At 36.8% G+C, this 144,179-nt stretch overlaps 1 protein-coding gene, 2 long non-coding RNA genes and 2 pseudogenes across 3 annotated transcripts; 2 read left to right on the top strand and 3 right to left on the bottom strand.

Annotated features, from left to right (window-relative positions):
• The first annotated feature begins 11,423 nt into the window (after positions 1-11,423).
• On the top strand, positions 11,424-20,975 carry LOC115294210 (annotated as a pseudogene).
• A 3,466-nt stretch (positions 20,976-24,441) lies between these two features.
• NDUFS4 (NADH:ubiquinone oxidoreductase subunit S4) lies at positions 24,442-130,943 on the top strand. The gene is made up of 5 exons (XM_029940908.1): positions 24,442-24,569; positions 64,125-64,203; positions 95,734-95,906; positions 109,467-109,540; positions 130,720-130,943. Exons 1-5 carry the CDS (start codon positions 24,472-24,474, stop codon positions 130,821-130,823), a joined length of 528 nt encoding a protein of 175 aa, XP_029796768.1. The 5' UTR covers positions 24,442-24,471; the 3' UTR covers positions 130,824-130,943.
• Positions 38,641-65,875, bottom strand: LOC115293148. Its single transcript, XR_003909388.1, has 2 exons — positions 65,819-65,875; positions 38,641-38,877 (listed from the first exon to the last, which is right to left on the bottom strand). It is a non-coding gene; the product is annotated as an uncharacterized LOC115293148 (long non-coding RNA).
• Positions 83,047-83,434, bottom strand: LOC115293146 (annotated as a pseudogene).
• Positions 114,448-142,800, bottom strand: LOC115293147. The gene is made up of 4 exons (XR_003909387.1): positions 142,775-142,800; positions 116,664-116,721; positions 114,783-114,885; positions 114,448-114,499 (listed from the first exon to the last, which is right to left on the bottom strand). It is a non-coding gene; the product is annotated as an uncharacterized LOC115293147 (long non-coding RNA).
• Between the last annotated feature and the right edge of the window lie 1,379 nt (positions 142,801-144,179).

The following is a 144,179-nucleotide window of genomic DNA, read 5'->3' as shown; positions in this document are numbered from 1 at the left end:
GCAAAGATCCTCAAAGCCTTTTACCTCAAGAGATTATGCAGAAAATGTGCATACAGTTTCCCCAGAGGAAATTCAGTTTGGGTGATTAACTCCATGAGAAGATGAAGCACAAAGAAAGGGACAAGAATAACCAAGGAAGACAAGCTGAAGTTGTGCATTTTTTTTTTTTTTGAGAATTAAGATCCAGTTAGGTGTATTCATCCTCAAGACAGTGGTTACAGTTCAGAAAGACAACTTTCAAAGGAAATAACTGTGTCATAAGTAGAGAGCTTATGTACGCTTGATTTGCAAATAACCTATTATTTGATGGCATTGGTAAAGATACTTATTTTTTATCATAACCTGTGGAGAGAATAATTTTAAATCAAGCGTAAGACTTAAAAATAAATATGGCAATTTTTATGTCAAGCACGTATACATATTGTAAACATACATTTATATATGAATATATAAACTCATAAATATGTACAAGGACTGTCTTTTGCATTCTTCAATCAAAAATTTAATAAAGTATCAGAAATATTTATTTTTATTGTAAGCTTGAGAAAACTTCAGTCTCAAAAGATTGGTATGGGGATAAGACTTTAAGAAAGCCCATAACAGCAAGGGGTAAGTAGTCTAGCACTGCAAAAAGAAAAACTAGACAACTATTAAAAATGATGATATAGACATATTTGTTATCTGTGACATCTTTCTATTCTAAAAAAAAAAACAAGTACTAGAACAGCATGTATGGTTTGTTCCTGTTTTTGTAAAATTCTGTGTGTGTGTGTGTGTGTGTGTGTGTGTGTGTGTGTGTGTGTAGAAAGATGTCTCTGTCATATAGTGAGCATTGAATAAATATTTTGTTCAATGAGCAACTTTCATCTCAGGTTAATAAGACCTGGGGTGAATTTTAGTTTCATCTTTTTCTTTTTCAATATTGTTTATTTTTTCCAAATAAATAAACATATTTAGAAGTATGAAAACATTTTCATTATTTAAAGGAAAAAATAATAATAACAACATTACTCTCCTACATGTAATTCAGTACTGCAATATCCTTGAAATACCATTCATTTTGGATTTCAGTAGAATTCATTCTGCTATTCCAGGTCTTCTTTTGTTTGTCTTAAGAGCTTGGGTTTTTGTTTTGTTTTGTTTTGTTTTGTTTTTAGAGATAGAAGAATTTGGGTAAGGAAAATCCACTGAAGATAATGGTGTATATACGAACTACTATAAACCTAGGGAAAGAAAAATAAAAGATTACACCTTTCTGTGTGTTAATTCACTATTTCTCACACTTTTCTGCTTCAGCACCCTACGTGCAGAATGAAGAATCTTAAAGGTCCTCTCAATCTTGACATTTCTTTAAATCTCATGTTTGAACTTAAATATTATGAGAGTTTTGCATTGTATTCCATAAGATATCTGTCATTTAAATGCAAAAATGAGGTTTAAACATACACATACTAGGGTAAAACTGATGCTCCAAGAAGAAATTGGCCACATTTTCCCCATGGTTTGAGTGCCTGGTGGCCTGAGCCGGTGGAGTAAATAAATCATCCCAGTAGAGAAGAAAGTCCGCTTTGAAAGCACAGTGCTCATCATCAGTATCACGGACACCAGTAGCTCTTGAAAATGAAGCCCAGGGTGTCTCAGCACCTGATGGAAATCACACAGCAGGCAAGGAAAATGTGATAGAAGGTCATAGAATGCCTTCGATCATGGCTTCAAAAATACTGTTCATTTTACCAGTTCTCTTTAACATTAAAGGCCTAAGAAGAAGGTAATATTTTTAAAGGTCTGGTAGGGTAATATTTTTAAAGGTATGGGCTGGTGAGGTAAGTAAAACATAGTTACTATGAATTTGTTTCAGCACATCGAAAAGTTAGGGAGAAAGCTGAAACAGACTGTTTAATTCCAAAAGACCTTGTGTATGTAGTAATCTTATGGGTATTTTCACAATATTATGTCTTCTGTAATATTTTAAATGTTTACAGATGCTTACTAGAAAATGAATAAGCCCAGATTTCATAAATCACCCACAATATCAAGTTTAATTTTAAAATAAGGTGTTTTTTCTTTCTCTTCCAGGACAATAATACAAAATTTACAACATATATCTATCCTCCAGATAACATTATCCTTCAAAATATACGTTTTTTCCTCCCTTAAGAAAACTGCCCATACAGTCTTTGAAATTAAGAAAAGAAAAACTTTCAACAAAGCATGTAATAATTTCAAATCTACTCATGACTGATGTCAGTCTTTTTGTTCAGAAAATAAAAACATAAAAATCCAGTATATCTCAATAAGAGGGAAGCATGGAGTAATAAAGATACCAGTTAGAGAACATTAAATTAAAACCATGTGGAAAATTGGCAAGAAGGTCAGGACAACTAAATTACAATTTAAAAAATTAATCTTTTTAAAATTTTTAGTAACTAAGCAATCAAGAAAAATAAGTTCTATACTTCTACAAACTGGTTACTGCTCAAAAACTCTAGAATAACATATCTTTTTGCAAGAGAAGGTAGCTAGAGCTAAATGAAACTTCAAGAGGCTTCTTTTTCTTTTGCAATTATTCATTTTTGGGTTCAGTGAAATGTGTTAGATCACAAAGAATGATCTTATTTTTTCTTTTTCCCAAAAGAACATAGTGTTATAAAATTAAAATTATAGAAGAAAAAATAATCTACTTCCAGCAAAAAGAAACATTTAAAAAAGAACTACAAAGTAGTGTTTCACAGTAAAAAAAAAAAAAGCAACTCAATGTAATAAATTACTGTATCTGAATATCCTATTTTTGTACCAAATTTAAATTGTTGGAGCCTGAAAAAGTAAATGCCAATGCTTGATTCAAAGAGATATTTATCACATTCTCTAAACCGATGGGAAGAATACACAGACACAATAGGGATTACAAGTCTCTTTGATGAAGTCTCCCTGATTTGAACCTGTTTTTTCCTCTTTCATGGAACAAGAGATAATCTCCCTGAAATAAATATTTCCCCCTTTGAAAAATGATTCAAACACAAGATAGTTGGACAAAATAAGGTACTGAATACAGAAAGTGGGAAATAATAGATACATATAAACAGATAAAACACTAGATTATATCTCCCTATTTTTAAAAGAAAAAAGGTAATGAGCAGACAACCACTTGTAATTTACAAGCTGAAGTCTTCTTTTGACAGCCCATGGATCAATTAAATCCTCTTCAAATTAGTTTTGATGTGTTAATGTGCCAGTTCCCCATGTCCCCAAGTCTCCATGGACTATTACTGGGTTTTTATGCTGGCTTTCTACTGAATTGTTTCAAGTGTTTTGTTGCGTGTTAATACAAGGTCATTTAAAGCTGCATAAATACAGAGAAAAATACTCTAAAGCAGATTATTTCCCACTTTGCTTTATTTTCTCACGCTATCTTCTGTCTTCTGTTACCTATGGAAAGGTAGAAAACACTGGAATCTTGATCAGTTTTTCTTAGATCATTGTAATCTTTAGCAACATTTAGATTATCAAAATATAGCGGGTAGCTATCTCCCAATCTTCACAACCTGTTCAGAAACACCTCGATTCTCAAAACTGTTAACCTTAACCTGTCGCAGAGACTTAGCTCTAACATGGAGTGGCTAACAGGTAAAGAAAGAATATTTTAAATTTATGACTGGGTAATTCTTTTCACATATGATGGAATCCAAAACAATAGCTCAGTTTTATCTGACAGGGAATTACTGTCACGTTTGCCTCTCCAATGCTTCCTGTTGGGGGTGAGTGGTCTATTCTTCAGCACGACAAAGTCTGATTTCTGAATGGCTGGTAGTGTCAAAGGGCCATTAGTATGCTAAGCCTTTTAGTGGCATGGGATAGCTCCATCCTGCTTTCCTCAATTGTTGCAATTGGGCCACGTGACTAACTGATGATTTCAAGGCAAGCTTTGGAATCTTGATGTCTTCCAGAAATTAATATTCCTTCTTGTAATATAATCTATTGACTCTTCTTGCTCACTTCTTTAATGCCTGAAAAGAGGTACAGTCTTAGTGAAACTCCAGAGCAATGAGAAAAAAAGAAGGCTTGGCAAACTACATTGCTAGCTTCTCTCATAATTAAGTTTTAAGAGTTTAAAAAGACAAATCTTATCTGTTTGGGAAAACTGTTGACAACTTTTATCATGTTCTTCATTTTTAAAAACTACACAGAGCAGTGACAATTACACTTTGAAAACAAGTTTTCAAAACTTTTTTCTTTCTTTCTTTCTTTCTTTCTTTCTTTCTTTCTTTCTTTCTTTTCTTTCTTTCTTTCTTTCTGCATAGTGAGCTCTTTATTACCCAGCATTGATTTCTTCTGCATATCTTGAATATATCCTTTTTGTGCTTATTAACTACCAGCACCCATTATATTGAAAATGAAAGTGGACTAGATGATATCTGATTCTATACTGACTAGTTATGTTTTTTTAGTATGTCTTATTTTCATTTTACATTTAGCCTGCAAAGCAACAGGGAAGTTTATTGGAATAGAACATTTAGTTCCAAAGAAGATTCAAGAAGTAATACACTTTAGATTAGTCTGCCAGTGTGACCAGAGGAAGAGCTGGTGAGGGGTGACTGAATTACAAACCTATCAGTTACTCAGCCTTACAAGAATGAGATCTTTATAATGCATGTTATTTGGTGAGAGGGATATTCCATTAATACCAGTCACATACATATTCAAATGCAGAGAGAAAATGCCTATCAAAGTTTGATCCACAATGCTTTTTAGATTATTGACATTTATATTATCCACAAATTTGACTTTAGTTCTAATGAGTGAATAGCTGAAAACTGAGAATATCTTGTTACCTCTGGGACCTACTGTAGCAAAGTATTTCTTCTTCCCCTTTTTTTTCCTGGGCACACATCTAGACCGTACATCATTCCCTGCCTTCCTTGCAGTTAGGTATAGTTATGTGACTGAGTTTCAGCTGATAGGATGTATTTAGCTTTGTTGCCAGGCCTGACCCACAAAGGTCCTACATATGATCTTTTATGTTGTTTCTCCGTCTGCCAGCCTGACTCAGAACACGACGACTTTGAAAACTTACCGTCAAAAGGGCAGAGCCACAAGACAAAACTAGCCTCCATTCCAGAAACACTGCTAAAAGGAGAACAGCCTCCCAACCAGGAATATGTATTTGGGAATTTATGTGAGTGGGAGATAAACTTTGATTATTTTTGAGCCATTGCACATTTCATATTGGAAGCTGGATACAGCCAAAACTAACAATTGAAAATTTTTGACATTGGCTTAGTAGTTGAACATCACATAGTGAGGAAACTGATGCCAGGGGCTGGGCAAAGAATTACGGTACCTAGAAGCAAAACACATGGCCAAACTGTCTCCAGTGATAGCTTGAAAGAAGACATATAACCTCTGACACTTTAGCACCAGTGGAAGTGATGGGAAATTAACTGCAACTACCTTCAGCAATCACAAGAAAATGATGTGCTCAGAAAAGAATCACAGTTTGCAAATAGAAATGAAAGAGGTTAGAGTTCAGAAATTTAGTTCCTGGAAAAATTGCAAAAGTCAACTACTTCTCAACTCTTTGGAAAAGGAATGAACACTGAAGGAAAAAAAGTTTTGAGTGAAGAAAGGCTATAAAACAACTGCTATGTTCTAGTTTGCTCAGGATAGTCATGGTTTACATCTACTATTTCTGCCTAAACATTAATAGTATTACTATGACTCATTGTGAGGCAAAAATCAAATTATAGATGCGGCCTTCCTAGTCAAAGTCCAGGTGCCCTAAAGGTAGTTGGCCAGTTAAAATTATCTATTGCCCTTTCACAAACAACCCCCAATTTAGTAGATTAAAACATTACCATTTATCTGCTAACAATTCTGTAATTGGGAAATAATAATAATAATTGGGAAATAGCTCTGTGGAACATCTCATCTCTGCTTTGCAAGAAATCTGTAAGGGTCACTCAGTAGCTACATTTAACTGGAACACTATATACTACAAGAAGCAAGGAAGCAAAAAAATAAATGAGGCTTGAGAGTTGTGTCTAAAAAGGACCTTTAAGTGTGGCAACTGACACATGGAAGTGACTGAAAAGAACATAAATCAGAAATGTGCTGTGATTTTGAGGGAATTGAACTATTAACATAGTTACAAAATCAGGAGCAAGCAGTAAAAACTGGGCCGCTCCCAAGAAGGGCACATTTCAGGTATATCTATGCAGCACATTGGACAATGAAGTAGTTCCCAGAGGGCAGGGTCTAGGAACCATGGAGAACAATGGACAAAGGACTTTCTACTAGAGAGAAGAATCAGGATGTCATCAAGGTAAGGACTTCCATAACCTCTGCTCAACAAAACTTCAACGTTGCAAAGAGTGTTCGTTGACTGTTGTGTATCTCTAATCCTTCCCTGAATAGGAATGTTGATTGCAGTATCTGTCCCTATTCCACCATCGTAATTTGAGTGTATATAATGATGGCGGGGGGGGGGGGCAGAGGGACATAAAACTCATCTTTTTAGTTCATGTTGGTAGGCTACATGTTCGTACATCAATATCAACTTCATTGCGGTGCAATGTCTGCATGAAACTTTTCTTGTTTTGTTTTGTTTTCCTTGGGAAGGGAATGAGTGTCTTCTTTGTATAAGGAAAAAAGAGAAAAGAGATACTTAGTGATAAGAAGAGGAGACTGTGGCAGGGACTGTCACATGTTAACTGAAGTCCATTTCTTTTCCCTTCAAAGCATATAGACTACTTTTTCCAGAATTATTCTTGTAGTAAGTATGAGAATATGACTAAAATATGGCCATTGGAATGTGGATAGAAGTGATGTGTGCCACTTCCAAGTCCAATCAATTAAAAACTTTCCACATCATCAGTCTAGTATCTTTTCTCATCTACTTACTAAACGCAAAGTTCTCCAAGGTCCTTTAAGAGGGTATAGCCTGGGACCCTGGTCTGACTGGGAACTTTTTATTTTAGTGACATGTGAGAAATAAAACTCTTCTTTTGTTAAGCCACTAAAAATTTAGTGTTTATTTGTTGAAGCCATTAGCATGATCTTAACTAATATAAGGGAATTAAATGTACCAGAGATAAATGTTATCTGATCTACAAATAACTACAGAGTCAGTTTTATTTCTGACCAATAAACTCAATTGTGATCATCATCAAAAAAACATTTTAAAGTTCTTATTTTCTTTTATGGGTTTGGGAGTTGGGCAAAAGTTGGGATATCTACCTGGGTCACACAGTTTCCTTAGAATTTGTTTTTTTCCAAAGGGTGGGCATAGACAATCATACCTAGCCCACAGAGTTCTGAAACCTAGTGCAGTTGATTGATAGGAGTAGAGATCTAACCCAAGATGGGCCAATTTGATTCCTTGTACTGGGTACAAGTTGGTACTGAGAAACTACTCAGTAGGAACTGAACATAACTGAGTTATTTTAATTGTAGATGAACCGTAATGAATTCTATAAACTTCTGCCCATTAATGAGTCAAATATATGATGCCCAAGGTTTGTCCTTTTGAAAAAATTTCTTGAATGTTTACTTATTTTTGAGGGGGGGGGGTGCAGAGAGAGAGGGATACAGAGTCTGAAGCAGGCTCCAGGCTCCGAGATGTCAGCACAGAGACTGATGCAGAGCTTGAACCCACGAGCAGTGAGATCATGACCTGAGCTGAAGTCAGACTATTAACTGACTGAGCCACCCAGGTGGTCCCAAGATTTGTCTTAAAATACTAAAAAAAAAAAAAAAAAAGTTTAGGACATGTATGCATATGGGTTTTAATTTTAATTTTAATTTTTTTAATAAAGTTTATTTCTTTATTTTTTTGGGAGAGAGACAGCTGAGGAGGGGTGGAGAAAGAGAGAGAATCCCATGCAGGTTCCACACTGTCAGCACAGACCCCAACGCAGGGCTCAAATCCATGAACCAGGAGATCATGACCTGAACCAAAACCAAGAGTCAGAAGCTTAACAAACTGAGCCACCCAGGTGCCCCAGATTTCAATATTAAAAAGTATGAGAATAGTATAATAAACCCTTAAATACTCATTAACCAATTTCAATAATTATCAACATTTACACTCGCAGTTCTATGTGTGTGTATGCACATTGTATACATATACACAGAAATGTTTTAAAAGCTGTGTATCTCTCATATGGCTAAAAATCTAGATTCTGGGACGTGATGGACTGGGCTTCATATTTCGTTTTTGTCAGTATCTAGCATTAACCAGCTTGTTCAAGGTACTTTGTCATCTGTAAAGTACAATATTCATATGCAACACAAAGAGAACATTAGTACTTACATTGTGGGATGATTAAAGATTCAATGAATGGGGTGCCTGGGTGGCTCAGTCAGTTAAGTGTCCAACTCCTGGTTTCAGCTCAGGTCACATATGTCTGGCTCTTTGCTGTCAGTGCGGAGCCTGCTTGGGATTCTCTCTGTCCTTTCTTTCTGCCCCTCCCCTACTTACTCTCTCTCTCAAAATAAATTTAAAAAGATTCAGTGATTCATGTAAAGCACTTAGCACATTATTCAGCACTTAGTAGGTATGTAAGATTTACTCTTTAATTTTTAATAATGTCATAATAGAAATTTGTGTAGTATGCGGTAGTGGTGCAAAGGAAAGACTGACAGATAGATACCCTTGGTGGGTAGGGGCAGGAAGGACATTAAATTAAAGAAATGTTAAGCTGAGTCTTGAAGGTTGCATTGGACTTTTCTAAAAGGATGAAATAGTGTAAAGGGTATCCAAGAGAAAAAAAGTTACAGAATTTTGGATATAAACAAATATATCATGAATATTTGTAAATTTTTGGCTGCTTAGCATGTAAATCCTCTTTATATGTTTGGAAATTACTACCTTATGAATATTGATGAGAGGTGTAGACCACTGCTCACTAGGAAACCTAAAAATAACATATATCCTTTCTTAGCCCTGGGTGGCTAAGTCGGTTGAGTGTCTGACTTCAGCTCAGGTCATTGAGATCTCAAGGTCCGTGGGATTGAGCCCCACATCGGGTTCCGTGCTGACATCTCAGAGCCTGGAGCCTAATTCAGATTCTGTGTGTCTTTCTCTGCCCACTCATGCTCTCTCTCTTTCCGTCTCTCAAAAATGAATAAATGTTCAAAAAAATTTTTTTTAAAAAGCATGTGTATATCCAGACTCAGGCATTCAGATGCATTTGCCCTGGATTTTGAATAGGGAGCCATTGATACTGAGGGCCCAGGGCAGCAGAGAACCTATTATGGAGACAGGAGGCAGCAATGGCAGCAGTGATACCAGTTTTCATGGACAGAGTGGTCATGGTTCCAGTAGTTGAGTCTAGTGTCCAGTGACACACAAGGCAACTGTGGATCTATATTTAACACATCAGGTTTCCTTGGCATGCTTTAGCTTTGACCCTGCTTTCTGTCTAGCTTCCCATGTTACTGCCCCTTTTTAGTTGAACTCAATTCTTCAGACTTCCTATGATTCTATTTGCTACTCAATATTTTCATTTCAGACTTCCTTTTCTATAATCACAATTGGTTTTCTGTTGCTTATAACTAGGAATCCTGATAGATAAGAAAAGAGATCAGAGTAAAGTGTAGTATGTGATAGATATGGGGCTTGGAGTCATGCAATTTTAGGTAGGGTGGTATGCTGAATTTTCTCCACCTTCTCCTAGATTCCTTCCCTGGCTTACCTGCTCTGCCATTTCATAAGGAACAACATCTTCCAGGCTCTCTTGACTTCAGGCTGTTAGATGGGTTCAGTTAATGGGAGACAACTGGCAGATGGGAGGCCAGTTGGGAGAAATTTATCTGCCCCCCTCTCCAGCTTGAGGCATAATCTCTGGTACTTCTTCCATGATTCTATTCCCATTCTTATTGGATTGCTTCTCCCTCTCTGGTCCCAGCTCCAGCTCAGCATCCCTTGCTCCAGTTTCAGATCCTACTGGATTGCCCCCACTTTGGAGCTTTGAGAAAACCACTTATTTCCCATGGTGCTTAGCCCCAGGGGTGACAGCAGCTCCTGCTGACTCTGATATCTGAGTTGCCTTATAATCTCCCTTGTTTGGCTCTTCAGCAATTCTATCACCTGTGTAAACAATTCCCTGAATTAAATTTCCTATGTTTGGAATGGTAGTTTCTGTTTTCCTGGCAGAACATTGACTGATATGTATGTCAGGGAAAACCTTCATTGAAAAGGTGACATTTGATCAAAGACCTATGAAAGGAAGGAGTTAGCCATGTTGATATGGATGGGGGGCGGGGGATGCATTGCAAGGGGAGGGAACCATCAATGCGAAGGCCCTAAGGTGAGAAAATGCCTGGCATGCTAAAGAAACCAGAGTGTGGAAGGAAAGAATAGCAGATAAGGTAAGGGAGGTAGTAGCACCATATCATCTCTAATGTGAGGACCCATTCGAGGGTTCTGAGCAAGGGCATGACATGAATTGCCTTATATTTAAAAAGAATCATTGTAGGGGTGCCTGGGTGGCTCACTTGGTTGAGTGTCCGACTTCAGCTCAGGTCATAATCTTGCAGTTGTGGGTTCAAACCCTGTTTTGGGCTCTTTGCTGACATCTTGGAACTTGGATGGAGCCTGTTTTGGATTCTCTGTCTGCCTCTCTCTCTGCCTCTCCCCTGCTCACACTTTGTCTCTCTCTCTCTCTCTCAAAAATAAATAAATGGTAAAAAAATATTTTTAATAAAAAATAAAAATAAAAAGGACCATTGTGGCAGCTGTGTTGAGAATACAGTATAGGGGACAAAGACAAAAGAAGGAAGATGTATTAAAAGAGGCTAACAGCATTCTAGGCAAGAGATATTGGTAGCTTGGCCTTGCAATAGAGGTTATAAGAAGTGGTCATATTATAGTTATACTTTGAATATAGAGTCAAAGGAATTTATTGGGGTGAGAGAGAAAGAGAAAAGTTAAGGAAGACTCCAGTGATGCTGTGAATCTCTAATTAGGGATATACAAAGTAGTTAAGAGTCTGAAAACGGTAGTGAGGAGTTACCTGCATGTTTTCCTCTAATATCTACACAATTTTTTTCCCCTTATGTCCATCTGGACATCATTCAGTGCTAATGGCTGGAAGTCACTAAAGAACTTTCTGGTAGCTGCTTTTAGGTCTTTGACTGTTGTCGAATCCTATGTATAAGGACTTTGTGTGCCCACTCTGTAGTATGGAATTGTTTTCAGAAATATCTCAGGAACTAGCTTTCCTGAGAGAAAGGGGAATCTAAAGCTTTTTAGCTTCAACAACTGAAATGATAAAGTTAAGATGGAGAAGGCTGTGGATTGAACAGATTTTAGGGAGATCAGAAATTCATTTTCAGACATGTTACATTTGCGATATCTATTAAATATCCAAGTGAGGAAAGTAAGTAAATAAGTGGAAATACCCTCTTTTACTATACCCATAAACATGGGCGGTGTCTGCACCAAGACCGTGAAGAAAGCGGCCCGGGTCATCACTGAGAAGTACTACATGTGCCTTGGCAACGGCTTCCACACTAACAAGCGCGTGTGCAAGGAGATCACCATTATTCCCAGCAAGATAGCAGGCTATGTCACACATCTGATGAAGCGGATTCAGAGAGGCCCGGTGAGAGGCATCTCCGTCAAGCTACAGGAGGAGGAGATAGAAAGGAGGGATAGTTAAGTAGCCGAGGTCTCAGCCCTGGATCAGGAGATCATTGAAGTAGATCCTGACACTAAGGAAATGTTGAAACTCTTGGACTTTGGCAGTCTGTCCAACCTGCAGGTCACTCGGTGTACAGTTGGGATGAATTTCAAAACACCACATGGAGCCGATTGAATCTTTCTGCGGTGCTGTAATGTCTTCAATAAACCTTGGACAATAAAAAAAGTGGAAATACAAGTCTTCAATTCATGAGAAAACACTGAGCTAGAGATAAAGGTTTGATTGCTGTTGGTAAATAGATGACAGTTAAAAGCCATGAGACTGAGGTCAAGCATCTGACTCTTGATTTCAGCTCTGGTCATGATCTTGCTGTGGTGAAATCAAGCCCCATGTCAGGCTCAGCGTGGAGTGAGAGAGAGCTTGCTTGGGATTCTCTCTCTCTCTCCCTCCCTCTCTGCCTCTCCACTTCTTGTGCATGTTCTTTCTCTCTCAAAGTAAATAAATAAACTTAAAAGTCATGAGACTGAAAGAAGTTGTGAAGGGAGATGAAAAGAAGACTGAGGGTTGAGTCTTGGGACACTCCAACATTAACAAGTTTGAGAAAGAAGGAGGAACCAGAACTGGAGTTTGAGAAGGGGCATAGAAATGAAGTAGGAGGAAAACCAGGACAGTGTGGTATTCCTGAAAAACCAAGGGAACTGAGTGTATTAAGCACTGAGTAATCAATTGTGTCAAATGATAGGTCAAATAACATGAAGTCTGAGAATTGATCACTGGCTCTAGCAACATGAACATTGGTGACCTTGAAAGAGCAGTTTCAGTGGAGTGGTGGGAAAGAAAGCATGCCCGTGTGGGTTAAAGAAAAGAATGGGAAATTTGGAGACAGTGTATATAGACAACTCTTCTTTGTTGCTGCAAAGAAACGGGGCAGTAGTTGGAGTGATAAATTGAGTTAAGACATGTTTTATTTTTTTAATGAGATAAATGGGGGTACCTGGTTGACTCAGAAGAGCCCACTTTGGGTATAGAGATTACTAAAACAAACAAATAAACAAACAAAAAAAACTTTAACAAAGAATAAAATAAAATGGGAGAAAGGACAGCATGCTTATAAACTGAGAAGAATGTTTCAAGAAATGGCAAAATGTTTATTGAATAGAAGAGAAGGAGCAGAATTATTGGAACAATGTTCTCAAGTAGATGGTTCTACATTAATGGGACCTGGGACATAGGAGGAAGGATTTACTTTATATAAGGGGATGAATAGTTAGTCTGTGGTAATGGGGGGAAGGGGGAGTAACGTAAGTGCAGTTGCTGGTAAGTGATATGATGGTGGCTGTCCAAAGGAATCTTCTTCTGGCTATTTCAATGTTCTCAGTGAAGTAGGAAATTTATCAGCAAGAAGTCAGGATGGGGGTGCCTGAATGGCTTACTTGGTAGAGCATGGGACTCTTGATCCTGGGGCTTTGAGTTTGAGTCCCATGTTGCGCATAGAGATTATTTTTTTAAAAACAAAAAATAAAACTAAAAAGAAAAGGGGCTTCTAGGTGGCTCAGTTGGTTGGGCAACTGATTCTTGATTTGGGCTTAGGTCATGATCCCAGGGTTGAGGCATTCAGCCCTGCCTCAGGCTCTGAACTGAGCATGAAGCCTGTTTGAGATTCTCTCTCTATCTCTCTCTCATAAAAAAGAAAAAGTCTCTAAAAAATATATTTTAAAAATGAGGATAGGAGAAGAGGTAACAGAGGTTTGGGAGAGAGAAGGTGTGAAAGAATCATTTACTAAAATGAAAGAATGAACAAGGTTAGGAATGTATGAATATAGAATATAGGAAAGTTTAATATGATTGTCAAATAGTGTGAAGGGTCAGTTTGAGGTCTGTGGCCAAGTGAGAGAAATTAGTATGGTTTGGTGCTGTTCCCCAGTCATGTTCAGCTGCATGGCTGTGGGTGCAGGATAGAAAGAGAGTAGGACTTAATTTAGGTGGCAGTTTTGCTGAGTACCAAAAACTGAGAGAGGGGCAAGGGAGTTGTGAGTATAAGCAAGAAAATGAACATGATAATTGGCCAGAGAGTTTAATCTGGATAAGGGGGGAGAGCCTTCATCGAGGGAGTGAAGAATGGGGACATGGTGGTGGAATCAGTGGATTGGCAGGTCTTAGGAATCAAAGGATGGTTGGAGTACTCAGTCTCCTTCCACCTCATTATTTGCTCATCATAGAGATCTTGACTTGAGTCTTCACAGTATAGTGAGGTAGCAAAAGGATAGAAGTAATAAAGAGAAGGAGGAGGAAAGGAAGTACAACTGCTCTCCATGCTTAAGGAGATTTCTCGGAAGTTGTCACATGATACTTTTTTCTTACATTTCGTTGACCAGAACTTGTTACATGGCTATTCCTAGCAATGCAAAGGCTGAAAAATAAAGTCTTTATTCTAAAGATCAGTAAATAATGGCTTCTAGTATTAAGAATAAAGGGGAGAAAATAGATTAGGCAACTGTTATATTTCTTTGCTCCTAAAACATGCATTTCCCCACATTTTGCCTCTCTGAAATCAGTATATATAATACAGTTGGTAGTGTGTCATGGTTTAATTGCTCCGTTTTTCTGTAGTTAGTAGTGTGGAAAATAATGATGCATTTCACAGGTGATAGCATCATGTCCTAGAAGAAAGATGGTAGTATTTTGCCAAGACAGACAATACTGGATTGGAAGAACAGATATGCTTTGGATAAGAGTAAGGGAAGGAATATAATTAGTTTGGTTTTCTTTACATGTTAAGTATGAGAATGACCTATAAACAGCTGAACATTTAGGATAGGAACTCCAGACTGATGGGGCATGTGATCAAATTTATGTGGGAAAATAAGTTTTTAGGAATTTTGATTGTCTGTACTCTTTGTTTTTCAAAAATAATTTCAAGTGGCAGTTCTTCACTCTAGGTAGAAATTATTTCATTTGTTGCCAAAGCCTCAGCAGACGTGCCAGATGTCATGATAATTTTCTAAGAAGATAAGGTATTAATTCAAGGTTTTCAATTAAATTAGCATTGAAAAATAAGATGTGATTTAAAATATTAGTTTGTAGCCAGTAAGTGATGGTGGAATTTTTTTCATGTCTATAGAGATTGCATGTGAAACCTCTGATAGAAATGTCTGGTTTTAATTTATTTTCTTCTGGATGCTTTATTGAAGACCCATGTGCAAGGGGAAAAAATTAAAACCAGACAACTTCAGATCCACTGTAAATTTCACATGCCATCAGAAAGTCTAAACTAAATGTTTCTTTTGGCCACCATGCTTGAAAGGCAAGCAAAAAATAAAATCAGTTCACATTTTTAATACTTCTATATGAAATAATAAAATGCTATTTAGACCTAGACAACTATTAATCTTAGTGGTAGAATCTATAGTTTGGGCGCAATTGCAAATAAAATAAAATAAAATAAAATAAAATAAAATAAAATAAATGCACACAGCAGATTATTTCTGTTTCATTTCAGGCCTATATCCTGTATTTGAAATGTGAGAAATAAGGAAATGAAAGGGGTTATTAAACTCTTTTTTTAATGCAAGCTAAGTAAAAGGTAGTTTTATGGTTTCAGGTCTCTTGCCAGCAACACAGGGCCTCTACCCCTAACATCCCACCACCGTTGTCAGAAAATGGCATTTGATCAAAGATGAACTATTAGAAACCAATAAGATTTGTGAGAGATCACACTAAAAATAATTTGTACAATCTTTGTCTAAGCAAAAATAACAAAAAGAAAAGGTACCTCCCCATTTTCCACATTTTTACAGTTCCAGTTAGCTTTATTCATTCATTCATTCATTCATTCATTCATTCACTAATTCATTCATTCTATACCTTCTTTGGGGCATATTATGTGTCAAGTCCTAAGTTATGTACTGGGAAAATGATCAGTAAAAACATACATGATCCTTGTCCACAGAGAACTTGCTTTACATTCTTGAGAAAGAGATTATTACACTGCATTAATACGGTAGCGTGGGAGGAGGTGCCTGGGGGGCTCAGTCAGTTGAGCAACTCACTCTTGGTTTCAGCTCAGGCCATGATCTCACGGTTTCTGAGTCTGAGCCCTGCCTTGGGTGTTCTCTCTCTCACGCTCTTCGTCTCTCTTTCTCTCTCTGCCCATCCTGCTTGCTCTCGCTCTCTCTCTTCCTTTCTCTCTCTCAAAATAAATAAATAAACAAAATACTTTTAAAAAACACCAACAAAAAAATACGGTAATATGAGAGGTCCTCTGAAGGACAAAGATATGGCGCTAGGTGGGTTTACAAGGTGAGGAGTTGAAGTGGTCAGGGAAGTCAGAGAAGCACTCCTTGTGTCAGAGGATCAATAAAGATGTTTTCAGCTGCAGGATACCTACCAGGTGAAGGTTTAAACAGTTAAAACACTTATTTCATACAACAAGAAGTAGGAGGTATTTTGATCAAGGTTGATTCAGAAGCTCTGTAATGCCATTAAAACCCTAGTCTCTTTCCCTCTCCCCGCTATTCATTCCATCCTTTCTTGGTGGGTAGATTTTTGTGCTTGTTTCCTAATGCTGATCCATGACTCTAGGCATTATGTCCTCCTACGATTGCATCCAGAGGCAGGAAAAGAAGCATTTCTCTTTGCATGTCTATTTTCAGAAACATTTTTTCCCACAAGGAATTTCAGATCCCCTTGGCCTTGAGCATGTCCATGTGTTAGCTGAAAGAGCTGATGGGAAAGCAGCTATCCTACATTTTTACATTATTTTAGTCTCTATGGTAAGAGTCAGGCTTTGTCAGCAAGGAAGGAAAAGGTGGGAAATGTCAATAAGATACCTATAGTTTCTACCACAGGGAGTGATTCTCTAGCTATGATCTGAACAAAGAGAATGACTAGAGAATAGGAAAGGAAGAACACTCCAGTAGGCAATAATCTGCAAAAGGCTCTGCAGCAGGACAGAAAGCCAGTGGTCTAGAGCTGAAGGTAGAGGAGAGACCATGTGGAGCCTGTCAGATCAGGGTAAGGGGTTTTATTCTGAGGGAAATGGTAAGCCATTGGAATGGATTCCTACAGGTGACATGATCATGTGTTCATTTCCAAAGTGGAGCATAAATTGGAGGCCAGAATGATTGTGGTAATCCAGTAGGGACCAGTGCAGATCTCCAGGTAGAAATAAGATGAAAAATTATACAGTTTGCTGGGGCTCCTGGGTGGCTCAGTTGGTTAAGCATCCAACTTCAGCTCAGGTCATGATCTCAAAGTTCATGCATCCAAGCCGCGTGTAGGGCTCTGTGCTGACAGCTCAGAGTCTGGAGCCTGCTTCAGATTCTGTGTCTCCCTCTCTCTCTGCCCCTTCCCTTCTTGCACTCTTATTCTCTCTCTCTCTTTCAAAAATAAATATTAAATAAATTACACAGTTTACTACTTCTGTAAGTTAAGAAAAATCATTTCATTTGATCAGTATTTATTACAGAATTAGAACAATTGTTCCTGGAAGCATTGCTGTGACAATAAAGTTAAGTTTATGTTCATAGCTGGAGAGATTGGCCTTATTTACTGGGGGATTTTTCTGCCTTGTAATTCATATTTACCAAAGAAAGTTAATAAAATACTAAACTTACAAAATGTGCTGAGGAGGAAAAATAAAGCAAGGAAGATATAGGGGCTCATGTTGAAATTTTAGATAAAGTAGTCAGGAAGAACCTGACTGAGGAGGTAATATGTCAGCAAAGACCTAAAGGAGGTGAGAGACAGAGACAGACAGACAGACAGACAGATATACACCTGGGGGAGAGACAGAGATGGAGACAGAGGAGTATTCCAGACACAGGGGAAAGCAAGCACGAAGGCCTTGAGATAGGAGAGGGCCTGGCGTGCTGCAGGGATATCAGAGATTCCAGTGTCTAGAATGCAGTGAATAAAGGGATGGAGGTCAGAGAGGTAGGTAGGTCAGAGTGCCTATGTACAGGCCTTTATGTGTTATAATAATAAGATCTTTGGAATTAACTCAGAATGAGATAGAAAGTCCCTCTGGGGTTCTAAACAAAGGAATGGCTTGGCCTGACTTTTGTTTCAATAGCTCTGAGAGCTACTTGGAGGCTATTAGAAGCCTATTGTAAGGGGGGGTCTTGGTGGCTCAGTCGGTTGAGTGACCAGCTTTAGCTCAGGTCATGATCTCACAGTTCGTGGGTTCGAGCCCCACATCAGGCTCTGAGCTGACAGCTAGCTCACAGCTCACAGCCTGGAGCCTGCTTCAGATTTTGTGTCTCCTTCTATCTCTGACCCTCCCCTGCCCATACTGTCTCTCTCTGTCTCTCAAAATTAAATAAACATAAAAAAAAAAGAAGCCTATTGCAAGAATCCACGTGACAGGTGACGGTGGCCCGGATCAGAGTGGTAATAGGAGAGGTAGGGAAAATACTCGCATTCGGAACACTTTTTTAAAAGCTTTATTTATTGGGGCTTCTGGGTGGCTCTGTTGGTTAAGTGTCTGACTTCGGTGCAGGTTATGATCTCACAGCTTGTGGGTTCAAGCACCACGTTGGGCTCTGTGCTGACAGCTAGCTAAGAGCCTGGATCCTGCTTCGGATTCTGTGTCTCCCTCTCTCTCTGCCCCTCCCTTGCTCGTGCTTTCTCTCTCTCTCAAAAATAAATAAATAAACATTTTAAAAAAATGTTTCCAACACGCTCTTCCAACCAAGTTAGCTAGGCACCCCTGGACACATTTTAAAAATTGGAAGTGGAAGGCAAAAAAAGAATTAAGAAATACTCCAATGGGCACAGGCCTGTCTCAGTTGGTAGCACATTTGACTTAAAAAAATTTTTTTTTAATTTTTATTTTACTTAATTTTTTTTTTATTTTTGAGAGACAGAGAGAGACAGTGTGAACAGGGGAGGGTCAGAGAGAGGAGATACAGAATCTGAAGCAGGCTCTAGGCTCTGAGCTACCTGTCAGCACAGAGCCCAAAGCGGGGCTCAAACCCACAAACTGTGAGATCATGACCTGAGCCAAAGCCGGATGCTTAACGGACCGAGCCACCCACGTGCCCAGAACATGTCACTCTTGATCTTGGGTTGTGAGTTCAAGTCCCACGTTGGGTATAGAGCTTACTTTAAAACAAATAAATAAATAAATAGGATTGTGACTTAAAAAAAATTACTTCAAGATTACCATATGATTCAACAATTCCATTTCTAAGCATATATCTGAGGTAAATGAAATCAGTATCTTTGAGAGGTATCTGCACCCTCATGTTCATGGCAGGATTATTTCTAACAGCCAACACATGGAAACAACCGAAGTGTCCATTGGCAAATGAAGAGATAAAGAAAATGTGGTGTACACACACACACACACACACACACACACACACACACACTGAAATATTATTCAGATGGTAAGAAGTTGGATATCCTGCCATTTGTGACAAAATGGATGAAACTGAAGGACATTATGCTAAATGGAATAAGTCAGACAGAGAAAGACAAAGGCTGAATTTTAACTTACATGTGGAATGTAAAAAACTGAACTCTTAGAGAAGATAGGTGATTTCCAGGGTGAGGTGGGGGTGTTAGAGGTGGAGAAATGTTGGGGGAGAGATGTGTAAAACTAATCAAAGAGTATAAATTTCCAGTTATAATATAAAGAAGTTCCAGGGATTTATGTACAGCATGGTGACTAGGGTTAAAATACTGCAGCATTATATACTTGAAATTTGCTGAGAGTAGGTAGATCATAAAAATTCTCACCACACGTACATGCGCACAATGGTAACTATGTGAAGTGGTGGATGTATTAACTAACCTCATTGTGAAAACCATTTTGCAGTATGGGCATATAGCAAACCATCATGTTTTACACTTTCAACTTAAAAATATTATATGTCAGTTAAATCTCAATAGAGCTGGAGGAAAAAAATTTGCCCCAAGTATATTATGAACATCCAAGTCTGGCATATTAGTAGTATGGGATCAATTTTTAGGAACACCTGTTAAAGCCTCTCACAATTAATGTTCCTCAGAATATCACTTGGGAAATGAGGTTAAAGATACTCAGTGAATTAAAAGCTATGCCATACTACTGAGGAGTCAGATAAGGTTAAATAATGAGTACTAACTAGAGGTAGAACAAGAGTCTGAGATTGCTATTTTGTTTAGTAATGATGAGCTGCTTAGGAGGATTTTAGTCACCATGAATGAAATGCAAGCAAAAAATAAAGGCATTTTTAGTACTTCTCTTGAAATATTAAACTTGTATTTAGACCTGGACATTTTGTTAAGTTTAGTGGTAGACTCTTTAACTTAAGTGAAATTGTGAATAAATAAATAAATAAATGCACATAGCAAGTTATTTCTGTTCCATCCTTCGTCCTATATATTATATGTGAGGTTAGCAAGGACTTCAGGTACGGGCCGCAGAGGGAATACAGCAGAAGATCAGGAATCAGATGTTCTACAGGAGTGTACTGTTGGCAATGCTGGTTTTGGATCAAAGGCTGTGTAGAAAGGAAAACAGACCAGTGAAGTCTTCTTTTGAGATTCCAAATTCACAGAAGGGACTAGAATAGGTGGTAGTGGAGAGTTTGAGTTTTGGTCAATGGGACTAGGAACAGGGCTACAATAAATTGCCCTGATGAACATTGGGACAGATAATAAGTTACTCCGTAAAAAAGAAAACATGTTTATTAAAACGTAATCCAACATCAAATCCACCCAAGGTCTTAAAATTCCCTTTGAAATAGAGAACACAGAAATAGTATGGCCAAATTGATTTTTTGATAAAGGTACAAAAACAATTCTAAAAAAATTTTTTTAATGTTTATTTATTTTTGAGAGAGCATGAGCAGGGGAGGGACAGAGAGAGAAGGAGACATAGAATACAAAGCAGGCTCCAGGCTCTGAGCTGCTGGCACAGAGCCCTACATGGGGCTTGAACCCACCAACCATGAGATCATGACCTGAGCCAAAGTCAGACACTCAACCGATTGAGCCACTCAGGTGCCCAGGTACAAAAACAATTCAATGGAAGAGAGATAGTCTTTTTAATAAAGGTGCTGGAGCAATTGGATATTCATAGGTAAAAAACTGAAACTTGACCTAAACCTCATACCTTATTAACTAAATACGTAACTCAAAAAAGGCCATAGACTAAACCATAAAAGGTAAAACTAAAAAGCCTTTAGAAAAAAACATAAGAGAAAACGTTTAGGACATAGACTTGGTGAACAGTACTTAGACATGACACCAAAAGCACAATCCATGAATTGAAAAAACGACTAATCTGGGGCACCTGGGTGGCTCAGTCGGTTAAGCGTCCGGCTTTGGCTCAGGTCATGGTCTCATGGTTCATGGGTTCGAGTCCCGCATTGGGCTCTGTGCTGACAGCTAGCTCAGAATCTGGAGACTGTCTTCAGATTCTGTGTCTTCCTCTCTCTCTGACCCTTCCCTGCTCGCGCTGTCTCTCTATCTCTCAAAAATAAATAAAAAACATAAGAAATAAAAACAAGAAACAACTAATCTGCACTTCATCAAAATGTAATACATTTTTTTTAAATGTTTTATTTATTTTTGATACAGGGAGAGACAGAGCATGAGAGGGGGAGGAGCAGAGAGGGGAGACACAGAACTGGAAGCAGGCTCCAGGCTTTGAGCTAGCTGTCGGCACAGAGCCTGACGCGGGGCTCGAACCCACGAACGTGAGATCTGACCTGAGCCGAAGCCGGAGGCTTAACCGACTGAGCCACCCAGGCGCCCCAAAATGTAATACATTTACTGTGCAACAGACCCTGTTAAGAGGATGAAAAGACAAGCTACAGACAGGGGAAAATATTTGCAAACCACATATCTGATAAAAGACTCATATTTGGAATATATAAACACCTCTCAAAATATAACAGGCAAAAACAAATCATGCAATTCGAAAATGAGCAGAAGACATGAGACATTTAACTGAATAGAATATACAGATGGCAAATAAGCACATGAAAAGATATTTGATATTATTAGCCATCAGGAGAGTGTAAAGTAAGGCCATGATGAGTTATCACGATATACCTACTCTTAATGTTAGCCAAGCTAAAATTAAAAAAAAGTGATATACCAAATGCTGGTAAGGATAAAAAGAAACTGATTCTTATATATTGCTAGTAGGAATGTAAAATAGTATAACTACTTTGAAAAATTAAGTAGTTTCCTAAAACTACAAATATGTGTATCACATGACCTAGCATTGTGCTTTTGAACACAAAGCACAGAGAAATAAACATTTATGCCGACACAGAAAAATGAGTATTCATAACAGTTTTATTTACTTATTTTAAGAATGTATATTATTTTGAGAGAGAGAGTGTATATTATTTTGAGAGAGAGAGTGAGAGCAAGTGTGCTCCTGCACATGCATGTGTGCATGAGCAGGGGAGGGGTATAAAAGAGAGGGAGGGAGAGAATCCCAAACAGGCTCCATGTCAGCAAGGAGCCCAATGTGAGGCTTGATCTCACAACCGTGAGATCATGACCTAAGCAGACACCAAAAGTCTAATGATTAACTGAGCCACCCAGGTTCTCTGTAGTTTTATTTTTAATAGCCAAAAATGGAAAACAACAAAAATGTTACAATAGGTGAATGGTTAAACAAATGGGTATGCTCATTCATGTATCTTACTGTATTTGCTTTTCTGGAGAATCCTAATATGCCAGGAATGCTACTTAGCAATAAAAAGAAATGCACTGTTGGTATGTGTATTAACTTGAACGGTTCTCAAGGGCAATATGCTGAGTGTAAGAAGCCAACCTCAAAAGTCATATACTGAGTCAATTTATGTAACATACTTGAAATGTCAAAATTGTAAGAATGGAAACGTACATTTAACTTCGAACAACATGGGTTTGAACTATGCAGATCTACTTATATATGAACTTTTTTCCATACAGTACAGTACTGTAAATGCATTTTCTCTTCCTTATGATTTTCTTTTTTCCTTTTAAAACAGAAACTATTTTTTAAAGTAAATTCTACACCCAACACAGGGCTCAAACTCACAAGGAGTTCTTAATATTTTCTTTTCTCCAGCTTACTTTATTGTAACAATACAGTATAAAATATACAAAATATCCATTAATTGTTGATGTTATTGGTAAGGATTCTGGTCATTAGTAGGCTATTCATAGTTAAGTTTTGAGGAGTCGAAAATTATATGTGGACATTCAACTACGCAGGTCACCTGAGCCCCTGCTTTGTTTAAGGATCAACTGAATGGTGGCCAAGAGCAGTGACTTGGGAGTTATTATAAAATGGTAGCACCCTGGAGATCTTTGTGGTTATGAAATAGTTCTGAACCTTGATTGTGGGAGTGGTGTCATGAATTGACACATGTGATAGAATGATACAAAACTATCCTAACATTTTATATCAGTGTCAGTCTCCTGGCTTTAATGTGTACTAGAGTTATGGAAGTTGCAATCAATGGGAGAAACTGGGTGAAAAATCTGCACTGTTTTTGCAGCTTCTTGTGAAATCTCTAATTATTTCAAAATAAATACTTTAAAAGAAAATTCCCTCTGAGACATCTCTCCTTTGCCTTCCTTCACCTTTCTGTACATTTCCCTTTTCCCTTGACATGGTTTTCTTTCCTTAGAGCCAGGTGTTAGGTGTTACAGTGTTGAATCTTTTCCTTCTTTCCTTATGTATTGAGTTTTCTTTTAATTGGTCATAATGAAGAACCAAGTTATCCCCTCTATTCTTTTAATATCATCATGTTTTCAAGTGCTTTATTTAAAAGCAGGAATCTTAAAAAAAAAAAATCTCTTTAAAAACAAACCCCATGGGGTGCCTGAGTGACTCAGTCTGTTGAGCGTCCAACTTCGGCTCTCACAGTTCATGGGTTCGAGCCCGGCATCGGACTCTGTGCTGACAACTAGCTCGGAGCCTGGAGCCTACTTCAGATTCTGTGTCTCCCTCTCTCTCTGTCCCTGCCCTGTTCATGCTCTGTCTCTGTCTCTCAAAAATAAAGAAATGTTAAAAAAAAACAAAACACACCACAAACTAACCTTTTATTTTAAATAATTCATAGTTGTTTTTAAGGCCAGCAGCTTACAATACAAAAATGTTTCCAACATTTGTCTCAGAAGATAATTTTTGTTTTATATGCATGAAGCATTAATAATATTCTTGGTGTGTATGTATTATGATTGCATATTCAGAATTTACTGGGAAGGCAGGGGTTTCAAATATTGTGTTCTATTAGTTTTTCATATGAACCCACATGTCAAAAAAATAATCCTTTTCTGGGCCATGTGTCCAAACTGGAAAATATGATCGTTACAACTAGAGAACATCAAACTAAATACAGCCCTTTTCCTGAGGGCTTAACATACTGAATCTGGCAACACTTTGGAAAAGTACTACTTTAGGTTCTCAAGAACCCAAAGAGCCCTCTGGCTCTTCCAGTGGGCTCAGCCCTAAATATGCTGAGCCCTTTGAAAAAATTATGAGTTGCAGGTGTTTAAAATTTCCAGGTTTTTTGTGTTTCTGTGTTTCTGTGCGCGTGGGGGGTGTGTCTTTTCCTTAAACAACCAGTAAACCAGCCCTAGCAACAAACAAGATTACAATTTGTGGAGATAATATTTACACAATGCACCGCTGATTTTATTCCATTCATTTTTCTTATCTCTTTCAATCAAACCTATCTCCTTTTTTCTGAACTCCAGTATTTAACAAAACGCCCAACAAAAATGAAATTAACAAAAGTCCACTCCCTTACATTGTAGCTACAGACGCTTGAGAACGAAGGAAGTTTGTCCCTTCCGGTGATCCGTTCTGGCGTTTGCCTGCAGCAAGATGGCGGCGGTCTCAATGTCAGTGGCGCTGAGGCAAATGTTGTGGGGGAAAAGGGCAGTGGCTGTAGCTGCCATTTCCGCTTCCAGGGTTCCTACCAGGTAACAGAATTGTCAGGCTTCTTCTTCAAGCTTCTGGGGTCTCAGCACGTTTGCGGAGGTCTCTGCTGGCTTGGTCCCGGAGAAGGCCTCTGGGAAAGCGTTTTCCGCTGGGGCGGTTGGATTTGGGACTAGCTGCTTTTCAGGGGCACTGGCCAGGCGAGTGGGGGTGTGAATGCGGGGATGGGGGGAGGAAGACCTCTGGTTTCTTGGAAACTTTTGGACTGTTGCTGTGAGAGAGGCTCTGTGGGGTGGGGTTGTCTCCAGGGCTGCTAGCCGAGCCCTAGCCCCCAAGGAAGGGGAGGGGTCTCACTGATGTTTCGCCCCACTTTACGCTCCCCTTCCATTTTACACCTGTTTCTCCATCACTCCAGCCCTTGGGGGGGTTAAGTCCCTCTCTCCCTTACATGGCTTTAAGTGGTATTAGTGGGTTTCTGAATAGAAAGATTGTTTTATTCATCAACCTGCTTGGTTGGATTTCAACGATAGTGAACATACCACTGCTAGTAATAATACTGGAAGCTAATTTTTAAAAGGGCGGTGGTAATGCCGGGAGGTTTCATGTCCAGAATTTTATTAAAGCTTCACAATAATTCAGAGGTTGTTGCTGTTGTTTTGCTTTGAGCGTTTTTGTGATGGTGATTTTTTTCTGACTACCTTACTTAATCCTCCATTTCCCTGTTTTCCCGAATTTTCCTGACTGGTACTAACACAACAGCATATACACACAGTAGTGTGTTTATCGGCAAATAATTATGTTTTATCGCTATTTTCGCCGCTTGTTATAAGTCAGGGCATGTATCGAATGCCTTTTGCATGCACTGGAGACTACACTACGTGCTTTAGAATAACATGGAAAGACTACAGGGACAGATGGGGGTGGTTAAAAATTGAGGATCTGGTCAAATAGTAATTAACTTAGTGTTAAATATAAAGGGAATCCAGAGCGTTAGAACTAGTTAATTAGAAAGGATTTTTGAGGTAAATTTTATTAAGGTTTTAAGTCGTGGGTGTTGAGGGTTGGGGGTGGGAAGAGAAGAAGAGTTCTGGGTAGGGTCAGTGTCTTATGAAAAGCTTTGAAGGCAATAGTAGATATATACATAATAAAGAGTTGTTGAAAAATAAGGATGCTAAGATTGTGGAAAGGTAAAAAAAGTTTGTGATGAACTATTCTACATATGAAGAACTTGAAGAATGGAAAGTGTTTCTCTAAGTAAAATACCCCACCGGTTGAATTAGGGCTGTGAGAGAGGTAATCCAAGTTAGTTCTTGTTCTCCTAGACATTATGGAGAATGATTTTGCATTCCCACGTAATTATTCAGAGTAGCCCTAGAACTCAAAACAAATTTGAAGGGGCATGGCTAATCAAGACATGACTGTATATCTATCTAAACTGTATATTTAAGTCAGCCATTTTGTCAGCAATTATTGAAGTTAAGGTACTGGATTTTAGAAACTGATGATAATTAGTACTACTTATGAAAATTTGAAGAGTTTCTGTTTGTAAATGTGCTAGATTTGAAAATAAAGTATTAGATTATATAAAGTGATCTTTGTTTCACACTTAAAAAAACTTAAAACCCAAGGAAAACGAATTTTAACCACTAGTCAAATGACACATTTATCTGCCTTTTAAAAAAGATATTAAGTAACTTCTACACCCAATGTGGGGCTGGAACTCACAATCCCCAGACCAAGAGTTGTATGCTCTACTGAGCCAGCCAGCTGCCTCCATTTATTCGCTTTCTGTAACACTTTTTTTTTTTTTTTTTTTTTGCCCAAAGAACTAATGATGTTCATCTCACCTTGAGGGAAATTTATGGCCCTTCTCACTTAACGTATTATTGGCTTTTCACCCATAAGCGTTGTCTTTCCATTATGTTTTGAAGGTAATGAGGATCTGAAAAGGTTGTGTATGGAAAGAGAACAAATTAATGGGATAATCTAAATCTAAAATTCATTTCATTGTAATACTTAGAAAACATTTGCAAATAATGTAACATTCAGATCCCTTGAATAAAGTGAGGGAGGGTGGAATCAGTAAGGCAGTTGGTAAGGAGGAGAGTAGTGAACAAATACTGAAGAAAGCCTCTATGAATAGAAGGAAAGAAGCAGTTACATTAACTTGTGTGAAATTAACTACAGCATATCAGTAAAAAAGAGTAAACAAAAAAAACCCAACAACATACCCAGAAAGGAGAAAAATTATTTAAACAGTATAGATGATTCAGTTGAAATAATTACTGAGATCATGCTCCAGAGTGGGTCTCAATTTCCATATGCTTCTCATTTCTCTGGACTCCATGAGAGGGGGGAAAAAAACGAATAAATGGCCTGCATTTATTCATACCTTCCCTGAGTTTCTAACAGAATTGTCTCAGGTGAGTTTAACTATTTAGGATTTTAATTGAAAAGCTAGATAAAACGGTGCTCTTTCAGAATAGCAATACTTTGGACTCCATGTCTAATACAGTGTTGTTGTTATTTTTTAACCTATTTGTATATTAGCTATCCCTGTTTCATCACTTTTCAATTTGAACTCAATCTTGTGTTTACCTCAAACACAGTTCCTTAGGGTCTGCATAGGGGGTTAATTAATGAATGGTGAAGACTAAGTGTATAGACTTTTTGTTTTGTTTTCAAGTTTATTTATTTATTTTGAGGGTGAGAGCACGGGCTGGGGAGGGCAGAGAGAGGAGAGGGAAATTCCAAGCAGGCTCTACACTGTCAGCACAGAGCCCAACGTAGGGCTCAAACTCATGAACCGTTAGATCATGCCCTGAGCCTGAGCCAAAATCAGGAGTCTGATGATTAACCACCTGAGTCACTCAGATGTCCCGTGTATGGATCTTTTCTGTGAGGCTTATTTTGTGTTTCATTCTCTGGCTCTGTTGTGTTTCTCTGTTTCCTTTTTCAGCATTAGATAAGCCAGTATGACATTATAAGTCTTCAGGAACCTTCAGTGAGTAAGATGTGCTAAAGCTGTCAGGCCTAAGGTTGGCAACGGTTCTGTGTATAATACACCTTATTGGGAAACTGAGCCCAAATTTGAGAAACTAATTTAGAGATGTATGATTGTGAGGAAAAGCAGGAAGCCATTGGTAGTATTTCTATTGATAGCCTCATCAGTGAAAGCCAAGTAAGTACTAATCTACATAAATGTGAATATTAGAATCTACAACACATATTCTTTTCTAATTACTTGCAGTGGTCTGAGATTAGGATATTGACCTAAAACTCTGTTAACTTTTGGATGGAAGTTGTCTTATGAATAGATGTTTTTTTTTATTTAGAAATTTCTTTGACAAGCGTCCCAACTCTCTTGTATTCAAGTTTTAAAAAGAGGTAGAAATGAATTTATTTAGGAAAGGGTATTCATGGAATATGATAACTTTTTAGGCATAATAGTAACTAAATATGATTATTAGACTTGCCTCCTGCAAGTTATTTTGCAGGAAGTTTTTAAAAGTTAATGATACATTGAGCTTAATGGGGAAAGAAGCAACCTGGTTTTGTAATACATGTTAGAAGGCTCCGTTTGGGCATGGGTGAGTATAGAATAAGATTATTTCACATGAAAAAGCTTCTAAAATATATCCCTTGGTTATATAAAGTTGAGAATCATTTTTTTAGTATTTGTTCTGAGCCAAATTAATAGTAGCTGATCTTTATTTCTCACTGTGTATTAGCCACTGTGCCAGTGAGCCTGCATTATCTTACATATTTCTCAGTAATCCTATGACTTTAGGTGTTATTTTTATTTTTCAGGTGAGGAGACATTTTAAAATTTACTAGGAAAGAATCTGGTTTAGTAGTCTAAAGGAACATGTTGACTTTAGTAATGAGAAGTCTATGTCTGCCAATAGTAAGACCTCAGTGTCTTCTCTGCTTTTCTTTTAGCAGCATGTCTTTATTTGAGAAACTGTCTGATGCTCTTTACTTTCACTGTTCCTTTTGTAAAGTGACAGTCTCCTAATGAGGAATTAGGGATTTTTCTGTTTTATTTTTTTTGTAGTAAGGCTTTCCCCCTCTTAAGTTTGGTAATTATTTTTGATGAGAAACTTTGTATATGTGATTTGATTATTATACTTTCTTACCCTCTTAAACAAAACGCATGTAGTATATATTTTAAACAAGGTAAAGAAAAGATATTTTTCTTTTTTTCTTACTCCAGTGATCATTAGGAAAAGTTATTGTATTCTGATGCCTTTAAAAACTATCAAGTGTCTGCTATACTTTCTGAGTTCTTTGTCTGCTTTTTAATAGTGTTTTTGTGTCCTTCCTTGACTGGTCTCTCTTTAGCAGTTTCACTACCCTTTTTCATTTGCCATGAGTTTGAATACCGACCAAATAAACCTGTTAAGATTTTTGTAAAATAAAGTAGGCTTAATGAAGCTTTCTGATGATGACTGAAATTTACTTTGTTGTGATTAAAACCTTGAGCTTTTTTAAGGTTGACAGATAATTACATATAATACATGAGCTCTCACTGTAACTTTTTTTTTTTTTTTTTTTTTTAGTTTGCAGTGTCCTAAGACCCTAGTGGAACTTTATTGAACCTGAATTTGGAGTAGCCAGATTCTTCTCAATGACTGTCATCTAAATATTTGGATATTTTAGCAAACTATTCTAATTCTTTTGCCTTTTAAGTAGTGGCATGAGAGCAATTTAGAATTCCTGTTTCAAATTTTCTGTTTTATTTTGATAGGCAAATACAACCTTTGGTTCTTTAGAACTAGTTAGTTACTCAAATGTGACCTTTTCTTTTTGCATTGACTTAACGTTTTCCTTTATGGGATCGCACTCCAGTTAGGTGGTTTTTTAAACCTTTGCCGTATATCAAAATCACCTGTTGTGTGAGTAAAAAATTTAGATGCCTCGGCCCCAATTTGTATTAGTTCGGTGAGTTTAAGTTGAGGCCTAACTGGTGATTCTGATGGGAAGGTAGCGCTAAAAACTACCGTTTGTGTGTTTTAAAATAGTTTCCATGCTATATCTTGAAAGACTTCAAAACGTATTTTTCCTTGGGGGTGAGGTGGAGATCTCCAGAAACAAAGAAAAATTCTTCCATCTTTGCATATTTCCCTAATCTAAATTAAGCTTTATGCTTTTACCCATGCACTGGATGGAAGCTTTTTCTTGGAGAAATTTTCCTTTGAGGGAGAGCAGGCATTTTGATAATTTTGGAGAAAGCAGGCCATGTTACTCGCTCTCTAGAGACTCTTGTTCTTCCTTTTGGAAGGGCTCAGGTTTAATATAGCGCAGCTGTTGAACTCTGCCCTTCAAAGTTTTAAGAAGAAAGTGTTTTATCCTTTAAAATGGAAATGCCTTTTTTAGGGAGGTGGTCTTTGGCTGGATATAGTTCTCTAAGAAAGTTGCATGCTTTTCTAGAGTTCTTTTGTTTCAGTGATTTCTTAGAATCGTTTCAGATGTTGAGAGCACAGTCTCATTTGAGAGTAAAAATCTGGCTGCTTTTGTATGTTTTGCTGTATCCTTAACAAAGCTAGATGAAGAGTTTATTTCTTTGTGTTTTCTAGGACTCGAAAATATGTTCTTTCCTTTATTCAGCCACTCAATACATAAGTAAATGGTCCTTGAATAGGGTTTACTAGACAAAAGATCCTGTTCTAGATGACTGTTCAGCAAGCCATATGCTTCTCCTAAAAATGTCAGTCTGTCTTGATGAGCTTTAAAGTGAATACAGATGTTTTGGCTCTTTTGAGGACTACCACTTTTTGTGTGGAAAGAGCACTTCTTTTTCAGGAGATTTCTTCAATATACTTATAGAAATTTGCATGAAATTTAGATTTATAACTTCTGTCTTTTAGGTCTAATGAAATTAGATTTAATTAAACAATGGTGATTTGAGTTTAATTTTAATATCCTTAGTATAAATGAGATTTGGGGAAATAAAATAGATCTCAATATGGCTTTTATTAAGATTTTGTATTTAGTCTTTTTTAAAATTTAAAACTCACAGTGTTGTGTAATAGTTACCTTCATGCAATGAAAGGTGATATTTTCGCAGGAAGGGTTACCTTTTTAGATGGTCAGTGCCTTCTACTTTGATTAACTGTAGAAGTTATAGTCCTTAGATTCATACAGTGTTTGAGTTGGGAGAAAACTAGGATTTTCCTGCCTGATCTTTTGTTTATGGAGGAATCTCTAGAATTTCCTGCTTCTTGATTATCTAACACTTGAGGAATAAATGGTAAATTTCTGGTAGCCCTAGAAAACCCTCTAATTACCGATTCAGTGGTGAATGATATTTCCTTTAATACTGTATAGAAAAATTCTAAATTCCATGCACATGCCAGCCTTTCAGATAATTTAAGATATTTGTCATTACTCATTCCCTCCTTTAAGACTATGCTCTAGACTTAACATATCCAGTGGGTTTTCTTTTTTTTTGCCCTTTATTATTACCAGATATCCTAATGTTTTACTAACTCTTGGTATTCCTTAGGATGTGTTCCATTTTGCCAGTATCTTTCTTTGAGCTATATACTGTACTTTATTTTTTTTTCCTTTTATAGTTTATTGTCAAGTCGGTTTCCATAAAACACCCAGTGCTCATCCCAAGTGCCCTCCTTCATGCCCATCACCCCTTTCCCCCTCTCCCGACCCCCATCAGCCCTGTTTGTTCTCAGTATTCAAGAGCCTCTCATGGTTTGCCACCCTCCCTCTCCCCAACTATTTTTCCACCCTTCCCCTCCCCCATGGTCCTCAGTTAAGTTTCTCCTGTTCTACTTATGAGTGAAAACACATGGTATCTGTCCTTCTCTGCCTGAGTTCTTTCACTTAGCATAATACCCTCGAGTTCCATCCACGTTGCTACAAATGGCCAGATTTCATTCTTTCTCATTGCCATGTAGTATTCCACGTATATACTGTACTTTTAACTATATGAAATTCTCAGAGATGATAACTTAGTTGAAAATTGAATTAATGAGAAAAGTTTACTCTCAGTTGGAATTAAAAAATTTTTATTTTTAAAATTATAAAGAAAAATTCACTTTTTCCCTTTTGGCGAACAGTTTTTAGAATTTAACACATGTAGAGATTTGTGTAATCACCATAACAGTCAGGGTATAGAATCCCAAAAGAATTCATCACCCTGAAAGATGCCCTCATGTTATCCCTCCTGACTCTTATAATCCCTGGCAGTAAGTAATCTTTTTTTCATTTCCATAGTTTTGTGGTTTTGAGGCTATAATTTAAATGGGGCCATGCAGTATACAGTCTTGTGAAGATTGAAGTCTTTCACTTAGCATAATGCCTTTGAGATTACTTGGGTTGTTGTGTGTATTTATAGTTTATTCTTTTTTTATGGCTAAGTAGTACATATTTTGTGGATGTGCCACACAGTTTATCCATTCACCCCTTGAAGGACATTTGGATTATTTCTGGGTTTTGATAGTCATAAATAGAGCCATTTTAAACATTTGTGTACAGGAGTTATATAAACATGATTTCATTTTTCTAGAGTAGCTACCCAAGAGGGAGATTCCTGGGTCATTGGTAGTAGTTGTTGAACTTTATAGGTACTGATAAACCATTTTCTACAGTGGTTGTACCATTTTACTTAAAAAATATTTTTTGAATGTTTATTTTTGAGAGAGAGAAAGACAGAGCACTCATAAGGGAAGGGCAGACACAGAATCTGAAGCAGGCTCTAGTCTCTGAGCTGTCAGCACAGAGCCTGGCGTGGAGCTTGGACTCATGGACCTTGAGATCATGACCTGAGCTGAAGTCGGGTGCTTAACTGACTGAGCCACCCAGGTGCCCCTCATGTTGCTTTTTCACTAGTAATGTATGAAAATTTCATTGCTCTGTGTCCCATTAACATTGATATTATAGTATTTTTTAACTTAGCCATTTTAATAGATGTATAATGATATTTCATTGTGGTTTTTATATTTTTAAACCAAAAAAATGTTTATTTTTGAGAAACAGAGAAAATGAACAGGGGAAGAGCAGAGAGAGGGGGGTACAGAGTATCCTAAGCAGGCTGTGTGGTATCAGCTGCAGAGCTTGAACTCACGATCTGTGAGATCATAAGCCACGCAAGTTTGTGGTTTATTAAATAACTTTATTGAGATATAATTTATATACCATAAAATTCAGTCACATAAAGTAAAATTTGATTGTGGTTAGTATATTCACAGTGTTGTACAACCATTCAGAGTCAATTTTAAAACATTTTTATGACCCCCAAAAGATACCCTGTGCCCACTAGCTCTTAACTTCCTGTTTTTCCCTTTCTTCCAGTCCTAGGCAATCAATAATCTACTTTCTGTCTCTGTAGATTTGCCGGCTCTGGACATTTCATACAAATGGAATCACGTATGATCTTTTGTGACTCAGTTCTTTTACTTAGCATAATGTTTTCAAGGTTTATCCAAGTTGTAGCATCTATCAGTACTTTATTCCTATTTATTGATAAATAAAATTCCATTGTATGGACATACCACATTTTATTTATCCATTAGTTGATGGGCATTGGGGTTGTTTCCACTTTTGACTATTAGGAGTAATGACCTATGAAACATTTATATATAAGTTTTTGTGTAGACACATGTTTTTATTTTTGGGGGGATATACAGAAGAGTTGTATTGCTGGAGAATGTTGTAGCTCTCTGTTTCGTCTTTTAATTAACTGCCAGACTTTTTCCACAGTGGCTGCACCATTTTACATTTCCATCAACAGTGGATGAGGGTTCAGTGTCTTCACAACCTTGCTGACACTTGTTATGGTCTTTATTATAACCATCCTACTGAGTGTAAAGTGGTGTCCTGGTGGTTTTTATTTGTATTTCCATGATGGCTAACTCATTATGGTTTAGATCTGTTTCCCTAGTGGCTAATGATGTTGAACTTTGGAGAAGTGTTTGTTTATATATTTGGCCCATTTTTTAATTGAGCTGTTTGTTTTCTTATTGTTGAGCTCTGAGAGTTCTTAAAATAAGTCTGGATATAAGTCTTTTGTCAGATATATGGTTTGTAAATATTTTCTCCCAATCTGTAGCTTTTCTTCTTTTAACTGTATCTTTTACAGAGTAAAGGTTTTAATTTTAATAAAGTCCTATTTACCAGTTTTGTTTTCTTTTATGGATATACTTTTGTTGTCCTAAGAACTCTGCCGACCCCTGTCAGGGAGCCCTCTTGCTCAATTATAGATAGACCCAGCAGTTACTTCTTATTGTACTTTCTTGAGGCCTTGACAAAGACATTTTGCAGTGACCCAAACATTCCAGTTGCCAGACCAGAAAAGCCCCGATAGCAGTGGAATGCCTTGAAGACCACATCTCACCCATCCCCTTCTAGCTCATGGTCATAGGCTGAACACCTACTGACCTCTACCTACTCATAGTCACACCCTCTCTGCCTATTCTCTTGAACTTACTCCCCTGAACTCTCTCTTTAAAACTCTAGGTGTCCATTTTGCTGGTGTAGAGGTAGATTGTTAAGGCTCCCGCCTGCCACCTCCCATGGCTGCTGGCATGTCTCACTTGCTCTTTTCCAAACCCTTGTCTGTTGAGGGATTGACTTCTCTTGTCATTGAGTTTATCTGAGTTTGTTCCACAATACTGTTGGCATACCCAATTAGGAGCAATACCTTGAGTTTGTTCAGGCCCCTCAGGATTCCCTGGAAGGAACAGAAGGCTGTGGAAGCACCAGGGCTTCCCCATTTCCTGAGTTTCCTGAGTTTGCAGCTGTATGTTTGGTAACAACCCCAGGTTGAAGATTTTTTTTTCATATTCTCTAAGTTTTGAAGTTTAATGTTTTACATTCAGATCTATGATCTATTTTAAGTGAATTTTATATAAAGTGAGATTTAATTTAAGGTTAATTTTTTTTTTTTTTTGGCATGTGAGTATACACTTGTTCAATACCATTTATTGTAAAGACTGTCTTTTTGTTTCTGGGTTTTTTTTTGTTTGTTTGTTTTGTTTTTTTGTTTTTTTTACTTTTTTAACTGATCTCTACATCTGACAGATTTACAACCCTAAGATCAAGAGTTGCATGCTCTCCCAGTTTAGTCAGCCAGGCGCTCCTAAAGACCATCCCTTTTCCATTGAATTGATTTTGCACCTTTAAAAAATTAAAAAAAAAAATTTTTATGTCTTATTTATTTTTTAGAGAGAGAGTACAGGCAGGGGAGGGGCAGAGAGAGAGGGAGACACAGAATCTGAAGCAGGCTCCAGGCTCTGAAATATCAGCACAGAACCTGACATGGGGCTTGAACTCATGAACTGTGAGATCATGACCTGAGCTGAAGGCAGACACTTATCCGAGTGAGCCACCCAGATATCCAGATTTTGCACCTTTATCAGCAATCTTTTCGTTATATATGGGTCCGTTTTTGTATTCTTTATTGTGTTGTATTGATCTAAATCCTTTGCCAGTACCATACAGTTTTGATTATTATAGCTTCATAGTAAATGGGTATTAAAATTGAGTGATTCTTCCAGTTTCATTCTTTTTTTTTAAAGAAAATTTTAACTATTCTAGTTTCTTTGCCTTTCCATCTAAATTTTATTTTATGTTTCAGTTTTATTAAAATTTTTTAATGTTTGTTTTGGAAAGAGAGCGTGTGAGTGGAGAAGGGGCAGAGAAAGGTGTAGAAAGAATCTGAAGCATGCTTTAGGTTCTAAGCTGTCAGCATAGAGCCTGACACAGGGCTCAAACCCATGAACTGTGAGATCATGACCTGATCAAAATCAAGAGTCAGATGCTCAACAGACGCAGCCACCCAGGTACCCCTAAAATTTTCAGTTTCTAAGTGTACTTTGCTGTGTATAGAAATAGGATTGATTTGGGCACACCTGGCTGGAGCCTGGGACTCTTGCCCTTGAGGTCTTGAGTTCCAGCCAAATGTTGAGAGTAGAGCTTACTTAAAAAAAAAATAGCATTGACTTTGTGTTAGAACTTTTTATCCTATAACCTTGCTGAATTTATTTGTCCTATATGTATTTTGTAAATTCTTTGGGATTTTTAAAAGTAGGTAATCATGCAGTCTGTGAATAGGGTCGGCTTATTTCTTTTGCTCCAGTCTCTGTGCCTTTTGTTTCTTTTAATTTTCCCAGAGGATGTTAAAGAAGGCTGGTGACACTGGACATTCTTGCCATTTACCAGGCTTTGGGGAAAGCAGTCAGGTTTTCACCATTACGTATAGTGTTAGCTAAAGTTGAGGAAGTTTCCTTCTAATAATTTTTGCTAGAGTTTTTATCATGAGTGGATGTTCTATGAGACTTCCTCTTTTTTTTTTTAATGTTTATTTATTTTTTTAGAGAGAGAGCTGGGGACAGACAGAGAGAGACAGGGAGAGAGAATCCCACGCAGGCTCCATGCTGTCAACACAGAGCCCAGCACAGGACTCCATCTCACCAATTGAGATCATGATCAGAGCTGAAATCAAGAGTCACATACCCAGTTGACTGAGCCACCCAGGTGCCCCAAGACTTCCTCTTTGATGCGAGTTCTTTAGAGGAGTTTTGTTTAATTTCCAAATATTTGGAGATTTTCCTCTCATTTTTCTGTTAACTAATTTTGAATTTAATTGCATTAGGTTCGGAAAATCCAGTTCCCTAGGTTTCCCTTTTCAGTTTCCATCCAGAAATTTGTGACTCTTCTTACCCTGCTCTGTAGTCATGGGTTAAGAGATGGAGAGACAGAGACTATAAAAAAACAAAAAAATGCAATAGGTATTGGTCCTGGTTTTTTAGCACAGCTTTAGTAAATGAAGTGTTGGCTCCTGCAGGTTTCCATGTGACCATGGAATTGCCTGTAGCTTGTGCACAGTGCATGGAAAAACAGAAACAAGAGGAAAAACATGGGTAGTTTTCGTACTTGTACATTTGGTTAGCCTGCTTCAGATTCTGTGTTCCCCCCCCTCTCTCTCTGCCTCTCCCTTCCTCACACTCTGTCTCTCAAAAATAAATAAATGTTAAAAAATTTTTTTAAAGGTTTTATTTCTAAGTAATCTCTATATCAAGCATGAGGCTTGAACCTACAACCCCGAGATCAAGTTGCATGCTCCACTGATTGAGCCAGCTAGGTGCTCCTTGTTTTCCATCCTGTTGATGGGTTTCAGCATACCACTTTAGTGCGTAGTTTGTACTGGAATATATACAACATTCGTCAGAGGTTATTTTACAAATTTCAGTTCCCTCTTCCCTTGAGACTTCAAACATGTTCTGTTGCTGATGAAGTTCATGATTTAAATACCTCTTAGTTAATGCTTATAAGTGGCCCCTCATTAGGGCTCAAGTTTTTATTTAGGTCTCAAATTTAATCTTTTAACTTCAAGTTCAAACTGTTAATTTGGCCAATCCCCTTAATAATTTTTTTACTAGTGTCCTTGACCCAAGCTTCAGGAAAAAGTGCTTTCCAGAGATAGACATATTAACTCCTGATACCAACCATGCTGCCAGGCTGTATTCTTAGCCTCATACTTGAACTGCTTTGCTTCATGTATCAGTCCAGTCTACCATCTCCGTTAACAGCAGTTAGGAGCACATGTTTTGGTCAGATCCACCTATATTTGAGTCCTACCTATGCCACTTCCTAATTCTGTGCTGCCTTTGTGCCTGTTTTCTGTTTTGTAAATTGGATATCATAATCTCTTTTTAAGTTGTTTGTTTATTTATTTTAAGAGAGAATCTCAAGCAGTGTCAGCTCAGAGCCCCAGCATGGTGCTCGAACTCAGGAACCATGAGATCATGACCTGAGCCAAAAACAAGAGTTGTACACTTACTTAATCGACTGAGCCATCCAGGTGCCCTATTCTTTCCTTCCCTTTTTGTTCTTTCCTTTCTTTTCCTTTCATAAATCTTACCTAGATTCTAGTTCTTCCTGGATTATGAAAGCAACTTGGAGTTTGTTTGTTTATTTACAGTATTTTATTCATGAGTGTATAAAAGAATTACCTGCACCAGGCTTTTTCCAGATTGTGACCTCCCATGCACTCCTCAGCTCAATGCAATCTATTTTTGGCATCCACCATTCCACTGAAATAGCTTTCATGAAGGTCGACAGTGACCCTGTTGCTAAATTAATAAGCTCTTTTTAATCCTTATCTTATGTGACCTTTGCAATCCAAAAAGATGACTTTCTTGTTATTGAAAGATTCTTTCTTTGACTTATACTTCAGCTTTTATCCTCAGTTGCCTTTGAGTACATTATCTTTTGCCCATTCCTTGAGCTGTCAATATTCCTCATTTGATTTCATAGCTCTTTATTGTTTTAAAAATGTCTTATATTTTATATACACTTGAATATATGTAACATACATGTTTTAGGAAGCATGTGGCAAAGTGAATTCATGTGGACTCACCATCCAGTATAAGAACTAGAGAATTACCAATACCTTTATTTGCATTCTCTCTGTGGTAGGCCGAATACTTGTCCCCTTCTTCCCAAATATATCCATGTTCTAATCCTCAGAACCTGTGAATGTTACCTTAGATGGCAAAAGGGACTTTGCAATAGGATTAAGTTGAGGATATTGAGATGGGAAGTAATCCTAGCAGGCCCGATGTAATCACAGTGGTTTTTATTAGGAAGGATGTATTATGAGTCAGAGGAAAAGAAAATGTCACCATGGAAGCAGAGAGTGGAGCGATGTGACCATTTACGAAGGAATGCCAGCAGCTTCTAAAAGCTAAAAAAAATTAGGAACAGATTCTCTTTTGGAGCTTCCAGAAGGAACAAGTCTTGCTTGACATTATTAGCCTGTGAGACTCATTTGGACTTTTGACCTCCAGAACTGTAAGAGAGTAAGTTTATGTTGTTTTAATCCACCAGCTTTGTGGTAGTTTGTTACAGTGGCAGAAGAAAACTAACATGCTCTGCTTGTGTCTCATCTACCTTGACGTCAGTTACCATCTATTTGTACTGAAGCCTAAGTGTATATGGTTCATTTGCTATAATATATACTTTTCACTCAAGAAAGTCAGCACACAGCTTAAAAAGGGTAAAATATGTTTTAAAAACATTTAAAATTCGAACTGAATTCTCTCATTATTCTACTTAGTTATTATTTAGTACTCAACCAGGAAACAGCAGTTGTTTCAGTGTGAGATGACTGCTTTATTAAGAGACAGTATATCTTTATTGGTGAGGGGCTTCCTAAAGGATTTCCAAAGATAATTTTACTTTTTGTAGTTTTTGCCTAACACACTGATGTTAGGACCTACTGAGATGTGACGCTGCATCCTTTTCTTGAATTCCGGACTTCTGGGCCCTGAAGTCTTCATTTGGATGTCTCCACTCGGATTTCCCACAGACCTCTCAATCACAGCATATCTGAAACAGTTTGATGACGATCATCCCCCCTACCACTCCACACTTTTTCTCCCTTAGTTACGGTTACCAGTAACTTGCCAGTTATCTAGCTAGAAACCCATGTATTGTCTCCTCTGTCTCCCTTTCTCTCTGGCCTTCCCACACTCACTCTCTCAAAATAAATAAATAAACTTAAAAAACAAAAAGAAAAACCCCAAAATGTTGCCTGTACTGTCCAGATACTTTTGTTTTCGCCAAGCATTCAATTGCTCTAGGATTAAGAAGGGAATTAAAAAATGTTTAGCATATTACTTTGACTCATTCACATTAAGTGCCTATTATGTGTGGTACAGTCTTGGCAAACATGCTCATAATTTACTTTTAAATTATATATAGTACCACAAAACAGTAGTTCAAATTTTAGTTGAAAAGTCATGAATTATTTTCCCCAAAACCTTTTTTTCCCACAATTGCTTCATATTTTGCCTTCTCCCAACTCCTTCCCAGTAAATTAAATAAAATTTAACAATATCTACAATATACCAAAATGCCTTAAACTCTAATAGATTCCATGTTTTAATTGATTTTATTTCTAAAACAAATAGAACTGAACAAATTTAAGATCATGTGGTTTGTTTAATGTGGGCTAGAACAGCAGAATGTGTAATTCTCATCCTTAAAAGGATGTATCCTGCATATCAAATATTCTGCTATTCCAAAGTCTATAGTATAATAGATGTGTAGCTATTTGTTACAGAAAAAAATAACTTTTGGCAGTTACTATATTTGCAGTATACATTCTTTGATGAAAAAATTTTGGTGTCCTAATAAAAACTCAAATTGCAACAAAAGGTGTCTTTCTGACAAAATTGCACTTACACATTTTAGTAAGTGTTGTGTTAAGTTAAAGTCTATAATACTATGATTCAATATATAGAAGAAGCAGGATGTGTCAAACTGTAAGTCATCACTTTTCAGTAAACTGTGACATCACTGACCATGATGGTTACATTTAAAACCCTAAATAGTTGGTTCATAGGAAAACAAAAATCTAAAATGCTATCCTGCTTAAGGAAACGTCTGCTATGCAATATTTTAAAATATTTGTACTCATAATTAAATGAGCCCATAGGTATTTACTGAGTATCTGCTCTTTGCTAAGGATTGTGCTATGCTATGAAAACACAACAGTGAAGAAGAAACAGTTCCTGCTCTCAAAGAACTGACGTCTAATGAGGAACAGAGACAAGGAAATAAGCAATCACATTAACCATAACAAGCACTAGAAAAGATAAAAGTTAAGAACAGAGAACTCTAAAAGCCAATAAAATTAGTATTAGAGTATATGCTTGTAAATTCAAAAGATGCTTTGTAGAGAAAGTGATGTTCAAACTATTTTTTTTAATTTATTGATTTTGAGGTAGAGAGCAAGCAGGAGAGGGGCAGGGGGTGGGAGGAGGAGAGAATTCCAAGTAGGCTCCACACTGTTCATAGCAGAGCCCAATGTGGGGCTTGAATCCATGAACCATGAAATCGTGACCTGAGCCAGTGTTGATGCTTAACCAACTGACCCACTCCGGTGCCCCGTGGCAGCATTGCTAAGGAGGTTTTTCTGACAGTCCTGCCATCTCCCACAGTACTTCTCACTCCCCTATACAGTTGTTCTTCCATGAAATACATGCCATTATCATAGAAATTACCATTAGCATTCAAAAAGTGACATTATTTATATGTCTGCCTTTATACCATAATAACTTTAAAGCTAGCTACGGAGTCTAGCCTTGTGCATAAGACATAGTAGATGTTTTTCTCTTTCTCTTTCTTTCCTCCCTCTCTCTCTCTTTCTTGCTTTCATTCAAGATTTTATTTTTTCTGTGTCCAGTATGGAGCTCAAACTCTATAACCTCGAGATCAAGAGTTGCATGCTCTACTGACTGAGGCAGCTAAGGGCCCCAACACAGATATTTTAATAGATTCTTGATTGAGAATAGGAATTAGAATCTTGGTATACTTTTTTCTTTCTTTTTAAAAAGATTTTATTTTTAAGTAATCTCTATACCTAATGTGGGGATTGAACTCACAACCCTGAGATCAAGAGTTAACACTCTACCAACTAAACCAGCCAGGCATCCCTACATTCTTTTTTTTTTTTTTTTAATGTTTTATTTATTTTTGAGAGAGAGAGAAACAGCGTGAGCAGGAGATGGGCAGAGAGAGAGGGAGACACAGAATCGGAAGACAGGCTCCAGGCTCTGAGCTAGCTGTCAGCACAGAGCCCGACATGGGGCTCGAACTCACGAACCGTGAGATCATGACCTGAGCTGAAGCCGGAGGCTCAACCGACTGAGCCACCCAGGTGCCCCCCTACATTCTTAAATATATGATCAGCAGAGTTCATCTTGGCTTTTTGAACATAGATATACTACTTTATAGTTGAAGTATAAGCTCTTTCCAGGTCTTTTAGATTTTTCTTCAGAGGAAATTTTATTGCCTGGATATTTGTCAAGAAAATGTAAAGTTAAGACATCTTTTTAAGATGCATATAGATGTAGCATAGTGACTATAGTTAATAACACTGTATTGCATATTTGAAAGTTGCAAAAAGAGTAAGTCTTAAAAGTTCTCATCACAATATTTGTAACTGTGTATGGTGATGGATGTTAACTAGACTCACTGTGATTATTTTACAATATATATATAAATATTGAATCATTATGTTGTATACCTGAAACTAATATGCTGTTTGTGTCGATTATATTTCAATTAAAATCTTCCTTAGGTAATATTTTTAAAAGATGGGATGTAATTATGAAAGGTCAAAGGAAAACGTGCTGGTTTCATGTCTCATTTTCTCATTGATTAATATTAGTTTTGTGATTGAAATTGAATCATGTGTATACCTGACAATAGACTTAGGTGTTTAGCTTAGTAATTTTCTTTATGTCAGTGCAGTTTTTAATTACTTTGTTCAGAATTATCAGTCTTCAGTTTTACTGACTGGATTTGGATAAATTTTATAGTGATTGTTGGTTTTATTTTATTTTATTTTATTTTAATTTTTTTAATGTTTTATTTATTTTTATGTAGAGAGAAACAGAGCATGAGAAGGGGAGGGGCAGAGAGAGAAGGAGACACAGAACTGTAAACAGGCTCCAGGCACTGAGCTAGCTGTCAGCACAGAGCCTGACACGGGGCTCGAACCCACAAACGTGAGATCTGACCTGAGCCGAAGTCAGATGCTTAACTGACTGAGCCACCCAGGCACCCCTAGTTTTATTTTTTTTAATGGTATGAATGCCTATAAAACTATTAGTTGAATAATAGCCTATTTTCTTTATTAAGCTAACCACTATGACATTTTCTCTGTGTGTGTGTGTGTGTGTGTGTGTGTGTGTGTGTGTATCTTTGTTTTTATGTAGCTTTTTGTGTTCTTGTGTATATGTGTTTTGTTGTGTTTTGTTTATGAAGTGGTAAGTCTAGGTTGTATTTTACATTTTTGGTTTTTTAGATTGCATTTGAATTTGTTTAAACAAATTAATAGGTTAACTTTATAGACATTATTTTAAAAATAATACTGTATTTCAAAGCGGCACTGCTTTGCTAAACTAGTACAGAATGTTTTCAGTTTTTCTTTTATTAACTCATCTTTAGTTATAGTAATTTATTACTAAATCTTTTTAACATTTATTTATTTATTTTGAGAGAGACAGCAGAAAGTGTGGGTGGGCGAAGGGAGAGGAAGAGAGAATTGCAGGTGGGCTCCACTCTTTCAGCACAGAGCCTGAATTCACCAACCAGGAGATTGTGAGCTGAATGGAAATCAAGAGTTGGTTGCTTAACCAACTGAGCCACCCGGGCGCCCCACTGAATCTTTCCTTGATTTGTGCCTGATGTCAAAAAAATAATTGCTCTAAAACAGGTCATAGGTAGCAAACATCTACTATAGCTATTTTGGGAAATGAATCGTTGTTTAGTTACTTTTAAAGCTTTTTTTTTTTAATGTTTATTTTGAGAGGAGGGTGCAGAGAGAAAGGGGGACAGAGGATCCGAGTGGGCTCTGTGTTGACAGCAGAGAGTCGGGTGTGTGGTTCAAATTCACAAACTGTGGGATCATTACCTGAGCTGATGTCAGACACTTAACTAACTGAGCTACCCAAGTACCCCTAATTATTTTTTTGTTTTTAATCTGAAAAATTTTTTGTAGTTGAATCTATTCTTAGAATTGGTGTGAATTTTAGGGTTAATCTAATAAATACTTAAAACTTCTAAATGGAATTGTTGATTTAACAACTTTAGTTTCTCAAAAATAATAATTATTGCTAATAATTTTACTTGGAATAGATTTAAAAAATGTGTTAAGTGCATATTATCATTTATGCACTTATACTTCATTTAAGCCTTGGCTCACTAAAGGTAGATGGTACCAACTTCTGATGATAGGAATTGTTAAAGAACAGAAATTTAACCGAGTAATTTTAAAGATCTAATTGGCTTTATTAATTCATGAATTGGTCAGCATGCCATCTAGCCAATAGAAAGGTGCTCTAGAAGGTACAGAAAGGGAAAGGTTTTTTTTTTTAAGTAGGACAAAGAAGTTATAAGCAGAAGAAAGGATGGCGTGCTTGAGTGGCTCAGTCAGTTGAGTGTCCGACTTAGGCTCAGGTCATGATCTCACAGTCCATGGGTTCAAGCCCCGTGTCTGGGCTCTGTGCTGACAGCTCAGATCCTGGAGCCTGCTTCAGATTTTGTCTTCTTTCTCTCATCTCCCCCACTCGTGCTCTGTCTCTCTCAAAAGTAAATAAACATTAAAACATTAAAAAAAAAAAAATAGAAGAGGGGCACCCGGGTGGCTCAGTCAGTTAAGCATCCAACTTTGGCTCAGGTCATAATCTCACGGTCTGTGGGTTCGAGCCCCCTGTCAGGCTCTGTGCTGCCATCTCAGAGCCTGGAGCCTGCTTCAGATTCTGTGTCTCCTTCTCTCTCTCTGCTCCTCCCCTATTCATGCTTTGTCTCTCTGTCTCTCAAAAATAAAGGTTAAAAAAATTTTTTTAAATATAGAGGAAAGGAATTTTTTGGGTAAGGCCACCCACCTTGGGGGTGAGTTGGGGAGAGGGTCTTATTAGGTTGATTATCTACTCTTCCTTTGGGGGATGGAGAGAGGCCCCTATTATTTCATTGGTGCTGACCAGTAAATTCCTGACTGTTTAAAACCACATTTCTGGGGAAGGTTGAAACTGCAATTAATTGGATATTAAGCCCTAATTTAATGACTTGGTCCAGCATAATTGACTCCATTTTGGGCCTGTGATATGTGTGGGTGAGTGGCAGAATGGTATGTTGTCAAGTCAGATAGCAGGGTCCTCCATGAAGACCCTGTGATGAGAGACTTGGTTCACTAAAAGATAAACAGTAGCAGTAGTCTGATAATAAGATTGGTCAAGTTAGACAACAGTGTCTTCTTTGAAGTGGGAGACCCTCGTCCCAAATGATCTTGAGTGTTCTAAAAGTTCAGGCTGTTGAGCTTGCTAAATTGTTAAACTGTCTTCAGTGGTGCCCATGTGGTTTTCCTAGCAGTTATATATTTCCAATACCAGTCATTTCATCAAGGAAAAATAATTTCAGTCTTGTCTTACACCAATCAAAAAAATCCATTGATCTGAATGTTGATAGTGATGATTTGGAATTCATGTGCATAAGTAGTCACTTCTGGAGAGCACAACTAACCATCTGATGGTGTAGATTAAAATTAACTTGTACATATTAGATGGTACTATTAATACTGAAGATTTATTTTTTCTTCGACAGCTGGACTAGCTAGCATTTACTGAGCTTTGACCAAGTGCCAAGCACTTACTAAAGCTTTATATACATTGTCTCATTTAATCCTCACAGTAACCACATGCAGTGTGTAAAAATGTGGTCAACGTTACTTTTCAGTGTAATAGTTTAAAGAGATAATGTAGTCTTAGATTTCTATGTAAATTGTTTGAGTCTTTCTCATCTCTGTTTCCCATTTGCTCATTTATCACTGCTTCCCACCCCCATCCCCCCAAGAAATCACTGTTACTAGGTTCCTGTGCTTGGAGTTTGTGCATATTCAAACAAATACATTTTTAGTCTTTCCATTTTTCCATGAACAAAGCATACTAATAAAATTTTTCATTTTGCTTTCAGGCTTTCAACTCCTTGTAAGGTTTTATTTTTTTAAGTAATTACGTACTCAGCCTGGGGTTTGAACTTAGAACCCTAAGATCAAGAATTGCATGCTCCACTAACTGAGCTAGCCAGTCACCCCTGTTTTTCAAGTTTTTATTAAAATCTTATACAAAAAAGCTAGACTACAATGAATCCATAAACCCACCACCTAGGTTTATCATTGTTAATATTTTGCTGTTTTTTGCTCATTTTGCATTATGTATTATGTGTGTATAGGTAAGCAAAATACATATATGAATATATATGCATATATATGTATAAGAGCAAAATATACATACACGTATATTCTTTTTTATCCAAGCTATTTGAAAGTAAATTATAAATATCACAGTACTCTACCCATGTTTTAAGATAAATTACCACCAGTTACTGAAGGACTTTAAGTAGTGGAGTGGAATGATTGATTATAATTACTTGGTGATGTGGAAGGTGCCTTTAAGGATGGTACGACTAGAATCAGGGACACCAATTAAGTGATTGTTTTATTAGTCAAAATGAGAGGGAATAAGGACAGGAGTGGATTTGGTAGTACTTAGTGAATTAGAAAAAGGAAAGTTAGCTGTTTACATTTTTTAGAGAAAATCTGGAAAAGATGTGTTTGTCAGTCTTTGGTAGGGTTCCCTTTGCTCTCTTGCCCTTAAATGAGCTGGTAATGGTGTTAATGGAGGGAAAGAAGTGAACATTTCTGTACACCCGGCACTCGATGCCAGTTACTTAACAAGCTATATATTCTCCTAGTCATTCTCTGAGGTATTATTATCCTTATTTTTGCAGATGAGGAAATTGAAGTACAGAGTTGTGAAGTAATTTGTTTAAGATCATATTGCTCATAAGTGGTAGATCTGGAATTTTAACATGGGTCTGACTGATTCTGAAGTTACTGCATAACTCTTTTGCCAATTGTTTCATGAATTAAAAAAAAAATTAATGTTTGTGATTTTTTTTTCTCCTAAATGTATTTGTAATTACTGTCAACCATGTAGTCATTGGCTTTAAGAAATTGTGTGCCCAAGAGTGCTAGGTTTGCTAAGGGACAGATACTTCATCTTTGAATTGAAGAGTAAGCAGCAAGTACCAACTAGCTTTCACTTTGATGGGATATTTCTAGATTGATGAATGCTAGTCTCTTCAGTTTTCATGCCTTTTAATTTCAGCACATTTTCTGTGATTTAGTTTATTTTATTTTAAAATATATTTATGATTCAAACATAATCCCAATGGTTTTGTGGCAGTTAGAAGTTTTAAACCAAAAGATTCCTAAACTGAAGTAAATCAATGACAATTTGGAATACTTCAAAGTGAAGATAAATGAGGATAAAATACATTGCTTTCTTTCTCTTTTAAATTAGATAAATTTAAATAAGCTGAAGCAGTAGCATTAAAGCTGGTGTGAAGCAAATTGTCTCATGGCTTTTTGATTCATTCTAAGCTTTGAAGGTATAAGAAAATAAATCACGTGGCCCTTAAAGATCAAAAATGTGCTTTTTAAAAGTGACATCTTGATTCACTTGAAAATAGTAAAACTTTCAATGTGTAATACTGCCAACCTCAAACAGTCAATGTGAAACAGATATTATACAACTTAAGTTCTCCTATGGCATTCCCTACAGAGGTACTTGGATAGAGAATTGCTTATCAAGCTGTATCAGTTAAGATACCAAACCCCAAAATATCTGTGGCTAAAACTAACAGATTTATTTCTTGTTCATGTTTCATATCCCTAGTGGGACAGCCAGAAGCTCTAATTCTCTGCTATTTGTCCTCACTGACCACTGACAGAGGAAGAGAAGCAGTGGTTTCTCCGACAGGGGAAAGGAGACAATTATGCACTGACTTAAAACTACTAGGTAGTGTCACTTCTTTTTCTTTCATTGGCTGAAATAAGTCACGTGCCCATACCTAACTTTAGAGATGGTGGTGAAGTGTAATCTTACCATATGCATGGAATGAGAACTAGAATACTGGGCACAACTGTAATGATTCACACATAAGCCTTGTGAGGAACATAGAGGATTTTGTGTGGTTGATTAGTAGAATCTTGTTTTGTTTTGTAAAGATAGTAATAACTACTGTGATGAATTAAGGATTTTGATGCTAAAAGGTAAATGAAGTAGATAACTGCAAATGTCCAGTAGTTACTTGATTAGAGTAGTTATTTTGTTCACCTGGGCTTGCTTTTCCTTGTGTTTTATTCTTTATAATCATTAATATATTAAAGAAGATTTGCTGTTAACAACTATTGATAACACAAAAGTATCAATTATTATTATGAAAAACATGTTTTGAATAATGGTGCCAAAGCAATGGTCTGAAAAATCACTAGTGTGGTAATTGGTATTAATATATTAATAAAGTATCTTTTTTTAAAATAATAGTTTATTGTCAAATTGGTTTCCATATAACACCCAGTGCTTCTTCCCACAAGTGTCCCCCCCTTCATGACTATCACCCTCTCTCTCTCCCACTTCAGCCCTCAGTTCATTTTCAGTGTTCAGTAGTCTCTCATGATTTGTGTCCCTCTCTCTCCCCATCTCTCTTTCCCTCTTCCCCTCCCTATGGACCTCTGTTAGGTTTCTCCTGTTAGACCTATGAGTGCAAACATATGTCATCTGTCCTTCTCCACCTGACTTACTTTGCTTAGCATGACACCCACGAGTTCCATCCACGTTGCTACAAATGGCCAGATTTCATTCTTTCTCATTGCCATGTAGTACTCCATTGTGTATACATACCACATCTTGATCCATTCATCAGATGATGGACATTTAGGCTCTTTCCATGATTTAGCTATTGTAGAAAGTGCCGCTATGAACATTGGAGTACATGTGCTCCTATGCATCAGCACGTCTGTATCCCTTGGGTAGATCCCTCACAGTGCTATTGCTGGGTCATGGAGTTCTATCGATAGTTTTTTGAGGAGCCTCCACACTGTTTTCCAGAGCAGCTGCACCAGTTTATATTCCCACCAGCAGTGTAGAAGGGTGCCCGTCTCTCCACACCCTCGCCAGCATCTATAGTCTCTTGATTTGTTCATTTTAGCCACTCTGACTGGTGTGAGATGGTATCTCAGTGTGGTTTTGATTTCTATTTTCCTGATGCTGAGTGATGCTGAGCATCATTTCATGTGCCTGTAGGCCATCTGGATGTCCTCTTTGGAGAAGTGTCTGTTTAGATCATCTGCCCATTTCTTCACTGGATTATTCCTTTCTCAGGTACGGAGTTTAGTGAGTTCCTTATAGATTTTGGATACTGGCCCTTTATCTGATATGCCATTTGCCACTTAGTTTTTTTGATTGTTTCCTTTGCAGTGCAGAAGCTTTTTATCTTGATGAGGTCCCAGTAGTTCATTTTTGTTCTTGATTCCCTTGCCTTTGGGGATGTGTCCAGGAGGAAACTGCTGTAATTGAGGTCTACGAGGCTGCTTCCTGCTTTCTCCTCTAGGCTTTTTATGGCTTCCTGTCTCACATTCAGGTCTTTTATCCATTTTGAGTTTATTTTTGTGAATGGTGTAAGAAAGTGTTCTAATTTCATTCTTCTACATGTTGCTGTGCAGATCTCCCAACACCACCTGTTAAAGAGGCTGTCTTTTTTTCCATTGGATACTCGTTCCTGTTTTGTCAAAGATTAATTGGCCATACACTTGTGGGTCCAGTTCTGGGTTCTCTGTTCTATTCCATTGGTCCATGTGTCTGTTTTTGTGCCAATATCATACTGTCTTGATGATGACAGCTTTATAGTATAGGCTAAAGTCTGTGATGCCTTGTGATGCCTCCCATTTTGGTTTTCTTCTTCAATATTACTTTGGCTATTCGGGATTTTTTTGTGGTTCCATATAAATTTTAAGATAGTTTGTTCCAGCTTTGAGAAACAAGCAGGTGCAACTGTGATGGAGATTGCACTGAATGTGTAGATTGCTTTGGGTAATACTGACATTTTAACAATGTTTATTCTTCCGATCCATGAACACGGAATGTTTTTCCATTTCTTTGTGTCTTCTTCAATTTCCTTCATAAGTCTTCTATAGTTTTCAGCATACAGGTTTTTTACATCCTTGGTCAGATTTATTCCTAGGTATTTTATGATTTTTTGTGCAATTGTGAATGGGATCAGTTTATTGATTTATCTTTCTGTTGCTTCATTTTTGGTGTATAAGAATGCAACCGATTTCTGTACATTGATTTTGTACCCTGCAACATTACTGAATTCATTGATCAGTTCTAGAAGGCTTTTAGTGGAGTCGATAGGGTTTTCCATGTAGAGTATCATGTCATCTGCGAAAAGTAAAAATTTGACTTCTTCTTTGCTGGTTCTGATGCCTTTTCTTTCCTTTGTTGTCTTATTGCTGATGCTAGCACTTCCAAAACTATGTAAAACAACAATGGTGAGAGTGGACATCACTGTCATGTCACTGATTTCAGGGGAAAAGCTCTCAGTTTATCCCCATTGAGGATAACATTAGCTGTGGGCTTTTCATAAATGGCTCTTGTGATGTTTAAGTAAATTCCTTCTATCCTGACTTTCTTGAGGGTTTTTATTAAGAAGGGATGTTGTATTTTGTCAAATGCTTTTTCTGCATCTATCGACAGAATCATATGATTTTTTTTTTTTTTATTAATGTGATGTTTCACATTGATGGTTTTGTGAATATTGAACCAGCCCTGTAACCCAGGAATGAATTCCACTTGATCATAATGGATAATTCTTTTTATATGTTGTTCAATTCAATTTGCCAGTATCTTGTTGAGTATTTTTGCGTCCGTATTCATTAAGGATATTGCCCTCAAGTTCTCTTTTTTTGTTTGGGTCTCTGTCTGGCTTAGGAATCAAAGTGATATATGCTTTGTAGAATGAGTCCAGAAGTCTTCCTTCCACTTCTTTTGTTTGGAATAACCTGAGAAGAGTCAGTGTTAACTCTGCTTTAAATGTCTGGTAGGAGGCGCCTGGGTGGCTCAGTTGGTTGAGTGTCCTGCTTCGGCTCAGGTCATGATTTCATGGTTCGTGGGTTCAGGCCCTGCGTCGGGCTCTGTGCTGGCAGCTAGCTCAGAGCCTGGAGCCTGTTTCAGATTTTGTGTCTCCCTCTCTCCCTGACCCTCCCCAGCTCATGCTGTCTCTCTCTGTCTCTCAAAAATAAATGTAAAAAAAACATTAAAAAAAAATTAAAAAAAAAAAGAATTCCTCTGGGAATCCATCCGGCCCTGGGCTTTTATTTGTTGGAAGATTTTTGATAACGGATTCGATTTCTTTACTGGTTATGGGACTGTTCAGATTTTCTATCTCCTCCCGTTTGAATTTTGGTAGTGCATGTGCATTTAGGAATTTGTCCATTTCTTCTAGATTGTCCAGTTAGTTGGCATATGATATTTCATAGTAATCTCTGATGGTTGCTTGTATTTCTGAGGGATCTGTTGTAATAGATCCATTTTCCTTCATGATTTTGTCTATTTGAGTGTTCTCTCTCTTCTTCCTGAGGAGCCTAGCTAGAGTTTATCAATTGTTTATTTTTTCAAAAAACCAACTCTTGGATTCATTGACCTATTCAATTGTTTTTGTGGATTCTATCTTGTTTAATTCTGCCCTGATCTTTATTATTTCTCTTCTTTTGCTTGGTTGGGGAAGCTCTTGCTGTTCCCTTTCTAGTTCCCGTAGGTGCTCTGTTAGGTTTTGAGTTTGCGCTTTTTCTAGTTTGTTGAAATAGGCCTGGATTGCAATGAACTTTCCTCTTAGGACTGCCTTTGCTGTGTCCCAGAGAGTTTGGATTGTTGTATTTTCATTTGTTTCTATATATATTTTTAATTTCCTCTCTAATTGCCTTGTTCGCCCAGTCATTCTTCAGTAGGGTAGTTTTTAGCCTCCACGTTTTTGGAGGTTTTCCAGACATTTTCCTGTGGTTGATTTCAAATTTCATAGCATTGTGATCTGGAAGTGTGCATGGTATGATCTCAATTCTTTTGTATTTATAGAGGGCTGTTTTATTACTTAGTATGTGATCAATCTTAGAGAATGTGCCATGTGCACTTGAGAAGAAAGTGAATTCCCTAGCTTCAGGATGCAGAGTTCTAAATATATCTATTAATTCCATCTGCTCCAGTGTGCCATTCAGGTCCATTGTTTCTTTAGTGATTTTTCTTTTTGTCTGGTTGACCTATTCATTGTTGTAAGGGGGGTGGGTATTAAAGCCCCCTGCAATTTGCACATTCTTATCAATTAGATTGTTTATGTTTGTGATTAGTTGTTTTATGTATTTGGGAGCTCCTGAATTTGGCACATAGATGTTTATAATTGTTAGCTCTTCCTGATGTAGAGACCCTGTAATTATTAAATAATGTCCTTCTTCATCTTTTGTTACTGCCTTTACTTTAAAGTCCAGTTTGTCCGATATAAGTATGGCTACTCCGGCTTTCTTTTGGTGTCCAGTCACATGGTAGATATTTCTCCATCCCCTTACTTTCAATCTGGAGGTGTCTTCAGGCCTAAAGCAAGTCTCTTGTAGACAGCAAATAGATGGATTTTGGTTTTTAATCCACTCTGCTACCCTGTGTCGTTTGGTTGGAGCATTCAGTCCATTTACATTCAGTGTTATTAATGAAAAATGGGGGTTTAGATTCATTGTGTTCCCTGTAGAGTGCATGTTTGTAGTGATGTCTCTAGTACCTTATATTCCTTGTTACATTTCCCTCATAGAGGCTCTCTTAGGATTTCCTGTAGGGCTGGATTGGTGGTGATGAATTCTCTCAACTTTTGTTTAATTGGGAAAACGTTTATCTCTCCTTCTATTTTGAATGACAGGCTCGCTGGATAAAGAATTCTTGGCTGCATATCTTTCCTGTTCATCACGTTGAAGATTTCCTGCCATTCCTTTCTGGCCTGCGAAGTTTCAGTAGATAGGTCTGTAATCACTCTGATAGGTTTCCCTTTGTATATTAAGGCCCTTTTATCCCTAGCTGCTTTCAGAATTCTCTATCTTTATATTTTGTCAGTTTCACTATGATATGTCGTGCTGAAGGTCGGTTTACGTTACGTCTTAAGGGTGTTTGGTATGTCTCTTGAATTTCAATGTCTTTGTCTTTCCCTAGATTGGGGAAATTTTCGTGTATAATTTGGTCCAGCACCCCTTCAGGACCTTTTTCTCTTTCTTCCTCTTCAGGAACTCCTATGATATGGATATTGTTCCATTTGATTGTATTACTCAGGTCTCTGATTCTCCTTTCGTGCTCCTGTATCAATTTCTCTCTCTTTTTCTCGGCTTCTTCTTTTGCTATAACTGTGTCTTCTAATTCACCTATTCTCCTCTCTGCTTCTTCAATCCGTGCATTGGCAGCCTCCATCTTATTATTCACCTCATTTATAGCCTTTTTTAACTCATCACAGCTATTTTGACGGTTCCTACTCTTTGTATCAATATCTTCTCTGACAGCTTCTATGCTTTTTTCAAGCCCAGTGATTAGTTTTATGATAATCGTTCTAAATTCTTGTTCATTTATGTTGCTTGTGTCTGTTTTGAGCAGTTCTGTTGCTGTGATTTCTTTCTGGAATTTCTTTAGAGGAGAGTTCTGTCATTTCGTCATTTTGGCTAGCTTTCTGTCTCTTACCAGTTTTAAAAGCTCTTTCTACACTGTGCGCCTGTTAGTATCACTCTGTGAAAGGAGGCTCTTTGACTGTCCAGGGCCTGTTGTTTTAGGAGATGTTCTTTTAATGGTGTCTCTCAGTTTCTCTTCTTGTGCTTGTAATTAATATATTTCCTTACTAAGTGATACTTGAGACTTTCCACTATGTGTGCTTTGGCCTGTTTTTTGAGGTAGCCTTGAAAAGGAAGACAGAGAAACACACAGGGAACACAAGGACGCAAACACAAGGACAGATCTGGTAAACAAGCAACCCAAATGGGAAAGGAAAAAAAGGCAGCAGGAAAGAAAAAAGAGGACAGGAAAGGAGAAAGAGGAAAAAAAAAAAAACCAGGGGCACAGAGACAGGCACAGATAAAGGACAGTCTGAGAGCCTAAAACCTGCGGAGGATAAAGATAGGAATGAGAGAAGCAAAAAATATCTGGATGGTAAGGGTTGATCTAATCACAGCTGTGTTAAATGTTGGTCTTTCCCAGACTCCAGGGGGAAAAGGGAAAGAAGGATGAAATAGGAAAATAGAAAAGAGAAAATAAGGGAAAAAATTATAGAAGCTTAAAAATTAAAAATAATTAGGATAGAAAAAATTGAAGAAAAAATTAAAAAATAGCATGAAGAATCCAGCTCTCCAGCATGGATGGGCATGGTTCGATGTAAGTATGTCAGGTCTCTGGGCCTGGTCTCTGAGGCCCCACCTTAGTGGATGCAGAATGGTGGTGCCTCAAGTCTCTCTCAGACCATGCATTGCCAGCCACTCTCTTGAATCCAACCTCCCCATGCCACGGGCGGGTCAGATTGTTTTGGTTTTCTAAGTTCCGCTAGGCCTTCAAATCCTAGTCTACCCACTTTACAAGTTTCCACCACCATTAAAATAACCTCTGGCAGCCAGGCCTTCTGGTCAGGACTGTGCAGGGGGATTCGAGAGCCAGGCCTTCTCTGGCTCCACCTGAGGTCTGCGGGCTGCTGGGCCCACGGGATTGCAAGCCCGCTGAGTAGGTCGGACTTCTCTCCCTGCGCCCAGCGCCTGTGAATGGAAAGTTTATGTCTCTGCTGTGCTGCAGGCTAAAGTCTCCCTTCAGTCTCTCTTCTTCCCCTCTGTTCTGTACCTCCTGGAGGCCGGTTCTTGCACTGCCGTCTTGGGTAGGGCCACCATCTCACGTGCAGCTTTCAGAATTCTGTGCCAACCTGCATGGCCGTTCTGCGCACTTGTGGCCCTGCATGGTGTTGTGCAGCCTCTGGACCTGCACTCTCTGCGGCCCGGGGCTAAGTCTCTGGGCCCTCCCTTTCCCAGCTCCACCTTGAGCTGGCGCCCCCTCCCTCAGAGTCTCCGTTCCCAGTTTTCACTCACTTATTCCGTCATCTGTGGGGCTGATCTCAATAAGGGGTCAGTGCATGCATCTCTGCTCCTTTAGAGAAGAGGAAGGATATAGAAGAGAAGGGAGCTCCCAGGGTACTAAGAATGTTCAGTTTCTTGATTTTGGTGGTAGTTTCAAGGGTATGTTCACTTTGTGAAACTTTCCCAAGCTATACACTTATATGATGTGCACTTTTCGTGGGTATGTTATTCATCAAAAACGAAAAAAGTTTATTAGAAATGAAAAGGGAGAAATGGCTAAGCATAAGTAAGACACATTATAAATAGAAGGGTCTGGGCAAAGACCAATAAAGTATCATTTTGTGTTATATAGACGTGCACTAGGCATGCATTTTTTTTTGGCAAATATACTGAAACAGTACAGATGAGTCATCATATTGAAGTTCAACAGCTTCAATTTGATCTTCTAAGAATTTGTGAAGAGGTTGGCGTGCCTGGGTGGCTCAGTCAGTTGAAGGTCCAGCTTTCGGTTTCAGCTCAGATCATGATCATAGTTCGTGAGTTCCAGCCCTACGTCAGGCCCTGTGCTGATAGTGAGGAGCCTGCTTGGAACTTAGTGCCTCTCCCTCTCTCTCTGTGCCCTTTCCCTGCTCCCTCTCTCTCTCTCAAAATAATAATAAAAACTTTTTAAAAAATAAAAATGTGTGAAGACATTGATTATATATAGACCTATGTACATACATTCAAAAGCTTTCTCTAGGCAAAGCTGTAAATCAGCAGCTTTGAGAAACTTGTATGGGTGTATTCCTCTTTATTAGTGCTTATAAGCAGGGTCAACAGTTTCTTTATGGGGCATATTTTTTTAAAAATTGTAAAATTTACATAATACAAAGTTTACCAATTTAACCATTTTTAAGTATAGCTCTGTGGCATAAGGACATTCATCCTCTTGTGCAACCATCACCACTTTCATCTCCAGAACCTTTTTTCATCTTCTAAAACTAAAACTCTGTACCCATTAAACAATAACTCTCAATTCTCCTTTCCTCCCAGTCCCTGGCAATCACCATTCTACTTTTTGTTTTTATGAATTTCATTACTCCAGGTACTTAATATTGATTGGAATCATACTCTGTCCTTTTCTGACTGGCTTGTATCACCTAGCATTTCTTCAGGGTTCATCTGTGTCATAGCAGGTGTCAGAGTATCTTTTCTTTTTAAGAATGAATACTATTTTGTTATATGTATATACTAAATTATTTTTTTACAATTTTATGAGAGGGAGTGAGCACGTGTTCTGGGGAGGGGCAGAGAAAGAAGGAGAGAGAGAATCTCAAGCATAGAGCCCAGTGCAGGGCTAACTGTGAGATCATGACCTGAGCTGAAACCAGGAGTTGGACTTTTAACCAGCTGAGCCACCTAGATGTCCCTACACTCAATTATATTTAATCATTTTTGGCTAATGTGAGTAATGCTGCTCTAAACATTGATGAACAAATATCTAGTCAGATCTCTGCTTTCAGTTCTTCTAAATTTATATCCAGAAGTAGAATTGCTGGATTATATGGTAATTGTATTTTTATTATTATTTTTTATGAATTATCACACTGGTTTCCATATTATCTATACTACTTTACATTCCCACCAGTGGTTCCATTTTCTCCATATCCTTCTAGCACTTGCTCCTTCCTCCTTCACTCCCATTCTTCCTTCCCCATTCTGAGTATGTTGTTGTATCTCTTGGTTTTGACTTGCATTTCCCTGATGTGTTGAACAGAACAGCACAGTGGTTCGTATGTTTATTGGCCATTTGTGTTCTCCCTTCTAGAAATGTCTATTGAGTCATTTGCATATTTAAAATTTTTATTTTAATTGTTTATTTTTGAGAGAGAGGTAGAGAGAGAGAGACTGAGGATCTGAAGCAGACTATGTGCTTAAACCTATGAACTTTGATATCATGACCTGAGGCAAAGTTGGTCGCTTACCTCACTGAGCCATCCAAGTGCCCTTATATTCTGGATATCCTTTGTCAGATATGTAATTTGCAAATACTTTCTCCAGCCAATTCCTTTTTCTCACTGACTTCTTTTCCATTGTATGGCTCCACCACAGTTTACCAGTTGACCTACCGAAGGACGGACATCTTGGTTACTTCCAGTTTTTGGCAATTATGAAAAAAGCGGTGATAAATAATTCTTGTACAGATTTTTGTGTAGACATATGCTTTCATTTCAATTGGGTAAATACGTCATAGCACAGTTGCTGGATTGTATGTTCAGACTATGTTTAGTTTTGTAAGAAACTGCCAAACTGTATTATAAAGTGGCTGTGCTGTTCGCATTCCCATCAGCATGAATGAGACTCCTTGTTGCTCCACATGCTTGTCAGTATTTGGGTGTTGTCAGTTTTTTGAATTTTAGCCATTCTAATAGGTACATAGTGGCTTCTCATTGAGTTTTATGATGTTGAATAACATTTCATATGATTATTTGCCATCTCTGTATCTTCTTTAATGAGGTGTCTATTCATATCTTTTGCCTACTTTTTACTGTTTTTTTTTAATTGTTGAATTTGAAGAGTTCTGTGTATGTTTAATGTTTATTTTTGAGAGAGAGACAGGATGTGAGTGGGTGGGGGCGGGGAGGCAGAAAGATGGGGAGACAGAATCCGAAGCTGGGTCCAGTCTCCAAGCTTGTCGTCATGGAGCCCAACATGGGGCTCAAACCCACGAACTGAGATCATGACCTGAGCAGGCACCCCTTTGTATGTTTTAGATACAAATTCTTCATCAGATATGTGTTTTGCAAATACTTCCTTCTAGTCTGTGCTTGTATTTTCATTGTCTTAAAGTATCTTTTGCAGAGTAGAAGTTGTTACTTCTTAAAAAGTTCAACTCATCGATTTCTTCTTTCATGGATTTTGCTTTTGGTGTTGTATCTAAAAACTCAAAAGCAAACCAAGGTACCTAGAGTTTATGTTATCTCCTAGAAGCTTGATAGTTTTGCTTCTACATTTGGGTCTATGATCCATTTTGAGTTAATTTTTGTGAACTGGATAGGTCAGTGGGTAGATTACTTTTTCTGTATGTGGATATGTTGTAGTTACACTTACTGGAAAGATTATCTTTTTTCATTGGATTGTCTTTGCTCCTATCTGAAAGATCAGTTGATTATATTTGAGTAGTCTATTTCTGGGCTATTTATTGGTTATGTTCTATTGATCTATTTGCTTATCCTTCTGCCAGTGCCATGCTATCTTGGTTAGTGATATGTGTAGTGAATCTGAAATCAGTGTTTAGTCCTCTGACTTTGTTGTTCTTTTTCAGTACTGTATGGACTCTTAGCGGGTTTTTTGTCTTTCTTTTGTAAGAAAAGATTTTTTTTAATGTTTATTTTTGAGAGAGAGAGAGAGAGTGTGTGTGTGCCAGTGCATGTGTGAGTACGAGTTGGGGAGGGGTAGGGTGAGAGAGAGGGATACATAGAATCTGAAGCAGGTTCTAGGCTCAGAGCTGTCAGCACAAAGCCCAACATGGGGCTTGAACCCATGAGCTGTGAGATCATGACCTGAGCTGAAGTCAGATGCTTAACCGACTGAGCCACCCAGGTGCCCTGTGTCTTTTGTCTTTACATATGAATTTAGAATTGCTTGCTAATATCCATGAAATAACTTGATGGGATTTTGATTTGTTGTGTTGGATGTATAGCTCGAGTTGGGGAGAAATGATGTCTTAACAATACTGAATCTTCCTATCCAGGAACAAGGAATGTACTTTCATTTATTGTGATTTCTTTCATCAATTTTCTAGTTTTATTCCTATAGATCTTATATGTATTTTGTTAGACTTACTGATAAATATTTATTTTTTGATGCTAAGGCAAATGGTTTTGCATTTTAAAAATCAAATTCCAGTTATTCATTGCTAGTTACATAACAAAGCAATTGGTTTTATCTATTAATATCACACAAATTACTATTTAATTACTTTTTTAGCGCTACATTGTTTTTTGTTAATTCTTTGAGATTTTTCTTTTAGACCACGTTGTCCTCTGTAAACTAGGACACTGTTATATTTTCTTTCCCAATACGTATGCTTATTAATTCACTTTCTTGTCTTATTGTCTTTAGCCAAGACTTCCAATCCAGTATTAAATAGAAGCAGTGAGAAAGGATATCATGCCTTTTTCCCAGTCTTAGAAATATTTACCATTACATGTGTCAGTTGTAGATTTCATGTATATGTTCTTTATGAGATTTGGAAGTCCCCTTCTGTTCCTAGTTTGATGAGAGTTTGTAGTAAGTATGAGTGTTGGATTTTGTCAAATGCCTTTTATGTGACAATATGATCATGTGATTTTTCCTTTTTAGCCTGTCGATATACTGGATTACATTGATTTTCAGATACTGATCCAGCCTTGCATACCTGGAATAAATCCCATTTGGTCATGGTATATTAATCTTTTTATACATTGTTGGATTCAGTGTGCGAATATTTTGTTGAGGTTTTATGTGTTCATAAGAGATCATGGTCAGTAGTTTTCCTTTTTTAAATGTGTGTGTGTTTCCACCTGCTCTCGTCTTGGTATTAAGATAATGCTGATCTCATAGAATAAGTTAAAAACGTTTCCTTGCTTCTGTTTTGTGGAAGAGGTTGTAGAGAATTAGGTAGAAGCACTGTCTGGGCCTGGTGCTTGCTTGGTTTTTTTTTTTTTTTGGGATTCATTAATTAATTCAATTTCTTTAATGACTGTAGGCCTACTTAGATTATTTCTCCTTGTGTGAGTTTTAGTAGTTTGTGTTTTCCAAATAATTAGTTTATTTCATCAAAGTTACTACATTTTTGCGCACAGAGATATTTATAATATTTTTTATTATCCCTTTAATGTATGTGGTGTCAATAGCGATGACACCTCTTTTTTTTTTCTTTTTGGTTAGCCTGTCCAGAGATTTATCAGTTCCTTTGATCTTTTCAAAGAATAAGTTTTAGTTTTGTTGATTTTTTTTTACCAATTTTCTGTTTATAATTTCATTATTTCTGCTATAACTTTTATTATTTTTTTCTTCTGCTTGCCTTAGTTTTACAGTGCACTTTTCTGTTTCTTTTTCTTAGAAACTTGGATTACTAATTTAGACTTTTTTCTTTTGTAATGTATGTGTTTAATGCTCTTAAGTTTCAAAACACTTCATTTGCTGCATCCCCTAGATTTTAAAAGTTGTATTTTCATTTTCATTGAGTTCAAAATCTTTTAAAATTTCTCTGAGACTTCTTTGACCCATAATTTATTTAGAAGTATGTTATTTAATCTCCAAATAATGAGGATTTTCCAGTTTTCTGTTACTGATTTCTAGTTTAATTCCATTTTTTTTAATTCCATTTTTGACTGAGGGCATACATAGTGTGATTTTTCTTTTAAGTTTGTTAAAGTGTGTTTTATGGTTCAGAATGTGGCCTATCTTGGTGAATGTTCATATGCGCTTAGAGGGATGTGTGTGCTGCTGTTGTTGGGTGAAGAATTCTGTAAATGTCAATGAAATCCATTTGATTGATACAGCTTTTCAGTTCAACTGTATCCTTACTGATACTCTTCTGGCTGGCTCTCAGTTACTATTAGAAGAGTGTTGAAGTTTCCAACTACTATAAGAAATTTGTTTCTCCTTGTAGCTCTTTCGATTTTTGCCACATATATTTGGATATGCTCTTGGGCATGTATACTTTAAGGACTGTTAATGTCTTCTTGGAAAATTGATCTATTTCTCATGATGTTATTATACCCCTTTTTATTCCTGGTAATTTTTTAAAGTAATCTTTACATCCCATGTTGGGCTCAAACTCATGACCCTGAGATCAAGAGTCTCTACCAACTAAGCTAGCCACATGCCTCTATTCCTGATAATTTTCCTTGGTCTGAAGTCTAGTTTGTCTGAGTTTAATATTGTTATTGCAATAAGATTTGATTACTGTTAGCATGGTATATTTTTTTCCATCTCTTCAATTTAAAAAAGATATTTATTTATTTTGAGATAGAGCAGGGGAAGGGCAGAAGGAGGGAGGGTGAGAGAGAGAATCCCAAGAAGACTCCATGCTGTCAACACAGAGCCTGACCCAGGGCTCAATCCCGTGAACCTTTAGATCATGACCTGAGCTGAAATTAAGAGAAAGACACTTACCTGATTGAGCCCCCCAGGCGCCCCATCCATCTCTTTACTTTTAATCTATCTGTGTCTCTGTATTTAAAATGGGTTTCCTGGGGCGCCTGGGTGACTCAGTCGGTTAAGATCCAACTTTGGCTCACGTCATGAATCTCACAGTCTGTGGGTTCAAGCCCTGCATTGGGCTCTGTCCTCACAGCTCAGAGCCTGGAGCCTGCTTCAGATTCTGTGGCTCACTCTCTGACTCTCTCTCTCTCTCTCTCTCTCTCTCTCAAGATAAAGACATAAAAAGTTTTCTCTATTGATTGATATGAAAAGCTTCAAGATCATTAACTTGAAGGTGATTGACCCAAATGCCAACTGTTTTGAAATCTTAGATAAACATAGAGAATGTGTATACATTTTTACTTTAATGTTTCAGTTAGAATTCTTAGTAATATTTTCTTACAACTTAATACTTCTTTATGGAACTAAACACTTTCTGATTTAATGTGAATTTGGGTTAATTCAGTTTCCAATAAATTGACAACAATTGGTTTATTCAGAAGGTTGAGGATTTGATTCCTTAATAATTTCTATAAGATTGAGAATTTTACTTTGTCTAGAGGTTGAACAGATCATTGCTGATCTTTTCAAGTTACTGGTTCAATTGTAATGCTTATAGCATCTTCCGTTATTTGTAAAGATGTTTTTATTCTCTATGGTTGGACACAAACTGCCCCAAAACTCAGTTGCTTAAAACAAAAGGAGTCATTTGTTTTGCCTACAAATCTGCATTTTGGGCGTTTGGCAGGCATGTTTGTTCCACACGGTATCTGCTAGGATTCTCAAATTGAACTAGAGGATCCTTCGCATGGCTGGCAAAGGGACATTGGTTATTGATTTTTCCTCCCATGGATCTCCCTTTGGGCACCTTAGACTTCCTTACAATATGGTGGGTGGGTTCCAAGAGTGAATATCCCAAGAAGCAATGTTCTAAGAGACAGGAAATGGAAACTACTAAATTTTTAAGACCTGAGCCTGGAAACACACATATTTTCATATTTTCACAGGGCTCAGAATCTAGGAATAGGGAACCTGCAGCTCTTGATGGGAGGAAGGAGAGTCAAAGAAATTTGTTGGAGTTATGTTTCTTCTTTCTTCTTTTTTGTTTGTTTGTTTGTTTGTTTTGAGAGAGAACCTATATGTTGCATGCACAATCTGGGAAGAGACAGAGAGGGGAGAGAGAAAATCCCAGACAGGCTCTGCACTAACTGACTGGGGTCAATCCCGAGAGCCATGGGACATGACTTTAGCCAGAATCACGTGTCTGATGCTTAACTCACTGAGCCACACAGGCACCCCATGGAGCCATGTTTTCAAACTGCTACAAGCGATGTGGGAATTTTACTATTCATTAATTTGCTTCAGAGGGAGAATAGTGTTAGTACGTTGAATTAGTAATATTTATTCTTATTTAGATATTATTTTCCAATGCAATTTCTTTTTATCTTTTCACCATTAAAGCTTTTTGAAGAGAATATTTTGAAGTAATAAAAATAGTATTTGCAAGATCTACATGAAGAAGATTCCAAAACTCCAACCAAAGAAATCAAAGATCCTAATAAATATATATGGACAAGAAGACTCAATATTGCTAAGATGCCAGTTCTTCCCAACTTAATTGGTAGATTCAACACAATCCCAGTCAAAACCTCAGCAAGCTACTTTGTGGATATCAAGAAACTGATTTTAATCTTATATAGAAAGACAGAAGACCTCAAATATTCAATGTAATAGTGAAGAAGAATAACAAAGTTAGAGGACTAATACTAATTAACTTTAGTAATCAACACAGTGTGGAATTGGTAAATAGACCAATATATCGATAGATAGATTTGATAACTGAGAAATAGACTACTCAAATATAGTCAACTGATCTTTGAGATAGGAGCAAAGACAATCCAAAGGAAAAAAAGATAATCTTTTCATTAATGGAACTGCAACATGTCCACATACAGAAAAAATAATCTACCCACTGACCTTACACCGTTTACAAAAATTAACTCAAAATGGATCATAGACTTAAATGTAAGAAGCCAAACTATCAAGCATAAAACTCTAGGTACCTTGGTTTGCTTTTTAGTTTTTTTTTTTTAATGATTTTATTTATTTTTGAAACAGAGAGAGACAGAGCATGAGTGCCGAGGGGCAGAGAGAGAGGGAGACCAGAATCGGAAGCAGGCTTCAGGCTCTGAGCTGTCAGTATGGAGCATGACGCGGGGCTTGAACCCACGATGGTTAAGATCATGACCTGAGCCGAGGTCAGAGGCTTAACCGACTAAGCCACCAAGGTGCCCTGCTTTTGAGTTTTTAGATACAGCACCAAAAGCAAAAGCCATGAGAGAAAAAAATAGATGAGATGGACTTTTATTAAAATTAGTGATCATGACCTGAGCGGAAATAAAGGTGTTAGATCTTTAACTGACTGAGCCACCCAGGTGCCCTTAAGTTTTTTCTTACAATATATGGATTTAGGTAAAAGTATTAAGAATGTTTTTATTGTCATGTTTATTCTCTTAATTGATTTCCAGAGTAAATTGATTTTTTTTTCCTTGAGAGAGCTCACACACAGGGGAGGGACAGATAGAGAGAGAGAATTCCAATCAGGTTTCAGACCCAGTGGGGCTAGATCTCATGACCATGAGATCATGACCTATACTGAAATCAAGAGTCCCAGCCGCTCTCCCCAGAGTAAATGGATTTTTGAAAGTGCTAATTATACTATAATGTAACAACCAGGACATGTATTTTAACCATTTATATAAATAGTTTAAAATAATTTCCATGTAGATGTATTTTGTGAATATATATTTGTGAGCAAGGTAAAATTATTAATTTTGGGAAATAACTGACATTTAAAAAATATATGTTCATAAGGCAAAAAAGTCTTCTTTATTATCAGTTAAAAATTATGCTATTAGTAGACAGATTTTCTATAAAGCTGTGTGGACCATAGCTGTTGAAAGTTGAACATGAAGTTTTGCATCAGGAATTAGCATTTATGTTGTGTCAAAATTATGGTGATTATACTTATTTAAAAAAGAACTCAATACTGTAAATTCCATTGGTTTTGAAATTTGAGTCCAATTGTAGGTGCTGACTTTGAAAAGAGAAGTCTACATTGAATGGCTTAATATTTTGGAGAAATTCTAAAACGCTAACTTGTCACAATCAGTGACAACTCTTACATTCATGAGTATAGACCACAGTGTGTACATGAAATTAAAAAACTGCTAGCTTTAAGTAATTTCTTCCAGGTGAGGTTGGGATGATGCTAATGTAAAGGAATTAGATTTGGTGCCCATTATAGTTCTGAGTTAATATTTCTACTTTAACTATTTAGACTTTGTTCAATTCTGTGAAAGGGATACGGGACCAAACTAGTTAATAACTAGTTAACTAATAAGCCAAACTGTTAGTTAACATGATCATACAAATCATTTCTATTTAAACTACTTTTGTTTTGAAATTAGAATGAAGAAACTATTTGTAAACATTATATAATTTTACGATTACTTTAGGCCATTAAGAATATGATTGAGGTTTTTCTTTTTCTTTCTGATGCCATCATTTAAGAATCAGTAATATAGAAGAGTTGATATAATTTTGCATTTTTCTTCCCGGTAGTGACAAACCAGCTACTGTACACACACCGTGTTCAGTACTTGTCACCGACAGCCTTTCTGTGACAGAGAGCCTATAGACTGACATAAAGTGCACACTGTTGTGAACTCCTGAGTGAGTCTGCTAGAAACTCAGCAGACAGAACTAATTGGGGAGGAAAAGGATTTTTGTGCCTTCTCTTTCTTTATGTTCTTTTTGTTTTATAAGACAGATATTGTTAAAGTAGCTTGTTGATGTGGGATTTATCTGCCTCTCGTTTCTCGTTACATCGATCATTTTTTTAACTCAAAGTCTTGCACTGCAGGTCACTAAGCACTGCCACGTGGAGGCTGGCACAGGACTCGGCGCGAGACACACAGCTCATAACAGTTGATGAAAAATTGGTAAGGATTGCCTACTGCACACTGCTGTGATTCTGCCTTCAGGGTTATTGTTGGACCCTAGCTTTGCAGTACCATGTTCTGGGTTCTTCCAGGAAAATGATTTGAATTTAAATTTCTAGATTGTGTATAAATTTTAAGAAAAATTCATCACAAAAAGATGAAGACAATTTGTGTTAAGTGTAATACACAAATATTAAGTCATATATAGATATTAAGAGGTTAAAATTGCAAAAGGCTTCATTTTTGTGGTGTTTATAAGTAGCAGTCAGAACATTTTAATTTAATGGATATGAATTAAACATGAGTATAATGTAACAACATATATTCATACATATGTAACAACATATTCATATGAATGAATATGTATGTTTTATTTTCTCAGTTACACTCCTGTTTAAGACACTTAACAGGTGGTCCTAAAACTAAGTATATTGGGTTTTTACAGAACCAGTTATTGTATTGTTACTATATGTATGTATGTACACACAAATTACATTTCTACATTATGCGTGAGAGATTACAACTAGCAACAAATAAATAATACTCTGTTAATCAGTAGTAGATAGAATTTTGGTAACTGTCACTTACAAAATTTTTCAGTATGTGGGTGTTACTTTAGATACAACTTCTTGTTTATATCTATGTCGTAAGATAGCATAAATTTTGTAAAGTCTCTAAGTCTTAACAAAAATGTGTAATAGTATAAGCATACTTTTCATTTATCTGGTTTAGCATTATTAGATGTCTTGGTGTGTTTCTTAACTACTCTTCTTCCAGTTTACATTCTTTCATCACTCAGTTTTGACTCTGTAAGGAGAATTTAATTTTTTATTGTTTTTAATGTTTATTTTATGAGAGAGAGAGAGAGAGAGAGAAAGAGAAAGAGAAAGAAAGAGTGGGCGGGCATGCACCTGAGCAGAGTAGGGGCAGAGAGAGGAGAGAGAAGAGAGAGACCTAAGTAGGCTCCATGCTCAGTGCAGAGTCCCACTTGGGACTTGGTCTCACAGTGACCTGAGCTGCTTAACAGACTGAGCCACCCAGGCATCCCAGCGTCATATAAATAATAGGTCACACTGAAAGATCTAAACACCATTTATATTATTAGAGATATAAACAGATACATAAACAGGTGAGTAAACAGACAAGGGACAGAAAGTTGGAAAACATGTCAGGCTTAAGGCCAGTTGGTTTTATCTTTAAACTATATCTGCTGGCTGGCATTACCTTCATCCTGGTTTAGGCCAGCATCATCTTTCACTTAGATTGCTGCAGTAGTTTTTAAATTGATCTCTATAGACACCTCAATCTTCCTTTAATGCATTTTCCAAAGGATAACCAGAATAGAGTTTTTTAGCTGCTGGTTTTGTCTCTTCTTGTGTATAAAATCCATTGTTGTTGTTTTTTAACTGATCTAAAAGGTAACATTAAAATCCTTACATGGTTTTTGAGGTCTTGGATGATTTAAGTCCTGCCTTCCTCTCTCGGTTTATCTTGTACCACTGTCTTTTATACTCTGTGTTCCAGCCACACCAAGCCTGGAACTTGTTTCTTTTCCTGCTTTGAGGCATTCACATTCCAGTTCACTCTGCCTCGACGCTTTTCACCAGTCCCTTACCTCTTCAACCAGGGACCACCTTCTTATTCTTCAAATATTAATCGAACACCACTTGCCTAGTCAAGTGTGAAAGAAGTGAGATAGGTATGAGTGAGAGGAGGATAATTTACACCTGCCATGTGTTTATTAATTTATGAGGGTGCTGTTTTAATTTTTCCAGTGACCATCGTCTAAGCATCAAGAGATTGCCTTCTTGTTCTAATATTATGGGATTTACTCTCTATAATAAACTTTCATATTTTATAGAGTTTATTAGTAATGCTTCTAAGTTCTCTTCTTTCTAGTTTGAAGAATGAGTAAGTGAAGTAGCAATCTGTTGCTCTCAACAAGATGCTGTGAATCATAACCAGAGAGGTATACAGACCACTCTGAGTTTTGTTTTTTATCTCATATCAGTTGCATACTTTTGATGAATCTTTTTGCCCTGTGTAGATTTTCCTCAGCTTTGTTATGTCTTTCTTGAGGTGTAATACTGAAAATGTCAGTATAGTATTCCAGCTGATACCAATTCAAGTCTTAGACATAAATTATTCATAGTTATTGAAGTAATATTTAAACAGATAATTCAAACCTATAGTTTTAGCCATTCATTTAGGTTTATATTAAAATGCAGTATTAAAAAATCAAACAGGTAACATAATGCTGATAGGGGTTTCATGTCTTCTTATTTCTACACATTACTGGATGAATGTTTCAGTTGATAGACCAATGACAAGACCAGTGACTGAAGGGTACTTCCAGAAATATTGAGCAATTAGACTTGATTATATTGGCATTTTGAATGACTCTCTCCAAGACCCCCAGTGGATGTCTGAAACAATGGATAGTACCAAAGCCTATATATGCTATGTTTTTCCTATGATAAAGTTTAATTTACAAATTAGGCACAGTAAGAAATTAACAACTAGTAAAATAGAACAATTGTAACAATATACTAATAAAAGTTATGTGAATGTTGTCTCTCTCAAAACATTGTACTGGACTCACCCTTCTTGTGATGATGTGAGATGACAAAATGCCTGTGTGGTGAGCTGAAGTCAGGTGAATGATGTAGGCTTTGTGATGTAGCATTTGACTACTGTTGACCTTTAGACAGATCTGTTAGAAGGACAATCATTAGCTTTCTTTTTCCTTTCTTTCTTTTTTTTTTTTTTTAAATGTTAGTACAAGCATAGGAGGGGCAGAGAGAGGGGGAGAGAGAGAATCCCAAGCAGGCCCCATGCGGGTCTCAAACTCAGGAACTGTGAGATGATGACCTGAGCTGAAACCCAGAGTCAGATGCTTAACTGACAGAGCCACTGAGGCACCCCACAAAGCTTTCAGACTGTAGTTGACTGTGGGTAACTAAAACTGCAGAAAGCAAACCTGTAGATAGGTTGGTGTGGGGTTCTATATATTAACATTAATGATAATATTTCAAAAGTTGTAAGTAAATACAAGAATTTTAGAAGGAGATGTGTAAGCAGCATTTTAACATGCTATGTAATGTAAACCAATTTATTAACGAAGTATACCATTTTAATTAACTGCTCAACACTAGATTACTGTTATATTTGTATTTGAAATTGGATGAAAGCTCGAATCTGAATTGTAAGGTAAGGGAATTGGCCATTATCCTGATTTCTATTGGGCATTCTTATATAACGTATTAAAATTAATACAGGTGATGCCAGTTACAGCCGAGGGCTTAAGCATGTGGACTAAGCTTTGTTGGGGATAAATTTTTGTGGTTATTGTAAAATGGATCCTAGGAATTTAAAACCAAAGGATAACTTTAGATGTTACCTAGTTTTATTACTGAATCTAGTTATTTTTCATCTAAAAGATTGTTCAACCTTTTTTCAAGAAAAATCATATGGGGAAATCCAGTAAGTAAATAAATAAAAACTGGGCAAGGGTTGGGAACATGAAGGAAGACTTGTAAACTTTCCCCAAGACTGCCTTCTTGGGGGACTTCATAGAGTGAGATTTAGAAAGATAATTTAATCTTTGTCCTTTTTTATTAGCCTGAACAACTTGTTCTCAAACTTCTGTTTTAAAAATTTCCAGTTACCTGGTTCCCATTTCTTCTCAGGTTACTCATTATATTGCTAATCAGCCATAATTATTAGAAAGTGATTTCTGACTGAGAAAAAATAGTCCTTTCAACAAATGAAGATGGAACAATTGTATACCCAAATGCGAAACAAAACAGAACCTTGATTTATACTGTGTACCATATGCAAAAAGTAACTCGGAGTTCTAAATGTAAACTCCTAGTTCTAAATATAAAACTGAAAATTCTAAAACTTCTAGAAAAAAATGTGACTTTGTGTTAGGCATGTATTTCATAGATACAAACTAAACCCATTTTTTAAAAAAATGTAAAGTTAGGTTCCTTATAATTAAAAATTTCTACTCTTTGGAAGACATTGTAAAGAAACAGAAAAGACAAGGCACAGATTAGGAGAAAATATTTACAAAGCATGTCTGATAGAGGAGTTGTATCCAGACACTAAACAACATTTATAACTAAATAATAGGATACTAACTCAGAAAAACGAGCAGTTTATCCAGAAGATATTCAGATGGCAAATAAGCACATAAAAAGATGCTGAACATCATTAGTGATTAAGGAAATAAATATTAAAACTACAGTTAGAGGAGTGCCTGGGTGGCTCATTTGGTTAAGTGTTGGACTCTTGATTTCAGCTCAGGGCAGGATCTCATGGTTGGTGAGTTTGAGCCCTGTGTCACAATCTGTGCTGGAAGAGCAGAGCCTGCTTGAGATTCTCTGTATCCCTGTCAGTCTCTCTGCCTGCTCCCTCCCTCCCTCCCTCTCTCTCTCTCTCTCTCTCTCTCAAAAATAAATAAATAAGCAAGCAAAACATTAAAATACCCTACAGTGAGATACCACTATACAGTGATACACACTATACATGGTTCATTGAATGGCTTAAAAAAAATTGACCACACCAAGTGCTAGCAAGGATGCAGAGCTACTGGAACTCTCATGCAAAATGGTACAGGCAATTTGGAAAACAGAGTGGTAGTTTCTTACCAAGTTAAATATATATATACCATATAACCTAGCAGTCCTACTTCTCAGTGTTAAATGAAATCTTACATTCACATAAAATCCTTCATGCAAACATTTTTAATACCTTTGTTCATAATTCCAACAACTGGAAATACCCCAACTGTACTTCAGTATATCTATACAGTAGACTTTTACCAATTAGTAACAAATGTGGGTAAATCTCCAGTGCATTATGTTAAGTAAAAGGAGCCAGACTCACTGGCTACATACTATGTGATTCTGTTTATTTGGCATTCTAGAACAGGCAAAATCTCTAGGGACAGAAAATTGATCATTGGCTCTCAAGGTTGGATGTTGGAGGAGGAATACACTGAAAAGGGCTTTAGGAAATTGGAATGGGGTGATGTAACTGTTCTATGTATTGATTATGGTGTCAATTCTTTTTTCAAAATCCTTATTTGTATTCATTTATTTAAAAAAACAACATGGAACTGAACACTTTAAAGGATTAATTTTATTGGTTACAAATTGTATCTCAGTGCTCATCCCAACAAGTGCCCTCCTCAATTTCCATCACCCACTTTCCCCTCTTCCCCACCCCCATCAACCCTCAGTTTTCAGTATTTAAGAGTCTCTTATGGTTTGCCACCTTCCCTGTATCTTGGTTTTTTAAAAAAATGTTTGTTTTTGAGGAGAGAGGGAGAGCACACACATGTGCACATAAGCGAGGGAGGGGTAGAGAGAGGGGGAAACACAGAATCCGAAGCAGGCTCCAGGTTCTGAGCTGTCAGCACAGAGACCAACATGGGGCTCAAACTCATGAACTGTGAGATGGTGACCTGAGCTGCTCTTAAGATTGACTGAGCCACCCAGGTGCCTCTATCTCAGTTTTTTAAAAGGAGGAAAGAGTGTTTCTTAATTTGGTGATAATATACTTCTCTCTAACTAATATCCATTGGTTCAGGGTCTACCCTATGGTATAGGGCATGCCATTTTCTACATGACAGCCTTCTGTATATTTGAAAATAGCTCTTTGGTCATCCTAAATCTTTGGTTCTCAAAGAGTGGCCTGGGCAGAGTACGGGTGGGGAGTGGCTCAAGACCCTTAGGAGTTCACAAATCAAACTATTTTTACAATTATACAAAGATTGTATTTTCCCTTTTCACTGTGTTGACACTGACACTTCAGGTACAGAAGCAATTGTGGTACATCTGTGGTACTAGTCATTTTATTTACTTTCTTGCATTCAAGGTAAAAAAACTAGTTTGACTTAATGTCCTTGATTAATCATCAAAAAATTTTAATTAAATTTCAATGCTGCATATGCATCTCCCTCCCTCTCTCCCTCTCTCTCTTTTTTTTTTTTTTTTTTTTGGGGCATACACATCATTTTATGTCCCATGTAACAAGCCATACGCATAAAACACTTGTGCTGCATACCAAAGGACCATAGGTGTCTCAGGGCAAAGCACCTGTATGGTTGAGTTACTTTTGCAAACTGAACCTAGCCACTTTTTAATGGAATGCTTTTTAAGTAAAACAACAGTAACAGATGACTAACTATGGTTTTTAGTCTTCAGTACATGGCAGACATTTTCTCAAAGACTAACTTCAAGGAAGTGTTACTTACCCGTGATAAAATTCAAGCTTTCAAATGAAAATTAGAATTTTGTAGAACCTAATTTTGCCACTGATCTGATTGAGTTTGACATCTTCCCATTACTTAAAGAGTGTTCTAATAGGATTGGTGGTGGTATTAATGAATGTGATTTTTAAAATATCGTGTAATGAAATATGCTAACATTTGGAAGATCTGCATACTTCTGTGAAATAGTATTTTCCATATGGCCAGTGTATGATTTTATAAAATTATGCATGGGTAAAAGTTTCACTTAAAGTGCAGGAAAGAACAATGAATTTAATGTAAGAGTATGAAAATATTAAAGCTATTAAAATATTGCTCCCTTTTCTAATTACATATTTGAGGATAAATTTTGAAACCAAGACAACTTAGCACAACAGTTTGAATTCAGGAGCAGATGTTAGAATTCAGCTGTCTTTTATTAGGCTAGATATTCGAGATTTAAAAAAATGCAAATCATTGCAAGTCTTAGTTTTTGAAAATAGTTATTTTTCAATATAATGTTATTTATGTAAATATATATTAAATTTATTTTATATTAAGTATATATATTTTTATCCATTTTAATTTTTTAGATTTTCAAATACTTATTCATTTTTGAGAGTGAGACATAGTGCAAGTGGGGGAGGGTCAGAGAGAGAGGGACGCGTAGAACTGGAAGCGGGTTCTCTGGTTCCGAGTTGTCAGCACAGAGCCCAGGGCAGGGCTTAAACTCATGAACAGTGAGATCAGACCTGAGCTGAAGTCAGATGCTTAACCAACTGAGCCACCCAGGCGCTCCTCCATTTTAATATTTTTTATGGTCAATATCTAGATATATTCCATATAAATCAGATCTTATTGGGGTCTCAATAATTTTAAAAATATTAAGGAGTCCTGAGACCAAAGTAGTCATTATCCCAAGCCTTCACTTTTCTGGGTTAAACATCCCCAGGGCTTTGATTTATTTCACACGAGTTGCATTTAATTCATCAATCATCTTGATTACTTTCCAGTTTGACTGAATCCCTTTTAAATGTTGTTGCCAAGATTTCTTATGATACTCCAGGTGTACGGTGCAGCGTATGGCAGGGATCATCTCTGTTCCTGTTAATCTCAGCAGTTGTAGTAAGGCAACTCAAAACTTAGGTTTCATACTTCTTCCTTAATGTGGATTCAGGGAGAACTAAAACCTTAGATCCTTTTATATTTGTACTGTTATCAAACCATATTTCTTTCCTCTTAAATCTATGTTGTTTTTATTTTCAGCTGATATTCTTAGATGCCCAAACAGCATATTACCAAATGAAGCTTAATTTTTTTCTTTCTTTTTGTTGCTGTCACATCTGACAGGCAGAATTTAATGAAATGTTTTATTCTGGGCATCAATTGTATATTGGTAACATGCTTCCTTTTTTTTCCCCCAAGACATATAGAGGGGAAAGTGGCATTTTCTAATGTAAAGAATTTATTCCCTAATTTTAGAACTATACACACACAGTGTTGACGTCATTAGAGACCAGTCTTCAGAAAATTGTAATTCCTGATTACTGTGAATAATAAATTTTATACCAGAACACATGGCAAATTTCTAATCGGTCAATTTTAAGAATGTCTTCCTTGTTTGTTGTGTATAAACTGCTATCTTTTTCATTTACTAATAAAGGAACTAGTAAAAATTTAAATATAAAAAGAGATGACAGCATTTTAAAATAATCTTGTCAATTTATGCAGAAAAACATTAAAAAAAAACTTTTTGTGGGTTGCACCATTATTATTTCCAAATATGAGATCCTTCCTACAAATAATGAGGAAAGCTTACGCCTGGTTGTTTGGTGCTTCGTTTTTGTTGCAGGAGTTGCTGTGCCATGGAGGTTGGGTGAAGAATGTCTGTGCTTTGTGCCTTATTAAGAGAGTAACTTTTTGTCTTTTATGCCACCTCACCTCCCATCTCCTTTCAGTACATTTGATGACAACCCAAGTCCAATGAATGTGTTGCCTTTCTGTATTTAGTTGGACTACAAAAAACAATTAAATTTTCAGAACTTTTTAAAGATTTTGAGGAGGTGCTCCCCACAAAACAACCAAAACATACATTAAACCTCCATAGATATATTTTTATTTGTTTTTTTTTTATCATTTTCATTACTTTTATTACCTCTTTTAAATACTAATTCCTGGTTGTCAGTATTATGTTAACTATCTACTTCAATAGTTAAAATTTTAATACAGAAAGAGAAAAATACTTTCATAATATGTATGAATTGTTTCAATTAATAAACAATATGAAATGAACCTTAATAGCGCATATATTAGTATATTCTGTAAAAGTACATTGGCTGCCATCTTCATTTTTCATTTCTTTATTCAATAAATAATTATTGGGCACCTAGTGTGCCAGGCACATGTACAAATTTGAATGGCTTGTTTTCTTTTAGATGCTTATTTTGCTTAAAACCTATCAAGCACCACCTGTTTTAGATCTTACAAAGGTATTGTGGTTAGTTATACATGCATCCTCAACACAAATGCATATGAAAAAGGAAACTTTATTTAGCCAGCTGTAATACAGCCTCAAATCGGTGGGGTGGGGAGGATGGCTGGCTAAGCTTTCTAAGCTTTTACTTGAGAAATTACAATACACACTATTAATATAAAATCCTAATATTTTAGAAATTTTAAGTAATCTGTATTTATATATTTAAAGATGTGCATGTAGCATAGAGTCACTGTTTTGAAGGCTACCCATTTGTTGTTTTACAACTTGATGATTTCTTCCAAAGAGCAATAACACAGCAGTTAAAGTTTTGTTACTTGCTCATATTTGCAATATGTAATTGCTGTTTGATTAAGCACATGGTATTATTAGCACACTCAGTCAACTGCATGGTAATATTGCTAGTTTTAGAATGTCTGCAAGCAGCAACAAGCTATTTCATAGAACGTTTTGTCATTTTAGTAAGTTTAAAATTTTTTCACTGCTTGAACTTCCTTTAAGAAATTGGTAAAAATGAATGATTTTGCAAGCCTTCAGAAATAAAACAATTATGTTTGCTACACAAGTATTTGTTTTATGTTGTTTTTGCCTCTTAATGTACTAAAAGTTTATAGATGAAAACTTTTTATAAGCCGGCAAACTTGAAATAAAAATCTGCCATTAAGAGGTGACCTGCACAAAAAGATAAACCTAAGTTAAAGGCTTACATTTGCTTTGACTGCTTGCTTTTTCTGGTGGGGGTGGGGGAGGTCAGGCTTCTTTTGGTGAGATTACTTCTGGTGCACGGCAGCACTATCTCTGCCAGATTATTGGAAGGACTGGTGTCTGCGATTGGGCTTATACAGCCTTCTAGCATCTCAAGTGTCTGTTTTGTCTGGACTTCCCTCACGCAGCATTCTTGTGCAAAAATTTCAAGGCTTTAGTCTGGAGCACTGGGTCAAAGGATATGTCTCTTTGAAGGGTAGACAGGAGTTTTTTTATGTTTTATTCACTAAGTAGTATTTCATTTTACATCAAAGAATAGCAGCCTTTGAGAACCTTCCATGGTGGCAGTTTAGCATGTGGGGGTTTTTTTCTATAAGACTTTCACTAAATATGGAATAATGTTTCTTCATGTTTTTCAGTCTACAGATGCTTATTTATATTTTTGTATTTAGATGAGACTATTAAAATAAAAAGAGAAAAAGCACTGACTAAATATAAATGTTAGTTTGCAATATAGTTTTATGTTTTAAAAACAACTATAGTTTTTTTTACAATGTACTCCTCTCTGTGGTTTCATACTATCCATGAGCTACTGAAAAAAAAACAGTGGATAGGCTTTTAAATTGTAGGAATATTATTGCTTAAAATTCTAAAGAAGTAGTGACTAATGATTTTGGAAGGGTAAATTTTATAGTGAAATGGCCATTCTTTAATTGGCCTTTATTTTCAAGTATATGTATGTGTGTGTGTGTGAGAGAGAGAGAGACAGAGACAGAGAAGAAAGGGAGGGGAAAAGATACTAATTTTGGAAAATACCAAAAACTCAAGTAATTAAAAATATTAAGATTTGTTATGGCTTAGAAGTAAATGTTCTTCCTATACTTTTGGGATAGGTTAATCAATGAATGTACTTTGTACCAATAATATTAATCACATAAGTGATTGTTTATATGTTTTAGAAGGTTATTAAACTGCATTTAATATTTTTCTTGTGGGAGAGATATACCTTAGCATAAGGACTATTAAAATATTAAGTTTTAATATTTTATTTGATATTAAAATGGCTTAATTTTATGTTGACAGATAAAATATGCTCTTAAGTTACTGAAAATTTATCTAAAGAGAATAAATTGATCATTTCAAATGGAAATATTTCTAGTCATTAACATCATTAATTTTAAAGCAACTTCTGTTAACTCTTACATTTAATATTGATTAAAATAAGTCAGATCATTTATACAGTTGTTTTAAATAAAATTATAATAAGTACAGAATTTGTTGTCTAAAATATACTCCCAATTAAAATAAGTTACTTTCAGATATCATCAAGCTGTATAAAACTTGTACTTAAGTACTTACAGAGGAAACTGATGTTAATAGTAGTTTTTATATGCAGACAGGAACCATTTAAATTTAAAATAGAGAATGATCTTTCTATATTAAAATTGTTTAAGAACAAAAGATCTTTCCTCTACAGTATTCAGCCATCTCTATTATCTGTGATTCTTCAGCAATTAAAGCTGATTTATTTTCCTCTTTGTTCCTACTTGGAATACTTGAACAATGCTGGAGAATTGAAATGACTGGAATGTTTTATCTTTCAAAAGCTTTAAAGTTCTATGTACCAATTAGCAAAATACAGTAAAGGTTTAAACTGTTAATAGCCACAACATCTTTAATGCATAGATCTGTAGAGTGCTGGAGCTGTGTCACAGTTCTCCATTGTGCGTCTCTTTTAGGGAGAGCTACTGTGTCAGTCCTTTTCTTGCTTTACTACCTGCTGTGTATGGAAATTGTGTGTAGTACTTGACACTTGCTTTCACGAATTTAAAATTCTTGCATGTTATTATGTAGGAGCTTTGGCTCTCAATAAAGTAGAATTAATAATATTTTACTTGTTTGGATTTTGATTAAGATATTTTTGAGTCACATTTTAGAGATTATATAATTTATATGTGAAAAGTATCTATTTTTCTTTGAATTAAAGGTACATAAGTTGTATGTTATCTTCTTGGAAATTGCTTGTCTAATTTTATTCATTTCACTGAATATAATGGAAAAGAATCATCGGTGTTTATATCAGAATATGTAGATACATGATGTTTTATGTCCTGTGTTTGAATATAGGTGGGTTGTTTGGCTGTTGTTTCTTTGGTAGTAGAAAGAATATTTTGTTTTTAGTTATTGCTTTTTTAATTGGCCTGCCTATCAGATAACTTCAAAACTCAAGAATTCATCCAAATATCTGCCTTAAACTTGTTAAAGCCTCATGTTCATCATCTTACAGTGAGTTCTTAAAGAAGGCAGGGGTGAGAGGAAGTGAAAAAAATAGGAGTAATATATTTTGGTGACAGTTACTTTTTTCTCTTTAAATCATGTATTTCCAGGAACAGAATTAGAGCAAAGGAAAGGAGAATGCAGACCTCAGAATTTGAGACTAGCAAACTTTGATTCTGTTTCTGTGTTCAGGGTTTCTAATTTTATGTAACTTAGTCTGTGCTGATTCTACTCTTCAAAATACCACTTATAAGCTTGCAAATATCATTCATGTTTTACAAGATGAAGTTTAAAAGAGGGTAGTGATATGGAGCCCTTAACTGTATGCAGTGTACTGTTTCCACAAAACTCTTCTTCATAAGGCATACTCTTCAAGAATATATGAATAGGCTTTTTGTCCCATTCCTGTTTCATGTTTAATACTTCTTTCAGCATTGAGTATATTGCATATTAGTAGTTGAGCATTTTTTAAAAAACATTTAATGCTTCCACTGGAATAGGTATAAAAAGTGATCTTGGCTTTCTCTATACAGCATATAGGACATATGTTGGGCTGAGAACACTAATGTAATTTGAAGAACTGAGGATTTGATTAGTGTACAGATTTGTATCTATTACAATGACTACTAAGCATATATTATTATAATTAAAATCTGTCAATTAAAAAGAATTTTAAGTCTAATTGAGTAGTTTGAGATTTAACATCCAAGAAATTAAAATGAGGTTCTTAGTTTAGTAAGCATCATGATATATTAAACATTCAAATATGGATGACATGGCCTATGCCTAGAGTGTTTAAAGATGAAAACTACTCAAGGGCTAAGAGTTTTCAACTAGGACAGTCTGTAGTTTGTGAAAATTCTGCAAGGGATTTATTTTTACTTGCCTCTTATTTATAATATAAAATCTTACTGTACTTTTTATTCCATTTTTTAAGTGTGCATGTGCATGTGTGTGGCACCATTATTGAGCACCTGTATAATTTGAGCATGGAACAACATTGTTGCCCGTAGAGCTTATATTCTTACATGCAAGCATATGCCAACTTTCTAAATAATTAAAGTACTTTCATAGACTAATGAATGTTATAGAGAAAAAGGAAAGGTGATGAGATAGAGTAATGAGGGGTGGGTAGGAAGAAAAGGGGTTATTTATAGGGAAATCAAAGCAAGCCACTTTGCGAAGATATGCTGTATGAACTAAGATCTGAATGATGAAAAGGGGTCAGCTGTGTGAGAATCCAAGGAGAACATACCAGGTAGAGGAAGAAGCTAATGTCCTAAAGTGTAAACCAGGTGGTAGTAGGAGTCAAGAGAAGGAAAGCTGTGACATAATGAAAAGGGGGAGAATTACACTCAATGAGGTAAAAGAGGTAGGCAGGGACTGCATCTGGTACAATTTTTAGGCTCGTGGTAAGAAATTTGAATTTTATTTTTATCTTAATTATAATGGGAAGCTATTATAGGTTTTAAGTAGGAAAATGATTTGATCTGATTTACTGATCAAAAAGGCCTGGGAATTACTTAGCCTTTATGGTTAAAGATCACTTGAATGAAGCTCAAAGGAAATGGTTGGTTTGTTGCCATTTTTATTCACTTTGGAGTGAACTTTACTGAAGTTTCTTACATGAAGTTTTCTACAAGTGATTGGATTTTGAACAGCCATTTAAAAACAGATCCTGATTGAGGTCCCTGGGTGGCTTAGTTGGATATCCGACCCTTGATCTTGGCTCAGGTCATGATCTCTTGGGTCTGTGGGTCAAGTCCTATGTCAGGCTCTACCCTGACAGCATAAAGCCTGCTTGGGATTCCCTCTCTCCCCTCCCTCTCTCCCTCCCCCTCTCCCTCCTCCTTTCTCTCCCTCTCTCTCCCTCTCTCCCTGTCTTCCTCCTTCTCTCTCTGCCTCTCCCTCCCTATCTCTCTCACTCAATTGATAACCATTTAAAAAACAAAAGATCCTGGTATTCTCTTTGAATTTTAGATTCTTTAAATGGTATAACAATTCAGTGATTCTTGCATTCTAGTCTTCTGTATCTTCTGAATTTGAAATGCTTTCTGTTAAAGATCATATTAGGACCTGAATAATAAATTCATCTCATTCCTCTAATTCACCACTCTCCCTGGCCTTCCCACACTTGTCCCACCCCACGCCCACAAAGGAGGGAAACATGGAGATCTTTCATCACTGTGGAGGAAGACAAATGAACTGAGCTGCTGTCCACCAAATAGGTGCTGACAGAGCCCCAGATACACTGAAGCTTCTGTACCTTGCTTCAGCTGGTGGCATGGGCAGGTGGTGAGGGTTGTCTGTCTTCATTTTAACTTTGACTTTTCTTCTCTCTCTCTGCCATTCCTTTTCCTTCTTTGTTTCTGCTTTTTGAGATTTGTCTCTCTTTCCGGTGTTTGTGTAACTATTTCCCTCTTTGTAACTCTGTGTTCATCTTTTGCTGTCTGTGAAGCTTGACAGTCATCTTTTCCTGGCTGCTTGTGTTTCCCCTTCACTGCTGTCAGTTTCCCTTTTCAGCAGCCTTTAGAAAGCTATAAAGGACATCATAATTTTTTCCCTTTTTCTACCCTTTTATGTCTCTCCTACTCTTGTTTGTCCTCCCTTTCTCTTTGTTTTTCCATAGTTTTGTTACTTTTGTCCTTTTTCTTCTTTCTGGACTTCTTTCTTCTCCCCAAATTCTGGGAAAGCTACATCAGATCTAGAGAGGAGAAACAGAGATGGCTCCTACCCTCTAACTGCTTTTCTTTCGTTGCTTTATTTCCCCCTTTGAGAATATATATATGACTTTTGAAGACATTTACTAATTGGAAAAAGAAACACCATATTATTTTAATATTAAGAAACATTATATTATTTGACATTTTCACCCTAGTAAGAGACTTTGTTTGGGATGTTGGAAGACTTATGGACTGATTTTATTACTATAACATTAGGTTTTTTTAAATCCTTACTTTAAGCTGTTAGACTTTGAGAAAATTATTTAACTTCCTTGTCCTTATAAAATGAAAATGACTTTTCAGATTTGTTTTGCAAGTTAGTTTGAGAATACATTAAATAAGAGGAGATATAATATTTTACTTATTTCATCATTCAGTAAAAGCTCTTTTCCTCCCCCTTTTTTTGTACATGGAGCTGTTTGTCTGAAGAGAGAAGCAAGCTGGTATGATGTTTGTTATCCTTAACTGAATCTGAAGTAACTGAGAAAACTATTCTGAGTCACATTTCTGTACAGACACTGAGTGCTAGGGAATCTTGGAGCAAAATAATGACCTCCGTTACAATGGTTTTATGTTAATATATCAGATGTGTTCCAGTTAAGCATCTGACCTCAGCTCAGCTCAGGGTCTCACAATTTGTGGGTTTGAACCCCGCATTGGGTTCTGTGCTGACAGCTTGGAGCCTGAAGCCTGCTTTGGATTCTGTCTCCCTCTCTCTGCCCTTCCCCTGATCATGCTCTGTCTCTCTCTCAAAAAATAAATAAACATTAGAAAATTTTTAAATATAAAAAACGCAGCAGGTTTTTACGCATTGGTTTTGTGTCCTGCAACTTTGTTAAATTCATTTTTAGTTCTAATATATATTTTTAAACATTTGTTTATTTTTGAGAGAGAGAGAAAGAAAGAAAGAAAGCAAGTATGATTGGGGGAGAGGCAGAGAGAGAAGGAGACACAGAATCCGAAGCAGATTCCAGGCTCTGAGCAAGCTATCAGCACAGAGCCCGATGTAGGGCTCGAACCCACGAACTGTAAGATCATGACCTGAGTCAAAGTTGAATGCTCAACCAACTGAGCCACCCAGGCGCCCCTAGTTCTAATATTTTTTGATAGGATCTTTTGGGCTTTCTATATATATATTTAATACCACGTCATCTAAAGAGTGACCATTTTATTTCTTTCTTTCCAACTTGGATGCCTTTTATATATTTTTCTTGCATAATTGATCTGGCTAGGACTTCTAGTACTATGTTGGACAGAAGTGGCAAGAGTGGGCCTCCTTGTCTTGTTTCTGATCTTAAAGGAAAAGAATTCAGCTTACCACCATTGAGTATGTTAACTGTGGGCTTGTCACATGGCTTTTATTATGTTGAGGCACATTCCCTCTAAACCCACTTTGTTGAGCGTTTTTATCATAAATTGATGTTAAATTTTGTCAGATGCTTTTTTTGCATCTATTGAGTTGATCATATAATTTTTATCTTTCATTTTGTTAATTTAATATATCTTTGTTAATGTGCAATTTGTACCTTTTAATTCCTGATTTCCTTCCCTTCCCTTTTGCCTTCTCCTTTCTCTTCCTTTTTTCTTCTCTTCCTCTTTACTACTTTTGTCATCATGATTTTAGATTGAAAATATTTTTAGAAACCCGTTTTATCTCTTCTATTGATGTTTTATCTGTATTTCTTTTTTTAGTGAGTCCTTTAGAGATTTCAGTATGCATTCTTAAAGTTTTATATTCTGCCATGAACTAGTAATATATCACTTTACATATAACCTTGACACAGTGCTTCCATTTATTACATTAGTCCTTTGTGTAATATTGACATACATTTTACTTCCAAATATAAGCTTTATAGTCAATTATTAATATTGCTTTAAACAATCAGTCATCTTTAAAGAAATTAAGAAACAAGGAGAAAAATCTTTTTTATATTTAGCCACTAATTTACCATTTTTGGTGTTCTTCATTCCTCCATATAGATAATAGATTTCCATCTGGTATCTCTTTCATCCTGAAGAGCTTCATTTTAACATTTCTTATGGAGCACATCTATTGGGACAAAATCTCTTAGCCCTTGTGTATCTGGAAATGCTTTCATTTCCCTCTGCTTTTGAAAGATTTTGCTTTAGCTCAGGCTGCCATAACACCATAGACCAAGTGGTGTATATAGCAGGAATTTATTTTCTCATAGATCGGGAGGTTAGAAATCTTAAGATCCAGAAGGGTTGGTTCCTGGTTAGGACGATCACCCAGGCTTGTAACTGGCTGCCTTCTCACCTTGACTTCACATGGCAGACAGAGAGAATGTGAGCAGATGTGAGTGTGCAGGCAGGCAGGAGTAAACAAGTGCTCAGGTGTCTCTTGTGGAAGTACTAATCCCATTATAAGAACCCCACATCTTGATTTATCTAACCATAATTACTTCCCAAAGGCCCATCATGTCTCCAAATACCATCCTATTCAGGGTTAAGCCTTCAATACATGAGTTTGTGGGGCAGGGGGGGCACTGAATATTAGGGGCATCCCACTCATAACAACCTTTTCACTCTATGTAGAATTCTAGGTTGAAGGTTTTTAACACTTTAAAGATGCCATTCCATTTTTTAAAATTGTGGTAAATACACATAACACAAAATTCACCAATTTAGCCATTTTTAAGCGTATATTTCAGTGGCCATAAGCTATTTACAATATTGTGCAACCATCACCAGTATCCATTTCTGGAACTTTTTCATGATCCCAGACAGAAACATTGATTCCATTAAACAATAACTCCCCATTACCCACTTCCCCAAGTTTCTGGTAACCTTTATTATGCCTTCTGTCTCTCTGAATTTGCCCATTATATTTTCTTATGAGTAGATTCATGCAATATTTGTCCCTTTGTGACTGGCTTAATTTGTACATCTTATAACATATGTCAGGTTTTTACTTCTTTTTAAGATTGTAGAAATTGCACTGTATGTATATGCTACATTTTGTTTATCCATTTGTCCCCTGGTAGACAATTTGGATTTTAGTACCTTTTGGCTGTTGTGAATAATGCTGCTATGCACGTGGATGTACAGATACTTGTTCCAGTCCCTGCTTTCAGTTGTTTTGGCCATACAGCTGGAAGTGGAATGGTTGGATTATATGATAATTCTCTGTTTAACTTTCTGAGGAGCTGCCATACTGTTTTCCACAGGGCCTGTGCATTTTCACATTCCCACCAGCAGTGCATAAGTGTTTCAGTTCCTCCACATCCTCATCAACACTTACTTTCTGTGTTTTGTATAATAGCCATCCTTATTGGTGTGAAGTGGTCTCTCATTGAGGGTGTAATTTGCTTTTTCTTAATGACCAGTGATATTGAGCATCTTTTCATGTGCTCATTGTCCATCTGACTATCTTTTCTGGGGAAATTATATTCAAGTATTTTTCATATTTTTTTTTCTTTGTTTTGTTTTTTAAAAATATGTTCTCGGGGTGCCTGGGTGGCTCAGTCGGTTAAGTGTCCAGCTTTGGCTCAGGTCATGATCTCACAGTTCATGGGTTCAAGTCCCACGTTGGGCTCTGTGCTGACAGCTGGCTCAGAGCCTGGAGCCTGTCTTCTGATTTTGTGTCTCGCTCTCTCTTTGCTCACGCTGTCTCTTTCTCTCTCAAAAATAAATAAAACATTTAAAAAATTAAAAAAAAATACATATTCTCAATATTAATCCTTTATCAGATATATGCCCTGCATACACGTTTTAATTTTGATAAAGTCAAGCTTATTTATTTTTCTTTTGCGGCACATGCTTTTATTGTCCTATCCAGGAAGTTCTCCTTAAATTCAGTGTCATGGAATTTCCCCCCACTGTTTTCTTAGGAGTATTATAGTTTTAGCTCTTATGTTTAGGTCTTTGGTCATTTTGAGTTAACTGTTGCTTTTGGTATTAGATAAGAATCCAATTTCATTCATGGGCATTTCGATATGCAGTTTCCCTGACTTTGGATATGCTTTCTTCATTGAATGGTCTTGGTACTCTTTTTTTTTCTTCTCTAACCTTCCCAACAATTGTGTTATAAATAAATACCTTTCTTATGTTTCCTAGAGAGGCGTTGCCAGCCAAGATAAGGGAGAATTAAAGGTTGCAAATACAGACAAGAAGTAGATTTGAGACATTTAAGATTTTAGTCTCAATAAAGAAAGAAAGATAACTCTGCCACAGAGAGGTTCCAGTTATAAGAATTTCAACCTGGTGGTGTGTATATAAAGTGCAAAGGGCCCAGGGAATGGATGGAGACAATTATGAGAGAAGTGGCTGGTCAAAAAACAGCCAGTGTTTTCACATTTTGTTAGCTACAGTATAGACCCTAGAGCTGCCTCATTTCCTCCCCTCCCCTCCTCCTCACCACCAGGTCAGGCCTTCCCAGAAGCCCCTGCCACTGCTGCTTGGGCCCACTACCACTCCTGCTGCCCTGTGCCAGGGTCTCCCTCTGTAGCCTGTCTGCTGTTCAAGGGCCCAGAGCTGGGATTTGTATTGCTTAATTTCAACTCTGATATAGTCCAGCCTCTTTCCCACTGTGTGACCCAAGCTTCTCCCATCTCCTCTTTGACTAGCACAGGACCCAAAGTTTAAAGACCATGCTGGACCCAACCAGCAGGGCCAATTCCTTCTTCATGATATTATTTTCTGTTAGTTGCATCTTAAGCTTCTGCAGCCCAGACATGGATTTAACTCCAGTCCTTTTGGAGCTGCTGATATTTCCACTTCTCCCTGTAGCTTCTTCTGGATCAGTTTAACCATGAGGGGTGGGGGATGAAGACCTGTAGGGAGTTGGAGAGGGGCTCTGGGTCTCATACTCTCTTACGTACCAGAACTCCCCTTTCAGCTTGGCATTCTCCCTTCACTATTAATAAACCTTGAAGTAAACTGATCTTGGCCTCTTGTTGAAAATCAGTTGACTATATATGTAAGAGTTTATTTTGAGGCTGTCTGTTATATTTCATTGGCCTGTATCTGTCCTTACACCAGCACCACACTATTTCAAATAGTATAGCTTTGTAATAAGTTTTGAAATCAAGACATTTGAATCCTCAGTGTTCTTCTTTTTTAAGATTTGTTTTGAGGCAAAAATTCCATATGAATTTTGCGATAAATTTTTCTGTATCTGCAGAAAACACAACTGAGATTTTGATAGAGTTTGCATTAAATCTGTAGGGTGATTGGGTAATATTGTCATCTGAACAATATTAAGACATGCCAGTCATGAACATGAAATGTCTTTTCATTTATTTTTGTCTTCTTTAATTTCTTTAAACTGTTTTGTAGTTTCCAGTGTACATGTCTTTCACCTTCTTGGTTAAGTTTATTCCAGGATATTTTATTCCTTATAATACTACTGTAATTGGAATTGTTTTCTTAATTTTCTTTTTATATTCTTTGTTCCTAGCATTTAGAAACAAAACTGAGGGGCCTTATGGATGCCTCAGTTGGGTAAACAACTTCTGTTAGTAGGTTTTGAGTCCCACGTCGAGCTCTCTGCTGTCAGCACAGAGCCCACTTTAGGTCCTCTTACCCTCTCTCTCTTTCTCTGCCCCTTCCTCTCTTGCACTTTCTCTCTCTTAAAGTTAAATAAACGTTAAAAAAAATAGTAAGTTAAAAAAACCCACACAATTGGATTTCTTGTGTGTGTGTGTGTGTGTGTGTCTGTGGTTTGTTTGTTTGTTTTATCCTGGTACTTTGCTGAACTTGTTCATTAGCCCTAACAAGTTTTGTGAGTATGTATGGATTCCTATAAATCTATGAACAGAAATAATTATACTTTATTTATAATTTGGATGCCTTTTCTTTATCTTGCCTAAATGCTCCTCTTCAGGATTCTGTCTCAAAAATGTTTTTTAGCTAAGCAGCCTTAACCCCCAGCTTCTCTACTGTGAGACTGCTGTATTCTGCTTAGGCGTCACCAGGGTCTGCAGTGTACTTCCAGGCGTAAAGATGAGATAGTTAAGGATCACATCATGAATTCTCCTTTCAGGGATTACACTGTGATTCTGCCTACCATCCCAGTTGTCCAGTACCTGAAAATAGTGCTTAAAGTAATGTTCCCAGTTTTATATGGCAAGAACAGTAGTCTGGTAACATTTATTCCTTCATGGATGGCAGTGAAAGCCCATTTACATTCTACATTGTGACAGTTCTTTTACGATAATGGCTTTATTAATGAATCTGTACTTTTTTTAACCTACCTTTAACAATCTGCTCAGGTACTGATTCTCTTAATTCTTTCTATAGAATGTACTTAATGATACCCCAACACGCTACATACTATGGCTGAATTTAGGTTTCATTTTAGTATACGACTGGACTTCAGCTCTCAGTCATTGAATCATGCTTACCAAGACTCAGTTGTGTTTGTTTCCATAAGTTTCTATGCTAGTTTTACTTGAAATTGTAATTATATAATTCAATTGAATACTATGATCTGATTGCTATAAAGGGGACAAAGAGTTCTTTCTGTCACGGTTCTGTTGAATACTTTGAAAAGGCAATATAATAGAGGGGCGCCTGGATGGTTGGTTAAGTGTCTGGCTCTTGATTTCTTGATTTTAGCTCAGGTCGTGATTTAACGGCTCCTAAGTTTGAGCCCGGTATTGGGCTCTGCTGACTGCACAGTGTCTGCTTGGGTTTCTCTTATCTCTCTCACTCTCTGCCCCTGCCCACTTGCTCACACACACACTGTCTCTCAAAAATAAATAAATAAACATTAATAAAAAAGAGAGAGAAAAGATGATAATGGTGAATTAAAAAAAATTTTTTTAGTGTTTATTCACTTTTGAGAGACAGAGAGCACAAGCAGGGGTGGGGCAGAGAAGAGAGGGAGAGGGAGACACAGAATCTGAAGCAGGCTCCAGGCTCTGAGCTGACAGCACAGAGCCGGAAGCAAGGCTTGTATTCATGAACTGTGAGATCATGACTAGCAGAAGTCAGACACTTAACTGACTAAGCCACCCAGGCACCCTGATAATGGTGAATTTCTAATAAATTATTTCATATTAGGTGGAGGTGAAACAATGAAAAATTGTAATGTAAAAAGAAATCATAAGATTCTAGACAGATTTGAGACTCATTGTTTCACAAAGTCTTAATATTCTAAATTCGCATTAAAAAAAACCCCAAAACTAATGATTTAACTTATCTTCTTGGTAACTTGTTGAAGAAATGACACTTAGAATTTTAATCACTGGACTTAACACTCAAAGAAAACGTACTGGTCCTATTACCAGATTATTAGAAGGTACACATGTATGCTTTTCAAGTTAAAATACAGTGCTTAAGGTGTGAATGTATATGTGTGCACATGCATCCACGTGTGTGTGTGTTTACTTATTTAGTGGTCCCCTGTTGTCAGCTTTCAGTTCCTGAGTCCAAAAGGGGACTACTTTTGGGTAATTTCACTTTTATTTTAAATTAACAAGGAATTGTCTTCCACATCTTAATGTGCCTCCTCACAATGTAGTTTGATTTTCACGTCATTGCCTCTTGAATATTGCTTTATTAAGCAGAAGCACATAGGGGTCCTTGGGTGGCTCAGTTGGTTAAGTGTCTGACTTAAGCTCAGGTCATGATCTTAACGGTTTGTGAGTTCAAGCCTCTCATCCAGCTTGCCACTGCTGTCAGTGTGGAGCTTGCTTCAGATCTCCATCCTCCCCGCCCGCCCCTTTCTCATTTGCATTCTCTCTCAAAAATAAATAAATCTTAAAATTAAAAATCTTAAGAAAAAAGCATTTAGCTTTGGATCTGTTATTTTTTATTATTTCCAGCTTTATTTACCTTCTGTTCCTTTGCTTTGATATTTTTTCAACAGTTATTTGATATTTGGTTCTTTGCTCTTGTGGCTTTTGTTTTCATATTCTTAACGTATGTTGTGTATGTATCAGCCTTTTAACTTATTACCAGGGTATGAGAAGGACTGTTTGATTAAAAAATTGGATCTTTTCAGACTATAATATGTGAGTTCCAAGTGCTCTGTGGTCACTTTTTTGTCCGTTTATTTCAGCTTCTGAAAAAGCTCCTAAATGCATGATAGTTTATGTGACTTAGTGATTTAAAAATCTCAAAACCTCTGGAGCATTGGATTAAAAAGAAAAAACATAGTCTCTTTAACTGTTTTATAATAATGTTGATCATTATTAGAACTGTCTTCTTAAATTAAAATTATTAGCTTAGTAACTTTAAAAATGCTTCAGAGAAGCATATTGGCTTTCACTGACACAGTATTGATCATTTATTTTTGAGGCAGGATTTTTTTTTTTTTTTAGTAACTTTCAGTTTCAAAATTAGTAGAAAACAAAGATCGTTTCATGTGTTTCCGTGTTTAAAAATGAAGTCTCCCAATGAATTTTCCTGATTTGAGGGAGAAAATTTATGTATTTTTAAAAATTATAGCATTCTGTCATGAAATAGCTCCTTAGTAGACTTGATTTGGCTACCAAAAGTTAAATCATGTCCTACAAAATACAACTATATACAGTACAAATCTGAAAATATTTACTATCCTCCACCATTATGTTGAGAAGGAATAATTTATTCTGCCCTTCAGGGTCCTTCTTAGATGGACTAAGAGTCAAGTTGACATGAGACAGATTAACAGGAGACAATAACATGTCATAGTGTACATTTAGCAATTCACATAGATATGGAATTCCAGAGACAGTTGAGCAACATAGTGCCTCTTTGAGCTGAGGACAGGATAGGAATTTGAGGATACACAGGGGAGAAAGACTGTTAGCAGGAAGGTATGAGGACATGTTTTAAAAAACAAAAGTTGACTTATTATATAGATAAGTTTTTTAGTAAAGAAGAATCTCTGTTAGTAGCTCTCTTTTTGTTAAGGGAGAGGTAAAGAGATTTTCCTGAATGTGCTGAGTTTCGATTGCTTTTAATTCAAAATAGCATCCATGCCACATTGACCCATATTGCTGTGGCCTATATAATTACAAAGAGATTGTACATTTAAGTGATGTTTCAGAGTTATATTTTGGCCCGTTAATTAGATTTTAGATGGGTGTTAACTTTTTCATGGCAGTTTCTTTGGGTAACTACTCTTTATTTGGGTAGGTTATGAGGATTTTCATTGCAGTACACTGGAAAAGCAATAATAGCAAAACAATGTGATTTTTCAATAATGAGAGACTGTTGCTGATCGATCTGTCACAGCCACTAACTCAGGAAATGAATGGGTGAGTCCCGGTCACTGCCTCAGCCGACTGCTCCATCCTAGGGGATTCCTGAGGGGTCTAGACAAACTGGAACTAAAGCTCCTGGCTGGGTTTGCCAACACAGTTGCTGAACAAACTTATTGCAGGAGAAGCCAGTAACTCAAGAGACAAGGGTTTGGGAAAAAGAGAGATTTATTTCAGGGTCCAGCAGCCTTTGGAGGTGGCAGGTTCAAGCCTTAATAACCTACCTCTCTGCTGGCAAGATGCATACCTGGAGTTTTATAGGGAGAGTTTGTGGTGGGGGTGGTCCATGCAAGAAACAAGCAGAGAGCTCATGATCATGGGTGGAGGGCAGTATGTGTTTATTAGCCCATGATCGTGGTCTGAGAAGGGGATGTGTGGGGTATGGTCTTCTAGACATTCATTTACTATCCAAACCTTTCTGTTTGGAATGTTCAGTCATTGCAAAATGTCTTCGTCAATGCCTCAAGAAAGTGCCATAAAAAATAAGCACAATAGGTTTTAGTTAGAGCATGAGTTAAACAGTCTTGTCTATTTCTGGTTTTAACCATTGGCGTCTGTAGTTTAGCAAGAGGGCTCATTGACAGAATTGGCTAAGACATTGTGACATATCAACTTAATAGACTACTAATGAGGATTAAAACAAATATGAAAACTAGGTAACCAAATGTTAAAAAAGGTAGTGATGTGATACTTAAAAATAATTAATGCAAAATAATTTTATTATAACTCTATAAAGTAGATATGTGTATGGATAATTATTGGTAGGTAAACAGTTAAGAAAATGGTTGCTAGGGTGTTAAGCGTACGGATGTATTTTTATAAACTTCTCTTTAATATTGTTAAGTGTTTACCAGTATCTTTAAAATCGTAAGTATCCTGAAGGAATCATCTTCTCTATCCCTCTTTGCTCAGGTATTTTCTGATAGTTTTTCACCTTTAAAATTTGATTTAATCCTTTCAAATAGTGTTTGATATAGGTTTTGTTATATAGTTTTTAAAAGAGGAAATGGACATAGAGTTTAAGCAACTTGTCAGTAATGTATAGGTAGCAAATGGTGATGCTTGGGTTCCTCCAGATTTATCTTGCTTTGTCCTAACCAGTATTGTATTTTCCAGTGTGATTATTTAGTTATTTCTGCCACACATCACTCCTACCATGGGTGCACAAATCGTAAACTTATTCAAGAATAAAATTTTGTCTTTACATCCCCTGCAGCCCCTGGCATGGATAACTTGGCATAGTAGAATCTCGTTTTGAGTTGAAATAAATAAAAGTAAATTATATCTTATTCGTTCAATTTCCTGAATGTAATAGGCTTACCAGGATGTATTTTCATACTTAATACAACCAATTTAACATACATTTTGCTCTGTTTTTGGTGTGTACAACAAATGGGACATTCATCCCTTGTTTTTAAAAGCTATTTTTTTCCTCCTCCAAACTTGAAGCTGCTTCCATAAGCTGGACTCTAATTACAGAATCCTTTGTGGTATTTTGATTACTCATTTTTCAAGTAAGATGGGAGATGTTCTGTATCTTAACATCAGTGTCCCATTACTTATTCACTTTGCCCTCTTTAAAAAGTTCAATATTAATTTTCATGCAAATAGAGATGATATCTGTACTGTTTTGAACATTATGTCCAGTAACTAATACATAGTCGGTACCGAAAAATATGTTGAGTAAATGAGATATATTCTTCTGATTGTCTGAGGTAAGCATTTTATATACCTTAGTCCTCGTTTTACTTCATTTAGTTGATTCTATAGATGGTGAATGAAAATAAGTTTATTAACTTGCCCAAAGTTGTGATTTGGGATTCTTCTAACCCAGTTTGACTCAGCCCTTTGCTTCTAACCATTGCTCCTGTTCAGAAAGCTCTAGGAGTAATGAAAGTAGAGATTGAGATTCATGGATAATTATTAGTTTTATTACTTATTATATGATTTGTTGAGTCATTTGCATGTTACTATTTCTATCTTAGCATTTTATTTAAAGCTGAACTTTTGGTTCCATGATAGCCTTGCCCAGTATACAAAATGTAATGCTGCATTCTAATACTTGTTTCAATACCTGGTTGGATTCCCACATCGATGTGTTGCTTTAACAAAACTCAGTTCTACTGGCGCACCTCTAATGTATTTTTACAGTTTTTATTTGTATCTGAATTTTTATGGCCGCTGACTTTTTAGAAGTGCTTAAAGTTCTTCCGTGATAAGCAAATACATATAGTTATGCTCTCAACTCTTTAGATTGTTCAAACTGTAAAATTTATTTTGTAAAGTGTCATTCATTATTTATGAGACCATTTAGTGAGTTTCTTGTGCTAAGTATTTGTAGGGTACCTGAAAGGAAGATTTTATTACAGATTGTTTTCGTTTTAACATCTTTCATGGTTGAAGTAGAGTATAAACAGTCTTCAAATTTAGATCAGTTTTAGCCCCGGAATAAATTTAAATACACAATTGGTAACTAAAAGCTTGCAGTAGAACAAGTTTCTGTAAGCTGTATTTATACTTCTTGTTCCAGTATGTGCTCTATTAAAACTTTTCAACATCGATCCATACATGCAATTTAGTGAACAGTAAACCCAGAAACCTAGTTAAAATTTTGGCTCTTCTGGATGGGCTGGGAGATCTATCAAAAATTCACCAAAGTGGTGAAAACCTTTTCCATTTATTTCTCTTTATGACAAATGTAAACTATTAAGGTTAAGTGGGTGGGGCAACTGGAAGTAATTACTAAGGCCAGTGGCATTTTTGTGGTTTAATAAAGGCAGAAGCTAATTATTCAGTTTTTATTTAAGTGAAATGGTGCCAGAAAGGAGGTTCCTGCAGAGCAGCTGCACTCCTTCAGTGTTACCCTAATTTACCAAAGACACAACTGTCACAAACAAAACTTTTAAACTTGATATATAACCACAAAAGTAAGGAGGCTTTTGTTTGGAGTGCATGCAGAAGAACTCCTTTATACAAATCAACCGGCAGATGACGGACAATGATGAAAATTTGATTCTTTGAAGTCATAATAGTCATTGAAATGTGTGAAATTCTGGTATTGAAAAGAGAGCGACCAGCAAGACTCTAAATCCTGGGTGGTTGCAAGAAGCTTGCTGGGAGGTTTTTCTGCATTTTGACACCAACTTCCCATTGCTTGTTCCCTGCTTCCTTTGTTAAAAAAAAAAAAAAAAAGGTTGAATTCACACAACATAAATGGGGACAGTTGATAACCGAATCATAGTTTTTATATGGAAAACCAATATTTTATCATGGAAATTGGTATTTGAAAGAATAAAGTTCATTTACATCTACTAGCATATACTTTGTTAATGATTTTTAAAATTCCTCCTCCATTTAACTAGACTTGTGAGACACACGATCAGCTGTAAGCTCTTCCAGAGTTTAAGATTGTGGAGGAGATGGTGCTGAAAGACTGGAACTTTGGAATTGTGAGATGCATCTTTTCAGGAGCAGATATTTATCTGAATGGCCTTCAGTCTATGAATCATTAGTTATGTTTCTTAAGATCGCATTATTGTACATAAGATTGTTTGTGAAACTTTATTAATAAGATAGCAGCATTCTTTAATAATTGCAATGCAAGTTTTATGCTTGACTCAACTGTTTAAAAATTAAAAGTCTTAAAACTCAGCAAATTAGTGTCCATTATCCAAAGGATAACTTGATTTATTAGAAGTTATACATCATTATTAGCTAGTGAGTTTTGAGTTTCTTTAGGTAAAAACTTGAAGTCTTCTCATCCAATGTGATTTAGCTCTTTTGTAGTCACAGAAAATTATGAATTGCTATTTTTAAGTATGTATGTTACCAATAAAATGAGAAATCTATAAAAGGCAATATTGACATTGGCAAAGAATTTGAGTAAGTAGGTTGTTTTTTTTTAAGAAAACCACAGGTGATCCAATATTGTAGTACAGAAGTAGAAATCTAGAGATAATGTCTTTAGTTCAATGCAGTTCATTTTGCAGATGTTTTATTTATTTATTTTGAGGGAGAGCAAAGAATTAAAGGCACAAGTAAAGATTTCAACATAGTCCCTCATAGTTCTTTTCAAGTATTACATTGTTTTAATGGAATCTTGGAGTGGGAGCTTTTAGCCCATTGAAATGTGGCTTTAAAGGACAGGTTCTTCTGTCACTAGCTGACGCCGTGTGGATGAAATGATAACAATAGTGTCGTAATGCATTTTAAAAGTGTGAGAAATCAGTTTGTCTAGACTAAGAGTGTGCCTACAGGGACTAGGAATTTTAGAGCTTCTGTGCCCTTTAGGTGTCAAGTATGTGAGAGATGCCAAGCCTTTTCATTCCCAGTCTTTGGCAGCAGCTCAACTCTGCTGCAGTACCTTACATGTCTTCTGCAGGCAAGAACAGGGACGCTGTGTCAGAACAACTTGGGCTTCAAAATTCAGAAACTTATTTGTGCCACTGCCAACTCTAAATTGGGGGATGAGATCAATTAAAAAAATGTCATACTTTGAGAAGCTATGAAGCACTGGTGGTTGTTCAAAATATAAAGAGCTTTGCAACATTTTATAGCCATTTAAAGAGAATTTCCATCCTAAAAATCATTCTGTCCGATTCTATTTTAATAGATAGTACAAATCAAGAAATGCTGTTTCTTTTTTTAAAACTTTTTTTTTTATTACTTTGTCATATATATATCACAATATAGAAGGTTAAAGACAAAGTAAATCCGTTTCCTATAATCTCATCTTCCTAAGGTAAATGGTATTATAAGAGTTTAATATGTTTCCTTTCTGGTAAGTCTTAATTTAAAGAGTAGCTAACTTACAGTTCCAGTTTTCATGAACTTTTATGGAATTTGCTGTGGAATTTGGAAATGGTGCCTCACCCTGTAATTTTGTAACACACTTACATTGTTTATATACCACTTCAACTCTAGCTGAGGAAATATGACTTTAATATAAAGATATGTAATATTAAACAATAATATGACAGATTACAAGTGTTATAGTAAGTTTAAAAGAAATAAGCATTGAGGACTTCCCAGGAGTCTCTTTTAAGCTCTTTTTTTTCTTTTAATGTTTTATTTATTTTTGAGACAGAGAGAGACAGAGCATGAGCAGGGAGCGGCAGAAAGAAAAAGGGAGACACAGAACCGGAAGCAGGCTCCAGACTCTGAGCTGTCAGCACAGAGCCTGATGCGGGGCTTGAGCCCACGAATGGGAAGTCAGAGGTTTAACCGACTGAGCCATCCAGGCGCCCCTCTTTTAAACTCTTGAGTAGAGAAGTGTGCTTCAGAAAGTCATCAAATGTCATAAAACATCGAATTTCTTTGAAATTGAACTTGACAATTAAAAATTACCAATTAAAACTTATTCATACATTTAAGAATTATGAACCAATTGCATTTATTTTACTTCTTATTTTACCCTATATGCAAAGAAACTTATTAAATGTAGGCAAGTACTAGAAGTGCATTTTGGGTAAATATTTATATGGATTATTTTGATAGTTTCTCTGAACAGGCAAGCTGTGACAAAGTAACCACACCTAATTATTGGTGCAGGTAGAATGGTATTGTGTTTAGCAGAGGAGTGGTTGCCAACTAAAATAACTTTAAACAGTGTTTTCTTAATCTGTGAGTAGGAAGACTAGTGAAGTCAGAAATACACTTAGTATTTTCCCAGTACATGTTGCAGCACTAAGTATTAACACTAATTATTTGGTCCATAGCATTGTTTAGAGTGGAACTATAAATGAACATTAGTCTTCTTTAGGGGATATGTTACAATGAAATTGAAATTCACAAAACTTTCTAGTTTTCACAAGTTTGGTATCATTTTAGTGTAAACTCTTTTATTTTTAACCAGTTTTTTAAAACTTAGTCATAGAACCATGGTTTTAAAATGGCTCATTTAGAACAAATCAAGAGACTATAGATGCTGGCGAGGGTGTGGAGAGACGGGCACCCTCCTACACTGCTGGTGGAAATGTAAACTGGTGCAACTGCTCTGGAAAACAGTGTGGAGGTTCCTCAAAAAACTATCCATAGAACTCCCTTATGACTCAGCAATAGCACTGCTAGGGATTTACCCAAGGGATACAGAAGTGCTGATGCATAGGAGCACATGTACCCCAATGTTCATAGCAGCACCGTCAACAATAGCCAAATCATGGAAAGAGCCTAAATGTCCATCACCTGATGAGTGGATCAAGAAGATGTAGTATATATACACAATGGAGTACTACATGGCAATGAGAAAGAATGAAATCTGGCCATTTGTAGCAAAGTGGATGGACGTAGAGGGTGTCCTGCTAAGCGAAATAAGTCAGAGAAGGACAGATACCATATGTTTGCACTCATAGGTCTAACAGGAGAAACCTAACAGAGGTCCACAGGGAGGGGAAGGGGGAAAGAGAGTTGGGGAGAGAGGGATGCAAAACTTGAGAGACTATTGAATACTGAAAATGAATTGAGGGTTGAAGGGAAAGGGGGAGGGGGAAAAGAGGTGGTGGTGATGGAGGAGGGCACTTATGGGGAAGAGCACTGGGTGTTGTATGGAAACCAATTTGACAATAAACTATTTAAAAAATATATATATATACTGAGGAAAAAAATAAAATGGTTCATTTATAAGACTATGGCTAACCCTGATATCTTACTTTGATCAAATAAAGTATTTCTACCATTACTGAAAGGAGACTTAAACTCTGAATTACTTTATTATTTTGCATCCAGACTGCTACCATGTTTGATAAATTAATGTCTAATCTTGGGCATCAAAATTACATTTATCACTTTGACCATTTGTTAAAATTCTTAAGAGAATCAAGAAAGGTACCATTGTTTTCATCTCACATTTCTGTAATAACTGTAACTTTTACAACTTACTCTTGCAGGGTAAATTTGATGTGGGTTCTTTTTGGTAGGTTTCACCAAAGGGAGGTAAATCAAAATGCTAATTAAAGTTTCTAATTGATTTTATTTAACAAAAGGCTTAGGCCTTCCCCTTGAATTAAATGACTTCTTGTAAGCAGTTTGACACAGAAAACACTGGTAATAGATTTTTTTTCTATTTAAAAGTAACTTTTTGGGGCACCTGGGTGGCTCAGTCAGCTAAGCGTCCGACTTTGGCTCATGTTATGATCTCACGGTTCATGGGTTTGAGCCCAGCTCCAGGCTCTGTGCTGACAGCTCAGAGCCGGGAGCCTGTCTTTGGTTTGTGTGTCTCCCTCTCTCTGACCCTCCCCTGCTCACGCTGTCTCTCTATCTCAAAAATAAATAAAATATTAAAAAATTTTTAAAGTAACTTTTTATATCCCCTTACTTTAAAAAAAATATTTATATGTTTTTGTGAGAGAGCACACGTGTGGGAGGCAAAGAGGAGGAGAGAGGATATGAAGCAGGCTCTCTGTTGACAGCACCAAGCTCAGCAGGGCTCTAACTCAGGAACCAAACTGTGAGATCTTGACCTGAGCTGAGGTCAGATGCCTAATTAATTGAGCCACCAAGATGCCCCTCCCCTTAAGTTTAATATCCATTTATATTCTTTCTCTGCTTACTTGTTACACCTGCTCATGAAATAAGAGTCCACAGGCTCTTTACCAGTAAACTCTTCAGAAATTATCAATGCTTTATTGGACAAAAGAGACATAATTTTTTTTTCCATGAACCCTTTCCCACTGTACCCTAACACTCCTGCCAGTATACCTTTTCCAGATATCAAAATAGCAATTTATCTGATAAAAGCAGAGTAGTGAAGTCAGAAAGCTAAAATCCCCAAATTTGAATAGAATTGCATGAGTATAGAAAGCAGCAAAAGTACATCAGAGTGTATGTGAGCTGTTAGAAATGGGTTTGCTTGTTTTTCTGTAGGATATCACTACTTTAACTGGTGTTCCGGAAGAGCATATCAAAACTAGAAAAGTTAGGATCTTTGTTCCTGCTCGCAATAACATGCAGTCTGGAGTAAACAACACAAAGAAATGGAAGATGGAGTTTGATACCAGGGAGCGATGGGAAAATCCTTTGATGGGTTGGGCATCAACGTGAGTACTTTGATTTAATTTGAATATTGTTTTCTGCTCTCTTTTTCTATGTGGATTTTCCTTTTAAATATGTTGAATTGTAAATTCAATATTTTGACAATACTTTTTGAGACCATTTGTGTAGTTATGTTACATGCTAGATATATATATTACATTTACACAAATATATATCTAATGCTCAGGTGATTGTGGCCTAGCACAAAAATCTTTTTTCAGTCTTTTCAGAGAACTATTTACTGGAGAAAAATGGCTGACACTAAGCACTGTTAAAATGGTCCCCAACTATATATATTGGGGTGACTGAGTGGCTCAGTCAGTTAAGCATCTGACTTCTGGTTTCAGCTCAGGTCATGATCTCATGGTTAGTGAGTTCAGGCTCTACATCAGGCTCTGTCTTGACATTGCAAAGCCTGCCTAGGATTCTGTCTCTGCCCCTCCACCACTTGCACATGCACATGCTCTGCCACTCTCAAAATAAATAGACTTAAAAAAAGAAAAAAAGAAATGAGGGGCACAAGGGTGGCTCAATCAGTTAAGCTTCCAACTGGGCTCAGGTCATGATCTTACAGTTCATGAGTTCGAGCATTGCATCGGGCTCTGTACTGATAGCTCAGAGCCTGGAGCCTGCTTTGGATTCTGTGTCTCCCTCTCTCCCTCTCTCTCTTCCCTGCTCACATTCTGTCTCTCTGTCTCTCAAAAATAAACATTTAAAAAAAAAAAAAGAAATTAGGTATTTTGAGGGAAACTTGTAAGTTCCTGAGATCTTGTGATTAACAAATTTACAGTGCATTGGAATAAAGTAGTTGTAAATTCTGTGACGCCAAAGAATTAAGTCGGTGACCTAAATCTCTGTGGTGAAATAAAACTCAAATGTTAAATAGCACGACTGCCTCTAATTGAATAAAAGTTGCTGTTGCTGCTACTAGAGAGAACAGCCAGATAAGATAGAAAATTGTCCATCTTATTAAGACTTCTAGAACATCTTACGTGTCTAGTCTCTAGTTGAAGGTAGTTATTAGTTTAAATTATATCTAATTGTAAAAAAGTATATTTAACATCTTATCTTATAAATGTAACTGGGAGAGTTTTTGTTAAAATTGCTGCCATGTTGCAGTTTAAGTACAATTATATTTTATTTGACAAAATGATATGTAGGCAGCTTTTTAGGTATCCATACTCAGTGTTGAAAATGTTGATTACTCTTTAAGTCATATGAGATTTTAATGTTTTCCTCTGTTTGCAAGATTAATCCATTGCACTATTAATGGTATTTGGGTAGTTTTGTTAATAAATTTAAAGATCAAATAGGCTTTATTCAGTGGTGTATGAATCAGGCATCATCCCATCTAGCTAATAGAAAGGAGCTTTAAAGAACCATACAAAATGGAAAACTTTATTTTTTTAAGTAATCTCTACAACCCCAAGATCAGGAGTCACATACTCTACTGACTGAGCCATCCAGGCAACCCCAAAATGGGAGACTTTTATTGGCCAAAGGGTCAGAGATGGGAAAAGTATGGATTACCTCTTCTTTTTTTTAATTTTTTAAAAATTTAATGTTTATTTTGAGAGAGAGAGCATGCGAGCAGGGGAGGAGCAGAGAAAGAGGGAGACACAGAATCTGAGGCAGGCTCCAGGCACTGAGATGTCAGCACAGAGCCTGATGTGGGGCTCTAACTCATGAGTCACGAGATCATGACCTGAGCTGAAGTTGGACACTTAACCAACTGAGCCATCCAGAAGCCCCTGCCTCTTCTTTCTTTGGGGAAAGAAGGGGTCTATTGGGTGGAATGCCTCACTATTGCTGACAAGGAAATTCTAGGATTGACTAGTTCTAGGTTACATTTCTGGGAGGGGTTGAAAACACAGGTATGCAGTCTTGCTTTGTTGATGTGAGGCTTAGTGCAAGTGACTCCATTTTGAGCCTATATTAATTTTTAAAAAATTAAATCAGACTCTCAGCATAACAGAGATATGATCAAAATTAAAGGCATTAGCATCACTCCCAGCTATGACTTTGAAGTTCTCACAGCATTTTCTTTTTTAAAATGTTTATTTATTTTGAGAGAAAGAGTATAAGCCAGGAAGGAGCAGTGGAAGAAAGAGACTCCCAAGCAGGCTCCACACTGTCAGTTCAGAGACTGACTCAGGGCTCAGCCTCACAAACCAAGAGATCATCCATCACCTGAGCTGAAATCAAGAGTCTTATGCTTAACTGACTGAACCACCCAAGTGCCCCTCTCACAGCTTTTGTTGATCCTTTGTGCGGTATTCACAGGTCTTAATCTCTGTGACAGACCATGGCTTCCGGTTCTTAATTTTTAAGTTGGTTATTCTTCTTGTTCCCTTTTTTATGTTTCAGTCTTAGGGAGATCATTTGCTTGGTGGGTAGAGGCTAGGAACATGCACTTAAAGCCTTTGAGAGAATACATCATGCCAGGGAAGATTAGTTTGATTATAAGCAGCAAGATAATTCCCAGTGTTTGGATTGGACTTTAGAACCGTGGTCTCCAAGATGCAAACCAATCAAAATCAATTAAGTCAAAGAAGGACTCCATGGAAGGACTCCATGCCAAGTGGCTTTGTAGGTGATCTTGTGTAACTAGTTTAAGCTTCCCCAGAAGTAATCCACAGCAGATGGTATTGACAGGGGAAGTAGAGCCCTGCCTGCCAAAGGAAGGGAATCCTGAAGGCCTCCCAGTAATTCCCATTTTAATCTGTGGCTCCAGACTGGAAAGGTGATAGCCATGGAAGCCAGTAATATTTTAATGGCCTGTAGACTACACAGGCAGTTGTATTCTGGTTACCCTTGCCTTGTGTTCTTTCTTTATAGAGGGCCTGGATACAAAGTGCCCCAAGTTTTGAGGTTATTAACTAAAGACAGGTAAATGGACCAATGGGTCTCTAATGTATAGATGAGAGTTTTTGACGACAAGAAGAAAATATTTTTTTTTTAAACCAAAGAGATTCCTATTTAAATTTATTTTTAATGTGTTTATTTATTTTTGAGAGAGAGAGACAACATGAGCAGGGGAGGGTCAGAAAGAGAGGGAAACACAGGATCTGAAGACAGGCTCTAGGCTCTGAGCTAGCTGTCAGCACAGAGCCCAACACGGGGCTCGAACCCATGAAAAGTGAGATCATGACCTGAGCCGAAGCTGGACGCTTAACCGACTGAGCCACCCAGGCGCCCCAAGAAGAGAGGATTTTAGCTCAAGTGGGAAGTCTTGATCTGGGATCTTGGGAGGAAGTAATCTACATCATTGTCACTTACTTCTCTTCTTCAATTTGATTTGAAGGTTTCCAGCTTTTGCACATTACTAGATGTTAGGCAAAGCCTTTTTCAGCTGTGAAATATGTGCCTGAGATTCTAGTCCTGGAAGTTTGGCTCCATCTAGGTAGTGAGGAGGAACTAGTAGAGCCCTCTCTGAGGATATTCAAGGGCAGTTCTTAGTGATTCCAAGGGTGGGAGAAAATGGAAAATATTAATTTGGAGAGTTGTAGCCAGATATTTGAGGAAACTAGAAAAATTCAGGATCTAGTCCAGTTTATAGGGATATAGCAAAACCTCAAAAATAGTTCATAGGACTAGAATCTAACATCTAAAAAGGTACAAACGTTATCTTCTCTCTACAATTAACTCCATTTTTTAAAAACCAAAGATAATCACAGTAGAACTAATCTGCAGGCTCTGTGCTGAAATCCTAGTGTCTGGAGCCTGCTTTGGATTCCATGTCTCCCCCTCTCTCTGCTCCTCCCCCACTCACATCTGTCTGTCTCCTCTCAAAATAATAAACATTAAAAAAATTTTTTTTAAGCCTTGGTGATATAAGCCAATGTTTCTAATTGTGTCTTGTTACAAGGAGAACAGATTTTTAAAAAATTTTTATAACGTTTATTTTTAAGAGAGAGAAAGGCAGAAGGGGGGCAGAGAGAGAGGGAAACAGCAGATCCAAAGCAGGCTCCATGCTGACAGCACAGAGCCTACTGTGAGACCCAAACTCAGGAACTGTGAGATCTTGACCTGAGCCAAAGTCTGAGGCTTAACAGGGTGAACCACCCAGGTGCCCCAAGGAGAACAGACTCTTACTGAAGTTGTGTAAATAACTAGCTATATTACTATGAAAAGAATACGTAAGAGTTTCATCTCTGTTTACAAAGGTATGCTTCACCAAGCTGTCATAAATCATTAATAGCTTAAGAGAAAAAGTTTGCCAAATCTGGAAAAACAAAACATTAAAGAACCAGCAATATTTCAAACAAGACGTGATAGAAATTGTAACTTTCATCAGTCTACTCAGTCCCCATGTTACTTACCCCTTATTTTTTAAAATAGGCTCCACGCCCAAAATGGAGTTCAAATTCACAACCCCAAGATCAAAGGGTTGCATGCTCCGACCGAGCCAGCCAGCACCCACCATGTTATTAATTCTTGAATCCAGTTTTTTCTAATAGTTCTGGAAATTCCTACCCAGTTGAGTTTTATGATCTTTGTTATGAGAAACCTGTTCTTGTCAGGGTGCCTGGTTGGCTCAGTTGGTAAAGCATATGATTCTTGATCCCAGGGTTGTAAGTTTGAGTCCCATGTTGTGTATAGAAATTACTTAAAAAAAAATTAAAATCTTTGAAAAAAGAAACCTATACTTGTCAGAATCCTTTTCATGAATCTCCTTTAAAATGTAGCACTTTTGCAGGAACACTACAGCATCAGAGTTAAAACAGTATCCCTGTGAATGATGAAAGAGTTAAAAATGTCTGTGATTAAAGATCTGACAAGAGTTCTTTATAATAGAAATGACAAGGTATTTGGTTATTTTTGTGTTATACAACATTTTAAGACAGGTAGAATTATGAATGATAACATTATACTAGGACATCAGATTTCTAGAATTTTTAGAACACATAATACATACCTATATAAGTTACATAAAGAAGGCTTAATATTATTTTATCTGACATGGCTTCTCCTGTGACTTAACGTATCAAATCAGCCTAATAAGAGAATACAAATCTTTTGCAATATTCTAGGACTCGCTAAAAAAATCCTAAAGTTAGTTCAAGGTCAAAAATACTTCATTTGGAGTTTGATTTTTGGAAAGTTGATAAAAAATATCAAAATATCAAAAATATCAAAATATCAAAAATATCAAAAAAAACACTTGGTCAAGTAGGATCAAAGGTTAGTGTGAAACAATACTTACTTATCCAGTTAACCATAGGGACAATTAAAGACTCAGAGAGCAAATACAAAAAGTTAAATTAGGGTGTGCCTAGCTGGCTCCCAGTTGGTGGAACATGTGACTCTTGATCTCAGGGTTTGTGACCCATGTTGGGGCATGGAGCCTACTTTTAAAAAAAGTTAAATTATTAAAACAATAAACTTAGCTCTTTTAATAGGGAAGTAATTAAATACCTGATAAAAACAACATGAAACACAGGAAATTATTTTGATAATTCAAAATCTTGATTTTTTAGGCAGATTACTCAGAAAGATAAGGGGACAATAATTTTTTTTTACAATTTCTTATCAAAAGCAGACCAACAGAGAAAATCTTGTCCTTTTATCAGAGGGAAAACCACATTCTAATTTCCTATTAGCTTTAAAACTCGTTCACTTAAATTCATTCTGCTCTTAGCCAGTCTTGGTCATGTGTAATATTTGTGTCCAAAAATTCTTTTTCCACAAATCTTAGTGACTTTAATTACATATGTTAGAATTTTTAACCCTAAAAACCTTTTAAAAAATTATGTAGGCTCCATGCCTAGTGTGGAGCTTGAACTCATGACCCTTGAACTCAAGAGTTGCTTTCTACTGACTGAGCCAGCCAGGCACCCCTAAAACTCTCTAATTTTTAATGAAAATGAAGAAGTAAACAGTATGAACTGTCTCTTACACTAGCATTCTATGGATTGGCAGACATACTTTTTGTTAATTCTGGAAACACGTTTTCTCATAGTAAATTTCTCAGGCACAAAACATGTTTACTAATACATCCAAATACTGTAGTTTCTCTATAAAAGGAAGCCAAAGATAAACCAATATTCAGTAATTAATGTTTCAATATTTTATCTTATTTGTAAATGATCTAGATATTTAATGATTCTCCATCATTTAACTTAGCAAAACTTTAAGGTTTGAGGTTACCAAAAAGATTTGGGGAAAACTTAAAAATCCATCTAAAAACTTTTATCTGCCTTACATCTATTTAATTCACTCATTCTTAAAAATTATGTTTAGATCACTTCTCAGAATTCATCATCCCAAGTTATTTTTCTTGCTGATAAATTTTGTAACAGAGATAATGTGCAAGTATTTGACTACTAAACCCAATAAAAGTTGTATGTCTGCATTCTATTCACTATTGACAATTTTAAAGATGTATCTATTTTAATTAAACCAACAGACTTAAATTGGCTTTGATACTGAATATTTTCTTAGCTCACATGAGTCTGAAAAACATTTTAGTGTCTATTGTATATCTGAGAATTTTAGGAATACCTTAATTCATATAAGTGCTTAATTTTCTTTAAGCCAATTAAATAGAACTCTTACAAATTAATTTTACCAATACCATTAAGAGATTTAAAAAGCCCCACCTATCTGCAACTGATGTATTTAAACACATAGACATGCAGACCGATGTAAATGTAGAACTTCTACTTTAAAATCACTGGCATGAGGGCACCTGGGAGGCTCAGTCAGTTAAGGACCTGATTTCATCTCAGCTCATCATCTCATGGTTCCTGAGATTTAGCCTTGAGTCTCGCTCTGCACTGAGCATGGCACCTGCTTGGGATTCTCTGTCTCCCTCTATCTCTGCCCCTTTCCAGCAATAAACTTTTAAAGAAAAATAGAATTACTGCCGTCAGTCAGGTAATACACAACTCACTAGTTATAAAAGATGTTGGATCTAAGTTGTTTTTCTGGTAGATGGTATAAGGTAAGGTTACCTGTTCAGATGGCTAAAGCTTTTTACTTTTATTTCTAGAGGAGACATCTACTTCACTGAGTTGATGTTTACAGATTTGCATAGGACCTTTGAGGACACATTTTTTCCATTGTCCCAGTTGATTACAAATAAAGCATCAACCCCTGGGCCATGGTTTTGATTGTGGACCCCTAGGAGGTGTGAGGTGTGGGACCCAGGTGTTACTTTAGGTGCCCGGCCTTGGAGCTGTTGTATCAGTATCTTGGCAGACTTTTGTTTGTGGTCTTGTTTCAAAGTTCTTTCAGAGTGCTCAGCTGTGATCCTAAGGTCAGTCAGTTGTCTCCCATCCTGTTTTCTACTTGTTTATCAATTCACTAATCTCAGGAGATAATCCATTGACAAACAGAGCAGTTAGAGCAAGTTGGGTGACTTTATTCTTATTCTGGAGTCCCAGAATGCCGTAGGAAGAAAGCTTCCAAGTGGGCTTAAAGTCTACAGCAGATTCATCTTTCTTTTGTTCGCATGTTTGAGTAACATACCAATCAGTGTGAATAGGGAAGACTCTGGGAATGGCTTTTAAAGATGGGTTGCTGTTCTGTGAACCTTTTCTAGTCCCAGAGGAGACCAGATTGAAGGTTAAGGATCTTGGATATCATCCTTGGGGTTACACCATCTTGCTTCCTGCATCCATTTTTGGGCTTCACCAGGTCCCACCAGCATGTGCACAAGAGGATGAGATCCAGCAACCTGGGGTCATAGGCCCTCATAATAACTCTAATAAATTCTTCAGAAAACTTCTAGGGATCCTCCTCGGGTTTGTAAGTATGGTTTTAGTTTAGTCTTTAACCAAGGAATGAAAGAGAGTCACCCCACAATCTCAGGTGATTTTATTATAAAAGATAACCTTTTAATAGTTTCTTCAGAGTGGAAAAGTAGTTCAGATATAGGATTAGTAGAGTGTTGAATACTTGGGGAAAGGAAGATTTGAGGCAAGCAGTAGGAGTCATGTCAGTTTTATTGTCTTAAGTACCTCTTGTGTCTTTAATTTTTCATTAGTCTTTTACTTCATTTTTTTAATGAGGAAATTTTGGAATCTTTATGCATTTTAGAAGTTTCTGAATACCAATTAAAATAGGTATACCATTCTGTTTGTTCAGTTCAGGAACCCTTGTTTTCAAGTACATTTCTTAAATGAATGATCTCATCTAATTAGATCATTCCCCAGAATGGCCATTATAATTCTAGGTTGTCTCTAATAACATTATGACATTTTTGTAGCTTCTGAGACCATAGTTCTTAGACAATATGCAGGTGTGTCAGGTAGCATGACTAACTTTTTAGAATTTAAGGATCCCTTCCCTTTTGTTGTTGTTCTAGCTAAGTCTTTGGGTCTCTCAGAACCAAACTAAAAGGGATATGTATAAGGGATGTGCTGCTGCATTGGGAGTTTTGTGGTATTTTTCAGTATACCTCATTGCATAGAAATTTTCTTGAGGTTGACAGTGACACAATCTAACTTATTGTGTAGCCAACTTATACTACCATGGAGATCTCTGAATTAGGTGGGGATTACTCTGACAGCTTTTAAGTGCCTAACATGTTCACACCAAATTTTGCAGCTTTTAGGTGTCTAGGATTCCATTAGCATTAACCTTTACAGAAAACAAGACAACCAAACAAATATACCTTAATATATGTTGGCAATAACCAAGAGATATTACTGTGCCCTGGCCATGAGACTGTTCTGTGTATATCACCAGTAATTTCTATCATGGAACGTTGGACTGGGGAAAGGATTGAACTAGCAGACACCAACAAATGGGGACTGGAGGTTCCACATCAGAAGGAAACTGCAACTGCCATTAACAGTTCCTCTGTGGGTCTTGGGACAGGATCAAGGACTCCAGGGTTTTAGCCAATTTAACCAGAATTGTGCCCTGAACTACCAGCAGCTCCCAACATAAACTTACTGGTAAGCCAATTAGATTCAGAGCTTGACTTGAAGAGAGCAGAGATCAAAATCAGGAACTTACCCATAGCTCTTAGAAATGGTGGAAATGGGACACCTGAGTGCCTTAGTCATTAAGCATCTGATTTTGGCTAAGGGCATGATCTCAAGGTTCATGAGTTTAAGTCCCAACCTGATGAACTTGAGCCCTGCTTGGGGTGAGCTCTGCTTCTCTCTCTCTCTCTCTCTCTCTCTCTCTCTCTCTCTCTCTCTCTCTCTCTCTCCTCTCTCTCTCTCGCCCCCCCCTTACTCATGTTCTCTGTCTCTCTGTCACTCAAAAAAACAAAAAAAAACCCCACAAAATGGTGTAAAAGACCAAGAACTCAAAAGGATTCATACGTACCACCCATGTTTCTCATTGTCCCTGAATGCCATCAGAAGTTTGCTACATATCCCATTGCTGCCACCAAATCTGTTAAAAACAAAATTCAACTGAATAAATTTAAAAATCAAATTGGCTTTATTCAGTTACTCATGAATCCAGCAGCATTCCATCTAGCAAATACAAAGAAGCTTCTAAATGCTGTGCAAAATGAAAGATTTATAGATGGCTTATAGGAGTCAAGGACAAGGAAAGAGCAGATTACCTCATCGCTCTGATTGTTATTCCGATCGACTATTTTAAAATTTCTTTCTTGAGAGAGATTGAAATTGCAATTAGCTTAGGTATGTAGTTTTGATTTGCTGATATGGGGCTAAGCACAAGTGACTCCATTTTGGGCCTGTTATTTCTTTATAACAGTGTTTAGATGGGGGTTATTATATATAATACTTAAAATGAAGATTCTTGTGCATATCTTTTGGTGAACCTATGACTTCATATTAATGAAGTCTTTGACACCCAATCAAAAAATTTCTATTAAGTACCATTCTTTAATTCTCTATCCTTATGCCTATTCAATTAATGACACTGGTAATGTGATAAGTTTTGTTTTAGCAGGCAGTGCAATAACTGATAGGTTACCTTGAATTCGTGGAGCATGTATTTTATGCTTTGTTAGGTGAGTCTGTTTCGATTTTACTCTGGTCTTAGCCCTAGAACACAGTGTTAAAAGATAAAAAGCCATGGCCCTGTTAAGGTTTTGGTGAAAAGCACGGGGTACTTACCAAGTCCTTCTAACTCTGTGGTACTCCAAACTCAGTCTCCCCTGTAGCAAGTAAACAAACAGCAGTTGAAACTTCTGCTTAGTACTTTCAGCCTTCTCAGCTGCTGAGAGTCTTGCCCATTTGCATGCAGTTCAGAATATTCCTCCTCTGCGGATTCTTCCTTTTCATTGTTTCTTCCCCTAATTTTCCAGCAGCTCTGGCAATCCTAAACTCCATCTCCAGATTCCTGGTGCTAATAAGACTGTGGTTTTCTGCTTGACTTCTTGATGTCCTAGCCATCTAGCCCAGACAGTACCTTTAGGGGTAAAACAGTATCAACTTACCTAAACCACTGTGTCTCCTTCTTTCAAAGGTTGAATCCTCTCTCTCCATTTTCTTTCCTGCTTTTGGTCACGCTGTTCCCTTCAAACAGTTGGTTTCTTGTTTTGTTTTGTTCATAGTTTATAATTATTATGTAATTGTTAAGCAGATAAATCTGATTTTAATGATAGTTAAATTTGCCAGTATCCAAATCAGAACCTCAGTAATTGGAAATTGAGCAAATAAAGTTTAAAAATAGAAGTACAGGGGTGCATGGGTGGCTCAGTCAGTTAAGCGTCCAACTTCAGCTCATGTCTTGCTCTCACAATTCATGGGTTTGAGCCCCACATTGGGCTCCTTGCTGACCGTGTGGAGCCTGTTTTGGGATTCTCTCTCTTCCCCTGCCCCTCCCCCACTTGGGCTTTCTCTCTCAAAAAATAAATTTAAAATAAATATAGAAGTACAAATTATTTGGTAAAGATTAAAAGGATTATTTATAGATGGAGGAGGGTAGGCTATGAAAGACTTCATGTAAAAGATTGGTATTCATTGCAGACCATGAGAGATGGTTGGAATGGACTTTCATATGCTGTGTTGTGGTGTCCCTCTATATTCCTAGTGGAAGGAACAGATTCAGCTGCTGGGAGCATATAGGGTACTTTCAGAGGAACACTTGGCAATCTGTTTGAACAGTTGGTTACTTCCAAGGGGAATAATTAAAAAAGACTGGAAAGTGGATTCTGATCATATTGTAGAAGGGCTTGAATGCCGAAGTGTAGATTTTGAAATTAATTTGGTAGACACTGGAAACTATCTTAAGTTTTAAAGTTGGACAGTGAGTTTCAGAGTTGAACTTTAGGAAAATTAATCTGACAACAAGACAAAGGGTAGATTGGAGTCAAGAAAGGAGGCAGAAAGATTAGTTAGGAAAGGATAGTAATTTGGGGAAGGATAAAGGGTGACTGGTGGTGGCAACATACTAGAGAAGAATCACAAAATATAGGAGATGGAGAATAGAAATTGATACAAGTTACTGTTCAACCCATGTATGTAATGCTTTATAAATAAAGTGAGCAGAATAATAGAAGCTGTACCTAAGCTGACATGAATGACCACACTCACCAAATTACTGGATCATATTTATGTTGACCTTTTATTTTTAACAGAGGAGAGTTCTATTTTTTTTAATGATGTATTTTTGAGAGAGAGAGAGACAGAGAATCCAAAGCAGGCTCCAGGCTCTAAGCTGTCAGCACAATGCCCAGTGTGGGGCTTGAATCCACCAGCAGGGAGATTGTGACCTGAGCCAATGTCGGGTGCCCAACTGACTGAGCCACCCAGGCCCCCCAGAACAATTCTATTTTTTTTTTTTTTTAAGTTTGTTTATTTTGTGAGAGAGTGATCCAGGGAGGGGCAGAGAGGGAGAGAGAGAGTCTCAAGTAGGCTCTGCACTGTCACTGTAGAGCCTGTCATGGGGCTCAAACTCACAAACCATGAGATCATGACCTGAGCCGAAATTAGAGTCAGACGCTTAACTGATTGAGCCACCCAGGCGCCCCTATGTTGACCCTTCTCTTCTCAGTGTAGTTTTTCTAAACTCTGAACTGAGAAATCATATGTGCTTTGAAAAGGAGGGATCAAATATATAATTATTATGTGTTGTTGGTCCTAATACAACTAACTAATGAGCAGTTCTTACAAGGTGAGGAAGTGGTATGGTAAGAACACATATCATTATAGGATCTCATAAGGAGTCCCAGAACAGTAACCATAGTGAATGACTAGAACTTCAGCAATTTGTGGATCTTCATTTCATTGAGAACTACTTCCCATATATTCTCTTTTGTGTATATCTCATAGCTTACCACTATCCATGTTACTTCCTAAATCTCCTTTATTTTTTTACTTCCACATTTTTTAAAGCTTATTTATTTTTAGAGAGAGACTGTGGGCGTGTGCATGAGAAGGGTAAAGGGGGAGAGAGAGAGACTATCGAGAGAGAGAATCCCAGGCAGGCTCCATACTTTCAGCACAGGACACACTGGGAGTCTCAGTCCCACAAACCAAGAGACTGTGATCTGAGCCGAGATCAAGAGTCAGATGCTCAACCGACTAAGTTACCCAGGCAGCCCTGTTTCCACATTTCTAAACAATGTTTCACAGAATGTTATATTCACCTTTGAGAGATTCATAATAAACATTTATAGCAAACATGTTCTCCCTTTTTATAAATGTGCTAATAAAACTGATATTTCTGAAGTTATATGGCATTTTGGGAAGAGTCCATGTAGATTTGTAAACGTTACCACTTTCTTAGATTGAAGAACTCAATTAGATGTCAGTTCCTGAAGCTTTATTTTGTCATGTGGCCACATGCTTAATTATTGTCCATAGCAATGGAAGGTTCATTTAGAAGAGTGGGGTTGTTGCTCTCCCCAGTAATTTTCTTGGTAATAAATGTATAAGGTCAGTCTAAGAGTTCTCTTGGGTTTTTAAAAATTCAGTTCTAATTTTTTTAAGAGTTGAATAAATGATTTTATTAAGGAGTAAAAAAATTACTGAATATCTTTGCAGTTACACATTTTGTTTTTAATTTTTTAAATATTTTATTTATATTTGAGAGAGAGACAGAGTGCAGGTGTGGGAGGGACAAAGAGGAGGCACAGAATATGATGCAGGCTCTAGGCTCTAAGCTGTCAACACAGAGCCAGACACAGGCCTCAAACCCACGAAGCATGAGATCATGACCTTAGCCGAAGTCAGATGCTTAACTGACTGAGCCACCCAGGCACCCCTGCAGTTAAAAATTTTTTAATTTGACAGTACAGGTTAGAAAATCTCAGTTTGATATTCAAAGAGTTAAATATTTCATCAGTAGTATACTTACCTGATACAGAAACTCTTTATTTTCTAAACATTTTAATTCTAAACATCTTTTTTTTTAATAGTTTATTTATTTTTGAGAGAGAGAGAGAGACAGAGCACCAGTGGGGGAGGGGCAGAGAGAGCGAGACACAGAATCTGAAACAGGTTCCAGGCTCTGAGCTGTCAGCACTGAACCCAACATGGGACTCAAACCCACGAACTGTGAGATCATGACCTAAGCTGAAGTCAGACACTTGAGCCACCCAGGCGCCCTTGTTCTAAACATCTTACATATATGTATTTTTAAATATATATTTAATGTTAAATTCTGGAAAAAAAATTTTCTTACAGGGCTGATCCCTTGTCCAACATGGTTCTGACCTTCAGTACTAAAGAAGATGCAGCTGCCTTTGCAGAAAAAAATGGTATGTTTAGTCTTCATTTGTTTTGCTTTGACAAATAAAATGAAAATATGATTTTATGTTTTTGACTTTAATCAAAACCAGTCAGAAATATAAAATTTGAGTTGAAAGATAAAGATATCTTGCAGTAGGTCTGTCTGATCCAATGGTTTTTAGATTTTTTACACCACCAAAACATCTCCCTCCTGCAAAAAAAATCTAAAATGGAATGCCCACATAACATGTAAAAGCCAAACTTCTCTAATTTGAAATAGAAGCAGGGAGAAAAACTGTTTTTCCTACTCCTACCTTGTTTAGGACTCCCTCTGCAAAATTACTAACATTTGGTTTTTGAACTCCTTATACATCTCATAAAGTAGTAGCCTATTCCAGTCAATACCTCTGTTTATTACTTTGAGCCAAAACCTCAAATTTATAATTCTGCCTAATAGTTCTTCCATTATTTCGAAAATAGTTATCGTTACCTCATTCTCTGTAAAATTTTATATAAGCGTAAATGTCTGCCACTTTTCTAGATATGGTGGGGATAGTACCAAGCATGACCTGAATTCTAATATTCGATTAATGCAGCCTAAGACTGTATTAGTTTTTGAGGTAGCCACCTAAAACTGTTGTTTACGTTGATATTGTTACCAACAGAAATGCCAGTGGTTTTTTTCCTTGTTTTCTATTAAGCCATGCAACATGGGAGTCAGTCCAGTCTGAATTCTGATCCTTGTTATGCCATTTTGAAGCTACATGATTTTGGATTAGTTTCCTAATGGACTTAATGTTTTCTCATGGTTGAAGTCATAGTGTACCTAGTCCAGTACCTTTTACATAATAGTTAGTTTGTATCTATTAGTCTGACCCATACCTCTCTCCATCTGATATTTCGGTTTCTCTCCTTTGGATTTAAAAGCACTACTATATATTTGTACCTAATGCATTCTTTTGTTCCAGTTGGTCAAGTTGAATCTTAATCTAAATTATCTTTTTGAATGAGATAGTGTCTATTTAAGTATATTGTTACTCTAAGGCAGTATATCAATGTAAAAGATTATTAGTGTTCTGTAACATATATGACATATTATTATCTAAAATATTCACTTTTTACCCTTAGTATTATGTAGTTTATGGCTAAGAGTGTGAAGCCAAACTGCTTGGCCATGGATCCATGTTGGTCACTTATTTGTATGTCTTAAGCTTCCATTTTCTCCTTTTAATGAATTTAATCCTCAATTCCCTGTACATAGAAGTACTTAGAACATAGTTAAGCTATAATTGTACATAAGTTCATCCTAGTCTTTGTAGTAGACTTTTTAAAACCTAAAAAAAAAATTTCATAAATGAAGCTCCTTATTAACATGTTCTTGGCAATTTCCAAATTTCTTAATTACATAATTATTCTCACAGTGGTCATAGTCTTTAAAATATTATTTTGATTTAAATTAAACTATATTACAGTTTAATTAAAAAGCAATTTATCAAAAGCAGTTCTATTAATGTTTTCCATCTTTGTAGCCTACCATATTTCATGTCTGACACCTTGAAAATTATTCATTTGAGGTCTATAATGTGAGTTTAATAACAGGAAATATAATTAAATTGTTAAATCTCTGGTTAATGTCTAAACGGTCACCAGGACTACATGACTACAGTCGTCATGTGAACTGCAGGTGTGAACTAGCTGCTGCTGTTGAAATCAGGTGCTTTCCTACTCTGATTTCTCCCTCCCTAGGAAAGAAAACTGAGAAACATTATCAAAGTCCATAAACAGTATAACCTGAAAAAGCTTAACAGACAGTGTCTTATAATACTGTAGACTGATAGTGGGTCAGGAATTTTAACCTATAAGGTCGTAGGAATTCTGTCTTAGTCACTGCCTTGTCCTCGGCACCTAGCATAAAGCCTATATAATGGACATGTGAGATGTGGTAAAATTGACTTCCTAAAATACATCTCTCTACTCATTTCCTAAGAGAGTTCTCACTGATTTTACACCCTTGAATTCACTGTAGTGCTTGTGATCTGCCTCATTTATTGAACATTCAGCATTATATATTATATATAAAGAGACTTTATATGTAAAGTCCTGTTTCTCTAGTTACTGAGGCAACAAATCATTGAAATGGTGCAGAATCATGTAGTGATGATCTTTTCCAGATTACCCACATCTTACCCATTTTGATTTGCCTCTCTTGGGTAGGTGGATAGTGGGGGGGACATACAAATGGATCCTCTCTCCTCCCCACACCTAACATCATTCTGTTGTGAGCTAATGCTGTTAAAGATTGGGTGAACCAATGTTCTGGTTAGTGAAAGCATTAAAAAGAAATGGTTTAGAAGCACTAATATGTAAAGGCTATTGGATTAAGAGGCTAGTAATTAGGATTCTGATTCCCTGTCAGCCTCACAGGAGATCTTGAGCAAGTCCTGTTTCACTATACTTTTGATATACGTATTTCTTCATCTTTGCAATGAAAAGTTGGATTGGGTAATAGACAAAGACTATAGACATAAGGTTATATTTCTTTTTAGCCCAGTACCTTATTCATTATATGCTCGAGGGGGAAAGTGTGTTTTTGTTGATATGAATAAACAAAAAAACTTGGCAAAAGTTATCCATAATGAGTATTAAATATTTGCCTTTTGGCCATGTCTAGAAATAGAAGGTTAGTTTATATATTCAGGGAACTATTCGAAAAATGAACAAACTATATACCTTTCATCCCCTTCTTAGTTTCCCTTACTTTTAAATGGTTTTTTAAAAAGTCATGACCATCATTGTCACTGACATAAAAGATTGTATTATAGAGAGTACAGGGAGGAACAAGATTTCCAGATTCATTTGCTTCCTAGCAAACATTTGTAATGCCTTCTACTTATATTTCAGACTCAGGTAATGAATATCATCAGCGCAAAAGCTAACATAAACACTAAGGCATGAGTTTGTCACTATGCTTTTCATTCTTCTTATTTAATCCTCATGCAACTCTATGAAGCATGAACAGTTTTATCCCCATTTTGTAGATCAAGGAAACTGAGGTTTTAGAGACACTAAGTAACATTAGGTAACAAGGTCATAATACCTGTAAGTGAATGAGCAGTTTTATTTGAACATAGTTGTAGTCATTCATTTATGTATTGTCTATAACTGCTCTTCAACTGCAATAGTAAAATTAAATAGTTGTAATAGAGACCATATGACCCCCAAAGTCTAGAAATATTTTTGGCCATTTGCAGAAAATAGTTATTGACCTATGGTCTGTACCATTATACACACACACACAGTCTTAATTCCAACCCCCTTCTGTGACTTTTTCTCAATCCAAAGTATTCTTTATTCAAACATTGTATAGGGCCTGTGCTTAAGATACACTTCTCAACTGATCATTTAAAGTTCACAGCGTTAAGTACTAACATCACTGAAGCACTGATCTAGCTTTATTTTACGGTCTCATTTCTTCTTTCTGCCGTTATCCCCAAGCTTGCTGTATCCTTTCTTTTCATCTGTAACCTGACTCATGCTGTTCCCATTCTCATCCTTATTGCTGCCACGAACTATGATCTAGCCTTCAAAATACAGTTTAAACATTAACTCTTTCTTGTTCCCTGTTCTCACTTCCCTTTCCCACCTGCATCTCACACCCGCGGCTGGATATGCTTTCTCTCTTCCTTTTAACATCCACAATGATTTATTCCTTTCCTACAGCTTTTATAGTACTGTTTTGTATTTTTTTGTATTGCATTCCATCAGACACTATTGTTGCTGGCACTAGTGTATGGGCCCTGGGGATCAGTAGTTAAGACCTGTCATTGTACTCAAACTGCTTATATTTTATCAAACTGTTAATATTTTATACTGGATTATAAGCACCTACATGGAAAAAAGCAGTCAGTTCTACTCCTCCTTTAATCTGCTCAGTAAATATTGGTGAGTTTGAACTATACATTTAGATATGTTATAAATTGTTCTCCAAATCATGTTTTAAACTTTTCTGTAAATCACTTTAATTTGGCTACTTGTTCTGCCTTTTATTAGAATTGTTCATTTTCTCTAAATAGAAATCTGGAGAAAGGAAATTTAGTAGAATGATTAGCAGTCTCTTATATTCTGATGTGTTTAATAAAATACAACCAATGTTTTTCTAATTTGGAGTTTATCCTGAGTTTATTAATGGATAAACTTAAATATATATCCCAATGTACCTAAGATGATTATTTCATAACATTAGAGCTGTTTTCCAAGGTGTGTGTTATTTGTTCTAAACTGTTTTTTAAGGGTATCAGAGGCCTAGAAGTTAACAAAACAAGACCAAGATCAGTTACATAGCCCTTAATTGATAGAGCCCAAGTTCCTAGATTTCAACTGCAGTATTTTTTATACTATGCTGCTAGATCTTAAAAATTAATATTAGGTCAACACTGTCCAATATGGTAGCCACGTATGTCTGTATAGCACTTGAAATGTGTCTTGTTCAAATTGAAATATGCTGTAAGTGTAAAGTATACCCTATATTTCAAAGACTTGGTATTAAAAAAAATCTAAAGTTTTTATATTGATTATATATTGGGCTAGGAAAATAGGATTAAAATAAATTCTACCTATATCTTTTTTTTTTTTTTTTCTATTTCTTTAGTCTTTTGTTAAAGTGGATACTAGAAAGCTTTAAAATTATACAGGGGCGCGTGGCTCGCTCAGACAGAAGAACATGCAGCTCTTGATCTTGGGCTCATGAGTTAAAACCTGCATTGGGTACAGAGATTACTTAAACAAACAAACTGAACATTTAAAAATATATGTAATTCAACCAGATAACCTGTGTATATGCCTGCATCCCTATCCTACTGCAGTGACTATAAACATGAGCTAGTAAAAAAGGAAGAATAATCCAAAACTCAGATCAATTCCAATATTTTGTCAATGTTGGCTTCTTAAAGGAGTCTGAGAATTGCTTACGTGGTTAGGTTCAGGAAAATCTGGAATGATAAAATAGTGTTCATTAGCTACTTAGAGAAAATCCATATTTAGTCCCCAGAAAATATAGAACTTCATTCATATACACAGAAGCTTTTGTTTCATAGCCAGATTCAGATTCACACTTTCAATGTGGAAAATAGAGGATGATACAGGAAGTAATATAGCTGCCATATACATCTATTTCTGCCACACGGGCTGGGCTTGAGCCCTCTAGGTTAAGGGTCAAAAGTTATTACAACTACTGAAGTTCTACCTTTCCAATCAGAGGCACAAAATACTTACTAGGATTCAAAGTGTGACAAAGTGTGACAGTCTTGTTGAACAGATATTTTTCTCTTTCTCTCTTTCCATGGAACCCATGGAGGAAGGAGGGAAGCTCTGAAAACTTGGACAACAAAAGCAAGAATCAGTGATGATTTAAAAAAAAAAAAAAATGAGGAGACTTCCCTGAATGGCCTTTCAGGGGTAAGATTTAAAAAAGTAGCATCTAGAGCAGGAAAGAAATAATCTCTTCTGAGGTAGAAAAGAGTACATCAAGGAACATAAAGAAGGTTTGGCTAGGGCAGAGTGAGGACATGAATTCTACAAAATGAGATGTAGGAGGTAGACAGGAGTCATTATGCAGAGCCTTGGGGCCTGTGTTAAGCAGGGGTGCAGTGGACAGTCCTGCAGGATTATTTACAGAAGGCTTATAGATGCAGGAAAGGTGTATTTTCTTTTGTATCTCTTACACTATATATAAATACAGAAAGAAAATGCTCATTCAACTTGGTCAGTTACATACTTTGCTATTCTGAAAACTATCACAATAGTTGAGAACTTGTTAATTAAACTCCGTTATATTTTGCCTTATTTTAGATATTCCCTAATGTACTTATATAGGACATTCAGAACTATTAATGTAGGTATAACTTCACTAACCTTGAAAATCATCAAATATAAATGTTATGTCATTGTAACCTCTATCAAATTTTATCACTCCTTACAATCATTAAAATTTCAATGTTCAAAAAAAATTACATGTAATTCACATTGTTTCTATCACACACCACTGATCTATAGTATTTAACAGTATACAGAATATACATTGTTATATGATGTGAAAATGTTGGGGTTCGGGAACAAATGAGCTAAGATTCTTGATGTCTTTGCAAAAAGGTGGTTTTATTAAATCATTGAAATAGGACCCATGGGCAGAAATAGCTGCACTTTCAAGTTGCAAGAGGGCTCAGGATAGCATAAGCCTCTGAGGAATTTGGAAGCATGATTTCTAGGACCTTGAGGGGCTGTTATTAGGAAAAGGTCATTTGCTATTGTCTAGTAAGAACTTAAGCCATGAGACCCTTCAGACATGTATCAGTAGCCTTATGCTTGGAGGATGATTGCTAACATATATCTTGGGGTATAGAGATAAAGGAAGTTTCCAAAGAGATTTTTTCAGGATCCTGGAGGTTGGTGTAATGTCAAGCTAAGGTTGCCTTTTGTCTCTAGCAAAGTATTAACATTGAGGCAGTTGAGTTCCTGGAGGAAGGTCTCCCTGCCTGTCCCAAGGACCTGTCAGTGGGCTGTAAATTTTATAGAATTTTAATTTTTTTCTTTTCCCTTTGTTCTCCACATCTGTATACATATTCTAAATATTTTACTTATATTCTATAGTGAATATAAGAAATATGAAAACCTTATCCAACTTGAAATTTCACATTTTACATTTAGGAAATCTAGTTCTATTCTTTCCTCTGACCCAATATAAAGGATAAGTAGAAATCTTCTGTTACACATAATAATGAAATAAAGTAGATTATACCACAAAATCTCATTAATCACCTATTTTCAATTTCTTAACGAAATGAATTGTCCAGATTCATCTTTTTATATAAGAATATATAATTTCTGAGACTAAAAGAAGTTCTCTTTGTAACTACCCCCTGCTTCTGTTTTGCTTAGGTCTCTATTCTCACCATACCTCACTTTTCAAAGATCTGTGGAACTAGGGAGTGGGAAAGAAGAAAAGACCCAGTACCCTCCCTGTGGCTCCACCCCACCCCCGCCCCTCCGTACCTTCCCCTCTCCCAAATCCTACTTCTCAATCTCCCCCAACATACACACTAAGTAAAGAAAATATAAATACCCTGGTGTCTTTTGGCTTTAACCCCAGGGCCTCACCCTGAAGGTCTCCTCTTTGAGTTCAGCAAAGATTCCAGAGGAACTCTTCAAAGATAACCTTTCTGTGTAAAAAGAGAAAAGAGTATCTGGGGTTTCCTCTGAAATGTAGATGAACCTTACTTTAGTTCTTTGTGTACTGAAAAGACCCACCTTTCTCACCCATTGTGGCTTTTGTTTTTCCTAGTGTTTCCTGAGGTGGTTGAGGGTGGGGAGGAGAAGGAAGCTTCATCACAGAGAAGGAGTAAGATAGTAGTGGAAAAATGGGGGAAGACTAGGATCTACTACTATTTATATGCTAATGAAACCAGAAATGGCCTTTTCCCTGTTTGATCTGATTTGAAACTTTGTGACTTTCCTCTCGTAGGCCATTTTACCCCCTGTGTTTTTTTCTCATTGTTGTTAGCTGTAAAAACTCTTTGAAATTCTCAAAATAGAGGAGGGTTTCTTTCAGGAGCAGGAGGATAGAGGATAAACTGTGAAACTGCATTCTGTCCACAGTGGGTCTATTGGGGAGGAAAACCTGCCTCCGAAGTAGTAGAAAGTAGAAACGGGGAGGAAGCAGACAGGTCAAGCCCTGGATTCAGGAAAATAAGGAGGTAGGATTTAGAATTATCCCAGAAGTAGACCCCATCAGCAAAGTCTGGACTCCCACCTACCTTAAGCCTTCGAATGAGGGTCTCACCATTACATCCACATATCTGTTACAAGATGCTTTTGTTTTGAAAGCTAGGAATTATGACTTCTATAGATATAAAAGTTCTTGTTAAAGGATTCATTTTATTCATGTGATATAAAGGAAGTAGGTAGATGTTACAACCAGTTCAAGAAGTCAAAAACAGCACAAATGTATGTATGTAGAAAAAAGGAATGCAAATAGAGACAGATGGAGGTTTTGTGGGGGAGGGGAGCTAATTAAATCACTACCAGTAGGACTCAGGACATAATTTGCATATCTATCATACAACTTAAAAAGAAATAAAATAGCTGAAAAGGAATTAAGCTGAAATCTGTTAACCTGGAAGGGGTATGGAGGGCATAATGCCATTTAAATGTTTCTACTCTCCTCCTTTTATGATTAAAAAAAATTGTAAAGAAAGATTATGATCACAAAATATTGGGCTAATATATAGCCTGATTATTTAGGTGTAGCAAGAATGTCTAATTTGCCACTGTATGAGAGGAAAAAGATTTTTCCAACTTGGTTGAGACTCCACCCCCCCTCCACCAGTGAAAAGAGTAACAAGTTTAACAACATTTATACCTTCTATATACCCAGGAAACCTGAATAATTCCAAAATGGCCATTGCCACCACTGTAAGTATTATCTTCAGCTAAAGACAAAAGATTTGTGGATTTGGTGCTAGGGAGAGTGAGCCTTGGAGGTTATCAGGCAAAAGCACCATAAACATTAATTGTTTTGAAGGTTCTGTTGGGGAGTTTCCCAAGTTTTAGTCCTCCTCTTCCCAGTATTGAGCGGGAGACACCTTTACAAATGGAGATTTCCCTTATAAATGTAAATGTTCGTCACAAAAGGCCAATTTCTTCATTTTCAGAGATCTTACTGCTTCTGAAAAATAAGCTCAAAATAATCCTTATGCTAAAAGGGCATTTTTTTTAGGGCAGCAGTTCTACTGCTCTTTACCACATAAACTTTTGTAAGTTTGCTTTGCTGAAATTTTTTATAAGGAGTCTCAGATTTGACTTTTCACAGGCTGTAACTTGCCACCAGATTTCTTCTGTGATGCCTGTTAATTTGGGCAAATTCTTCCTCCCTTCTCAGGGTCCCCAGAATATCCTATGGTCCTCAGAATAAGGTTCCTTACTACCTTGGGGAACTTCGTAAATCTGGTGCCAGACCACTTTTCCTGGAAGGAGTTTTGTCAGCATTGGGCTCATAAAGTCAACTTTAGTTCTTTAAAAGTGTCTGGTCATATGTGATTAAAAGAGCACCATTGTCAAATATGTCAGTCTAGGTAAGGTCATCATTTCATAACCATTGTTTACACTCATGTCCTAATAAAAAGGAGGACATATTGAACATGTACAAATAACTGTATTACCGTGAATATAAGAATATTTAACAAGAGTTCCCAAACCCTGCAAGGGTCGTCCAAGGAGACTGCTCTCACTTATGAATGATACAAATTGTAGTTTACAGCACAGAGGCTACTAAATTGTAGATACCTCAGAAGGAAAGGGAAAGAGCTTCCTTAAATGTCCAGAAAATAGAACATTTTAGCCTTTATCAGTGCATTCAGTCCTATATAATTAATTCTTGTTTCACTGGATCATTAATTTATCTGCTGCTCAGCTAGAGTTCTGGAAATCTTGACTTAGTCCACTGGTCTGGTCTTATATTTATGCCATCAGAAGCCTAAACCCAAGAATAAGAGTCCTTCACAGAGCTCTGAGGCAGTCTCTCTTTGTTGAAGACAAAGCACTCTGGCCTGTTACTGATTTCAGGAGCTTTCAGGGAAGCATCCGAGTTAAAAAAAAAAAAAAAAAAAAAAAATCTATCCATAAATGGTAAAAGACATAAGATGGCTGTAGTTAACATTACTGCTAAATTTCAGAGGTGAAAATGTAAGCATTCGTATAAGGATAACGCAACTTAAAGTCATACCAAAAATGTGACAAAATGTCTGTAAACAACACTAAAGACTCTTTTCAAAGAAGATAGGGAATGTGCATCTAATTTATAAAAATGGATGAACATAATATTTACAAAGAAATATAATAATTCTGAGCTATATATCCTGAATGCAGCAAACATTATAGTAAGAATATACCAAAAATATATCAAGAAAATCAAGTAAAGAGATTCAGTATGTCTGGGGTAGGTCCTAAACATTTGTATATTAATAAAACACCATTGATAAGTGATACGGATTTCCAATTTACATATATTAGCCTTAATAGGTAGGAGATCCAAATTAAGGAAGGTGCAACCAAGTTGTTATTTTTTTTAATGTTTTTTTTTTGTTTTTTTTTTTGTTTTTTTTTTTTTTGAGAGAGAGCAGGAGTGGGGCAGGGGCCAAGAGGGATGGAGACACAAATTTGAAGCAGACACCAGGCTCTGAGCTGTCAGCACAGACCCCAACGTGGGGCTTGATTGAACTCACCAACTGTGAGATCATGACCTAGGCCCAAATGGGATGCTTAACCTACGAAGCCACCATGCGCCCCCCACCCCCAAGTTGTTACTTTTAGAGATAACTCAAGTTGTGTCTGATAACCTATACTAGTATCAGGCAAAACATTATAAGGGCTCTGATAAATAACACATCATGGACAGTGAGGGCACTGAGAACTTATACTTAGTATATCACATAAATTTGTGAAATATTTATTTTAATAATATTTACCCATACACATTTAACCTCAGGAGGGCTAAGCATCTCTTCTGACTTCATAATTCTTATAATGCTACTCCTTAATAGTAATGTGTCAAATAAACCAAATTATTTCCAGTACCTCTCTTTTCACAAGGTTGAAAGCATACAGCTTTGTGATGTTCTAGAGCCCCCTCTGGGGAATCTCAAAGATAGTTTTAGGTACAAAGATAATCTGAATGTTTTATTTTACATTTAGGCTTTTGAGGCAGGAAAAAAAAAAGTCAGTAGATTTGCACATTGAGGATTGGAATAGGATCACAGGTGCCAGGCAGATAGTACTTGGGTGCTCATTTCATAGTGATGATAAAATTTACAAACACAGGGGCACCTGTGCGACTCTGTCGGTTAGGGGCCCAACTTCAGCTCAGGTCATCATCTCCCTGTTGGTGGGTTTGAGCCCCGCTTCGGGCTCTGTGCAGACAGCTCAGAGACTGGGGCCTGCCTCAGAATCTGTCTCCCTCTCTCTCTCTCGGCTCCTCCCTGTCTCTCAAAAGTAAACATTTTAAGAAAACAATTTATAAAAGATAATGTAACTGTTAAGAACCTGAGCTCTCACAGAAGTCGTCAAGGACTTAAAGCATATAAGGTCCCTTTGCATAAAACATACAAGGTTATTGTGATAAGCCCCAGAACCTTTGAGATCTAGGCAGATTAGACAAAAAGAATAACCCTTCATGTTGAGGCAGGGAACAGTGAACTAATGAAATAAGCCAATCAAAACTCAGCAAACTTGGGGCACCTGGCTGGCTCAGGCGGTTAAGCCTCCGACTTTGGCTCAGGTCATGATCTTGCAGTTCATAGATTAGAGCCCTGCTTTGGGCTCTGTGTTGACAGCTCAGATCCTGGAGCCTGCTTCACATTCTGTGTCTCCTCCTCTCTCTGTCCTTTCCCTGCTCACGCTCTGTCTCTCTCAAAAATAGACATTAAAAAAATTTTTTTTTAACTCTGCAAACTTTGTGAAGATTGTAAACATTTCATAGCTTAGTTTTTAGACATGTTGTAAGGCAAATAAAAATTTGTGTTTGTTTTTGTTTTGCAAATCTTATATAACTTTCTGTATTCATTCAGATTATGTCCTTCACCATTTTCTTTCTCATTCTGAAACAGTTATTTACTTTAGGACCTCACTGTGCGGCAGTCAGATCAGATGGGGACATCATCAAATGTGGGACAACCCAGTCAGGCAGAGGCCAGTGGTGTGGGCTGTGTGAGAATTCGCCGAAGGCAGAGGAGTTTATTGAATACATTGCAAGGGAGCTACAGGCAGGACAGCAAAGGAGAGACTGCCGTGAGGGGGTGGGGGTGGGGAGGCACAGTTACAGGGCAGAGTGAGGGGATATGGAACTTTCCCTTTTTTGTAGTCTTCGGAACTGTGGAACTGTGCCTGGTTGTAATTGGTCTGTTAGGGTCTATGTCAATTTAGAGATACGTTACCTAGTGAGCCTGTTTGCATTCAGCTCTCTGGTTGCTGTGGACCATTTTGCCTTGAGCAGGTTTCCAGTGTTCAGGTTGGTTGCCTAAAATCAGCCTCTATACTAACTGTTGTCTTTTTTCCATTACCTTGCATACCAAGTTATACCTCTTTGCCACTATTGCTCCTAGAATTTGATTCATATATGTTAATTATATCTTTTAACTATCAAGTTACTTTGATCACATAGAGAAAATAGATTATTGAAAACTGGTACACACCAATATTTTTGTAAACCAGCAAAACTTAATCACGTAACAACGAGCCACATAGGTGTCCCTGGAAGTTAATTTTCAATGAGACATACTACAAAACTTAATTACTGTTAAAATTAGCAGAATAATGAATCATTTTGGATAAACACAGATTTATATGTTTCAGGATCATAAACATTAAGCAGAAGTAATACTAGCTTATTTGATCTGTATATTTATAGAAGTTTAGAAAGAACATATCCAAATAAAGATCTGTGCTTTTGTTGTATTTCACACTATTAAAGAAAACATAGCTGCTTTTATTAAATCAAAATTACCAAATTTATCTGGTTTGCCAAAGATTCATCTATATATATTTTTAAATTTTTATTTATTCTCCACACCCAATGTGGGGCTCAAACTCACAACCCAAAGATTTAGAGTTGCATGCTCTTCCAACTAAGCCAGCCAGGCACCCCACATTCACCTACGTTAATCTAAACTTGAATTCTTCAACATTCCTTAGGTCTTTAAGATAACTTTTTAGAGGTACCTGGGTGGCTCAGTTAAGCACCCAAATCTTGATTTCAGCTCAGGTCACAATCTCACAGTTTGTGAGTCTGCGCCCAGATTTGAGCTCTGTGCTGATGGTTTGGAGCCTTCTTGGGATTCACTTTTTCTCCCTCTCTGTGCTGCCTGTGCACTCTCTCTTTCAAATAAATAAACTTAAAAAAAATTTTTTTTAATCTATCACATTAAGATTATTTAGAAGTTGAATTTCCTTATTTTCTAAGAATTTTAGGAACTCTTTTTTTTTTCTTTAATGTTTGTTCATTCTTGATGGGGGGGGGGGGCTTTAGCCTGCGCACAGGAGGGGAGGGGCAGCAGTATGGGGACAGATAGAGGATCCAAGTAGGCTCTGAGCTGACAGCAGAGAGCCTGATGCTGGGCTCAAACTCAAGAACCAGTCAGGAACTGTGAGGTTATGATCTGAGTGAGCCAAAGGCAGAAGCTTAACTGACCGAGCCACCCAAGTGCCCCAAGACCTTTAGGAATTCTTATCCAAGCACTTTTCCTCTATAAGCCAATTAAAACAGAGCCTCTAAAAGAGATTTTTATAATTTAATTCATTAATATCATATAGAGGTAGAAAAACCTTATGCACACATATGAGAGGTAAAGGCCCTTCTGAATTAATAGACATGTAAACAGACTAATAGTCACAGAGAGCTTATAACTTCAGTTCTAAAATTTCAGTCGTGGTTTAACAGTTAATGGAATTATGAAGTTCACGCGTCCATACTAAAGAGCTGTTCTAAGTGAGTGCAAATTATTCATTTGTTTGAGTCAAATAAACGTCAAAGACCAACAAACCTGATTTTCTGCCTTTTCTCCCCCTCTTTAAAATGAGAATAGAGTATCGAGGTGGCTCAGTAAATTAAGCTTTTGACTCTTGATTTTGGCTCAGGTCATATTCTCCTGGTTCCCGAGTTCAGCCCCACATTGGTCTCTGTGCTGACAGAGTAGAGCCTGCTTGAGATTCTCTGGCTCCTCTGTCTCTGTCTCTCTCCCTCATGCTTGCAAGCTCATAAACAAACAAAATGAGAATAGATCTCTCAAACCATTAATTCACTTAAGAGAATCATCAAATAATTAGACCATAAAACCAATTTCCAAACAGAGAGCAAAGTTAAAATTAGAAAAATGGAGAGTCAGCAAAATTCTCTTGTATTTACCAAAAAAAAAAAGACATACCTGAGCTTAAAAAAAGACATACCACTTCTGGTGCTTTGGTTGGTGGATGTATTACTAGGTGCCTCAACGGGACCTCCCAAATTGTTAAAAGGATATTTCCAGAAAAGGATAAAGTCATGAATCTAATATAGATATAAATGAACATTTCTTTAAAGAATTTATTTTACTCATGAAATAAGGGAGCCAGGCAGATGTTGTAACCAATTCAAAGGAAAAATCAATATGGCACAAATTTATATAAAGGAAATTTGAGATGAGTTACAAATGGAGACAATCTTTCTTTCCAGAGGGGGTAGAGAAAAGTCACCAGACAGAATTTATGTATCTATTACAGTTGGCTCTCGTTGTTCATGATAGTTATGATCAATAAAGTCCCCACAAACAGTAAATTAGCAAATACGGAAATAATGCTCTTAAAATACAAAATTTTGTTAATCAATAGATAACCTTCTTAAAATGTGATTCCATTCAGATGTTTAGAAACACCTAATTTAATGTGTATCGTTGATTCATGAACATTGAACGCATAGCCAGTAGCACTGTAACTTAGGCCGGAGTGAAGCTCACCTGAAACACATTGATATATCAGAACCTTGTGCTTGGCGACACTAGGAAGCACTGAGGCAGTGTACTTGTGGGGCCATTTTAAACAGCAAAATCCTCAACAAGGAAAAAAATGCAAAAAATGTGGCTGTAAATAGAACACAAAAAACACACTTGTTTACAATATGAGATCTGAAACAAGAAGGCACAGAAGAACATTACCTTACTTGACCTCAACTGGAAACATGTATGTTGGGCGAGTTACATTTTAAAGGCTCTGTGCATGTCACTAAGTGACCATGGAAGCATCATGAATATTGATTTGGATGTTACAGGTAAATTTTAGTGAGTAGGCAAATTCACAAATTCTGAATCCACAGATTATGAGTATTGTTTATACTTAACATTTTACAGGGTTTCAAAATAACTCAAAGACCATGATCAGGGCCAAGATCTGTTATGCTATAGATACTACATAATTTTCTGGTGAAGCCCCCAATTTTTTTCTACATAACTCTTTCTTCTCAGTCCCCTGTCCTAGGTACTGGCTGTCTTGTAGCCAGGGAAATGTCCACCTTGACCCCTGGCCTGTTGAGGCTCCTGCGGGACAAAGGCAGACATGTTGGAGGGGATGGGGAAGAGATACTTAGGTGGTCTGTGGAGGTCTGAAATAGTTTTTCTCTGGGAGATCATGCTGTATACATGGGGGTGTAGTGAGGTGCCTAGTGTATTGTGGGTTAAATGAGACTTGGAAATCCCCCTGCATAGACCACACCCAAACCAATTATATTAACATCTCAGAGTGATTTTTGGGCATTTACCACTGTTATATAGTTTCTTTCTCTAGAAAAAATGTGTTCTCAATTTCTAATGACGGATTTTCACATGTACTTTTGGAACACACACCAGTTTTGTGGCAAATTCTGAATAATGTGGTTCCAATTACTGCTTTGGAAATAAAAATAATACTGTATAGCAACTATATTATTTGAAAAGATAAAATTTAAGGGAGCCATTGACTATCACATCAAAGGTGGGGTTTATTTTGAGGTGTTGCAGCTGTGGCAGGTGTAGGGTGTTACTGACCTAATATTTCAGGTGCCTCACATTTTTATATTATTTGCTTGTTTAAATAAGTTCATATAATTTTTGTGGACAGAATTGCTTTGCTAGTGTATCCCAACCTTTGTTATTTCTCCTCCATGATATTTTCTAAAAGAAGATCTAAGATACTTTGAAATTAATCTGAACTTTCTTTCCCCACCCCCAACATTAGGGACTAGGGAATTTGAAAGTAGAGGGACTTTTAAAGTGAAATTTCTCAAAGGCTATCAACTCCCTCCTCCTTTAAATTATATTTTAAAAGTTTGTGATTTACTTTTACTCAGGCATAATATGGGTACATAGCCTGGTGAGGAACTTGAAATCTTCCAAGTATCAACATACCTTGCGTTGGCTTCCCAAAGCCTTTGCTATTCTGATCCATGCCTCTGTTAGCAGTGACCGCCAGTTATGTCGGTTTGTGCCAAATTACGCTGTGCTTCTTGCTTTGTTCACAAATGGACAGTAGGAAAAATCATTAAACTGTTCACTTCCGAACTAATGTCAGGGTTTGAGATTAGATTGTTACAGGTGAAAGACATTTTATAGGACTTGAACCAAAGTTATTAGAGGTAACATATTTCACAAGCAATAAAAGCACTGATGAACAGTTCACATTACTGAACCATAAATAAAATGATTCTGTAAATAAAACTGAATGGAATTTTTATGTCTCATACATAGAATTCACAAGTTAATTATTGTGGTCTGATTTTGTTCGGAGGCTGCCTTATGTGGTTGGTTTTTGAGTTTTGGGCCTTAGGCTCTTTTAGGTTCATTTAAAAGATTACCTCCAACATTCACATCATAGGAAGTAGAGTATCTCAACCACAGCGTGGAGATCAACAAAATAAATGGGCATATTTCCAAAAAAGAAATTAAGCATGAGATATTACAGGTCACATTTTAGGTTTACAAGAGTATTTGCCAGAGGTACTTCTCTGATACTAGGGCTTAAAGATGAAAATATCTTTGTGAAAGCATTCCAGTGTGTGAAACAGCAAAGGGAGTCAGCCTCTCCTCATTTAGGTGCTGGGGGTTGGATTTGTGGTTAATCCGCACCACATGGCTCCTCTCCTCAGTGGGAAGTGACGGCAGCCTAGGAGCTTACCCCGTCCCTGAGGCAGCTGCTTTGGACTCCGTTGCTTTGATCTTCTTCTGTTGCACAGCTGGGAAGAGCAAGGGGTGGTTTTCGGTGTCCTAATAGAACATATTGGGACCGCTGTCCTAGACTACACCTTCATTTTGTATAAGCGTTCTTCAGAGATTGCAGGTGTGTTCACTTCCATGATCTCATTCAGAACCTCAAGTTTGAGTACTTTTTAAAAAACAAAAAACCTAGTGTTGAAAAGAAAATTCTTACAGAAATTTAAACGTTTCACAAATAAAATTCCATTCTTAAATTTTTACGTTCTGTTTCTTGCAACTTAGGTTATTTTCTTTTTGTTCTTTCTTTTCAAGAACTGTCAAATAGGTAGAAAAGAGCATAATTCATGTACTTTACGCACTAAGTACAAATGTTTAATGTCCTTTCTAGTGTTATTCTTACGGGTTTTTTGTCTTTTTAGCAAAGACTCACTGCTTGTTCCAGTTGCCTTCATATTACCACATTATTAAATAACTTGGGAAAGGTTGTCATATGAAGTGTAGTGGAGTCAGTAAACTTGTTTATCCAGGCATTCTAAGGTAAACACTTTGGAGAAGGATGTTTGGAACTGAGGTCAGACTCTCAACAGAGTTCTCCAGAAAAGAGCAAATTTTCATCATAGCATCATATCTATATTTTCTCAGTGATGGATAGAAATTCCAAAAGCAGATTTATGTAGACTCTTGAGTTTCAGTCTCTTGTGAGTTATCGTTAGATTTCCTCCTACCCTTCTTTCCTTTTACTTAATCAGAAGCTTAGTTGCTTGTGCCTCTTGTAGAACAAAATTATTTTCTCAGAAAAATGTGAGGAAGAAAGACTTTTCCCCCATATACATCCTAATAATCACGGGTGGCTATGGCAGAGCAATAACATAGAGATGGACACGGTTAGCAATGCTGCTTTCTTCCATGTGTGTTGTTTGTTTTCCCAGGGTGTTTTACCCATCCACATTCCAATCCCTATAATGATACTTCTATTTATTGTTGTTATCGCCATCAACAGCAGCTATAATCTGGCTCACAGTTTCCAAGAGCCAGGTCACTCCTTAGTTACCAGGAGAAAACCCAAACCAGTTGTTCTTTTATGTGTACAAAATCCCAGTCTTCTCACATTGCAGTGACCCTGACAGCATTGTGAGACACTATGAATAAGAGATAATAGAGTGATGTCTGCATTCTGATGCAGTAACATTTTTTTTCTCCCTGATGGTTGAAAGATTAACCATGTAAATGAGAGAGTAATTATCAGGTATGTGTGGTGTACAGTAATGTCTTTATTGGACTGGAGAGAGTGTGTTGGGAGGAGACGGTGGTTGGGGGGATGGAGTAGGGACCATAGGGACTCTCACCTATCACTTGCGAGAAGAGATCATGGAGGCCTTGGGCAAGTGACTTACCAACAGTCAGTATAACCAGATGTAGAATCCTTACTAGAAACCTTTTCCTTTGTCCACAACTCGGGTGGGTATGGGGGGACATGTATGAGGGACATAGCCTTACTTTCCAGGCATTCTTGGAATAGTCTTTTCAACACATTTCTAAAAATCAAGGGGGAAAAATTACAAAATCACAACAGTTGAAAGGAAATGAGTGAAATAGAGAAAAATTGCAATTACAAGATGCTTCTAAGGGTTTCTTTTATGAGGTGGTTAGGTGCATGGTTTTAAAGTCAACCTCTATGAAAACTCTGGCTTTGCCACTTAGCTTTGTGGCTTTAGGCGGCTTTATTTATCTTCTCTGTGCTTTATTTTCTTTCCCTCACAATTAAATAGAAAGCTGGGGTATATATAATGCCTAATTCATAAGCCAAGCAATCTATGATCTCACGTTTAAAACTCTATAAAAATACATTGAAAGCACTTAGCACAGGATTTAGAATACCAGGGACACTCCTGCCTCCAGGCCTTTGTACTTGTTCTCTTTGCCCGCAAGCTCTTTCCCCAGACCTCCATGTGGCTTGCTCTGACCTTCAGGTCCTCAGTCACATGTGACCTTCCCAAGGAGGGAGGGCTTCCCTGTCTACCCTCTCCAAAGTGTTTTCTCTTTAGTGCTCATTAGCCTCTAATGTGTATTTTTAAATCTTATTACTGTATTGGCACCTAATATACTATACATTTATTAATTTCTCCTGCTAACTTGAAAGAAGTTTGGATATTTATTCACTGCTTTACCTGTGGTGTCAAAACAGTCGCTGACACAGAGTATGCAACCAAGAATATTTATTAAATGGCTAGCAAATGCTGAGTAAATATCATTATACCTGCTTTATTGAATTGAGTACTTTTTATAGTTAACAGCATTATTTGCTAGCTAATGTAGGAAGTGCTTGAGAAGTTTACAATGTTAAAGTTATGCTCAGCTCACAGGATTAATATGCTTATGAAATTCCTTTCTACAGTTAATTCAAAATTAATGGATTCCAATGTGATGGAAATTTTATTTACATTAATACTTCATAGAGAAGATGTGTAGCTAGAAAGTCACAAATAAATTTGGGAGAGAAAGAATGGCTGAATATTTATAAAATGCTTGCTATAAACCACAAGAGACCCAGTATTATTGGTTAAGGCACAGGCTCCAGAAAAGTACCTTTTTCATAGAATCGATAAATGATTAAGTGCCAGGTGTTTTCTGAGCACTTCACGTGAATAGGCTTGTTTAAACATCATGACAACCTATGAGGTAGGTACTATTATAAGGCCCCTCAGTACATTTTTTGAAATGCAAATAGCTACTTGTTAATGTTCAGATCCTCTTAAAGTAAGACCTAGCTTTCTGATTTTTTCCCCTATTTTAATGGATTAGAAAGTACTCAAAACTTTACTCTATGAAAGTAAGGTTATGTTTAAGCAAGTGAATCAATATTTTGTCTCCTGGACTTTGAGGTTTCATTTATTTTTTGAGAGAGAGAGAGAGAGCACACTAGCAAGCAAAAACAGGGAAGGGGCAGAAGGGTAGAAGAGGAGAGAGAGAATCTTAAGCAGTCCCCAAGCCCCGTGCACAGCACAACCACCAGTTCCCCAACCCTGGGATTGTGATCTGAGCTGAAATCAAGTGTCAGATAGATGCTCAACCGACTGAGTCACCCAGGTACCCCTCATTTGTATTTTTACACCATTTGTTTCATTTGCTTTCCTGCTTCTCAGTTTCCTTATAGCACACGGACTTTTGTGGAAGATGGAGTTCTGGCAGTGAATTATTTCCTCTTTTTGGACACTGAAATAAGCAATAGTAGTAGTATTCTTTGATGACTTGATTTTCATAGGCTTCACTTTTGTGGCAGAATTGCATTCTAAGGGGCAATCGAAATATAAACCTTGTGGCAGCAAATTCCATACTCCCCAAGAGGCACTAGAATTCATAGCTCACAAGATCAAGAAGTTTACTTGATTAGACATGTATTATTCAGTTTGGGCATTTTAGGCATGGCTACGTGGTTCAGCCATGGATCACAAGTGTCAAGAGGAGTTATTCGAAGAAAGCCCTCAGAATACATTACAGGGAAAATGAATCTTAGTAAGCGTTAACAGGGGTTTCTTGGACTAGGGAATAGAAAGAGGACTTCATTACATCTTCAAGAAGGAGGATATCGAATGGTTGTTCTCCATACCTTAGAAGAACTGAGGAATTGCACTTAAAGCAGAAAACATGGACATGAATAAACCCAGCTTTCAAAATTATAAAACACTAAGAAGGGGAGAAGATACAAAGAACAGAATAGTTAAGGCCAGTGGTCCTCAGTCTTCTATACATAAAAATGTCCCAGGACCAAAAGTTAAAATACAGATTCCCAAGTCCTTACCAAAGATTCTGATCCAACAGGCCTTTGATAAGGGCAGAAAATTTGCATTGTTATCAAGTATGTCCCTGGGATTCTAAATAGATAGCACTTGAAGCAAGTGCTGAAATTTTTTTTTTGTATTTAATCAGTAGCCTGTTGAAGTCCAGCGAGCTGAACCAAGTAATCTTTTATGGTCTGCTGCAACTATGTCATTTGTAAAATAACTAAGTATATAACTATGTTTCCTGTAATGCTTCCAGTGAGATCCAAACTGTTGTAAAGCCACTAGCTTTTAGAAAACAGTGAGACAGGTTATATGGCTTAAATGAATGCTCCCTATTACATGAAAGAAGTGACATGTTAAGAAACTTAAATGATAGAGAAATGGAAAATTTTACATGAATATGTAACCATCAGTAATTAAATAAGGAATATTGAGCAAGGAGAAGTCAAATCATGGGTCACATTTTTGAGATATGGTAAATCATTTTTCAGGCAATATTTTAGATCCTCTTATCACAGGATTATAAGGGAATACATTTAAGTATATTTCAAATTGTTGAACTCCACTCCTCATGATCAACATTAAATTTATGAAAGTTAGCATCTGCTTCCTTGCTGTTGAGGTGTCCTCTTTAATTGTTTCTGTGGGTTTGTTTTTGTTTTTTAGGGTGGAGCTATGACATTGAAGAGAAGAAGGTTCCAAAACCCAAATCCAAGTCTTATGGTGCAAATTTTTCTTGGAACAAAAGAACAAGAGTATCCACAAAATAGGTTGGCACTGACTATATACCTCTGTACTTGACTATGAATAAAGTCAGTGGTGCAGTATTTATAGTCCATGTATAATACATTTCTTCATCTCCTAATAAATTTGACCTTAAATCACATAAATTTTGTTGTGTCTTTTTAAATGTTTGTTTTGTTTTTTTAAGTCCCAAAGTGCATATGTTACAATTTCCTGGATAGGAGATTTAATTAAGGTGATCATACTTCTAGGTAATTTCAGTATTTAACATCTATTAAAAAGAATCAACAACAGCATTTAAGTTTTACACTTGGTTCTTTATAGCCATTCTCAAGTTAGTAGTGCTTATAAGAGACCCCTGAGTGGCTCAATTGGTTAAGCTTCCAACTTCAGCTCAGGTCATGATCTCACAGTTTGTGAGTTCAAGCCCTGCTCCAGGCTCTGTCTCCCTCTCTCTCGTCTCACTCACACTCTCTCAAAAATAAATAAAATTTTACAAAATAGAATTAAATAGTTAAAAACATTATTAATGTTTTTGAGAGACTGCAAATGAGGGAGGGGCAGAGGGAGAAAGAGACACTACATTGCAATTGATTACAATTGCAATTGGTAAATCTCACTACTGAAGTTCTTTAATTAGATCTTTATATCTCAAAGTTTGAATTCAAATGAATTGTATTACATACTGAACTCTGCACAGGATTTCACATTCATGACTGTGAGCAATTCAGATGAAGATTTTATATTCTAATGAATTGAAAGACTCGGAGAAAATAATTCATTGTTGATCTTTTTGTGTTCACTATTGTTTTTTTTAAATAGAAGTAAATAGATGCTCTTGCTATGTGCTATTCATTTAGGTCATCCTGTGTGAGTTATCAAACACATAACTCCTGTCAGTCTCTTCATTAAATAGTTTATACACTAATCATCATAATTCTGTTAGATAGGCACTATTATTTCACCCATTTTGCAAAGACATAAATCAAGGCTTAAATTAAGGACTAAATAACCTACTTAAAATGACGTCCTACATGTCAAAGTTGGGACTTGTACCCATGTCTGTCTTCACATCCCATACTTTTCATTAGTTTAGTTATAAAGAAATAGGAATGATTTCTTTGGATTGCTAATAAATTCTTTGATGTTTCAAAAGTTATATACTAATTATGTACTTTCTCATGATTATATTCCTTAAAAACATGAATAGCACATTGACCTAACCCAGCAAAGAAATAATCAAAGTATAAATTTGTACAGTATGCTTTTGAAGAGCCATTATGGCAATCTCTTTTCAAAATATTAACTGTATGTTCCATTTTTAAGTCTAAGAGCGAGAGAGAGCATGTGCATGTGTAGGGGAAGGGCAAAGAGAGTGAGGGGAGAGAGGGGGAGGGATGGGGGAAAGAGAGAGAGAGAGAGAGAGAGAGAGAGAGAATATCCCAAGCAGGCTTGACATGGTCAGTGTGGCACTCCAACTCACGAACAAGGAGATCGTAACTTGAGCCAATGTTAAGAGCTGGACACTTAACCAGCTGAGCCACCCAGATGCCCCCTGTATATTCCATTTAATTTTTAAAATCCTCATCTAGACATATAGTCTATGAATATACACAAAAGTGAATGTACAAAGATACTAAGAATGGTTTCTAATAAGTAATAAGTTGGAACAATCTAAATGTTTATTAAACGAGGAATAGAGGTAAGTGGGGTATCCTGCAGCTATTGGAAACAAGATGGGAGCCTGGCTGGCTTGGTCAGTCAAGTATCCCACTGGATGTCAGCTCAGGTTGTGATCTTGTGGCCATGAGACCCCATGTTGGGCTCTGACAGTGCAAAGCCTGCTGGGGATTCTTTCCTCCCTCTCCACCCCTCCCCAACTTGTGCACTCCTCTCTCAAAATAAGTAAATATTAAAAAAAAAAAAAAAAAACCCAAGAACAAGAAATATCTATGAGTTGTTTAGAATGTTGTTAAAGATATATTGCTAAGTAGAAAAAAAAGAGCAATAGTAGATGACATCAGGAGGAGGTGCACAAGCAGGTGCTTACATAAACGCACCTAGATTGTTTTGGGAAGAACACATAAGAAACCAGTAATATGGTTTTACCACTGATTGTAGGAGAGTCAAGTCTTGGGTCTTTTAGCTTTGAAATATATTATAAGGTATTTTTTGTATAATCAAATATATACATAATTATTCATATACACTGTGGTTCATGTTATAATTTTAAGCCTGAAAAATTATATACTTTATGTGATTTTAATTAGGCTTTTACTTCAAGTAAACAGTAAACTGCAAAATGTTACATTATAGCTATTAAACTCCATGGAGGGCTCCTGGGGGGCTCAGTTGGTTGAGGGCCCAGCTCTTGTTTTCAGCTCAGGTCATGATCCCAGAGTCATGAGTTTGAGCCCTGCATTGGGCTCTGCTGAGCGTGGAGCCTGCTGGAGCCTCTCTCTCCCCCACAATCCCTCTTCCCCACCCCCTCAAACAAAATTTTTTTTTTAAAGTTCCACAGTTACTTCAATGGGTATAAGTTCAAATTTCAGTAAAATAAACCTACTTTTATTCCACTCAATAAGGCAAAACAGGCAAGTTTTCTTCAAAAAAAGACTCAGCATGCTTCCTTAACTTTGGTTTTTAACAAATATAGCACTATTTCTGTTAACTCTGGTAGGACTAACTTCCCAGGCCACCTTATGAATTGGCTACAAAAATGCAGTATTGGTCTTTTCTTCTGTAATATCTGGACCTTAATTTACATAATAAATCAGTACACCTCTGCTTCTAGGTTGTTTCATCTTTCTCATTGCTCCATAGGTGCTGCCCATGCAGTGACTTCTATAATCCTATTTAGTACAATTTATAACTTATTTCTGTAAGACTAGCATCAAGGAGCCTCATTGGTTGTTTTTGAATTGTTTTCCTTTTGGGGTATGACAAATCTGAAAAGAATAACAACTCAGACGGCCCTCATTTTTATAGTGTATGTCTTATGTTAAGGAATCCTATATATAAGAGAAAATTTACAAAAAACACTCTACCAATAGTCCTACTAAAGTATACTATTACCACAAATCTGTCTGTCTTTTTCACACTATTTTAATATAAAGATTTGGATGCTCTCATTTCAAGTGTAGATACCAAGCCATTGCCTTTATTGACTGAATCTGATACTCAAGGTTACCTAGTTTGGTCATAAGCCATAGTGACAAAAAAGTGATCCATTAACGTAAATTCTTATTTGATGAATACTATGTGCTATGTACTACATGATATACTGTGTAACATCCTAGGGTCACAGTGGAGCAAGCCTGACGCGGTCCGTGCTCTATGACTTATAGACCTAACGTGGAGCTTATATTCTGCAAGCAATGCTAGCCATTTCTTATGAGTAAAGATTGATTTCTGGTCCAGCCACTTACTCAGTGATCCTTAAAAAGTTAATTAAATTTCTCTAAATCTCCTGTTCCTCATCTCCAAAATGAAAGTGTTGGTCTAATGGGATAGGTGAACATCAAATGGTATATTCATAATGACCAATGAGCACTTACTGTGTCTTATACAGGAAACTACAGCATTTTGTGGGAGTTCTGTCTTTTGAAGAAAGAGGTCTTGGAGTACTCCGTCCCTATGACATTGTGACAGAATGAAATGACAGGACAGTTTGGTGCTTAGCATGTATTGCTGTGTACTTTAAGCCGTGTTTTAGAATTCTTTAAAATATTGGTACTCTGATTAAAAAAGTGTTGGAAAAATACTTGATCTAGGGGCACCTGCATGGCTCAGTCAGTTAAGGGTCTCATTACGGCTTAGGTCATGATCTCACGGTTGGTGAGTTGGAACCTGCATTGAGCTCTGTGCTGACAGCTCAGAGCCTGGATCCTGCTTCAAATTCTGTGACTCCCTCTCTCTCTGTCCCTTCCCCACTTAATTGCTCTTTCGCTCGCGCTCGCTCTCTCTCTCTCTCTCTCTCTCAAAAGTAGACATTTAAAAAAATTTTTTAAATACTTGATCTATGTAGAAGTCAAAGATGAGTATAATCACAAATTCTTCCCATTCCAAGAGGCCATTATTACACAATTGGTGTATATGTTTCCAGTATTTTTCTCTATTCTCTACATACACATGTTGTTTTTAGAAAACAAATTACAATAATAATGTGCACATATATTTTTTAATATTTTGAGAGAGCATGCACATGAGCAGGGGAGGGGCAGAAAGAGGGAGAGGAGCCCCAAGCAGGCTCCATGCTGTCAGTGGAGAGCCCCATGCAGGGCTCGCTCTCACCAACCATGAGATCATGACCTGAGACAAAATCAAGAGCCACCTTTAACTGAGTCACCCAGGTGCCCCTGTAAATACATTTTTTTAAACAAAATTTAGGGGCGCCTGGGTGGCTCAGTTGGCTTCAGCTCAGGTCATGATCTCTCAGTTCGTGAGTTCGAGCCCCATGTCGGGCTCTGTGCTGACAGCTCAGAGCCTGGAGCCTGCTTCAGATTCTGTGTCTCCCTCTCTGCCCCTCCCCTGCTTGTACTGTCTCTCTCAAAAATAAATAAACATAAAACATTTTTTTTAATTTAGTATCAAACACTTTTAATTGAGTATGTTTTTCAAGACATTTTTCTATAGTATGATATTTAATGGACAATTTAACTTTATTTTTTAACGTTCAAATTTTTCTAATATTTATTTTATATTTTTATAAATCTAACATCTCTTCCATCATACTATAAATGTCTAGAAGAAATAGAATTGTAGTTTCTGTCTTCCACAAAGGCTCACTCATTCATGAGAAAACTGAATAAACAATGGTAAGGTTTATTATTTAGAGGATCCTGAATACAAACCATATATCCCATTCTCTTTTGGTTTTCAGTTGATATGTCTTTAAAATTGTTAGTGGATATTTACTTGGATTCTAGTCAATAGCTGCTTGAATCGTTGTTTACACCGTCTTAAAATTGCACTAGGCACTAACAAGTTGTTATTATTTTTAAAGATTTTATTTTTTAGTAATCTCTATACCCAACATGGGGCTCGAGCCAATAACCCTAAGATGAAGAGTCACACGCTCCACTGACTAAGCCAGCCAGGCACCCTTAAAGAGTTTTAAGTGCTATATTTTAAGTTTACGACTAGAACTTTTTTGTTTTGTCACATGTATTTTCCTTCCCTCCCACCACATAACTTAACATTAATATTACTAGAATTTAAATAATGGGGATGTCCTCAAAGATTCAGGTTGCTTCTTGTTTGTAAAATATTTTAAAATCAGATTATTTTGGAATTTGTAAAAAAAACAAAACAAAAAAATAAAGTAAGATGTGTACATCCTGATGTCATTTCTAAATACTTCAGGATGTGTCTCCTGAAAAAAGACATTATTACTTTTACCACAATAGCATTGTCACAAAAAAAAAAAATATTTGACCACTGATACAGTTGAACTATATTCTGATTTAGCAAGGTTGATCTGATATTATTCTTTGCACTGATTTCTTAAAATATGGGATCCAATTGATAATCGTGCATTTAATTTACTCTCCTTTAAATCATGGAACAGTTCACCTGCTGAATTGTTTCTTTCTTGACACTGGGCAATTTTGAAGAATTCAGGCCAGTCATTTCATATAGTGTTTCACAATTTGGATTTCTCTCATTGTTTCCTCATGAGAGGTTTAGGTTAAACATTTTGGTAACAATCCAAAAAATGCCAAAACAATGTGGTGGAACTTTGTTGGGAAATAGAATTTATGCAACTCAAAAATCAACCTATAAATGACCTACGAGCCAAAAGAAATAAAAGTACTTTTATGGGGGTGCCTGGATGGCTCAGTCAGTTAAGCGTCTGACTCTTGATTTCAGCTCAGGTCTTGATATCAGGGCCATGAGTTCAAGCTCTGAATTGGGCCCTGCTCTGAGCATGAAGCCTACTTAAAAAAAAAAAGAAGAATAAGAAAGAAAAGACTTTTATGATGCAGAAGCCTGGTATGTACCACTTTAACCAAGGGATTATCAATAATTAATGACTTTTTACTCTCAAAGACTCACTTCTGGAGGCACATAAGATCACTGTCCAACATACACACACACACACACACACACACACACACACACACACACACACGATAATCTCCAATTTCATTCTAGTTGCTCAGTTTTTTTCTTCTGCACCCATACCCCATTTCATGTTTTATCACCTTTCTCTCACATGAGAATCCTGCTACCTAACATCAATGCATTATTCATTTATTCTGCAATACAATACACACAAAATTGGTTTAAAATCACGAATACCACCAGTAACAAACTACAAGGTAAAGTTCAAGATTTCTTCACAATTCTTATCTTCAGTGAAAAGCTTACAGAGTCAGAGTACTGTGTCCCAAGTTACTTGAATTAAATGTTCACATTGTCAATTTTCATGTACAGTTAGGTTCATTTGTTCCTTTGTGTTCATCTGTTTTTTCTTGGTGATTTTTAAAAAATATGCAAAATTATAACTCGGTTCAAATGTCAAAATTGTATTAAAAAGCTGTACTCTGGGGGCACCTGGGTGCCTGTCAGTTAAGTGTCCCACTTTGTTTCAGGTCATGATCTTGTGGTTCGTGGGTTCAAGCCCCGCATCAGGCTCTGTGCTGACAGCTCAGACCCTGGAGCCTGCTTCGGATTATGTGTCTCCCTCTCTCTCTCTCCCTTCCCATTCACATTCTGTCTGTCTGTCTGTCTCTCTCTCTCTCTCTCAACAATAAATAAACATTAAGTTTTTAAAAAATGTTGTACTCCAAGGAGTCCTATTCTCACCTACTCTATGTAGTTTAACTAATTTTATTTTGATTTATCCTTCCTATGTTTCATTTTGCAAAAGTAAGCAAATATTGCTTAAGTTATATTGCTTACATATTTTTATTTTTCCTTTCTTACACAAAAGGAAGCATACTATATGTACTCTTTTTATTTTGATTTATTTTTCCTTACTATACCTTAGAAAATACTCCTTTAGTTCTACACTTAAAATAAGTACATCTTAGTGTATGTACATTATACCTCAATACAGTTGATTTAGACATGAAAACAAATCTCAGTATGATGTCAAAGCATCACTGGATGAGGCTCATGATCTATGAGCATTTGATAATAAATAGAAAAACAAGTATATACAAAGTTTTTGAACCTTGAGAAAACTGTATTGTTAGATTTAAATAGAGAATAGTCTGAAACTCAGATTTTCCATTCCTGCAGTCATTTGCACCATAACTAGAATGGTCCATGTGGAACAAAGCACAGTGAAGAAATGCTGAAAAATATTACTCAAAATTGACATCTGCAAAACCCCCCAAATCAGATAGTGCTCTAGTTTTCCATTATTGTGTAAAACAAAACAAAACAAAACAAAATTCTTAACATGCCTTATTTGATGAAACATTCATTTCCTCGTGTGATTTGGTTTTCTGTTTATAAGTCTATCATGGGAAGATGAATTCATTTCTAGTTACGTTGCATGCTGGATGCCAGTGAACTACCCAGCTGAAGAGTCACAGCAGAACATTAGAAATGGAGGCCTCGAGATCAACAGATGGGCCAAGAGAATTTGCTGTACATAACCAAGCTGTGGCAGTCAATAGGATGACAAGCACAGGGTAATGAGGAAGGGCTGGAAGTCCAGGACAATCCCCTAGGTAAAATATTTTTGCTAAGCAGAAAGGAAGATGTGGCAAACAAGGCATAGAGGAAGCCACTATAGGATTTTGTTTTGTTTTGTAATGAAAAGGGTTATCTAATAAAGCTAACTGGTTACATACCTCGTTGTAGGTTGCCAGGTGCTTAGGAGCAAGATTACTAGAGTATCAGAAAAGGAAGTTGAATAAAATTAGATGCAATTTCCTAAGGAAAATGTGGTTCTGTAAATAAGTAGAAGGCTAGCTTTGTATTAGTTTCTTATGGTTGCTGTATCAAATTGCCACAAACACAGAGGCTGAAAAGCACACATATTTATTCTATAGTTTTTGAGATCACAACTCTGAAATCAGTTTCACTGGGCCAAAAATACGGTGTTGGCAGGACACTCTTTCCACAAGATCTAGAAGAGAATTCATTTCCTAGACTTTACTAGTTCTAGAGCACCCTTCCTTGACGGTAGTCTCCTCCTTCATTTTCAAAGCCAGGGATATTTTTGCTTTTGTTGTCCTATTGCCTTCTTACCCTCAGGTCAAACTTCCTTCTGCCTCTCTTTTATAAGGACAATGTGATTACATCTTGGCCCTACCTGGATAATCTAAGACATGGGAAAAGCCATGGAAAATGTCCTAGACCTACCTCACCCCTTAAACTGTCCATCTCTGACCAGTTTGTTTGGCAGTACATAGTTAACAATGTATACATGAATGATTATGTGATAGGACCTTCAAAGATAACTTAATAGATCTAATTGAAACTTGTGGGATAGGGAGTATCTTATACAAGTTTATAAAACCAATCTTCCTATCATGAGGCTCCATACTGTCTCTCCTTTTGAATAGTTCCCTAGAATAGTCATATGCCCATTTTTATTAGACTGTGATGAAGTTTTGCCTGCTTAAGCCAAGAAAAGACATCCAAATGGTAAGTGGATACAGTAAAACTGTCACTATACATTTGTGGATGACATGATGTTATGTATAGAAAGTCCTAAAGACTTCACCTAAAGATTAAAACTTATAAATGAATACAAAGATTAATATATATATCCATCACATTTCTAAGGTTTTATTTTAAGTAAAGTCTATACCCATCATGGGCTCAAACTTACAACTCTGAGATCAAGAGTTACATGTCTACCAAATGAGCCAGCCAGGCTCTCCTATTATGTTTCTATATACTAATAATGAAATAGAAAGAGAAATTGAGAAAAAAATCTCATTTACAATTGCATCAAAAAGAATAAAACACGTAGGAATATATTTAACCAAGAAAGTGAAAGACCTTGATGAAAGAAATTGAAGATGACACAAATGGAAAGATAGATCATGCTCAAGTTTTGGAAGAATATTGTTAAAATGCTCCTCCTACCCTAAGCAACAACAAATTCAATGGAATCTCTATCAAAATGCCAACAGCATTTTTCACAGGACCAGAACAAATAACCCTAAAACTTGTATGGAATCACAAAAGAGCTCAAAAATCCTGAGAAAGAAGAACAAAGCTGGAGGTATCACAATCTTGGATTTCAAACTATTCTACAAAATTATCATCAAAACAGTATGGTACTAGCACAAAGATAGACATATAGACCAACAGAATAGGGAGCCCAGAAATAAACCCATGCTTATATGGCCAACTAATCTATAACAAAGGAGGCAGGAATATAATATGGGGAAAAGGCCATCTCTTCAATAAATGGTGTTGGGAAAACTGAACAGCCACATATAAACTGGACTGCTTTATTACTTTCACCACATACAAAAATAAACTCTAAATGAAGACTTAAATGTGAGATCTGAAATCATAAAGCTCCTAGAAGAAAACACAGGACAGTAACCTCCTTGACATCAGTCTTCGCAGTGACTTTACACATCTGACAACAAAAACAAAGACAAGAAAAGCAAAACTAATGACTATACCAAATTATAAAGCTTCTACATAGCAAAGGAAATGATCAACAAAACAAAAAAGGCACAGTATTCTTAAGACAACCTTTAGATCAAAAGTCAGATGTGACACTTGTACTGGACTGCTACACTTCAGGTGTTATCAAATGAAATTGAATAAATAGGCACTTAGTAGATACTTCATAATGCTGGGCACTCTCCTTCATGAAAATTCACATCATTCATTTGTGGCCAGGCAGGCTAAATTTATGTGTGCCTTCTAGAGTTTCTATTTAAGTAATTTTTTTTTACTTTAATCATAATGGGAGATAAAGGAGGACCAGTATGCCTACAGATAGGAGTAGGATTTAATGATATACAGTTTATATACAGTTTAACTTTTAAATTTGTGTTTATAATTAAGAATAAACAAGACTTAGCTGACCTGTTATGAATATTTGAAATAGTGGTTTTATGGAAAATCAATGAAATCACGTACACAGAGTAATGTACACAATGGATATAAGGTGATATGGGAAAGTTAGATTTGTTAGTATCTAACTTAAATTTACTCTGAAGTGAGGTTCCCTAGAGAAAACTGCCAATAACAGGTTACAATGTAATATCTGATGACATTTTCCATTATCAATACATAATTATCAGTTCCTAACATTTAAAGAGTTTGAATATGAAGATTTTATAATCCTTAACATAATAAAGTATGTATTAATGAAGGAGATTATATTTTGTCTAAAGCCAAAGAAGATAGTCGCAAGATGGAACTTAGTCTATCTTTATAATTTTAAACAGTCACCTCTTCAATACGAGCATTTTTCTGGGTTTTTTTTTTAATACAATATATTGTCAAATTGGCTAACATACAGTGTGTGCAGTGCGCTCTTGGTTTTGAGGGTAGATTCTCAGGCTTCATCCCTTACATACAACCCCCAGTGCTCATCCCAACAAGTGCCCTCCTCAGTGCCCATCACCTATTTGCCCCTTTCCCCATGACCCCCATCCAACCTCAGTTTGTTCTCAGTATTTAAGAGTCTCTTATGGTTTGCCTCCCTCACTCTAACTTTTTTTCCCCCATCCCTTCCTCCATGGTCTTCTGTTAAGTTTCTCAAGTTCCACATATGAGTGAAAACATATAATATCGGTCTTTCTCTGACTTATTTCACTTAGCATAGTATGTTTCAGTTCCATCCACATTGCTGCAAATGTCATGATTTCATTCTTTCTCATTGTCAAGTAGTATTCCGTTGTATATATAAACCACATCTTCTTTATCCATTGATCAGTTGGTAGACATTTAGAGTCTTTACATAATTTGGCTGTTGTTGAAAGCACTGCTATAAACACTGGGGTATATTCACTCCTATGAATCAGCACTCCTGTATTCTTTGGATAAATTCCTACTAGTGCTATTACTGGGTCATAGTTTAGTTCTGTTTCTAATTTTTTGAGGAACCTCCACACTATTTTCCATAGCAGCTACATCAGTTAGCAGTCCCACCAACAATGCAAGAGGGTTCCTTGTTTCTGCACATCCTCGTCAGCATCTGTTGTTTCCCAAGTTGTTAATTTTAGCCACTCTGATCCATGTGAGGTGGTATCTCAATGTGGGTTTGATTTGTATTTCCCTGATAGTGACATTGAGCGTCTTTTCAGAACATCACTTTTCTTTAACAGTGATAGATTCCATGAATGGTTGCATTGTAGTCCCTCTGATTAGTTGATGTCAGGAGTTTATATTCTACATTCCTGTTTTTGTCAGTTCAGATGGATAGAACAAACTACCACAGAATAGAAGGTTTATAAACATTTATATCTTATAGTTCTGGAGGCTGGAAGTCTGAGATCCAAGTGCCAGTGTGGTCGGGTTCTGGTGAGGGCTGGCCTACTTTTGAGTTCATAGACAGCTGTCTTTTTACTATATCCTCATATGTCAGAAGCGATGAGACAGCTCTCTAGGCTCTTATAAGGTTACAGATCCTATTCATGACAGCTCATGACCTAATTGTCTTCCAATGACCTCCTAATACCATCATGTTAGGAGTTAGAATTTTAATATATAAATTTGGGTGGGGAGGACCCAAACATTCATTCCATAACACTCCACCACCACACCCCCCAAATTTATGCCCTTCTTGTATGCAAAATACATTCATTCCATCCCACAGCCCAAAAGTCTCCAATTGTTCCATCATCACCACTCAGGTCTTATCTACATCTAAATCAAATAGGAATGAGTGAGATTCAAGATTATCATTCATCCTGAAGCAAATTTCCCTCTATCAGCAAACCTGTGAAACCAGACAAATTCCATTTCCAAAATACAGGCACAGGCACAGGACAGACACTTTATTCCAGAAGAGAGAAATAGAAAAGATAAAAGGGCTCACCTGGGTCCCAAGTAAGTCCAAAACCTAAAAGGGAAATATTAAACCATGAGGCTTAAGAATAATTCTCTTTGGCTTGATGCTTTACCCTCTGGGCCCACTGGGGTGGAGGTCCTATATTCCAGATCTCCTGGTGTGGCAACATTACCATCACAGTTCGAAGATCATGCCCACCTGATGCTCTTTTCAGTGGTCATGCCCATGCTACCTTTCTCCATGGTTTAGTTATTCCCCCACGGCTCTGCCAGACGACTACTCCCATAGTTTCACTAGGCCTTGGTACTGCCCTTTGAAATCAGGGTGGAGGGAATCCTGCCTCCTAGGCCCCTGCACTCTGGGCCTGTGATGAGAGTGATGTCCTAAATAGACTATTTTCATGGAATTATTAGAATAATTGACAAAAACATGAGCCAGCCAATATGAAAGTGTTAACATCATCTCAAGTAAAGCCTATAAATGAAAACCAAACAAAATTGATTTTAATATCAATTTACAATCATTAAATGAGGGAAAACATCTTACAGGTGTAAAAACGATCAAATGAGTCTTAGAAAGGGATTTCCATGTGAATCTAAAGTAACAATATGCCATAGTTAAAGGATGCTTTAGTCTCTCTTACAAGTGGCAAGTCACCAAAGGACACACAACACAACGCAGTACACTCGGGGATTATAAAGTATACAAACGTCAGACAGGGAATGCTTGAATATTACATAAGAAAAAAGAAAATTGCCAGTAGTAAGAAGGAAAAGGATCAGAGAAGACCATAGCTGAATAACCAAATATGTAACAGTATGAAAGCACCCTGCGGAGTACATAGTGCAGTTTCATTGTGTATTAAACAAAGGATAAATTGAAGTGAGGAATTGCTTCAGTTAAATTTCCAAAGAAGAAAGTACACATTACATTCTGCTTTAGATTACACCACTCAAGGTATGTAGAGAGAATTCCAAAGAACAAAACAACAAAAGCCAAATGTCAAAAGGTAGATCATACACAAAAAATAAAAAGTTCTGGAACAATCTTATCTATTTGGAGCCATTAAAAATAAAATAGTCTGGGGGCACCTGGGTGACTCAGTCCATTAAATGTCCAACTTTGGCTCAGATCATGATCTCACAGTTCCTGAGTTCGAGCCCCACATCAGGCTCTGTGCTGACAGCTGAGAGGCTGAAGCCTGCTATTCATTCTATGTCTCCCTCTTTCTCCACTCCTCCCCTGCTCATGCTCACTTGCTCACTGTCCCTCTCTCAAAAATAAACACTAAAAAATAAAAATAGTCTGCTCAGATGATCACAAAGGTTTAAGAGACAACAAGAGCTAGGTAGGGCACAGTTGAATGATGAGGTCATCTTCTATACAAGGCTACTCCTTCAAAACTGGGAGAGGTGGCTATGTTATCTAATGG

This window comes from Suricata suricatta, chromosome 6 (assembly GCF_006229205.1).
Source record: "Suricata suricatta isolate VVHF042 chromosome 6, meerkat_22Aug2017_6uvM2_HiC, whole genome shotgun sequence".
Lineage (NCBI taxonomy): Eukaryota > Metazoa > Chordata > Mammalia > Carnivora > Herpestidae > Suricata > Suricata suricatta.
This window is presented reverse-complemented; position numbering and strand designations above follow the sequence as displayed.

What these genes read in the sequence shown, in the direction of transcription:
- NDUFS4 (XM_029940908.1), top strand. Translation starts at nt 24,472, where the DNA reads ATGGCGGCGGTCTCAATGTCAGTGGCGCTGAGGCAAATGTTGTGGGGG. An exon ending in GCTTCCAGGGTTCCTACCAG is followed by an intron (nt 24,570 to 64,124) that starts GTAACAGAATTG and finishes CTTGCACTGCAG; the next exon opens with GTCACTAAGCACTGCCACGT. An exon ending in TGCCTTTGCAGAAAAAAATG is followed by an intron (nt 109,541 to 130,719) that starts GTATGTTTAGTC and finishes TTTGTTTTTTAG; the next exon opens with GGTGGAGCTATGACATTGAA.